This window comes from Theropithecus gelada, chromosome 4, assembly GCF_003255815.1.
Source record: "Theropithecus gelada isolate Dixy chromosome 4, Tgel_1.0, whole genome shotgun sequence".
Classification (NCBI taxonomy): domain Eukaryota; kingdom Metazoa; phylum Chordata; class Mammalia; order Primates; family Cercopithecidae; genus Theropithecus; species Theropithecus gelada.
In genome coordinates this window covers 25151585-25295763 of record NC_037671.1, presented here as the reverse complement: position 1 = coordinate 25295763, position 144179 = coordinate 25151585, and the positions used below count along the sequence as shown (strand labels likewise).

The 144179-nt window shown below is 38.5% G+C and overlaps 2 long non-coding RNA genes across 2 annotated transcripts; one reads left to right on the top strand and one right to left on the bottom strand.

Moving 5' to 3' along the window:
• Positions 1-54051: 54051 nt before the first annotated feature.
• On the bottom strand, positions 54052-91266 carry LOC112622926. Its single transcript, XR_003119057.1, has 4 exons — positions 90495-91266; positions 69488-69552; positions 57984-58072; positions 54052-55783 (listed from the first exon to the last, which is right to left on the bottom strand). It is a non-coding gene; the product is annotated as an uncharacterized LOC112622926 (long non-coding RNA).
• LOC112622925 lies at positions 90594-103203 on the top strand. Its single transcript, XR_003119056.1, has 3 exons — positions 90594-90747; positions 91036-91108; positions 101129-103203. It is a non-coding gene; the product is annotated as an uncharacterized LOC112622925 (long non-coding RNA).
• The last annotated feature ends 40976 nt before the right edge of the window (positions 103204-144179 follow it).

The window sequence follows — 144179 nt, the reverse complement described above, 5'->3', positions numbered from 1 at the left end:
TTTATACGATATTGTGGGACTTTCAGGGCATCCCAATATGGCAATCTAAAACTAAATAACAAGTTTCCTGTCTCAGTTTTCCCATCAGAAATATAAGGTATATTTCCCTGTATTTGAGATTTGGTGGGATCAGAAGAATAAACGTGAACTATTCCATGTGTATGATGGCGGACACTCTCAACTATCAACCTATTGGAGGACACTATCCTTTTGTTTTTTAAGTAAGATCAAACAATTTTTTATACAACCTGTAACAAAAAGGAGAATGTAGTGAAATTTAAAAATCAAGAGACTCCTGAGTCTTATTTGTGTGTGTGATTTTAAACCGAATTTTGAACATTATGTCTATATGGATGAACTTCAATAAGGTTCAGAGCATATAAAAATGTTATCTCCTTCAGATGGCTTTGACCTTTCTCCAGTTTCCAAGTCAGTTAATCAGCACATATTCAGCACATATTATGTTGCATAATAGGACCAAGTCTGTAACAAAATGTTATGATGGAAAAAAGGCCTAAATTCCTTTTACATGACAGAATTAAGTTTTGAGGAGTGAATCATTCGTAATTTTTTTTTTTTTTTAATCTGCTGAGAGAAAGGGATTGAGTGAAAAAAACCTCAGGGTAGCTGTATCTTCTTCATTTTGCCTTGTATTGTGTGATGGGAAGGTAGAAGTAGACTTACTTTAAAATATCTTATGAGCTTACCCTCATTGGTTAATAACAGCTGTGGGCAGCCTCTGAAATTTATCCAAACCTCACAACCCAGGAAACAAGGCAGAAATCTCCATGCTATTAAAAATAAATGCGCCATTTTTAGCCACTGTTTTGTTCTGTAATAATTGGCCAACTTCAAGTCCAACCTCAGAGTTTTTGGATTGTCAGTGTAGACAGAAACACTTCTTTGTGGAAAGAAATTTTCTCAATCCCCTATTACATCTGTCTATACCTCTCTACCAATCCACACCTAGCTTTCTCATAATTAAATGAGAGACTGAAATCAGCCTATCTACTAATTCTTAATGAATTCCTTAAGTAGTCTTTACAGGAGAATGTAGGTCTTTTAAAAGAAACAATTATGCAGAGGGAGCCCGCCTCACCCAATTTACAAGCTGGGAGCAAAAGCAGGTTTAGAGCTGTGTGTCAACACCAACCATTGTTCCTACTGGGGGACAATTTTCATGATATTCTTCAAGAATGTAAAATAAGGTTAGTTGGAACATGCAATTCTAATCCCTTCCAGCACTTATCACTCTTCAAACATTCAATAGCCACCCTTAATACCATTACCTCTGGGACAACATTTGAGTAGGCCCCTGCAATCTAACAACAAGAGACCCCAGAGAAAGACTGTGGTTTAAAAGCCTGGTTAAAGATTAGCACAAACAGTAATAAGAAGGTTCTTAGGAAAGAATCAGGACAGCTGCAGCTGAATCCTTGCTACCTGCTGAGGGTTGCTAAGCAACTTGGGCCTACCACTGCCCCAAGGGTGTTTTACTTTACAATTAGGATTTTTGAAGGGGATGAGGGGGAAGAGGGAGGGGTGATTCCTAGTGAAACCGACGTAGATCCATATATACGGATGTGTGTTGTTGTGGGTTTTTTTAATAGGGAAACTGTGTCACTCCGTCCTTTCAAAGGTAGAACACCCCCTATAAGCAGATATTTTTTTTGATGTAACTGACAAAAATCTAACAATAACATGGAGTTTTAAAAGTGACATTTTGACTCTAAGGGAGGAATTATTTGCAATTTGTTTTGAACAGAAGCTTAGTTCGTGTCAGTGGTGAACCTCCAGACAATCATTAGTTTAAACTGCCTGCTATGTGTTTAAAAATTTCAGTCAATTTAGAGCTGATCTGAATTGCAAATGTGATGGTAATAAGCCATTAGGGAACTGCATATCTCTTTTTTGCACTTACAACTCTCTGCTTTAAGGAGCTCCAACTACACTGAAATATGAAAATATCATTTTAATCATGCGCATTGTCGACAAACATAGAAATGCTGGAGACTCAGAAGTGGGAAAGTGGCATTCGGAGGCTAAACATGGGAAGCTGTGACAAGAATGAAGAAACACATATAACATTTACTTTAAATTATATACAGTAGTAAGATTTTCCAAAAACAAATATTCAGTTTTGTTTGTAATGCAACTCGAATCTCCAAGCCCAACATCTGGATAAAATTTATTTTCTTTGGATTTTAGAATTAGACTTAGCCCAAACGCTTTATGACGCCACTTGGGAAATCAAGAGAACTGCTTCTATGGTCAGATTTCAGCTTGCAGTACAAATAATGAGTTTTTAAGGGTGCTTATCAATTAAAACTCTTATTTAAATAGCCTATTTTGGTTCTCTAGAATACTGTGTATTTTTGTAGTCTCAGAACCATTAATGTCAAGAAGTATTTTATTTTCTCAAAGGAGTTTCAGTTCAGAAGCTTAGACAGTAGCACAGAAATTCATCATGATGATGCAAAAATCTCACCCCATCATTAGATTTCTCCATCGTCAGGTATATACTTAATTGAATAAAAGAGAAGGAAATTAAGAACAAAAAGAGGTGAGCTTTCCGTATTTTCAGTGGATAAGGTACATTTTCTTGATTCTCAGATACTATTTTTGTAAGCCATTTGATTTCAAAGCTAAGCAGAACCATAGCAAGAAAGGGCTGACAACCGACCAGCTGGTCAACTAGCCATATCAAATCATTTAGTATTTGTCTTTTCATTTCTGTACCTCACACATCTCTTCCCTTTTGAATTCACTGAAGTTTGGTACTTGGCTTTGTTTCAGCTGTATGAATAGAACCCCAGAAAGTTCCCTTTCTCCCACTTGCCAGAATCCTTGGGAAATATGGAAACTTATGAGTAATGCATTCATGACATGTTTTCTCTCAACAAATTAAATATTTGCTAAGATAAAGATAAAGTGTAACATCATTGGTAAATATAGCACAAAATGATAGAATTTGAGTCCCAGAGGAAAATCTTAGTTAGAATTTAACTCCAGGGGGCCTTAGTCATCCATGAGGTCAGGGCTCTGGCCAATCCCAATGTTTGTTTATTTCCTTGAGAATGAAAGATAAGGGCACGAACTCTGTGATGTCAGTTATATTGGTGAAAAGAGAACCTCTCAAGTGTCAGCTTTTAGGCTGTGTCTGGACTCCGAGAAATAGAAAAATAAAATTTTAAAAAGAAAGAAATTCTCAAAAATAGCAGCCTATCTTTTCCATGCTGCATTGCTTCACTTGATTTTAAATGACTTATTTCCAAACTATGATTATAACAGGGAGAGTCTCTAGCTATGTCTAAGCCAGAAATATGAAGTAGAAATGGAGCCAATCATACATATGAATGAGGAAGGTAAGGCCTGTATGAGGAAAAGGGACTTTTCCTCCACCTCATGCATCTTCGCTTTCTTTATTTATCCATTCATTCACTCAACAAATAATTACTGAGCCTTCTCTGTGTGCACAGAATTGTGGTAGGCACTGCAGAGACACAAGGATGAATTAGAATATTGATCCTGCACACCAGGAATTGACTAAGAGAAACAAAGCCTTTCCATAACTAAATATATATAAGATAGGGAAGTGGGAAGTGCCAAAAGAGGCACAGAAAGGTGCTAGGAAGTAGGTGTCAGAGGGCCAAGGTATTGGCGATGTTAAGAGCTACAGCTATGGAATCAGAAAGAACAAGACCCAATTGTTCTCTGGACTTGAATAATACTGAGCAACTTGCACAACCATCCTATGTCTCAGACTGCCCATCTAAAAAAATAAGAATTACTCAACAGATTTTATCTATTTCCCCAGTCAGCACCCTGTCTTCTCCATAAAGCTGTTTTAAATCTTCTCAACTCTCTTGAAACCTCTAACTTACTATGCTTCCTCTCCCTCAGAGCAGATGACCTCAATTCCCATCCTCCAGAGGAAATGGAATCCACTCGCTAAAAACCCACTCAACTTCCTGCCACCAGCCTACACACCTAACAGAATCCCAAATCATCCCTCACTGTCAGAGACTCACTTTATTAATTACTTCTCTGCTCTTGTCCTGCAAAGTCAAATGCTCCTCTTTGCTGCCTAAGGCTCATCAGCATTTAGAATTATACCAGTCTTTACTATTTTAAAAACAACAAAAACGAAAACTACCCTCAATACTCCTCAATAATCTCTCTCACTTTCTATACATCCTGTGCTCTCTGCTCTGTCCTCTGTGGTTACCACTAGTCACATGGAGCCATTTACATGTAAATTAATTAAAATTTTAAAAAATTTAAAACTCAATTCCTCAGCAGCAATAGCCACATCTTAAATGACTAATGGCAATCATAGAAGATAGCACAGGGCCAGATTGCAAACCCAGGAAATACGGAACCAGAGTCTGCGATTTCTATCCCCTCTACTATATTGCGTATCTGCTGTGCACCGGGCACTGACGTGTGTGTGTGTGTGTGTGTGTGTATTGCGACCTGAAAGACAGCATGTATTTAACGCATATACATTGAATACGGACTATCCATTTGATCTTCATAGTCCTTTGCAGTGAGCATCATTATGCCACAATGTAGATCAGGATCAGAGGCTATGTCTTGCCCAGAGCCCCACAGTGTCTGTGCTGGAGTCCAAGTCTTCGGCAGTATGCACAAACAAATCATAATATTCTCTGAATATCTCAATCCACTTCTCAACGTTTGAAATATATCTATGTTCATGCTCGCTTTTAATAAAATCAAATGGATATTAAATTTGAGGAACAAAACTTTAAGAAAATAAAGTTCCACAAAATAAAACTAAATTAAACCTCTCCATTCCACAAAATAAAACTAAATTAAACAGCAACTAAAGTCCCAGACAATTGCTAACTTAGATGCAAATCAATCAAATGTGAATGAAGGATTTCTGTGTCCAGCTTGCCCCAGCTCATAAAGCCTGGCCAATAGTTTTTGAGCCTGGTACCTGGAGGCTCCCCGCTGTTTGTGTGGCCATGCGGAGCGCTCACAGCAAATCCAAGTCCAATCTGCAATGTTCAGTGCTGCAGCATTCCCAAAACCTCAGCTTCTGCATGAATCTACACACAAACAGTATTTTGCACAGGAAGCATACAGCTTCAGGTTCATTCTAAGAACATTAAAAGTAATGTTCAGTCTGTGAGGTCTCTGAGCCCATTTTTGTCCAGGGTAGCAAGAAGTCCGATCTTCCTTTGTCTAGTGTTTGCCTCCATAGTTTGAGGATTTCTAGGATCACTAACAATGACCCTTTTGGAGACATATGTGTTGCCCCTGCCCAGAGTGTAGGTAGAGGCTTAGGGTGTCTCTCAAGCCCAATCTCAGAAACTGTGGAGTTCAAGCGAGCACGCTCACTGCCTTGGTTGCCTCCAGCTGGGTTTCACAGCAACCTACAAAGCAGTCTTTTTTTCCATTACCAGAACCTCAACACCCCACAGTGGGGCCACACCTACATGTGTATCTCTGAAGCCAAAAGCTCTACAACCTACAACAACCAAAAAAGTTTTAATTAAATTAATTGTAAAGATATATCCAGCTTGGGTTAGTGTAGCCAGAAATTTGCTTTTTTCTCCCGTGACCACATTTCTGCCCCATCTGTCCCGTGGTTTACATTTTTTACCCTTCTCCAATCTACAGACACACATACCTGTTGAAGAAGTCGCTCCTCCCAGTCCTAGAATCTGACTCATATTTTACCCCAGGATGAATCACCTCCATGACTGTGGGCAATGGGACTCTTAAATTATAGTCCACAGAGACAATCATGCACATAATAAAATAATATAAATTTGGCATTAAAAAATTGATCTACCTCATAACAATTAGGATGGCTACTATCAAAAAAAGAAAAATAGAAAATAACAAGTGTTGATGTAGATGTGGAAATACTGGAACGCTTGTTCATTGCTAGTGTGAATATAAAATGGTACAACCACTATGGAAAACATATGGTAGTTCTTCAAAAAATTAGAAGTAGAACTACAACATGATCCAAGTATTCCACTTCTGGGTATACACACGAAAGAATTAAAAGCAGGGGGAGGCTGAGGCGGGCAGATCACAAGGTCAGGAGATTGAGACCATCCTGGTTAACACGGTGAAACCCCATCTCTACTAAAAATACAAAAAAAAAAATTAGCCAGGCACGGTGGCAGGCGCCTGTAGTCCCAGCTACTCAGGAGACTGAGGCAGGAGAATGGCATGAACCTGGGAGGCAGAGCTTGCAGTGAGCCGAGATCGCGCCCCTGCACTACAGCCTGGGTGACAGAGCGAGACTCCATCTTAAAAAAAAAAAAAAAAGAATTAAAAGCAGGGTCTCAGAAAACTATTTGTACATTCATGTTCATAGCAGCATTATTCCCAATAGGGAAGAGGTAGAAGCAACCTAAGTGTCCATCCATGGATAAATGAAACGTGGTATCTATGTATAATGGAAAATTATTTAGCCTTAAAAAGGAGGGCAATTCTGACACATGCTACAACATGGATAGACTTTGCAGTTATGATGCTAAGTGAAATAAAACAAGTCCCCAAAGGACAAATACTGTATAACTCCACTGATACAAGGCAGCTAGAGCCATCAAATTCAGAGACAGAAAGTGGAATGATGGTTTCCAGGGGCTGTGAAAGAGGGGCATGGAGAGGTATTTTAAATCGGTACAGAGTTTCAGTTACAAGATGAAAAGAGTTCTGAAAATATATGGTGGTGATACAATATGAATATACTTAATGTGTACTTAAGGCCACCGAACTGTACACCTAAAAGTAGTGAAGATCATAAATTGTGTGTACTTCATCATAATTTATATACATGAATATATCCATAAATTACTATACATATTTACTTATAAATTTACATACCTAGAGAGTACATATACATACATACATATACATGTATACAGAAAGAGAGAGTTCTTAGTGTATGCCCAGCAGTGGACTAAGCATTTCACTGCACATAATCCCCACCACAACCCCAAGTAACACTACTATTATCACTATTTTACAGAGGTGGAAACTGAAGCGTTGAGTGACTAAATGATTTGTTTAAGGCTACGCAAATAGTAAGTGTCATCCACTGGATGCAAGCCAAGGTCCCCTTGCACTAGAGCTCACAATAGTCACCCTTCTGTTCTATCATTCCATGCCCTGAACTGTTTATTGTTACACAATGTCATCTTGTTACACTGAGCAAACCAAGACTTTTAGTCAATCACATTCTCTGTGGTTGGTCTCTGATTCTGGATTTGTAGTAGGGAATTTAGAATGATCATTTTCTGTCTCTTAAAGAGCCTATATTTTGTGGTTCATGGCATTCAGTTTCTTTTTCTTTTCCTTTTTTAAAATTTTGTTTTTCATTTCAATAGGTTTTTGGGGAATCGGTGGTGTCTAGTTACATGAATAAGTTTTTTAGAGGTGATTTCTGAGATTTTTGGTTCACCCATCACCAGAGCAGTGTACACAGCACCCAATGTGTAGTCTTTTATCTCTCACTGTCCCCTACCCTTTCTCCTGAGTCCCCGAAGTCCAATGTATCATTTTGATGCCTTTGAATCCTCATGGCTTAGCACTAACATATGAGTGAGAACACATGATGTTTGGTTTTTCCGTTCCTGAATTACTTCCCTTAGAATAATAGTCTCCAATTGCATCCAGATTTCTGCAAATGCCATCATTTTGTTCCTTTTCATGGCTGAGTAGTATTCCATGGTGTGTGTGTGCGTGTGTGTGTGTATACATATACATATAACATATATATACACACACACATATATATAACATTTATTTATCTACTCATTGATTAATGGGCATTTAGGCTGGTTCCATATTTTTGCAATTGCAAATTGTGCTGCTATAAACATGTGTGTGCAAATGTCTTTTTCGTATAATGACTTCTTTCCCTCTGGGTGGATACCTAGTAATGGGATTGCTGGATCAAATGGTAGATCTACTTTTAGTTCTTGAAGGAATCTCCATGCTGTTTTCCATAGTGGTTGTACTAGTTTAAATTCCCACCAACAGTGTAAAAGTGTCCCCTTTTCACCACATCCATACTAACCTCTATTATTTTTGATTTTTTGATTATGGCTATTCTTGAAGGAGTGAGGTGGTATTGCATTGTGGTTTTGATTTGCATTTCCATGATCATTAGTAATGTTGATCATTTCTCCTTCTGCTTGTTGGTCATTTGTATATCTTCTTTGAATAATTGTCTATTTATGTCCTTAGCCCTATATTTGATGGGATTTTTTTTTTTTTCTTGCTGATTTAAGTTCTCTGTAGATTCTGGGTATAGTTGAGATTGTGAAGATTTTCTCTCATTCTGTGGGTTGTCTATTTACTTTGTGCAAAAAAATAATAATATTCAGCAGAATAAACAGACAACCCATAGAGTGGGAGAAAATCCTACAGAGTACTTTAATTAAGTCTCATCTGTTTATCTTTGTTTTTGTTGCATTGTTTTTGGGTTCTTGGTGATGAAGTCGTTGCCTAAGCCAATATCTAGAAAGGTTTTTCTGATGTCATCTTCTAGAACCTTTATGGTTTCAGGTCTTAGATTTAAGTTTCTGATTCATCTTGAGTTGATTTTTTGTATAGGGTGAGAGACGAGGATCCAGTTCCATTCTTCTACATGTGGCTTGCCAATTATCCCAGCACCATTTTTTGAGTAGGGTGTCCTTTCCCCACTTTATGTTTTTGTTTGCTTTGCCAAAGATCAGTTGGCTGTAAGAATTTGACTTTATTTCTGGGTTCTCTATTCTGTTCCATTGGTCTATGTGCCTATTTTTATACCAGTACCATGCTGTTTTGGTGACTATGGCCTTATAGTTTAAAGTCGGGTAATGTGATACCTCCATATTTATTCTTTTTGCTTAGTCTCGCTTTCACTACGTGGGCTCTTTTGTGGTTTCATATGAATTTTAGGGTTGTTTTTTCCTAGTTCTGTAAAGAATGATGGTGGTATTTTGATGGGAATTGCATTGAATGTGTAGATTGCTTTTGGCAGTGTGGGAATTTTCACAGTATTGATTCTACCCATCCATGAGCATGAGATATGTTTCTATTTGTTTGTGTCATTTATGATTTCTTTCATCAATGTTTTGTGGTTTTCCTTGTAGAGGTCTTTCATGTTCTTTGTTAGGTATATTTCTAAGTTTTTGTTTTGTTTTGTTTGCAGCTATTGTGAAAGGGGTTGAATTCTTGATTTGATTCTCTGCTTGGTCACTGTTGCTGTATAGCAGAGCTAATGTGTACATTAATTTTGTATAATGAAACTTTGCCAAATTAATTTACCAGTTCTAGGAGCTTTTTGGAGGAGTCTTCAGGGTTTTCTAGGTATATAATCATATCATCAGCAAACAGCAACAGTTTGACTTCCTCTTTACCTATTTGGATGAACTTTATTTCTTTTGTCTGATCGCTCTGGCTTGGACTTCTAATACTATGCTGAATAGAAGTGGTGAAAGCGGGCATCCTTGTCTTGTTCCTGTTCTCAGGGGAAATGCTTTCAACTTTTCCCCATTCAGTATAATATTGGCTGTGGGTTTGTCATAAGCAGTTTTCATTACCTTAAGTTATGTCCCTTCTATGCCGATTTTGCTGAGGGTTTTAATCATAAATGATGCTGGATTTTGTCAAATGCTTTTTCTGCATCAATTAAGATGATCATGTGATTTGTTTTTAATTCTGTTTAGGTAGTGTATCACATTTATTGACTTACATATGTTAAACTATCCCTGCATCCCTGGTATGAAACCCACTTGATCATGGTGGATTATGTATTTGATATGTTGTTGGATTCAGTTCACTAGTATTTTGTTGAGGATTTTTTGCAACTATGTTCATCAGGAATATTGGTCTGTAGTTTTCTTTTATTGTTATGTCCTTCCCTGGTTTTGGTATTAAGGTGATACTGGCTTCATAGAATGATTTAGGGAAATTTTCCTCTCTCTATCTTTTGGAGTAATGTCAACAGGATTGGTACCAATTTTTCTTTGAACGTCTGATCGAATTTAGCTGTGAATCCATCTGGTTCTGGACATTTTTTTGTTGGCAATATTTTTTATAACCATTTCAATCTTGCCGCTTGTTATGGGTCTGTTCTGAGATTCTATGTCTTCCTGGTTTAATCTAGGAGGCCTGTACATTTCCAGGAATTTATCCATCTCCTCTAGATTTACTAGCTTATGTGCATAAAGGTTTTCATAGCAGCCTTGAATAATCTTTTGTATTTTGTGGCATCGGTTGTAATATCTCCCATTTCATTTCTAATTGAGCTTGTTTGGATCTTCTCTCTTCTTGGTTAATGTCGCAAATGGTCAATTTTATTTATCTTTGCAAAGAACCAGCTTTTTGTTTCATTTATCTTTTGTATTTTGTTTGTTTGTTTGTTTCAATTTTATTTAGTTCTACTCTGATCTCCATTATTTATTGGGTTTGGGTTTGGATTGTTCTTGTTTCTCCACTTCCATGAGGTGTGACCTTAGATTGTTTATTTGTGCTCTTTCGGACTTTTTGATGTAAGCATTTAATGCTATGAAACTTTCCTCTTAGCACTGCTTTTGCTGTATCCCAGATGTTTTGATAGTTTATGTCACTATTATCATTCATTACAAAGAATTTTTTAATTTCCATCTTGATTTCATTGTTGACCCAATGATCATTCAGAAGCAGGTTATTTAATTTCCATGTATTTGCATGGTTTTGAGGGTTCCTTTTGGAGTTGATTTCCAATTTTATTCCACTGTGGTCTAAGAGAGTACTTGATATAATTTTGATGTTCTTAAATTTACTGAGACTTGTTTTGTGGCCTATCATATGGTCTGTCTTGGAGAATGTTCCATGTGCTAATGAATAGAATGAATATTCTGCAGTTGTTGGGTAGAATGGTTGGTAAATATCTGTAAAGTCCATTTGTTCTAGGGTATAGTTTAAGTCCATTGTTTCTTTGTTAATTTTCTGTCTTAATGACCTGTCCAGTGCTCTCAGTGGAGTATAAAAGTCCCCCACTATTATTGTGCTGCTGTCTATCTCATTTCTTAGGTCTAGTAGTAATTGTTTTATAAATTTAGGAGCTCCAGTATTAGGTGCATATATATTTAAAATTGTGATATTTTCCTGTTGGACTAGTTATTTTATCATTGTATACTGTCCCTCTCTGTCTTTTTTAACTGCTGTTGCTTTAAAGATTTTTTTTGTCTGATATAAGGATAGCTACTCCTTGTTGCTTTTGGTGTCCATTCGCATGGAATATTTTTTCCACCCCTTTACATTAAGTTTATGTGAGTCTTTATGTGTTAAGTGAATCTCCTGAAGACAGAAGAAACTTGGTTGGTCAATTCTTATCTATTCTGCATTTTTTAAGTGAAGCATTTAGGCCATTTACTTTCAATGTGAGTATTGAAATGTGAGTTACTATTCTATTCATTGTACTATTTGTAGCCTGAATACCTTGGCTTTTTTTCATTGTGTTATTGTTATACAGGTCCTGTGAGATTTATGCTTTAAGGAGGTTCTATTTTGGTATATTTTGAGGATTTTCTTTTTGGTTATTATGTATTCATAATTATCACTTATTGAGGATATGCTGTATGTTAGGTTTGCTTTAGTTTCTTCGCGTATTTTCTGCAATACCTACAACATTACTACATGATAGCATCCTTATTATCATTTATAAAAATCAAGGCCCTGAGGCTTTAAAGTTAAGTGACTGGATTACACAACTAGTAAAACTGGGAGTAGAACCTCAATTTGTTGAAATCCAAAATGTGCTTCACTAAGTCATACTCTCCTCTATTACTCAACAATCAATGGACACATGAGCAACTTAGTTTCTCAGTCTTTAATTTGGCCTTGGCTTAAATATCCTTTCATAGGATTGTTACCAATATTAACAGTCTGGTTATCTTTAAGACAATATATATGCTCTTAAAATAGTCTTTCAAAGTAAATATTTTCATCAGTACTCTTACCAGTAGGGTTAGGAGGTTGGACTAATGAACTCTCAGTTCTGACATTTTCTAAATTGTAATTCTATTATACAACTGCATTAAGACATTAAGACAAGAAGACACATGAGAAATATGGAGAAGCATAATTCAGAGAGGTAATAAGTTTCCTTACAAGTTTAATGTCTTACTACAGCCTAATAGGTCTTGCCTTAGAAGTTCAGCCTCTTAATATTACTTTTCACATAACATACTCTTGACAGCATTTATTATTAATGATCATCTCTGAGTTATGAAGGACAAAATCATGTGAATGGAATCCAAAAGTCAAACAACCGTCTCTCAGAAGCAATTGAACCTTATCCAACTGCAGCATAATTTTGGGAATGAGCTAAAGAGTAGCATTAAAGAAAATGCTTTGCATGGGGTAGTGATTTAATCTCTAAGGAGTGCCACCAGAAATATAAATGGAGCAGGAGAGAGGAAAAAGTGGTCACGCTATTAAGAAACATGCATGGTCAGTCCCACAATAGTTCAGTTGTATGTGCAACCCAGAACTTTAAATCACATGGATTCTGAAGGCTTGGACGCAGATGTATTTCTTCATTCAACACTCCCTGGCTGCTCGGTATTGGCAAATTCAGATCTGTAAAGGGTCAAATGTGTTGAACTCCTGTCAAACTTTCCAGGGTGGGTTAAAGTCAGTAATTTTCTTCTTAATCCTGAGGCCACAGTGTGTTCAAGTTAGAAATCTACTCCATATGTTCATGATATTATTTCACAGAAGCTCCTAAAAGATTTCTTCATGAGAACTCTGTGAGGTTTCCAAACATCCCTGGCCTCTTAAGATTGGTTTAACTTCAACATTAGAAATAAAAACATCATTAGTTAACATCAGTATCTCTTATTGAGACTCTAGTATATGCAAAGCACTTTTTCATGCATTATCTCATTGAATTCTCACAACCAGCCAGCCAATTGGATGGAAGCATCTCCTTTTTCAGATACGAAGGCACAGATGGATAAACAGCAACTCAAATGTGTCCAGCTGGCTTATGGCCTCTGCTGAGGGCTGAACCTTGAGTCTATCTGGCTCCAAAGCTCATATCCTTTTACTACATCACACTGTTTCTAAAGCTGGTTTCTTTTTAGATTAGAAAATGATAGGTATTCTCTTGAAATATGGGATATGCCCTTGTTTAGAAGAAAATGAAGTCCAGCAACATGTTCTTTGTTACCTATCCCCTTCCTTCCCCAGCTGACCTGCCGGCCATAGTGATATTGTAATGTTATTATCCTCTATAGAAAGGGTTCTTTGTTTGGGTCTTTTAAAACTGCAAACTAGTCATTCTGGGGAAAAAAAAAAAGGCAAGCAGCTTGAATTTGTACCCGTAAGTTTGTTTGCATGCCCATTACTCGTGTCCCTTTTCTTTAAAGTGATCTTGTCAAACTGTTTTTACAATATTGAAAATGTTGCCACCCATTTAATCTTCTCTAGAATAAAAATTCTAAATGGTTTTGTAGAGAACTGAAAAGTGCTAGTTTTGCTAACATTTGGAGAATTTGAAGTTAAAATGGAAAGATGTTAAATGATCAAAAAGGCAAGAGAAATGTCACCAGAGCCAAGATTGCGTGCCCTGACTCACCAGCTCCATGGCTGCATTCTCACTGAAGTGTCTGGTATCTTGTACCTTAAGAAAACGCAAATTTGACTTATTCTTGCAAGATGCTAACAAAGTCAACTTTAAATCTAATAAAATAAAAAATCTCCAGCGAATTCTCAAGTAGAAGAATTAAAAATAGGAAAATAAAAAGTCAAAAAGAAGCAAAAAAAAAATTTTTATGCCATCCACTCCGTGCCAGAATCCTGCCGGGTATTTTAACCTAGTACCTTTTTCTCATTGTGACCCAACAAAGTAGGTTTTATTCTCATTTCATAAATGAGGCATCTGAGTTCTTCATCTGAGGTCATAAATCTTTTCCAAGGTCACACAAGAAGTAAATAGAAAACCTAGTATCAAAACTAAGTTCTAACTCCAAAACCCATTCCTTTTTCATTTTATTAAACTGTTGCCTTGAATTTTAAAATACATGAAATAGTCACTAAACTACATTTTCATTGACTAATAATTATTATGGGAGAATTCTTGTAGAGTAGTTCATAAAGCAGTAGAACTTGCCAAGTAAACACATTTTTAATGATGATGACCAAAGCATACTCATACATTTAAACAGGTGAGGTGATCATTATATTGCTCGCCTGTTTAAACAAGATTTTCATTCATTTAAGAAATATAACATGGCATGATGCATGTTTGGAAGAGATAAGACATACCTCTGAGCCACCATCTGAGGGGGTGAAGGCAGAGACCCATGATGTGAGAGGAAAGACAGTGATGCAAAATGTATTTTATCTCAAAGAAGCATATGCCTTGAGGTCTTTTCATTGAAAGCATTAAAGTCCGAGAGAAGAAGAAAAACTACAGAGCCTTTTCTTATTTTCCTCATCAACATGAAATGATTTATCTTACTTGCCTTATGTTTTATGCCATAAATAGAAAACGTTGATAGAATAACTGTGCAAACACTTCCAAATAACTATTTCAAATAAGTTAGGAAAATATTATCTATCGAATCACTCTGATGCCATTAATATTGAAAAGAGAAACATCACACAGTTCATCCGAATCAGTGATCATTTAAGTAAAATACACTGACACAGGATTTTGCATTTTTCCTCTGTAAGAAAGAAGCATCAGTGGAAAGCAATAGAGGAACATAAACAAAACAGACCGTGATAAGAAAATAGGTGGCCCCAGAATCTGTGTGAGAAATCTCAGACTCTTGGCACCATTCCCTCTTGTGCCTCTTTGGAAGCTCTAGCTCCTCCAGATCTTGGCTGTTACTTTTTCCAAAAGACACAACTCATCTGACTTGATGTGAAAACCCACCCTTGGGTCATTATCACCAGGTAATGGCAAATGCAGAGAAAACCCTATGCTTCCAAATCCTGGATTCTCTCATTCCCTTGGAATGTGCCACTTTCCAGGAAGTGTTCAGATCCCTTACGTCAGTAAGCTCCTCACCAGAACTCTCAGCCCTACCCCATGCCAGTTTGCTGCACCTCTCTGAATCTGAAAGCAGGTTAGCACAGCCTGATCTTTCCCAAGTATGGAGAATTAAACCACAGGCTCTATTTCAGTGAGTCATCACTCCTCTTCTTGTCTATTCTATGTCTAGGAAGATTTGTTTGCTCTTGTTACTCACCAGTCTTGTACCACCAGACAGCTTGGCTGCCTCTCAGTTATTTCATCTATTCAGCTAGCGTTTGGTCATCCCCCTCATCGTGATGTGCAGCAGATGGCTTGGGTTGTCCTCCTTCCTGCCCAGCAGAGTTGTGTTACAATAAGCATGACTTCAGTGCCTGTCAGCTAGCAGTGCTCCAAGCCACCACTTGCAAACTCCCTTCAGGCAATTTAATGAGGATGTTTAAGTGGTTATCTCAGTCCGTTTTCTGTTGCTTATGGCAGAATACTTGAAACTAGGTAATTTGTAAAGAAAGGAAGTTTACTTATTAAATTTTGGAGGCTGAGAAATCCAAGGTTAAGGAACTACATCCGATGAGGGCCTTTCTGCTGGTGGGGACTCTGCAGATCCCCAAGTTGATTCAGGGCATCACATGGTAAGGGGGCTGAGTGTGATTGCTCAGATTTCTCTTCCTCTCTTACAAAGCCACCAGTCCCATTCCCATGATAACCCACTAATCCATTAACTTATTAATCTATGAATGGATTAATCCTGCCCTCATGACCCAATCGTCCCTTAAGGATTCCACTTCTCAATACTGCCACATTGGGGATTAAATTTCAACATGAGTTTTGGAGGGGACATTAAAACCATAGCAGTTGTGCTACAACAACTGACTGTGAAACTCAGGAGTATAGTCTCTGGCATATAACAGTCTGAGACAGTTACACTGCCATCTTCCTCTTGACTTAACTTGGGTCTGAGATTCAACTTGGCATGCCCCATAGGCTGGTATTCCATAAAACATGCTACATTTTTTAATGTAGTTTTCTACTCTATGCCAACCAAATGCCATGCTATTCATACAAATTTAATTTAAAACAATCTGTAATAGTCCGTTTTCATGCTGCCAATAAAGACGTACCTGAGAGCGGGCAATTTACAAAAGAAAGAGATTTAATGGACTTACAGTTCCATGTGGCTTGGGAGACCTCACAATCATGGTGGAAGCTGAAAGGCACATCTCACATGGCGGCAGACAAGAGAAGACAATGAGAGCCAAGTACAACGGGTTTCACCATATCAAACCATCAGATCTCATGAGGCTTATTCACTACCAAGAGAACAGTATGGGGGAACTGCCCCCACGATTCAATTATCTCCCACCAGGTCCCTCTCACAACACATGGGAATTATGGGAGTACAATTCAAGATGAGATCTGGGTGAGGACACAGAGCCAAACCTTACCACTAAGCAAAATCCTTTATTTTTTCAAATATGCTTCTAATATCACACATCAACTTAGAGCAAGGAAACCTACCATATGGCTAGGAAAATTGTTGGGAAAAATATTGAAAGACATTGTTTTATTCTACCAATCTAAACTTCTGTTTCTCACCACTGGTAGTATATTAGAATCCCCTATGGGACTTAGAAAAATCATAGATGCCTTAACTCCAGATTGCTGATGTCCCCTCCCAAAACATCAAGCTGCCATTCAAGCTTTTTCCATGTAGCAATATTGTAGCAATATTGTAAGGCTAATTCTGAGGCTCTAATAGAAATGTGGCTAACTAATGAATACCTTGAGCATTTCCATTTTACAGTGAGAAATATTACTGTAGCCATGAAATGTGTTCATATTCCAACCAGAGTTTGCCCTTCCCACTGGGGCCGAGGCTAAGAATTCCAGCTGGTAAATGGATAAATAGAATAAACATCCATGTAAATAATAAGGAAATTGCAATTAGGATCTGCTTTTAACACTTATACCTTTCTGTGATCGTCTGGTTAAACCATTCATCTTTTTTTAAAATAAAAGTGTTGTTCTCTTACAAGTCATTGCCTGAGTTATCCTGGATGCTCAGGTTACAAGAATAGATACATTCAGGCTATCTCAGATGTTAAATAAACACTGTAGGCCTATGAGAAAGGAAAGAAACTTCAAAACTAACTCTGCAATAGATACCAAAGATTGAAAGCAGAATATTCTTTGTAATTTTTTAGGGTAGAATAGATGGTTCCTAGAGAGCAACTCTAGAATTCATCTCCTTAGCAAAGCATGGCATTGTGATCTGCACAGGAAAACTCAAAATGCTTCAAGTAGAAGGAATTTCATGTAGGAATTGGTTTCACAAGTGGTGAAAAGGTGAGAAGATCAACAGGCACTAGTGGGTCCCATTACAATCAACAATAATCTGCTGTCCCCCCGAGAGCTGGAAAGACAAAGAGAGAAGGTGGTGTTACAAGAAACCACAAAGCGTGGCCACCCGGGGGAAAGAGAACCATGGTGGCCCTGCCTGGTGGGAGGTTGCACTATCAAACGAGGTGCTTTCAGGCAGGAGCTGGAATCATAAAGGTTATATAGCCTCTGTCAGAGACACCAACTGAGTCAGGAAGAGAGGGAAAAATATGCCAGCTTTTCCCTTCTTCCTGCAGCCACATCTCCTACCAATGCCTTCCATCAGCTTAACATAACCAGGAGTTAGTGATAGACATCAGTGCTGGAGAAATATAGAGAATTAATCCGAGGGCAAAGAGGCAAATTTCAGCACAGAGGGTATCTGTGGCTCCCAGCTCTATCACTTCACCGTCCTGATGATTCAGCATCTCAGTCTCTGTTTTATATGTTATAAATTCGAACTCACAAAAAGAAAGGGTATGTTTGGGTTGATTAGCCCTGCTCAATCTAAAGCAGTGTTATTAGGTACAGTTCTGTAGCAATACAGTTTCTATAAAACTCCTTTTCATTGAGCCACTTATTCAACCAGTTATAGAGTTCTTGACATGTCACTTGGTGTAAAGCAAGACAACTACCACACAAAGGAAACATCCACAGTTAATGTTCTCGGGAGAGGGACATGTTACATCTAGGAAGTACTTGGAGGTTTTTTGAGAAATCATCAATGTTACGAGCTGAATTTGTGCCTTTCTCCCAAATTCATATGTTGAAGCCCTACCCCTCCCGCTGCTTAGAATGTAGCTGTATTTGAAGACAGGATCTTTAAGAAGGTCATTAAGTTAACATGAGGTCATTTGGGTGAGCTTTAATCCCATATAACCAATGTCATATGGAAAAGACTAGGACACAGACACAGAAGGAAGACCATGTGAAGACAGAGGGAGAAGACAGACATATGCAAGCCAAGGAGAGAGGCCTCAGGAGAAACCAACCTTGTTGACACCTTGATCTGGGATTCCTAGCTTCCAGAATTGTAAGAAAATTAATTTTTATTGGCTGGGCACAGTGGCTCACGCCTGTAATCCCGGCACTTTGGGTGGCCAAGGCGGGTGGATCATGAGGTCAGGAGATCGAGCCCATCCTGGCCAACAGGGTGAAACCCCGTCTCTACTAAAAATACAAAAATTAGCTGGGCATGGTGGTGTGCACCTGTAGTTCCAGCTACTCAGGAGGCTGAGGTAGGAGAATCACTTGAACCCGGGAGGCAGAGTCTGCAATGAGCAGAGATCGCACCAGTGCACTCCAGCCTGGCAACAGAGCAAGACTCTGTCTCAAAAAAAAAAAAAAAAAAAATTAATTTTCCTTGTTTGAACCACTCAGTTGGTGATACTTTGTTATGGCAGCCCTAGTAACCTAATATAGTTGGCATATTAGGCTGAACTGTTTGTATAGATCAGCAGTATTTTGAAGGTCAGTGGTGTGTACAGTATATTTAGTGATGATTACTTCGGTCACCAGTTCTCTTTAACATGGGTCTTTGTGTTAGTCAGCAAGGGCTGCCATAACAAAATACCACAGACCAAGTGACTGAAACAATAGAAATTTATTTCTTCACAGTTCTGGAGGCTGGAAGTCCAGATTAAGTTGTCAGTCAGTTCAGTTTCTCCTGAGGTCTCTCTCAGTTTGCAGACGACTGCTTTCTTACTGTGTCTTCATGGAACCTTCGCTCTGGGAAAGCTCATCCCTAATGTCTCTTCCTCTTTTTATAACGATACCAGTCATATTGGATTAGGGCCCCCTCGTCTGACCTCATCTCAACTTAATTACCTTTTCAAAGGCCCTATCTCCAAATACAGTCTCATTGCAGGTTAGGACTTCAACACATGAATTTTGAGGGAATATTACTCAATCCTTAACAGTCTTCAAACATGTAATCTTTTCTACTTTTAGTTGTAGCTATTAAAAGTGTTTGCATCTGGGCAGCAAAGATCTGGTCTGGAGATCCAGCTAGGACATCCCTTCTGAGTGTCATCAAGTTGATCATGAATTCTGATAGTCTTTAGTTCTCTAAAATGGGAATCCAAACCCTTATCTCACCAGGTCATTGTGGAAATGTAATTAGACTGTTGATGAGAGTATTTTGTGAACTATGAATGATAAAGTTTCATCACTGATATCCTCATGAGAATCCACGTACCTCCCAATGTTTACTTCTATCTGAAAGGTCATGCTCCACATAATCACCAGGTCCAGCCTATTCTTTCCCCCATTGACACATTGCCTAGGTTCTGTTTCCAACTGGGCCTGGGTTTGGCTGGATCTTGCTTCCTACATCATTTCCGAGATCATGACTATTTACAGTTTCCTCACCTATAAATGGGATAATAGTATCTGTTTTACAGGTGTTTTGAGGATTAAATGATTCAATAGCTGTGAAACACTTAAAACAGTGTTAACATATATGAGGCACTGTATAATTGCTGTTAACATCACCATCACTATTACTAGAATTGCAGATAACTTTTTTATGTAAGTGATGATGTTGTTACCCTATTTGATTCCCCTTTATCAGGCTCATGCACCCACTGCCCAGCTGCAGCAGGTGTAGGTTGTCTCAGGTTCATACCTGCAAACTTTTCTAGAAGATTGCCCTTGACTGACAGAAATCGTCTCCACTAAGACATCCGGGGATGCTGTGTCTCAACCCCTGGAGGCAATCCATAGCCAACGACTGACTCATACAGTCCCCTCCGTGTAAGACAATCTCCGTGGTAGGATTCACTCTCTAGGATTCTGCGATGGGAAAAATCTGAGGCTAGATGTTTTCTGAAACCACATCTTTGCCCAGCTTCTTTCCCTGCCCCACCTTGTTTCCCTTACCCCTTGCAGGATTCTCCTGAAACCACCCCCTCAGTGAATCACTTGCCCAAGAATTTGCGTGTCAGGCTCACAATCTAGGGAACCCAACCTGAGAAACTCACCTTAGAATTAGACCATGTTTTATATATTTTCTTGTCTCTACCATGATGTCTAACTTAATACCAGTCTCTTATTAGGCATTTAAACAAATGTTTTCTGGTTAATCAGTTGAAATAGCTTCAAAATATCTCCAGGAATAAAGACTGGTAATTTCAGTTTCAAAGACCTAGACATCAAGAAGGTAGCTGCAAAATACAGAAACTGTGCGAAGGAAAAATGTGTTCACCTACCGTAACAGCTGATGTAAATCACAGTTAGTTGGGAGCAGTGATTGGTATTAAACGTGAGTACTGCCAAAATGATAGGATCAAGTGCGTCATTTGGAAACTGCATATATACCCAGAGAAAATGCGGAGAATATTGTCATTGAACACTGTCATATGCTTTGTGGATGGATTGTGTCATCTTAGTGACAGCACGTGCTGCAGAAACGGTCTCTGAGGAAGTCAGAGGACAGGTCTTTATCTCTTCAGTTCTCCTGAGATTATAGGAGCAAGTTTCAATTAAAGGCAATGAAAGAATGAGAGCATCTTACTCTACTATGAACAACCAGAAGTTTCTACTTTAGTTCACCTTATCATATTTCACATTGAGATAAAAGAAAGGTAAAATATTATTCAAAGACATAGAAAGCCATAGGCATCTACAGTCGAATCAGCCTTGCTTTCCTCTCATGGCTTCCTCATGACAGTCACATAAAGTAACATAGGAAAGAACTTTTTAAACAGCAACGCGCCATGTAATTACATAGTACTAAATGATTATTATTAATATTCTTTTAAAAATACATTCCCCACAGGTATACATTAGGTGTTTCAGATATATTAGTCAGAATTTGTTTAGTGGCAAGTGGTAGAATCCTAACTTCAACTAGCCCTAGCTTACTAAGTACTCAGTTATTGGGTACAGGGAGTTCTGACAACATCTAGCACAATGCAGAATTCCAATTGTTAAAACTCACAGCAGAGCTGATTGGGCACAGCCCACCAGTAGGAGGAAAGGCACCAGCTGGCATATCTATCGGGCATTTGAGAGGTACTAGGACTTCGTAACTAGGACAATGCTATCCAATGACTATTGCTAAACATTATTGATATTCTAAACCATGGTTCTCAAACTCTGGCATGCATCAAAATCACCTGAACATTTGGCAAAACACACAGATTTCTGGGCTCCAGTGTAATGTTTCTGATCAAGAAGGTCTGAGATAGAGCCAAGGAATTTACATTGTTAACAACTTCAAGGTGATGCTGATGCTGCTGGCTCTGGGACCTTCCTTTGAAAACCACTCTTCCAGAAAAAATTAATGAAAAGGTGCAGCTGATTGACAGCCAATGAAAACCAAGTGTGGAAACCCTCTGGCTTCTGTGGTCTCGCACAGGGACTCCACTTTCTACAACAGTAGGGAAGAAAAAACTGGGCCAGGGCCTGGTTTAAGGGTGGCCAAACTCCTGATAAGGGAAAATACTCAAACAGAGGCAGGCTGTTAGATAAACATCAGCACCTGTTTGGGAAAATTGAGATCTTTCCATTTGAAATTGTAGAACCTGGACAAAGGCATCTCAAAATTTTGAACCCCAGAATGTTCTGCAACTTTGGAGCCTGCAGTAGTAGTCCATACCTCTCTAGTAGGAGCTGGAATTCCTCCCTTGTTTGAAAATAAAGGAGAGGCTTCTCTCCTGCAAGTTTCCGGGGACCCCAACCTCCAGCGTAGGATTCATGGGCATTGATCCCTAAAAATACCCAATATGCCCAAATCTATCTTAGCGTCTGCTTCTGAAAAACACAACCCACGACAGCAGCCTCTACGCGGTGATGACTGGACCCACAAACTCCATAGCTGTCAAAATTTTTTCCCATTTGCCTTTCAGCTTAATTTTCTCCCATTGATGATGGACTTTCTTAACCCTGTGTGTGGACAGCACAGCCACAGATGTATCAGACTTGTCATACAACAGCAATTCTGTGGCACAAGAATCTAAGAGGCATCTCTTCTGATTCAGTTTGAAAAAATCCAGAGAAAAGCTCTTACTGGTCTTGTTACAGGTAGTTAGGCAGGAATGGGGCAGGAGAGGGCTCTCCCCCGGCACCTTCTAGAAATGTTGGGTGATGGTTCAGCAATTATTGCATTGCCTCTCTAAAAATGATAATTCGGCAGCTAGGGACAGTCTCCTGATGGTCCACACCTGTTAACATTAAGCGTGTTAATTGAATGCAGGCCCCAGAGAGAAGCCGTTTCTTGGGCATGCGTGTTAAGAGACAAAATGGCATAGTAGGATGTTTTGGGGGACACACGTGACTGGAAAAAGGAAAAAAGCCTCAGATGGGCAGTGTATAACTCCAGATACACACTGCACGCACTCAGTTCCAACAGGTAAGGAAAGCACTGTGCATGCAGGAAGTCCACCCTAAGGGAAGAGTCATGGGAAAGAGGAGAGCCTATAAAGTCCTAGAATCAAGGTTAAAGGCCTTTTTTTTTTTCCTTCTGTCTTCTCTTTTCTCTTTTTGACCTTCAGGCACTCACTTGGATCTCATCCAAGGGTTCTTTCCTTTCTTTCCTGTTCTAAAGCCTTTTAAATAAACTTCCATCCCTGTTCTGTCGAATTCTTTCTTCTGAAGAGACAAGGACTAAAGTTGCTACGGACCCATAGGGATACGCTGTCAGTAACTCCGATCTCTTCCACCGCTAACAGTCTGGCTTGGGTTATGTGCCACAAACCTTGGGCGAATCACTCAGTGTACCCAGAGCCATGAAGAACATGATACATGGTAAGAGCATCCTGGGCCAAGCCCTCACTCCTGTGGCCAGGAGCCAAGGACGATCATAAAAAGGAAGAGAAGGTGTGAAATGGACAGGAATGACAGCAAGCAGTTCTGAGTGTGACTGATGCTAATTCACACCAAAATCCTTCTGTATGTCCTCCATTATTTTGATAGCTTAAAGAAGAGTAAAGGTGGGGGGGAATGCCTACCTCTTTTATCACAAATTTTCATATCTGAGGGGGTATGAAAATAAAAGTCATTAACGAATCTTGGTTGCAACAGACAGAAACCTCAACTCAAATTACCTTAAGCAAAAATTGGAATTTATCAGAAGGTTCACGTAACTACAGGAAGTACAGTGGTTCAGCGGGCCACAGACTCTCAGATACCACCAAGCCCATCTTTCCCCTTGTCTCTTGCTTCAGCCTGTCACTCTGTGGCATCATGTCCTCTGACCAGCTTTCTCCACATAGCAGGGAACAAAAGAAGATGAAGCCAGCTGTTTCCTGTTTCCCAGCTTCATAATAAATGAGGAAATGCCATTTTTTTCCCTTTCTCCAGGTTGAACAATGATAGGAAAAATGTTGATGGCCTGGCTTGGTTCTATGCCTAACTCTGGGAGCAATCGTATATAATCAGAAGAAAATTCTCCTAAGGTTGGATCAGATTAATGTCATTCTCATGATGAAAGGGGAGATGAATTATTTAAGGACAAGGAAGAACTGGGAGAATTACATGGCCGGGAAGCCACAAGGAGAATTTCCCAAAAAAAGGGAATTGCATAACCTAGTAAAGCTGGAAGAATACCACACAGAGAAAACACTGACTCCATTTCAGAGAATACAACAACAGGGTTTGCTTTCTACAAGAAACAGGAGAAGTCACATGCACAAGTCTGCACAGTGTATTACATAATGCACTCAAAAAAAGAAAAGCATACATTTTTATTCAATTTTATCTGCTTTTGTAAAGACACACACACACACACACACACACACACAGGTTATAGGATGTGAGTACCTAAAAGGACACTTACAGACCACTAGCTTCAATCTCATTACTTTTTAGATGAGGCAGCTAATGTCTACAGAAAAGTGACTCATGTAAAGCCACTACTTGGTGGCAGTTACCATGACCCCAAGTCCAGTGCTCTTCCTATTTTGCCTAATATAGAAACCTGATCCAAACTTGTTTAGTAAAATACTTCCAACATTCTGGAAAATTATTTACCATATTCCCTGATGTTCAGTGCTGTTGCAGTTTTGAATCATTTTCTCTGTGCACACAAGTTTTTCAATGGGAAGCTAATAAAGGTTAAAATACCATTGGAGAATAGGGGCAAAAATAATTTTTTAAAATTTATATTCAGGGGTCCAGGTTATAATCCTAATGTACTACACTCTGCCTTAATTGCATAAGTGGCAATTTAATTATTTAAATTGTAATCTATCTCAAAACTACTGACTTTCGTATTTTATACTCTGTGTTTCTGCAGAGCAGTGGAAAAGCCTGGCAGAAAGGGAAAGAAGAGGGTGGACCATATCTATGTTCAGACAGAGAAAGGAAAAGACATGTATTAGTCAGTTTTCACACTACTATAAAAAAAATACTCAAGATTGGGTAATTTATAAAGGAAAGAGGTTTAATTGACTCCATTCCACATAGCTTAGGAGGCCTCAGGAACTTACAATCATGGTGGAAGGGGGAAGCAAATACATCCTTCTTCACAAGGTGGCGGGAGAGAGAATTGCAGAGCAAAGGGGGGAACAGCCCCTTAGAAAACCATCAGATCTTGTGAGAACTCACTCACTATCATGAGAACAGCATGAGGGAACCTCCCCCATGATCCAATCACCTCCCACAAGGTCCGTCCTCCAAAACGTGGGGATTACAATTCAAGGTGAGGTTTGGTGCGGGGGGAGGGGGGATGGTACACAGAGCCAGACCATCTCAGGACATTTAGCATAGAAAACAACACCAGAAAAAGTTAACTTGATGCTAACTAGTCTGAAGGAAAAAGTAAATCTCACCTAAGTTCAGTCTTAATGCTTTTAGAATTATTAATTGTAAGTATAATTGAGCTCTTCTCATCTCTCAGAGTATTCAAATACCTTAAAACCTCAAATAGAATTACTAAAACATTGTAGGGATGCACTTTACAGCTTGTATGGCAAAAGTTGTCTTTTTGCAATGTCAATTTACAGAACGAAAAGCAAAAACAAACAAAATGTCCAGAAGTACTTTGTGCTCTTTACAACTGAGTTTACTCTAGAGTTTGAATATCAAGTCTCAGGTGGCAGCATATTTGGAAGTAGTCAGCACATGGATATTTAAAGCCAGTGAATCAAAAGAGATAGGTCAGGGAATCAGGGCAGATAAAAGTCATGAAAATCCAGGCCTGTGTCATGCCAACATGAGAGGTCTAGGAGATGAGAAACACAATAAACTGAGAAGAAAATGACAGTGAGGTAAAGGAACTAAGGGAGAATAACAGCTTAAAATCCAAGTGAAGAAAGCATTTCAATTTGTTTGAAGTGGTCAACTATGTCAAAAGATGGAGTAAGATGAAAAGAGAGAATTGATTTTTGGCTTTGGCTTTGTGGGAGCTGGAGATCTTGACAAACACTAATTCACAGGAGTGATATAAATACAACTTTAATTGGAGGAGTTCAGGAGAAGATGGGAGGAGAGGACATGCAGTCTGTCAATTATATGAACTTAACTATAAAGGGGAGCAGAGAAATGGGGAGGTAGCTATAAGGAGATGTATGGTGTATGAAGATTTTCTGTCTTACTAAGACAGAAGATATGAGAGCATGTTTTGATGCTAATGAGATGATCCAGTAAAGAAGTGGAAATTTATAATGCAAGAGAAAGGGAAGCCAATTGTGGGATGAATAACTTTGACTAGGCATAGAGAACAAGATCCAATGCACACATGACCAAATAGTTCTTAGATAGGAGTAAGAACAGTTCATCTGAAGTAGCAGGTGGGACAGTAGAATAGATGGGCCAAGATGCCGGTAGGTTGGTAGAGTTGGTAGGGAAAGTGTGTGGGAGTGCTTTTCAGATTGCTGACATTTTCTCAATAAAATAAAAAGTAAAGTCATCAGCTGAGAATGCAATGGGGGAGAAAGTGATGGGAAATTGAGAAGAGAAAAGGTATGAAATACTCATCCAAGGCAGTGAAAGAATGAAAGGCTTGCGAGGGATATAATGGGAATAACTAGATAAGTAGGATCCATTCAGGGGTTTTTATGCTTTTCTCCAGCAATATCCACTTGCCTGTTCACAAATATGAGTGTGTTTCAAGAATGTCAGATTTTACATAGGTTAAACTCTGCCGAGAGAGAGGGCTAAGTAATTGAGGTCGTGTGCACAAAAGTAGTTAGAGTGATAAACTATGGAATCTAAGCTGTGTACAGAGAAAAATAACAATGTGTGTTTTGAGGAAAAGCAAAAGGTAGGGTTAGCAGAATTGTTGGAGTTGAGATACCAGCAGAAATAAATTGGAAATATAGGGGATGGTATTTGGAAAGAGGGCTACTCAAGATTTAGTTTATACAAGGGGTACAGTTATCAGCAGCAACCAATATAAAACCAAGGGAATGGATGGCTAAGGTAAGTTGAGAGACAAAATCACTGAAGGAGAAGCCAAGGAACTAACAGTCCATGGTATTGACAGGATCAACTACGTGTGTGTACACATTAAGAGAAGTGATGCTATATTGCAGTAACAACCTCAGTGTTTCAGTGGTAACAAACCTCCACACTTCTAATGCACGCAAAGTTGAAGCTCAGCAACTCTCCAAGGCTAGTCTCTCCACTGAGTTACTTAAGGAGTCAGTTTTGGGTTCTGCATTTCAACATGTGGCATCTATAGTCACTGTTGAAAAGGAAGCAAGAGAATGGGGATGGCACGTGGACTCTTAAATACTTTGCCTCAGCAATGATACTCATTATTTCCACTCACCATGTCATTGCCTGGAACCAGTCATACAACCCCACTACCTGTACCATGTCCAGTAACACGGAGAGTATGTCTGGCTGCCACAGTGTAAACAATTTCTCCTTAAGAGTTATCAAGGAGTAACACGTGAGGGAAAGGTGGTAAACTGGGTGCTAAATTCTTCAAAGAATGAAGGGAATTCACCAAGAAGGTTAGATGTTACTGCAACAAAACAATTAGTAGGTAGTCTAGACTGTTGGCATAAGAAGCCAAGGCACTGTGGGCTCATCTGCTAGAAATCACCTTCTCTTTATACTAAACTCTGTCTGAAATCTGTGTACATGACATCAAATATCTGGATATTAATGAAATATTCAATCATCTAGATCTTTCCTAAGGCATTAAATCTTAAGCTACTCAGAAATGGGCTGTTGATGAATCTGATTAATACAGAGTTAGCCATATTTCCTTAGTGGATTACCAGGCTTTAAAGAATGAAAATATGGGAATAATAAAATCTTACTGAACATAATTTATTTTTTCCTTGATGATTTAGAAGGTACCTTTAGCTCCTGTGGTGACTTAGGGACATTCCTATGAACATCAATTACAATTGAACTGCGGATATGCAAGGCAATAACTCATGTGGGCTCTCTGCACACTTGGAGCTCAAGCAGGGCCGCAGGAAGAGTAATGACAGTGGGGAATGGAAGGGTCAAGAGCTGGGGAAACTAACCAGGTGGCAGGGCTTACTCTCAAGGGTAAAACCAGCAGTTGAAATAATAAAGTTCAAGGAGATGAGGGACCTTGGGTTTCAATCAGGGCTGATATGTACATCCAAGCAGTACCCTCCAGGTGCTGGTAACACAAGACCAGAAATCTCCACTTACCATGCAGGCAGATCATATGTCTCCAATCTAAGAGGTTAATTGGTTGGAAGCAGATGTGGAGTATCCAACTATTGGGATTTCTTTCTAAATCGTGGTTTATTAACCTGGCGCTGGGCCTTTCAAAGGCCAAACAAGCTGCTAATCATTGTGAGGTCCAGGACAAGGGTCTGATTCCAGCAGGAAATTGAATGGCAAACCAGGAAACCAGGGAGTTAAGCACAGGAGGAGAGGTGGGAAGAAGGGCCTCCACTTAATGAGCATCCCAGATCTCAGGCTTCAGCGAGCATGTTGATTCCAGAGTACGGTCACCTGGAGATTAGATGGGGCCTCTACTATGGTTTCAAGGAGACAGAGGAAAATAAGGAGAAACTGTCTTGGTTGGCTTTGGGTAGGGCCTAGCATAGAGCTCATTTTTCCTGAGAGGGAGGGAGGGACAGGTTGGAGAATGAAGAAACTGACATGCAGAAGTAAAAGGCAAGGAAAATTCTGATTTACTCTATTGGAATGCCAGACAGAAGTGCTCTCTTTGGAGGCTGCAGTATTACATACCCCACCCCATCTGTTTCCCAAGGGCTGTACTTCTGCTCCTCTATTTGGAGGCTAGGCAATATTCAAGTTAGGATAACGGAAGGAGATTGTTTTTGTAACGCAACTTAATTCACAAAAAAGAGTCAAAGAATGTTTTTAGTTCAATAAAGGATTTACTTATATTCTTATTTGTCTTATAGATGTTTCGTCTTTCTTAATCCCCTTCTTAAAACCTTGTGAATCTAAATCTCCTGCTGTCTCCACCATGGAAAACCAGATGGAACTGAAACTGGACCAAAGAACTAAGGACAAAAGGAAGTAGGTGCCTGCAAGGGGCATGGTGGGAGGCAGGTGTAAGAGATTTAAAAGACTAAGGAGTATGGGGGGAAAACTGTGAGGATAGGGGAATGGGGTGGGGAAAGGAGGAGGGAGGAACGGAAGAGGAGGAGCAAGACACTAGTTGGGGGAGGAATTCAGATATACCAGTAGAAAGAGACTGTGCAGAAGCCCCAGGAATCCATTAGGAAGCCCACCCACTAAGGAGTGAGCTAGATGCCCTGAATGAGGTAGAAAAGTATTCCCAGATGTGTGCTCCCCCCCTCCAATCTCCCCCCTGCACCCAGCAGAACAATCAAGAGAGGAAGCCGGGCAATGCAGAGGAAATAAGACATTTTCAAAGACACAAGTCAGAGTTGCAGAATTGCTAGTGCTGTCAAGGTAAATTTTATTCAAGTAATTCTTTTTACATAAAAAGGGCCAGTTAGAGTTATCTGTGTTTTAAACTTATTTTATTTTTCTTTATTAAAGTATAAAAAGGTACATAATTTGCCTTAAGTCTTTAGGTTCAATTTGCAAATCTTCTCATCTATTTCTAAAATGAGTAAATGTTATATAAAACAGAACAGGTTTTGCAGGGAACTTGGATTAGTGTTTGATCAACTCAAGTTACACAAAGTAAATTCCCCTTAAAACAACCAATCTCATTTTAAAAACTTAGTTAATTAAATTCCTTTAATTTTAAACTTCATTTATAAATCAAAGTACCCTATCTCATATGCCTGAGTGGGTAAATTTATGAGCTTAACAAGCAAAATCTTTCCAAGTTCTGAACAAATCTTTAAAGTTTAAATACATTAAAATGACAAATATAGCAAGTCTTAAATTCTTTTAAGCATGCCAATACTGATTACAAACTTACTGGTATGCATTTCGACAAGAATGAAAAATTACAAGAATCAATTGCATGTTTAAAATTGGAATCAAGAGGCTGATTTCTCAGATTTCATTTCAAACCTTCCAATTCTAAGTGTGGTCAGAGGGGCCGCCGCATGGGAACACCTGGAGCTCATTAGGAATGTGGACTCTCAGGTCCCAGGAGGAACTACTGACTCAGCGTCTACAGCATTAGTCAAAGAGAGGGCAGGAAAGGGGTATTTCCTTCCGTTTTTGAGCTGATATAGGTGCCAGGGTGATATGGTCCATCGATTCATCCATTTCTCCTTCTCTTTCTTCGGTTCTAGTAGCATACAACAATCCAGAAAGCAAATCATATCTTCAATCTCATATTAAAGTTTTCTAACTAGAAGAAGCAGAAATACTGTGGTTTAAAAGAACCAAGTGGTGCTGGTGAAAGATAGGTCTGGTTGATTTTAAGAACCATACTGGGCATAAAAGGAAGAGAAGTCATTTTTCTTAAATGGACCCCCTCGCTGAGTGGAAGTTACTGCCTGAATCAGCTGCACACAATATAAACTCCTGGCAGGAGTTGCTCTGAGTGAGATATCAAAGTCTTCTAGAAAGTGGGATGGGCGCTGTGACGAGTTGGTATAGCCACGTTTCTTGAACTGAAAAGGATAAAAAGAGAAATAGAAAGGCACGCTGTGAATGTCACATAATTAAATACCTGGCCAAAATGAGCAAGAGCTACCTTACCCTGAGCCTAGCTGGGTCAGTGTGCGGTGCTCACCTGGAAAGAGGAATAAGATCAAGTAGGTGTAAAACTCTCACATAAGGGGTCTTACCATGTGGGGTTCAGGGCTAGCCTGCTGACATAATAGTGGCATTGGAAAGCAAAGTCCTGCCACGGTCCTTCCATCAACAATGGAAACATGGAGACAAGGTCCTCCAAAAGCCAGGTATACTGGAGAGGCAAGGCCCCTACTGGGGCTTAAGAAGGAAGAGAAAGGTGACAGAAACAGAACAGACCATGTCAGAGGCTTCACGATACCTGGGAGAAATACAGAATTTGGGCCTGGGCACAGTGTCTCATGCCTGTAATCCTAGCACTCCGGGAGCCAAGATGGGAGGATCACTTGAGCCCAGGAGCTTGAGATCAGCCTAGGCAACCTAGAAAGACCCCCATCTCTACGAAAATAAAAAATAAAAAATTAGCTGGGTGTGGTGGCACACGCCTGTAGTTCCAGCTACTTGGGTGACTGTGGCAGGAGGATTGCTTGAGCCCAGGAGTCTGAGGCTGTAGTAAGCCTTGATTGAGCTTGCGCTGAGACCCTTTCTCAAAAAAAAGAAAATAAAAAAGAGAAAAGAAAAGAATTTAGGAGATGAAGTCTGAATAAACAAAGCAACATTCCCTGGTGCCATGCAAGGCTGCCTCTGCAGAGGCATTCCTGTGCTTAGCTTGGTTCTAAGGCAGCTACACACACAGTGAAGAAAGCTGCTACTAGGAAGCAGGGATGCTCCCTCTGGGCACAGGAAAGCCTGAAGTCTCCTAGGCGCCCTAGGGCAGAGTAAGATGAATCCAATGGTCAGAGGGGACTGCGTTCTTGTAGAAAGGTGTCCAAGGACTTCCACTGGAAAGTCAAATGTAGGTGCCAGTCTACTTTTTGCAACAGCTGTTGCAGTTTAGGACACGAGTTAAAAAAAAAAAAAAAAATTAGTTTTATTGGTCAAAGTCCAAAAAACTAAATACTGACACCAAAGCAAACCAAAATTCTGTTCATTTTCTGTTCATACTGGGCTGCTAACATGCATGCCACACCCAACTGTTTTAAATTTGTGCCCAAAGAAAATTCCTTATAAATAAAATCCATATTCCCCTGGCACCCTTTAAGTCCTGGAGGCAGAACTTCATGTTCACCCTAGTATCATTTTGGCTCCTCTGTCTTTGTAAACGACTACAACTACCAGAAGTCTAGTGGCTCACATTTCCCCTGGAGGCTTTTGTAATGTAATTGCTAGATTAAAATAATTTTGTATAGGAATAAATTTAAATGAAACATGTTTTCATTCAAGGTCCAGAGTGAAATTACAGACTTGGTGTGCCTACAATGTTCAGTTCAGTCGTATTCTTTCCAATGTCTTTTTTTTTTTTTTTTTCCATTTGTGCTGGACTGGCCAGATTTATCAGAACCTGTTTGAAACCAAGGTCATGTCTGTAATAGACAAATTAGTCTTAATTTCAACAATCGATATGCTTTTGAAAATCACTGCAAGGACAAACTAATAATTTTGAGAATACAGAAGTGTTCCTTTTGATAACAAGGTATCTGGAATAACAGTGAAGATTTTAGCCAATTAATCAATTTTCTACACAATGCTAACTATATAAATAGCTTAAAACAAATATATCAGTTGATTTAAATTTTAAATATTATTGTTCCTGAATACAACATAGTTTTCAGGTACAAAAAATAAGAAACTACTGGCTAAAAAGGGGTCATCCCTATTGTTTCAATTGGAATATTATTATAGTCTGTTGCTGACAAACAATGTCATTAGGTTTTTCTCATGAGGGTTAATTAGTGGTAACAACTAGTGACTGAGATTAGAAGGGAGAAGGTGAGAACAAAGTTCTTTCTTGAGCTGGAAGATGCTTCCTTTATATATTTGTAGGCTACAAAATTGAAAAATAATTTACCATTAGAATTACACTACAGTGGGCTATGACATATAATGTATTTTTCTTTGACTTAAAAATTTTCCACCACCAAAGATGGATTTATCCTCAGGCCACTTGTGTGCTACACCAGTGGACCTGTAACTTAACTGGTTGCTCTGCTCAGGGGAGAATTATTGCTTCCTATTAATTTATGGTTTAGAGAATGTTTGGCGATAAAGCTGAAAAATTAATTTCAGATTGTTCCCAGAGGGGTTGCTTTTAATAGTTCTGTTAATTCACTTTGGGGGGAATCCCTATTAAAGTTTATGAAAATGGCAAAGACTCACTAGCCCATCTCTAGTCTAAATTTTATTTGAAACAGACCTCATCCTTCTAATTAGAGTTGTTAGAAGCCACTTTAATTGTGTCAATAATAATTAACATTTCTATAGTACTTCAGTTTACAAAGCACTTTATCATAATCTATTAAGTTTTGGAATCATTACAGTAGTCTAATGAAATAGTGTGTTCGTTTCTTATTACTGCGACAACAAATTACAACAAACGTAGTGACTTAAAACAACACAAATTGATTGTATTACACTGTCAGAAGTCAGAAGTCCACAATAGGTCTCACTGGACTAAAATCAAGGTGTTGGCAGGTGTGCCTTCCTTCCGGAGGCTCTAGGGGAGAATCTGTGTCCTTGCCTCTTCCAGCTTCTAGAGGACACCTCCATTCCTTAGCTCGTGGTCCCTTCCACCTTCGAAGCCAGGCAGCAATATACAGTGAGGTGTTTCTTAGCCTGCATCACTCTGACTCTGCTTCTATTCTCATATCCCCTCCCTCCCTCCCTCTTTCACTTATAAGACCCCAAGTGATTACAATGCCCATTCTCCCAGGCAATCCGAGATAATCTCCCCATGTCAAGATTTTTAATTTAATCACATCTGAAAAGTCCCTTTTACCACGTGAGCTAACACAGTTACAGGTTCTGGAGACTAAGTCATAGACATCTTTGAGGCCATGATTCTGCCTAGCACAAGTAGCAATATTTTAAATGTTTTTATCATTAGTGATGGTGATAGTAAGAGTAGATAATTTTACAGATAAGCAAACAAGATCAAAGGAGGACTAGTTCCTTAATTACAATCACTCTATTAATATCACACAACACTGTAATTTAAAACTGGTGTTCCAGTGTTAATCTACTGCTTGTTCAACTCCATCGTGACATGTTAGTCCAAAAGAAAATTTCCTATAAGGCATTTTTATTGAACTTTGAATGACACGTCTAGCAATTCTTTTAGGTCATTCCAAAATTGTTGCTTCAGGGCTTATTGTCAATAATGTCCACCATATTTTTGATTAATTAATTAACAGTAAACATAATTCTGGTTTTGGCAGCTCTGATAATGTACATATTTACAGAATCTCTTAAAAAATAAAGTTTTACTTTCCCATAGCATAATGGAGACTGCCTAAATTTTGTATTTTCACATATTATAACTGTGTAAACAGCAACAAGGTCAAATGAAATAATCCATAGTCCATACCTAAAACAGGAAAAGACCTACTGAATGGTAAGAGAGGAATTTGGCATTCATTCCCAATTTTAGGGCTTTTAAATAAAATCTTTTATTAGCATCATGAGAAAAGGAAAAGCAGAGTTGACATTTTAAAGTACAACTGATGTCAATATAGTTGCTATGTGTGTTATTTGGAGGAGATGCCAAGAAGATGGTTTGTTTAGGGTTCAGATCAGTTTTGGGATTTGGCAAATAATAGTGTCAAATATAAACGTGCAGGTATTTGTCTTGAATTAAACCTAAACAATTAATGAGTTATGTGAGCACATAAATTTACCAAAGCAGGTCAGAGAAACCCGTGCCTCACCTTTAATCTTTTTTAAATATTTGGGATGATAGAGGAGACTTCAGGTCAGGATTTCACAGAAAGAAGTATTAGAGACAGACACTGATTCCTCAGTGAAGATGCCAGAATTTGTTGTTCGGCAGAATATGTCAAATTTATCAATATAACGATTCAGATCAGAGAAGGAGAAAGGAACCAAATTTCCTGAAACAGCAAGTACTCTTTTGTGTTGTGAGATATATCAGTTGAATAGAAGTTGTCGATGCTTAAACATTTAGCATAAACATTCCTTATGTTTTATTGCAGACAGCTCTTGTTCCACACTAAAATGTCTGGCAGTCCAAGAGAAAAGTAACCACAATGACAAAAATCCACAATCCATGTTATTCACGGAATTGTTGAAACAACAATGTATTTTTAGATTGGGAAAGATAAAATCTAGAAGACGATTTCTTCTACTTGAAGGAAGATTATTTGGATTATTTTCTATACATTTAGCTCCGTAAGATAAAACTAGAACGAACTGGAAAAACTTTTAGGGGTAGCAGATTAAAGGCCCATTAAATATTTGTTCTAGTAATTTGAGCTACCCTAAATTAGGATAAACTACTTCATAAGGTCGTAAGTTGCCATTCCTGTGATATCCACACAGAGGTGCATCGTGATGATCATGGACTTTCTGTATTACATGAAAAAGAAAAAGAGAGAAAATATAGCAGATAAGAGCAGGGACCTGTGACTTTGGGCAAGTTGCTTAGTTATTCTGTCCTTTAACATTTTCATCTGTAAATGGGAAGAGACATAGTTCCACCTTGAGACTGTTGTTAGGTTTAAATAAGGTCAGAAAAAGGTTTACTACTATGCTTGGCACATAGTAAGTGCTTAATAAATAGAAGGCATATATACAACTAACACCATGCTAATTAAAAAAATCTAGTAACGAACACCACAACTCAACTGCTCTACAATAAAGGAAGCTTTGTGACATGCCTTTTCTCACTTTAATTAGGATTCTAGTTTTCCATTTAGACTGTTTGGCAGGGAATATGGGCATATGGGCATCTCAGTGCATTAGTAAGTCATTCCACCAAACTGAGCTTGCTTTTTGGATAGAAGTGGTCTTAGTATCTTTGCTGGACTGTATTATTGTCCTCTATTATTTACTCCCCTCTTCACTATAAAAGAACAATATGACCCCATCGATGCCATGTGACTTAGAGCGCCTTCAAGAAAATGAAGTGTGCTTCCCCATCCCATTGTAAGCCTTGGCTACGTGACTCACTTTGTCCAATAGTATACGCTCAGATATAACATGAGCCACATACAAGCAGAAGCCTGAAGACACATTAGTTTTTTTCCTGGAAGTCCTGTTGCTCTTTCCGTCTACCATGAGAAATGTAGAAAAATATACATGTTATGGAGGTGAAAGGTAGACAGAAAACACAGTCATTGGTTGCTTAACCATGGGGATATGTTCTGAGAAATGCTTCATTAAGCGATTCTGTTGTTGTGGGAACATGACAGAGTATGCTTACTTAAACCTAGATGGCACAACCTACCACACCTAGTCCGTATGGTATAGGCTATCACTCCTAGAAACCTGTACAGCATGTTACTGTACTGAATATCGTAGGCAATTGTAGCACAATGGTAAACACCTGTGTATCTAAACATATAAACGTAGATATGTTTAAAGTACAATAAAAATATGATATAAAAGGTTAAAATGGTCCACCTGTATAGGGCACTTGCCATGCATGGAGTTTGCAGGGCAGGAATTTGCTCTGGGTGAGTCAGTCAGTGAGTGGTAAGTGAATGGGAAGGCCTAGGACATTACACTACTGTAGACTTCAGAAACACTGGACACTCAGACTATACTAAATTTATTTTTAAGATGTTTTTCTTCAACCATAAATTAGCCTTACTGTACTTTACTGCAATCTTTTTACTTTATAAACTTGTTTATTTTTAAAGTTTGACCTTTATGTAATAACACAGCTGAAAACACAAACATATGTACAGCTGTACAAAAATAGTTTATATCCTTATTCCATAAGCTATTTCCTATTTTACTTTTTAAACTTTTTGGCAAAAATTAAGACTAGAGCACACATATGCATTTGCCTAGGCTTACACAGGGTCAGGATCATCAACATCACTGTCTTCTACCTCCACATCTTGTCCCAGCAGAAGGTCTTCAGGGGCAATAACACACATAGAGCTGTCATCTGTGATTACATTGCCTTCCTCTGGAATACCTCCTGAAGGACCTGCTTGAGGTTGTTTTACAGTTGACACATATATGCAGAAGGAGTACACTCTAAAATAATGATTAAAAGTATACTATAGTAAATACATAAACCAGTAATATAACTGTGTATTACGATCAAGGACTATGTATTATATAATCGTTTGTGCTCTACTCATATGACTGGTGGTGTGGCAAGTTTGTTCACACCGGCATTACCACAGACATGTAATACCTTGGGCCTTGACATTACTATGGCTATGATATCACTAGGTGATAGAAATTTTTCAGCTGTATTATAATCTCACGGGACAGACCATTGTCATATATGCAGTCCCATGTTGAGGAAATGTAGTTAGGTAGTGCACGGCCTATATTATACCAGCTTCTTCTAGCTGCATCTCAGAATGTGAAGCCTTGTGGCTTGCTATGGGTTCGAGACCTGGTGGGTGTCAGACCTGAATTTTCACCAGGATCCGGAGGAACAGGAGCTGCAGGAGGTGGAGAGGTACCAGCCCATCCCCAGGCCCCCAGCCTGAAGCAGGGCCTCGCGCCCCCTTGACACTAGGCTTCTGGGGCTGCATCCACAGTGGTGCTTGTTTCTTACCCATTGTCAGGGTACAGGGGCAAGTGTTCAGCTCCCTTGGGACGAGTCCCTTCGCTAGTGACAGGTTTCATCACCAGCTGAGAGAGTTTGCTAAGTGCATTGATTTTTCTAGGTGTTAAATTTTAGGGCTGTGGACAGAGCAGCTCTAAGCTGGCAGATATGACCCAGTTGCCCTTACAAAGAGAAGAGGGCTGAGCACTGGTGATTTAGCCTGAGGCTCTCCAGACTCCCATCTTGCTTGCACGTGTGACTTCTGCCATTGGTTCTCTTCCTTGGTGCCCTGAAATGACAGAAAAATGCAATCTGGTATCAACAAATTTGGAGGTAAATGGAGACGCCAGGTGCCCTGCCCATAAAACAGATCTGGTATTTACATAAGGAGTTTGCAGAGTCCTGGTCACTTCCCAGGTTGGCTGAAGGCTTTGATGCAGCACCAATGTGATCCAAAGGGTTTTAAAAAGCAGGATTGTACCAACAGTGGAGCAGAAACTGAAGCCGGATCAAAAAGTCCTTAAGAGGTTGAATGCAGTGGCTCATGCCTATAATCCCAGCACTTTGGGAAGTGGAGGCGGGAGGATTGCTTCAGACCAGGAGTTCCAGACCAGCAATGTAGTGGCACCATGAGCACTATAGCATCTGTTAGTTTTAACAATATATTAAGAATTCCTGATTTAAACAGATTTTACTTTAGCCATATGTTAGATTGAATATATAAGAACTGGATATTTGCAACATTGTCAGATATTTAAATATATTGAATGATTAATTTTTTTCAGAGAGCATCAAAACTTTTAAAAATAAAATCAGACTAAAAGTAGTTTTCATTGGCCTTAATAAACAAAAGGAAATTATCTTTTCCTTGTGAACAGTATATCCAGTTTTGATTGCTTTATTCTAATCTGTCAATCTTTGTCTTCTCATTGGAGAATTTAATCCATTCATATTTAATTACTAATACATTTGGATAAATATACCTTTTTGCCATTTGTTTTTATTTATTTATTATGTGTTCCATTATTTAACTTTCTGGCCTTATTTTGGATTAATCAATTTTGTTTTTTTAATTTATATTTTTATGCTTTCCTTTCTGCATCTCTGTGCTTCCTCCAGATCAATATCCTACTATATGAAGAATATAGAATTTGTGATGTTGAAAAATTCTCACCTTTTGTCTGAATGTGTTTATATTTTGCCTTCACATTTGAAGTATATTTTTCCTGGATATTGAATTATGGTTTGCCACATAATTTCTTTCCATAATTCAAAGATTTTATTCTACAATGATGAGACTCACTTCATTTATGTGGAAAAGTGATTCATCAGTATCACTGTTGCTTCCTTTAATGTGACTTTTTACTCCAGTAGTTTTTAAATTTCCTCTGACTTTTAAAAACAATCAATTTGACTATGAAGTGCCTAGATGTAGTTTCTCCTAGGTGTCAATACTCTTGCTTGGAATTCATGGAGTATCTTGAACACTTTTGATAAGTTTGAAAACTCTTGGTCAGTATCTATTTAAATATTATTTTTGTTTCATATGAGTGTTTAGATTAATTTTCCGTATCTCCTCTCAGTGCTTCAATATGGTCGTTTTATATTGACTTGTCTTCCTGTTCATTAGTCCTCTGTTTTCCTTTGCATGATCATAGAAACAATCTACTAAGTTGTTAATTTCAGATAATGTATGTTTCAGTTCCAAAATTCAATTTGATTCCTTCTTACAGATTTCACATCTGCTGAAAATATCCCTTTTTCCTGTTATTTTCTCGAATATACTATTCAAAATTATTTTGAAGACTCTGATGACTTCAGTATCTTAATCACATTAGGGGCAGTTTCTTTTTTCTTTTCTTTTTCTTTTCTTTCTTTTCTTTTTTTTTTTTTTTTTTTTTTTTTTTTTTTGAGATGGAGTCTTGCTCTGTCACCCAGGCTAGAGTGCAGTGGCGTGATCTTGGCTCACTGCAACCTCCACCTCTGGGTTCAAGCGATTCTCCTGCCTCAACCTCCCAAGTAGCTGGGATTACAGGTGCACACCACCACACTGGCTAATTTTTATATTCTTAGTAGAGATGGGACTTCACCATGTTGGCCAGGCTGGTCTCAAACTCCTTAGCTCAAGTTATCTGCCCGTCTCAGCCTCCCAAAGTGCTGGGATTACAGTTGTGGGCCACCACGCCTTGCCTTGGTCGTATGATATAGCATGCCTCAATTTAAAAATTTTTGGTAATAGACCTATGAATAAAAAGTGTTGAGGCTCTGGATAATGACCCCTTCATCTGAAAAGAAAAAATTTTTCTCTGGCAGACAGAGTATAGGCACATCACCCTGATCCTGTGATAGGATTGTTCTATGTTTATAGGTAGGTTTTCCCCTTACCCTTTGGTACATACCTTTCTCCTAAGATGTGGCATTTCCCAATTCTCAGACAAAATTCCGAGGTAGTTCCCAGGGTCCATCCACCTTAGCCGTCTCGAAACTCCAATATTTATCCCTCTAACAGTCACAACTACTCAAATCTTTGCTGCTTTCAGCATGATTTTTTCATTTTATTTTGTACATGGGCAACATAGATATAGCAACATTTGACCTCATTTTATTACAGTTTTTCCTCTCTAGATATTGGCCTTCATGTCCTAGCAACTTTGGCAGCCCCAAGTTACAACCTCTGTCTTCTTAAGTCAATGATACTATTGTTTTCTGCTCAGACACTATTCCCCCAATGCCATGATCTGAAAAAAGCCCTTAAGGAAAAAGTCAGTGTGACTGTGAAGCTCATCTTAATGTGCTACCCTGCCATCGGTGACTGTGCCACCTTACATCTTTCCTGCATTAGCTATACTCCAATGGCTTCGACCTTTTTTTAAAATTTGTCTAGCTTTTCGTTGTGTTTGGCAAAAGTGTTAATGTTACACGAGGTACTCATTTATGGCTGAAACAAGAAGTCCTCTCTGAATACTTCTAAGGTTTTATCTTTGTCCTTTGTTTTGTGTATTGTATTATGGTGTGCCTTATGTTGGTTTTCTGTTTTTTCTACACTGGGTTTGTAAGGCTTTTTGAATTTGTGGTTAGAAGTGTTTCATCAGTTTTTGCTAATTCTTAAACATCTTTTCTAACATTGTTTTTGTACCATTTCCTTTCTCTGCTTCTAAAATTTTACTTACACATATATTAGACCAATTCACTGTTTTTCATACATTTCTTCTTTTACAAATTTGTATCATTTTCCAGTTTGTTTTTTTTTTCTAACTTTCAGAGAAAAGGAATAGAAACAAACCTACAATTCCAGTCCTCTGTTAAGCTATGTCTAATTGGCTATTAAACCCAGATATTCTGATCTTGATTTCAGTTTTTTTTTTTTCAGTTGTCTGCTACTATCCTTCATTTTAGCACAAAATTTCTTAAACATGTTAATCAGTCCACATCTGATAACTGCAATATCTGGATGACTTGTGGGATTACTTTTATTATATTTTTATTATTTCTCCTCATTTTTGTTCAATTTATCTAGTTCTCTGGTATGCCTAATTATTTTTTATTACATGCAAGGCATTGTAATAAAAAAAACTGGAGAGATAATTTGAGGCTCTAGATGACATTTTCTGAGATTTGGGTTTAATTTTGCTTCAGATATTCAATTAAGTTAAAGTAAATCACTTTTGTTTGATCAGGTATTTTGCTGTTTGAATCTGGGGTTGTTATAGATGCTCTTCTAGTTTCTTTTCACTTCTCTTTCTATTGTGCAATTTTTTTGAGGCTCCAGACAAAAACCTGGGGTCTTTCCAGATCCCTTTATATTGGAGGTACCAGAAATTTAATTTTAATCTCCTCAGCCCTGTAAATCTGTTAGAGTTCTGCACAGCGTGTCAGCCTCTCAGCTGCTATTTGCAAATGACCATGACCATGTCGAAACAAAAGGGGAGTTATGATGTGTTACTGATCATGTTATAGATTCCTAGGGTAGGCAGAGTATAAACTTTTAGCTGCAAATAGGATAACCATCTGTTACTATTTACCTAACATAATGTCAGTTTACATCTGTGGTTCTGGAGCAATAATTAACAAGTGCTTACTTTTACTCTCAAAAGTATCCCAGTTTAAAATATAAATCCACCCTGGCCGTAAATACTATTTAAGCTATGCAGAAAAATGAATGAGGATATACAGGAGTGAAGACATTTCAGGAAGAAAAAAGACCTATCAAAGACACGTAGGAATGAAGCCATATGCTGTGCTCATATCCTGCAAGAAATATAGCAGTAATGGAGATTAATATAAGGGCAATGAGTAGAATTAGGTCTGAAGACATAGCAAGGGATTGGAACGTGATGTGATTTGGCTGTGTCCCCACCCCAATCTCATCTAGAATTGTAATCTGAATTGTAATCCCCACATGTCAGGGAAGGGACCGGGTGAGAGGTGATTGGCTCATGGGGGCGGTTTCCCCCTTGCTGTTCTTGTGATAGTGAGTTCTCATGAGATCTGATGGTTTTATAAGTGGTGGTTCCCCCACACACCCCCTCTCTCTCACCTGCTGCCATGTGAGACGTGCCTGCTGCCCCTTCCACCACGATTGCAAGTTTCCTGAGGCCTCCCCAGCCAAGCAAAACTGTGAGTCAATGAAACCTTTTTTCTTTACAAATTACCCAGTCTCAGGCAGTTCTTTATAGCAGTGTGAAAATGGACTAATACAGAGCATGACAGACATTGGAATTAGCTCATATTTCTGTAGGTAACCGGAAGTTATTGACAGGCAAAGGTATTACCAAAGTAGATTTTAGAGGTAATTATAATAACTCATATGAGAGATGATGTTGAAATGAACAAAAGCATGGGGAATAAAAAATGAGATGAGAGAACAGATACAAGAATCATATAGGAAGTAAAATCAAATCACATCTAGTGACTGACTGAGGTATAGAGAAAAGATAACTTGGATGACATACACAGAGACAAGGATGACTCTACCCAGTCTGGCTTGGGATTATATGAATGAGAAGAGCCTAAGGGAGGTTAGCTGGGGAGGCACTACAAAACAAAAAGAAAACAATCCTGTCCTTATTTCTGCAACACGAGCAAACTGGCATGAATGTTTCAGAGCATCTATTATTATGGAGAAGTGAATACCCTCAACTTAGGGACATAGTTCTTTTTCTGGAAGGACACTCTGTTCCCTTGGGCTGCCATCATAAAATACCACAGACTGGGTGTCTTACACAACAATTTCTATTTCAAAGTTCTGGAAGTTGGCAAGTCCAAGATCAATGTACAGCTGTGCTAGGTTCCTGGTTAGGGCTCTCTGCCTTCTTTCTGTGTCCTCCTACAGTGGTGGTGGGAGGGGGTAATCTCTCTTCTTCTCCTTATCAGGTCACAGTCCTATTGGATTAGGGCCTCACCCTTAAGAACTCATTTGAGTTTAATTACCTCCTGAAGACTCTGTCTCCAGATACAATCACATTGGTGGTTAGGGCTTCAACGTATGAATTTGGGGGTTGAGGGAGGATACGGTTCAGTCCACAGCAGACACACTGCAATCTTTTATTTTATGATCCTTTCCAAGTTGTTTAACGTTTGTGTTTGGTTAAGCCAGTGAGGAGCGTTGATAATCCAGAAGATCCAGAAGAGAGAAATCGAACAAACCCTTTTTATTGCCTTCTGAAAAGGCAGCTGAAAAACACAGATGTTCATGCTTTAGTGGCTAAGAAGGTGAAAAAAAAAAACACAGCAAGAAAGAAAATTAAAAACCTAAGTCAATATAATCATACTAACAGCAGGGAATGGCATCATCTTCCAATGCCTGCTGTTACGGATGGAACACTTGCCTGTCAGAGTCGATATCTGAGCAATTGTCCTAGGCATCAGCCTATGAGTGTGGGCATTAGAACTGGCTGTGGCAACGTACCTGCCTAACGACAGACCCACTGTGCAGAAAGATCCCTGGATGCCTCACTGTTTCTCTTATTCATTTCATTCTACCCTACGAGATATTCATTTTTTAAAACACTTCTATCAAAGTATATTTTAAATATAAAATCTGCATGTTTTAATTATACAATTCAATACATTTTAGTTTATTTACAGAACTATACAATCATCATCAAATTACAGAACATTTCAATCACACTAAATAGAAACCTTGTGCCATGTACAGTCTCACTCCCTCTTCTCACTCCCTCTCATCACTCCCTCCTCCTCACTCCCTCTTCTCACTCCCTCCTCCTCACTCCCTCTCCCAGCCCAAGTTAACCACTCATCTACTTTATGTGTCTGAAGATACTCACTTTCAAGATGACACTGCAAATGCATAGCTTTCTCACATTTCATTTACTTCCCTATGTATTTAGCCTTAAAATACCGAAATAAATGAATGATGGATTTGATTCCAGCCCCAGGACCTTGAACATTGGAGTCTGTTTTTAAACCACAGAGATCCCTCATGTGGATGGTGACAAAGAAACCAATGTGTTGAGCCATTGTTTTCCATTTTCATTCTGCTAAGACTCAGATGAAATGCTGCTGCCCAAACTGAGGAGGTGGACACCCTACGGAGCCCCCGATTGCAAAGCCAATCTGGCCGTTATGTTTATAAAGACAAATGAGATGCCAGTTTGTTAGACCCCTGTTTCAGTTCACCAAAATAAAAATCGGTGCGCAGGAAGGAAAAGAGGGAAACCTGCCTAGGGGCTCTGCCTCCACACATGCATAACCTTTGCTCTTCCCTCCATTGTGTAAAATATGCCACATCTTCTAGTTTCACAACCATGAAACCATATGTGTCTGTAAGTTCTTGACATTTCAGCTCATCTGGTTGACCATATTTCAGTACCTGGTTAACAGAGATTTTGGAAGGTGTTGGATCTAGTTTGGAAGCTAGATCTTCCAAACTAGCTTATCTAGTTTCTGATATTATTATCACCAAATAAATACTTACTGAACACTATGCATTAGGTATCAGGAGATGAGAGAAGTAGCAGGCACAGGTCTCCACCATCCAAAGTCTAAGAAACTAAGAAAAGATAATTTCATCAGCAAAGTTCGATCAGGGCATTTGTAAAGGGAGTAGAGTGAGAAAGTATACCAGTCTTGAGAGAGGAGCATGCATATTTCAAAAAAGAATACTCAATGTTAAAATTACCATGACTGATTTTTAATAATAGTATTTAGTACATTTTGAAATTCTAGGAAATATTGAAAATGATGAGATTTTCATATTTATCAAACACAGACACAAGTTTTTCAAATTTATCGCTCAATTTGTACTCATTAAAGAACAGCACAAAATTCATTCTTTGAGAGAGTTACAAGCAGTAATGCTATGAAAGCCCAGAAGAGAGATTACTTTAGATAACGTAAGAGGGCTTCATGGAGGAGGTGATGTCTGAGATAGACAATTGAAGTTTGTTTGAGTCAGATAGGCAGATAGAGAGCAGATGTGGAAGCACAGGGCCTGTTTAAGTAGCAGAAGGTGTACAGAATAGCTTAAATAAGATCATTCATATGGATAAAGCTGCTCAACCCTTTACCAGGCAGAACGACAAATGGCAGGGTAAGGTGATAGAGGACCCAGGCAAAGTTTATAGCAACTCTGAAACAGCACCAAAAATGAAAAATGGTCAAGGCTTGGTGGTTCTTCTGAAAGGAAATGGAATGTGGAAGAGCAAGGGGGAAAGAAGAGACAGGTTTTAATACCACCAAGGTTTCCAGAGTGCATGAATAAGAGAAGTGCATACCATTAGCAGAAATAAGGACATAGGATGAAGAGCCGGTTTGGAAGATAATGTGATTGAAGACATTGTAGTGCCAAAGTTGGCACAAGAGGCACACTGACTGCAAACCATAGGCCCCTTGATTCCTTCTGCAGTGTTATCAAGAGAGGCTGTCCCGATATTGTGACAGGCCAGCCTCGCCCACACTCCACAAGCTTGGGTGTGAATCCGATTTCTCCACAAACCTGCGCATTAAGGTTTATCAAGATCACTCCCATCCTCCATTCTCTCTCCCCAGAATAGGAGCTGCTGATGTGAAAGTCGATCGAAACTAGTTCAGATTCACAAACCTCAAGTCCACTTAAATGCTTCTTCTATTGTATATATTCCTTGACTATACATCCTTGTCACAGAATTGTAATTAAGACAAAAAGCAGTTCTCTAGTGGAAAGAACACAGGATTTAGTTTAACCAGAATGGGCTTGGCTTGGAATGCCAGTCCCTCCACTAACTAGCTTTCCTCTCTTTGACCTTAACTCTTCCCACCTGAAAAATAGAACTAATAACTTTTATGTTGTAAGGATTAAACTTTTTAAAAACATACTTAAAATATCTGGACTGGTTCCAAAGTATAGCATTTATCCCCCCACCCCCTCTTTCTAGATTAACGCTTGAGTCTGATACTAAAAGATGAAAACATCAGTCTAATATTGGGTGAAGAAATTTAGTGGCAAAAGCCACTGGTATGGAATGTGGAAACGTGGGATAGAAGGTTCCTAAATGTTTATGGAGTCAACTGTATTTATTACTGATTTAGGCACTTGGTTATATGCTATTTTATTTCCCATGTGTATGTTTCGTCGTGCCCAAAAAGATTGAAAACTCTTCAAGGGCAGATACCACGAATCATTTGGGTTCTTTGGCTCTCAACACACTGCACGTGTAAAATCATAGTCTAAAATGTGTTGTATTCCTTTGCCAGGGCTGCCATAACAAAGTGCCACAGGCTGGGTGGCTTCAACCAGTGGTCCCTAACCTTTTCGGCACCAGGGACCAGTTTCGTGGAAGACAATTTTTCCACAGACCATGGTGGTGGAGGGGATGGTTTGGGCTAAAAACTGTTCGATCTCAGATCAGCAGGCATTAGTTAGATTCTCGTAAGGAGCGCGCAACCTAGATCCCTCGCATGCGCAGTTCACAATAGGGTTTGTGCTCCTATGAGAATCTAATACCACTGCTGATCTGATGGGAGGTGGGGCTCAGGCAGTGATGCTCACTTGCCCACACTCACCTTCTGCTGTGCAGCTCAGTCCTTAACAGGCCACCAACTGGTACAGGTCCACGGCCCGGGAATTGAGGACCCCTGGCTTAAACAACGAATTTATTTTCCCACAGTTCTGATGACTAGAAGTCCAAATTCAAGGGGTGGCAGGTTTGTTTCTTCTGAGACCTCTCTCCTTAGCTTGTAGATGACCATCTTCTCCCTGTCTTCTGTGTATTTCCGTATCCATATTTCCTCTTCTTAGAAGGATATCAGTCAGTTGGATTAGGATCCACCCAAATGACCTCGTTCTAACTTAGTTATCTCTTGAAGACCCTAGATCCAAATACAGTCACATTCTGAGGCCCTGGGGGTGAGGATGTCAACATACAAATTTTGGGAGACACGATTCAGCCCATTGCATGTGTTTACCATAGAATAGCTTTTTCTGGTTTGCAAAAAGCTGACATATACACCATATCATTTATCATTCAAAACAACCCGGAAATGCAGTTGGGATAATCATCATTTCCATTTAACGGGTGAGAAAACTGAGGCTCATGGACTAGATAGTGGAACCAGGACTCAAACTCAGGACTTTTGAGTCTAAATATAGTAATCTTTTCACCTTATCACATCACCTGTGTGAAATGAGAGGCTGACAGTAATTAGATGCCTAAAAGAACACACGTATGACTTGTGAATGATGTATTCTGTGCTACAGAGTGAACAGAAACCACGCTACCTTTACCTCTCACAAAGCAAATGGCAACACAGCAGACATATCATCAAATGTCTTTGCTTTTGACTAGAAATTGTGCATTCAGTATGAAACCTAATTATTTAATGCTGATCAGAAGCCTTGATTGGCAGAATTATACTCTTTGATATGAAAATAACATCCCATTAGTGAATTTGGTTTAGTAAACCAAAAATTTTAATAAAATGCATGGATAGGAGAAGGAAAATAATGAAAGGGTCCTTGATGGTAAAACTCCAGCAGGCAGGAAACCAATGGCTCCAAGATCCTTTTCATCTCTAAGCCTCAGTGGCTCTTACATCTTTCCACCGCTTTGGCACACAGCTCAATGCCAGACACATAGGAGCTGTTCAGTATGTTTTGGATTTAATTGAAGCTGATTAAGCTTCACCACTCAGACACTACACATTATGGAGCACCCCTTAAAATACCATCAAAACTACCTATCTCCAGCCTCTTAACTCTAGAGGTCTCACAGCACTTTGCTCACAAATCCTTAAAACAGGAATGTGAAGTAGGAAGATGAAATGTAATATACTGTCCTCTTAATGGGTACTCATTACCAAATAAGGATGTATTTTCACCCTCACTTGCTCTCACTTTCTCTTTGTCTGTCAAAACTTTAAACCTAAAGAACAATTCAATTTTATGGAGAGAGGTCAAGTGTTCTTATTCTCCTCAGTCCCACATTTTAAAGCTATCACTTCAAATGCCTGAGTAATTTCTACTAAACCGATCTCTTTAAATAAAAAGCACCATATAATAAAATATGACTCCTTTGGGACTAGAGATTCAGTTAAGGATTTTCTATAAATTGATGTGGGTGCCTTCTAACACGTACCTAAAGCAACAAAACCACAGTGGTTGCTGGGTAGAGTTTTGTATCAGAAATATAGACTGAATTAAACAGTTCTGGCTGACTCTTTCAGGAGTACGATGAAATCGAAGTGGTAGAAAGATTCCTAAAATCAAGAGTGAGCTCCCTGAAGGCTGGATCAGGTCACAGTTGTATATGAGCTTAGAATATGTGATGAATAAACACGCAGGCCTGGCTGAGGTTAAAAAAACAAAACAAAACAAAACAAAACAAAAAACGGACTTGTTCAGGTTTAAGAAAAATGCTAAGTCAGGAATGTTTATTTGCCAAAATGTACCCAACTCTTCCCTGCATTTGGGTTCTAGTGACCTTAAGTCATCCACTAGTAACCTGAATTCTCTAGATTTTCAGCATTCAGATCTTTATCTTTTCTTAGACCCCAAACTTGCCAGATTTTTGCATCTGATTCAAACTAACACTGAACTAGGTCTTGAAAATCAACCCACTTCTTTGTTATAAATTGTTTAAATGAGATATAAAGAAGGCAATTGGCAGGGCATGGTGGCTCACGTCTGCAATCCCAGCACTTTGGGAGGCTGAGGTGGGCAGATCATGAGGCCAGGAGATTGAGACCATCCTGGCTAACATTGTGAAACCCCGTCTCTACTAAAAATACAAAAATTAGCTGGGTGTGGCAGCACGCACCTGTAGTCCCAGTTACTTGGGAGGCAGGGGAACTGCTTGAACCTGGGAGGCAGAGGTTGCAGTGAGCCCAGACTGTGCCACTGTATTTTGGCCTGGCGACAGAGCAAGACTCTGTCTCAAAAAAAAAAAAAAAAAAAGAAAAAAGAAAAAGAAAAAGAAAAAAAGGCAATTACTAAATACGGAAATAAAGACTTCATTAGTGACAGGGTCAGAACTTGAAGGGGACTTCTACTTGTTAGTTAACATCTATTTCCCTCTGCCGTTCCACTGTGGCCCACCAATCAGCTCATACTAAACTCATACAACAAAAGCCTCATATTTACAATTTATTATGGACCTCAAAAATGATAAGTAGGGCTGGGCGCGGTGGCTCACGCTTGTAATCCCAGCACTTTGGGAGGTCGAGGCGGGCGGATCACGAGTTCAGAAGATCGAGACCATCCTGGCTAACAGAGTGAAACCCCATCTCTACTTAAAAAAAAAATACAAAAAATTAGCTGGGTGTGGTGGTGGGCGCCTGTAGTCCCAGCTACTCAGGAGGCTGAGGCAGTAGAATGGCGTGAACCCGGGAGGCAGAGCTTGCAGTGAGCCTAGATTGTGCCACTGCACTCCAGCCTGGGCAACAGAGCAAGACTCCGTCTCAACAACAACAAAAAAAAGAGTAAGCACTTTCGCCAAAGAATTGGGTCTAATTTCAACAGGAAGACAACAAATGAGATTTTCAACCCCTCTCTAGTCACAATGTTGGCTCATAATTCTATCTATGTGTTGCTTCTCTGCTGCCGTGTGGAAAGCCAAGGGGCTGGTAGCAGTGAATAAGGAGGTGTTTCAATGACCTGTAACTCCTAACTTCACCTCTGTCATTTAAACCTTACTTTTATTTATGGCAGGAAAATATTGTGAAATATTAGCTTGTATTCCTTGATCCCTGCCCCATTTATTCAGCTAAAGCATTTTTTATTCATTGCTTTAGAGAAGGCATACCCCAGAAGAAGGCTAAAAGAAAAAGATAAATGGAGTCAATTCTTGTTTTAAAAAGCGTAGTTCTCAAGAAGGAATGGAAAAAAGTAATAGGCAATAGTCTTGAGAGTATATTCAATAAGGAAAGCCAGGCCATTTTACTCCCAAACGAGACAGGTTCACTACACAGAGGAGCAGAGGGTAGACGGGAAACAGACTTCTGAGAAACAGCTGGGTAGATTTGGGCATTTTAGAGATCTAAAATGAAAGAGGAACATATTTTTCCACACTTAAACCTAATTTTGCTTTTGAGCCTCTGATCCCTGGATCATAACTTCAGTTTAGGGATTGCTCCCTCTTCCCTTTTGCATCTGTAGAGGAAAAGAAATATCTTCTCCACACTCATCACTAGGTTCATGTCTGAGGCCCATAAAACAAAAGACAGAATCAAGAAGAGAAAAACAGAGAAACCATTTAAGTTTTACATGGTACAGGAGACTTCTTAAGGAAATGAAGACCCAAAGAAACTGTGAAACCTGTATTTTTTATGCTAGGCTTGATGAAGAAATTGATAGTTGTGGAGAAACAGGATTGAACAAAGGGGCATGATCTAATGAAAATAAACGGAGGGGAATTTAGCAAGGCCTGTGTGTTCAGATTCTTCTCTGTGTCAGACATAAGGATGTGCCTTTTGTCTTGGTTTAGAAATGGTACCTCCCTAATGAGGGTCTTAAGACCTGCTTCAGGGAAAGGTCAGAAAATCCTTCCTAGGCTTTATGACCTGTGTCACATGAGAAGGGTGAGGGGAAAGGTAGAATGACCTTCTTGGAACCTCCCTTGTAAAGATTATGACAGTAAGAGAAATCTAACATGACTAACTCCATCTTGCTTCTAATGTCACAGGCTGGCTCTTTGCTCATTTCTGGGTGTAGGCCAAGCTAATTATGGGAGGAATTTAGTTTATAGCTTAACTTTGAAGCAAGGATAATAATAGCACCTCCCTAAAACTGATCCCCTCCTTGCTTGAGGGCAGTTACCAAACAGCCTTTTAATGAAAGGACACAAGATTAGGATTATGGAAGAGGCCCAAGTTCTGATAAAATGTAGGTTTAGTTTCTATCATGTCTTACTGCTCAGAAGTCATGGGGTCAGAGGTCGTATAATTTATAACTTTCCCAATTGATCCTACAGATAATATCACCTATTTTAGAACCTAAGATTGGTCTTTTGAGATGTTTTTCAGACTGACCCAAGCCAGACTCATGACTCATGACTCAACGGGTTCCGTGGCTTCCCACCAGAGGTGACTCAGTACACAATGTTGGGGTCCGTGTGTTTCCTAAACAAAGGAATGAACACACAAGACAACACAAGACAAGACAAACATGGCGGCCGCCTCGAATGGCGCGCTCTGCTTTATTTTATACAGTTTGTACAGTTTGTGGAATGTTGCCAAGTCACAAGACACCAGACACATTGTTGTTTTTCTGACCTTTCCCTGACTTTCTGGATTTTCAGGATGTTTACACATAAACAAGCCCCCAACGCCCTGCTTCGTTTGCAAGAGCAGGACTTATTGGGAACGCCCTGCTTCGTTTGCAAGAGCTGGACTTATCGGGAATGCCCTGCTTCGTTTGCGAGAGCAGGACTTATGGGGAACACCCTGTTTGCAAGCACGTAGTCCTCTACACACAAGGACCATTTTCCACACCCCTATGATTGTATCCCCAACCAGTCAGCAGCACTTACCCCACAATCCCCTGCTCATTGAACTATCCATGAAAAACCCTGACCTCTGAGGCTTCAGGGAGACTAATTTGTAGTAACCGTAATTCTTCCATGTGGCCAGCCTCCTGTTAAACTCTTTCTTAACTGCAATACCATGGTCTCAGTGAACTGGTTTTGTCTGTGCAGAGGGCAGGAAGAACCCACTGGACAATTACATTCCTGTTTCTGTTTTCTCAAATTCCTTTAGCTTAAAAAATTATGGGGTAGCATATCCTGAATGTCATGACACCTAAGTTTTAGGGGATGATATAGAGCTAAGGTATCAAGGATGTGGGGCCATGCAGCAGTTTGGTCTTCAGTGCACCATGTAGCCACACTAGCATCTTTCTGCACTGGCATGCATCCACGCTAGCTGAGACTGGGATGCCTTCTTTTACATTGGGTCCTCTGTGCATTCTTTTCTACTATAGGGCCTTTTTAGTTATGACTCATTCTCAAGTATTTTTAGGCCACTTTTGATCATGGGAAGAACCATCTATTTATTCCTCATTTTGTGGATCCATGGAATACTCTGGGGGACTCTCTGAGACTCCATTTACGTACTGTATCACACCTGTGATACTGTAATAGAAGAAGACATATGTATTTCGTCTTTGTTCCCAGTTCCTGGCACAAGAGCTTCTAAAACCCTTGTAATTGTCTGAGTAATAGGGGTGAGAGAAATACCTTTTGTTATTCATAATAAGCCCCATTTCAATCACATCTGAATATGCTACTGGGGTGACTCTCAGTGGGTCCTGAATTGTTTCAAGATGAAGGCTGGTTGCAGAGGAACCAACCCTGTGATTGGAGGGTTGGAACTTAGCCTCACCTTCCCAGCCCTTCACCTCCAGAGGGGGAAGAGAGGCTGGAGACTGAGTCAACCACCAATGGCCAGTGATTTAATCAGTCATACCTACTTAATGGAGCCTCCATAAAAACCCCAAATGATGGGGTTCCAAGAACTTCTGGGTTGGTGAACACATCCAGGTGTGGAGAGGGTGGCATGTCCTAAGAAGGCATGGAAACTCCAAGCCCTCAGAGGCACAAAAGCAACATTAGGCTTAAATATGGAAAGAGAAGTTACATGTCTGGCTCACCTAAGCTAATGTACTGAAGAGTCATACCTTTTAGATATTTCATACTTTTTAAAAGAAATTACTTCTGTTTTCCCATTTGCCTTGTGTAAAACTATTATAGTCATCACATTGTACTTGAAGTTAAAACCCTCAGGTAATATAATTATAAAGTTAATAAGTATTAAATGGAAACAAGTAAAACCAATTCATACTGTTTTATTCACTAAAACAGTCTTGTGATAACAAAATATAGGGTTTTTGAGTTTTTTTGGTAAGGGGGTCAAGCTGTTTTTTACATTCATAACATTCCTTTGGTATAAATATATCTGAGGCCCCATTTTCTCTTGGTCTATAGAGACCATTCCTTGTCTTTCTTTATTAAGTTACAGCTTGTCATGGCATGCTTTTTTCTTGTTAAAATATTTATTTTTGTTCTACAGTTGTTGAGGACAGTAGGATATTTATGCTTTAAAATGCTAGGGTGTACTTGAAATGACATAAAATGCCTAGATTCAAGCTTGAAGCTTCAACAATTAGGTAATTTTATTAGTATTAGGCAAAAATGAACAACACTTATGTCTACCTTGGGTCACCTCTATGTTAAAACAAAAATGCTACCATCTTAGCAAGGATATATAGCCCTCCCCAAAAGGCTGGCAATTAGGATAATGTGGTAAGTATATTAAAGCAATCTACCCACCATGAACAAACACAAAAGGTCTAGCATATGATCTACAGTCCCCGTCAAGGTGTTACAGGGTTACACAATTAGAAAATGCCACTATCCTTTTTCTACATTCAACAAGGCCATAAACATATAGATGATTCTATTACTATTGCTACAAATGGCAAATGTCATCAACAAACAAGCAATAAAAAGCAAAGAACTGCCTAACTAGATGGAGAAATTAGAGCCAACACCCATGAAAGAGTAAAGAAGGAAGAGGAAGCTGATTCTTGGGTTTTGTCTTTAATATGTTTTATTTTTATACTTTTATTATCTGAGGTTTTTAAAACCTATTACTTGAGACTTTAAGAGCCCAATATGAAAGTATTGCCAAAACAGTTGAAAAAGAAGGTAAAAGCTGACCAGGAGTCATTTTTCTCATTTTTAAAAGAAATAATTAGAGGATTGAATCTTGGAGATCTTTTTCTAGATTTTTTTTTTTTTTTTTTTTTTTTTGAGACGTAGTCTCACTCTGTTGCCCAGACTGGAATGCAGTGGTGGCACAATCTCAGTTCACTGCAACCTCCACCTTCTTGGTTCAAGCTATTCTCCTGCCTCAGCCTCCTGAGTAGCTGGGATTACAGATGTGCACCACCACACCCAGCTACTTTTTGTATTTTTTTAGTAGAGATGGGGTTTCACTACATTGGCCAAGCTGATCTTGAACTCCTGACCTCAGGTGATCCACCCACTTCAGCCTCCCAAAGTGCTGGGATCACAGGCATGAGTCACCAGGCCTGGCCTCAAATTTTGTGATTATTACATCCCTTGCCTACTGTTACCATCACATATCTTTCTTGCATCACCCTCTGTGGCAAAGAAGAGTTTCTGACCCAAATATGGATAAAATACACTGTGAAAGACTCTTCCTTTGCTACCTAAGAAGCTGAGTGGATGCTGAAATACACACAGTGCATAAAAGAGATGCTCTTTTCAACCGTTGTGTGTGGTATAATGACTAACTTCAAAGCCAGTTCTTCTTAATTTAGGAAAATAACTCTGGAGACTTCTAAGGTAGAACAGGATTTTAACTATCTAAGGAAGCATAAATTTAGCAGGAGACAGAAGGAAATTCCAGGGCATTAAATTGTGCATTCAGCACCATAAGAAACAGAATCAGCGAGCCCTGACAGACAGAATACACAGTGGCATTCAAAAACAAGTCACAAGGATCAACTAGTCTGCAACTATCATTGTAAAGATGAGAAAACAAAACAAATTCAAGAAGTGTATTGCTGATACTAGAAATACACATTCCTCTAAGAGCAGCAAACTTTCTATAAAGGGTCAGTCAGTAAATATCTCAGATGTGGTGAGCCTAGTGATCTCTGTCACAACTACTCAATTCTGCCATTGTAACCCCAAAGCAGCCATAAACAAGGTGTAATAAATGGGTGTTGCTGTGTTTCTATAAGATTATTTGCAAAATCAGGCTGAGGACTGGATTGCACCCATTGGCCATACTACAACAACCCCTTAACTACAGAATATTATTCTATATCACTGTTCAGTGTTCCACTCATCACAAATCAGGGAAAGCAAACTATCTTTAAGTATAAGAAGCTTTCAGTGCTTCTCTAGAACGGCTTGAGATAGCCCTTCAAAAAAGTATATATATTTGCAGATAGTCATCTTTGTCACTTACATGCAGAGACTGCCTGGGAACAAAGATAATGTAAATAAAACATGAACTGGTCCCAATATTTTCCCATTTCTGACTGCTAAGCCATACCACAGACTTCTCAGTTATGTGCTTCACATACTTTTAGTTAGGTCTCTGTCACTTACAACCAAGAATCCTAAACAATCAGCTGATTGAATTTCCACTTACCTGACAACTACCACTTAGATTATTTTACCAGTTAAATTATTTACCATAATTTCTATGTTTTATTTTGACTATCTTTAATGCCAATACTTCACCAATTTGTTATATACTTCTCTGTGGGCTTAGCAGAGATTAACATTTTAAAGTCATTTAAAGAATAATCAGCATTATAAATATGTAATAGAATGATGTTTTACATTTGTATAGAACCTTGAAGTGTAAAATATTCCTTTATTTGAGACAGAGTCTCACTCTGTTTCCCAGGCTGGAGTGCAGTAGTATGATCATGGCTCACTGTAGCCTTGACCTCCCAGGCTCAGGCGATCCTCCTGTCTCAGCTTCCTGAGTAGCTGGGACCACAGGCATATGCCACCACGCCTAGCTAATTTTTTTTCTTTTGTAGTGACAAGGTCTATGTTGCCCAGCCTGGTCTTGAATTCCTGGGCTCAAGCAATCTGCCCACCTTGGCCTCCCAAAGTGTTGAAATTACATGCATGAGCCACTGCCCAAAAATGTAATCAGCCCTAAAATAGTCTTTAATTATAAAATTATTTCTTACTACTACAGCGTTGTGAGATAGCCAGGGAAGTTATTGCTGTTCCTACTTTATAAAGAGAGATCACTTAATTCTAGAACTCTCTCAAGGCCTCCCATAGCTAATAAATAAGACTAGAACTTGAGTTTTATGAATCTTAGTCTATGTCTTACCTATACTTTCCTTTTCTGTGTGGTCAACTAAGTCCTCTTCTGTGTCTTTTTTTTTTTTTTTTTTTGTTTTTGGCTTTTCCTTTTTATCTGTCAGGCAGCCAGCTCTGACTTACTCTCTGCTCCTGTCATCTCTCCCCCACATATCAACTTCCTCACCATGATGATTATACCAATAATACAGTTTCTTATATGAGGGGCTGTGGAAAATTAGACAATGAAGCACGTTGCAGATTACATGTTAAAAAGGTCTAATTCACACCGAATGACAACTTGAGACAATATGAGATAGTTTTCAGACAACAGCTTTGTGGCAGGTAGGGGACTCCTTTCTCTGCATACTCTTGTTGGTTGAGGTTGTGTTGACTGGCTGAGATTCCTGAAACAGTGGCCCATGGATGGAGATGTAGAATCTGCAGGAATATTATTGCACCATGAGTAAGTAAGGATACCCATAAGACTTCCTTAAATACAAAGGATGATATACTTTTAGCTCTGAACTTTAGAAAACCTAAGCAAAGATCTACACAGGAATGCAATTATGACACTGGGATTTATTTTTCCCTTGGAAAATTAGGGCTCAGTCTTCCAAACTGGCATTATCGAAGGATCTTGGCACATTTACCATTATCTCTTCCAGCTCTACAGTTCAATGAATTGCTCCCAACACTTCAGTGTTGGGACAATTCAGCCTCTCTTTTCATATTCATTCCTCTTCTTTGGTTGTTGGAAGAAGACTGAATTTTTGACTTTCATGAAAACAATTTAATTTTAGAATTCCTAGGTCTGAAGAGTTTAGTTATCTGGTTCTCAAGTGTTTAACTATTTGGCAAAGTGCTTTTTATTTCTCTGTTGGATAAAAAATACATATAATTTAAATTTACCTCCCAATTTAATTTGATTAGACCTGGGGAACCAGTTGTTTTTCTGCACATGAATCCAGAACATTCCTGTTTTAGAATTCCAGGATATTAAGTAGATAGATACTAGGTATATTTTTTCATGCGGTCCTTCAGTGATCATTGTCATTATCATCGTTGTCAAAATCATCATAAACTGAGTGCTTACTCTGCTCCGGGTATTGACTAAGCAATTGATATAGTGAGATGTTACTACTCTCTAATTTTCAGACCCCATTTGATTGTCAAAATAAGGGTCCAGTTCAGAAACACACATTGCAATTAGTTATCATGTCTCTCTAGATGCCTTAATTAGTTCATTAGTCTTTCCCTGGCTTTCAAAACTGAGACTTTTGAAAATTACCATCCAGTTATTCTGTAGAATATGCCTCAATTTGGCTTTATTGTGCTTTCGCATGATGAGATTTAGATGATGCATCTGACAGGAATATCACAGATGTTTCTCATTGCATTCTATCAGGTAGGTGACAAGTAATCTTGATTCATGCTATCACTGACGATGTTCACTTTGATCCCTCAGTTCAGGTGGCATCTGCCATGTTTCTCCATTCAAAATGTATTTATTTTCCCTCTTGTGATTAGTAAATATTTTGTGGGGGATAGATTTGAAAGTATGTAAATATCTCATTCATTCCAAATTTTCAATTTACTCACTTTGATAATGATGGACTTATGGTTTTGTATTTTATTGAGCTGTAACACATTACTATCATTTATTTTGATGGTCAAATTATTCCCAATTTGGCTTATAGGAGCTTCTTCAAGATGATTTTTATGCCCTTTTGACATGACTTCATTGTTTTTTTAAAGGACTTCCTTACTTTTTGGTATAAAATGCTTGATATTGTACTCCCTCTATACAATGTACTCCCTCTATGAAATCTGGTCATTTTCCCAGAAAAACTCTCTCTTTTTGGTGAAGACTGGTATTTAGAAGCCAAGATATGGAAGCTAAATGTGCTAGTTGCTATTGCGGTGGATATGTTGCCAGTCTATTTCAGTGAACAGAGCTAGGTATTATAATACACACATACACCCACATACATTTACATCTCCATGTATTAATATATCTTTATTTATTACAAATTATAAGTTCACACCAGTACCTTCAACTCCATAATTTTCTCCTTTTATATATTTGTAATTTGCTTCTGTGACAGAATCTTGGCCCTTCACCCTCAATATACTTACTTACCTATTTGATCAGTCTATCATATGTAACCAATCTCTCATCTCGCCTCCTCACCCCACTTGGGGTCTGACATTTATGCTGGGTGACCTCTAGCATAGATGCTCTCCTATCCTGCATAAGCTTTCTTGCCCCACAAGAAACCACCCCTTCACAGGGATGCCATTCTCACTCCTCTTGATCTCTAAAACCATGTGATGAGTCACCTCCTTTCATTTGGTAGTGTGTTGGATAGTGGCACATCAAAACACATGTCCACCCAAAACTTCAAAATGTGACTTTATTTGGAATAAGGGTGTTTGCAGCCATAACCAAGATAAGGATCTCAAGATGAGACCATCTTGGATTAGGGAGGGCTCTATATCCAATAACAAGTGTTCTTATGGGAGTCAGAAAAGGAGGCAACACAGACACACACAGGGAAGAGCCCCACGTGAAAGCAGAAGCAGAGATTGAAGTGATGTGCCTACAAGCCAAGGAACTCCAAGGATTGCCAATACCCACCAGAAGCGAGGAGACACAGTTCTCCCTTGGAGTCTTCTAAAGAAATCAAGCCTGCCCATACTTTGATTTTGGCCTTCTGGCCTCCAGAACTGTGAAAGAATACATTTCTGTTGAATTAAGTCAGCAAGTTTGACATAATTACTTACAGCATCTCTGAGAAATTAATACAGAGTTTGGTACCAGGAGTTAGCACTTGGACAAATATTTTGGGGGTCCATATTCCAATCCACTCTACCTCTAGACACCTGCTTCACCCAGCTTGTCCTCCAAAACACCACACCACCTTTCCCCACATGTGAACATCCTCATCACCCTGCCAAGGCTCTGACAGCCCTTTACAGGCTGTGCCCTATCGGTACTTACCCTCCCGGGTCTGACATGTTGCTCTGAGCCACCACAAACCCCGCCCTCCTCCCTGCTGCAGACTCCTACCTTGCCCTGCCCATTTCATGGCTTTAGAATGAAATTTCTGAGTTAGAAAAAGAAGAGAGAAGAATCCCATTAACATTTAACTTCAATGCAAATTAAGCTTCATAATAAACAGTATAGCTCACACTTTTTGTTTATTTTTTCACAGACAAGGTCTCGGTCTATCATCCAGGCTGGAATGCAGCGGTACATTCAGAGCTCACTGCAGCCTCGAACTCCTGGGCTTAAGTGATCCTCCAGCCTTGGCCTTCCAAAGTGCTGGGATTAAAGGCATGAGCCACTGTGCCCTACCATGCTTACTTTTCTTTATTTCCCTTACAAGACAAAAGTACAAGCTCTTTCTAAAATAAAGTGGAAAGTGTCAAAATTATCCCCATTTCCTAATGTAAGGAAAAAACATACAGCATTCTTGGCAGAGAAAGATAGAAATTCTTTTATAAAATAGTTATCTATCTTATTTTCAGTATAGTTGCTCTTCATTTGATCTAAGCAAATACGACATTTTAGTACAATAAATGTACTCAAAAGACCCATGTACTGAACTGAATTCTTCAGAGATAAAACACTTTGTCAAGAAAAAAAGAAAAGTCAAAGTGGCTTCAGAGGTTGTCTCTCCTTCTTTAAGCTTCTGGCATTTTTAGGCATCGTCAAAAGAAATGCCAAAATACAACAAATATACCAACAGGATAAAACACAAGTTTGTTGTAAAACCATAAACATAGAATGATTATCACGGGGGATCTTAGGTTTATGTTATTATACTCTAACATTGAAGTCCTTAATTAAAACATTCTACAAGTTCGGGGTTATTAAGGACATCTGAAAGCCCTGAAACAAGGGGACAAAATGGAAAATAGAGCTTATTCCAGTCTCACTATTTCCAACAGAACATTTTAGGAAAGCTTTGAGCATTAGCTGAAACACAGGGAAAAATAAAGACATGAAAACTATTTCCTGAAGTTTATTTTTTAAAAGTTCTATCTGTTTTTCTTTACATCTGTTGTGGCTGCTGTTCCCACAGATAAGTCACCATCCAGTGCCAGAATGGAAGAAAGTTTATGGGTCTCTTTTGTTATGTAGCACTGAACTACAGAGAAAATTGTATTGCACATTTGCTACTTTCAATTTCCCCAGATTGTTTAACAATTCTGTGCTTCTGTGACATAAAAGACAGGCCAGAAACCTGAGGCCACCCTTCTCAGCTCCAGATCGAACATGACATTACAAACCGGACAGCATTTGACAATTTGGCTTGCTCTTTGAAAGCTATCAGACTGTGCCACGACCAAGATGCAGAAAAAAATAACAGTCTTTGTTAGGCAACATTTGTAAAAACGTAGTTCCCATTATGCATTGGCAAGTGTTAGCTACAATTAGTAATTATTAATATTAATGAAATCGGTATGTAAAGGATGCAAGAGGGACTTTAATTCATTAGGGGATAACTCAATACCCTGTGTTCTATTGTGCTGTAGAGAGAGTATCTGTGATATGAAATCACACATTGGCTGTCTATTTGGACTTACTGACTTACCACTTCTTGCCAGTTTGCCAGTTGTGTAGTGCTAAAGAAAATTTAAAGTACAATAGTCGATACAATCATTTCTCAAGTGGACCTATTCATCTCTCATCAAAAAGAAAAGACATAATGAGAGAAGAGCATTTTTCTGTGTTTGAATTATATTTAATACCATGGGAGATATAAAGATACTGAAGCCTTAAAATCTATAATGTTGCCTGCCATGTTTTGACAATACTAACTTTAACCTGTAGAACAAATTACAGTAAAAGCCTGTGTATTTGGTAGTCCATCAACCAGAAGTTCCTCTCTACTAGCAATTTTGAGCTGTGCCAATATGGTAAAAATTGATATTTCTGATTATGGTTGGTTACAAGATCCTACTGTGCATTCTCAAACAAAGTTTAAATTTTATCAGGCTATTTTAATATATATTACTTGTACTCTAGTGCTTTGAAAAACTGATAATCCACATATATAGTAATCCTGGCCTTTCAACTTTATTGCCATCTCATAATTTCACGGCCTGATGAGTAACCCTTCTTTGATGTCCCAATATTTCTTCAGGTGTAATTATACTATATTTTGCATGTATATATATATGTGAATATAATAAACATATTATGAATAATTACACATAATACAGACATAGCACCTATTTATATTGCAGCTACATCCTGGGTGTTAGTGTATTCTACGAATGTCACATATATAGTATATTGACTCATTTAATTGTAGTAATTACCTGATATTTAAATGGCATGATTGTAAAAATGAGGCAGAAGGCTTTATGACTTGCCAAAGATCACATGTGTAATAAAGTCATAGAGGCAAGACTGAAACTGGATTCCACCAGCATCCAAAGCTCTATTCCTTCCAGTATACAACATATCTCACTATACCTACCACCCTTCTAATTTCTAAACCAGACACTTTCAGAATAATCATCAATTTTTCCTTCTTTATTTACATACTCAATTTGTAACCAAGTCATCATTTTTTTTTCTTGGCTTAATTATCCCTAGTCCCCAGGCCCACTTTTGCCCTCATTGCTTCATGGGGTTAGATTACTATAGAAGTCTTCTAATCTAGGCTGCTTGCCTCTAAACCCCATTCTGCTTAGTGGTTACATCTTAAAGTAATGTCCACTGTGTCATTCCTCAGCAATTTGATTATTTAGGGATGTATATCTAAAAAACAAAACAAAAAAAAACCTTTCTTTTGAGAAATACATTTTACATTACAACCTTGTAGACCTAGTAAACATATTTGTGTGTCCGTGCACACACAGTTGATCCTCATTATTTACAAATTCTATATCTGCAAATTCACCTACTTGCTAAATATATTTGTAACTCCCAAATCCATACTCAGAGCATGTTTGTGGTCAGTCACAGACATGTGTACAGTGATGAAAATGTAAGCACCTGACATACGTGTTCCCAGCTGAGGTTGAAAAAAGTGGTGTTCTGTCTTCTTATTTTAGCTCAAACTGTAAACGAGTGTTCTTTTCAAGGCCTATTTAATGTCACACTTTTTGCATTTTTGTGCTTTTTTTAAGTTGGTGATTTCATGTTTAAAATGGCCCCCAAGCACAGCGCTAACGTGGTAACTGCCGTTCATCAGCACAAGAAGGCTGTGATGTACCTTAGGGAGAAAAACACATGTGTTCGAGAAGCTTCATTCAGGTATGAGTGATAGTGCTTTAGCCTAGAGTTTAATGTTAATGAATCAATATATATATTAAATGAGGTGTCCTTATTCAGAAACACTCATAAAATAAGGGTATGTATTAATCTGTTGATGAAAATTTTGTGACCAGAGGAACAAAGGAACCTAATCCTGTATTTACCCAGGAAGCAATGGCTTCGTAATTACTAATTCAGGGTTGGTGACTTTATAGAATAGAACTATTACAGATAACAAGAATTGACTGTATATAACTAAAGCAAATGTTTCACAAAAACCCTTATTAACTGCAAGACATGTTTCTATTTTCTGTTTTCCTCTATCCTAGTTCATTAAAACAGGTATGGTGGATGTGACCCAATACACTAATTTCACAACCTACTAAAGAGTCAAGATCCAAAGCGTAACGGCTGCTAAGCTAGGACCTACTATTAGAAGATAAAACAATTTTAAATTGGCTTTCAAGGCTCTCCACGATACTGCTTTATTCTATGTCTCTAATCTTTCCCATGCCCCATCCCTTGCTGGTCCTGTCAGTCTGGCCAGACTTGGGAGATGGGTGAAGGCCCTTCGGAAACTGCTGTTAAGTCCTGGTTGAGCCCTTCTGAGCCTTAGGGTCCAGGGTCCCATGTCAGGGAGGATCTGCAATATAGGGGGGGTCCAGGATGGGGACAGAGAGTGGCCTCCCAGGTTCACCAAGTAACTAGAATTCTGTGATGGAGAACAGGATTGGTCACACTGCAAGATGCATGCTGAATCTTATTTCTAAAGCTCTATGCTAATGCTGATTTCAACTGCGTTGGGGGTTGGCTATGCAAAGTCTTCCTACTTGCTCCTTCTTGTTGGACTAAGACCAAAGCTATAAAATGGCAAGTCAAGACCTACTTATTCATTTATTTTAAAAATAAAACCTTAGTGGTAGAAGACCAAGGCCATGTCGGTTTTCTACCACTTCTCTGAAATCTCTTGAGACTAATTATTTCAAGTTGTAAACTTCCCATCTAGATTAGATGGGGAGATTTTGGATGGCTGATGTTTATTTTCTTAACAATCTGGTTAAAAAATCAGTCAAATAGGTTGGGTTCAAATCACCCCTCCACCACAAATAATAATGTGACTGTGGATGAGTTAAACACTGCAAACTCAGTATATCCTCATCTGTAAACTAGAGATAATAATGCTAACTACCTTACTGGGTTCTGGGAGAAGTAAATGAGATAATGCTTCAAAGAATGACAGGTAAAAAAAATGATTGCTTAATATATTTTGTTATTATTGTCATAATCATTATTAGTATTACCATGGGGCCAAACACAAAATAGGCACTTAATGATTTTGTTTGTAACTGCATTGCGAAACACTTGACTTTAAATCAACTGGAAACTTTTCTGCTGTTAGTCAGCACAGGACAATTCTTCAGGTATCTTTGGACTGACACAGTTACCCCCTCTTTTTTACTCATAGTTCTTAAGAATAACTAGAATATGCTGAGAATGCAACATCTTAAGATAGGGAGAAACTAGCCTGAACAGTCTAGGCTCTGTTCTAATCCCTCATAGAAACAGTATGTCCTTCAACAGATTAGCACAGTGAATCATGTTATGCTGGGGTATAAAACCCAGGGTGGGATACTTTCTTGGGACCCTCCACTGCAGCGCAAATGGGGGGCACAGGCAGATGAAACTCCAACTGCCAAAGCCAAACTAGCTTTCTTGAGGCTTTTATGAATCATAGGCTTCTGTTGTCCTATCTGTAAGTAATACACTGCCTTCATGTAACTTGTGTTGGGGAGTGTTCTATCTCACTGGATTAAGACAGGCTGGTAATCCGTACACAGTGAAACAGCTCTGTAACCAAGTCATTCTATTTTTGCTTGTATGGTCTTTCCTAAGGTAGTCCACTTTCAGCACAAGAGAAAGAACTGAGGAACGCTGTTGAAGGATTCGCTTTACCAAACCTTACTGTGTGACAAGCATTGTATGAGATTTTATAAACATATTTCTCATCTTATATTCACAGTTTCTGAGATGTAAATGGCATTAACTTTATTTTATAAGTAAAGAAGCTGTGGCTCCAGACAAATAAATAGCTCAAGGTCACACATCTTGCTGTTATAATAAGCCATATATTCAAAGGGGGTCAAAGAAGAATGGAGAGGAAAGTAATGTATTTTTCTTTCCTTCCAGGTTTCAGCATTACTTTGGTGTTACTAGCCTATCTTTCTTTCTTTTGCCTTCCCAGATGTTTTAGCACTGCTATGCTATAGTTAGAAACTGTAGAAAAGTGCAATCATTTATAACCAAGTCAGAGATTAGATTTAAAACAACAAAGAGTTTGTATATGGCATTATGTAACTAAGAGGTAATGAAATTCACATCTTTCAAGATTTAATGTGAGGAGCAGAGCCTGAGCTGACTCAAGCCACTGATTTACCAGCCCCTTACTTCTCCAAAGCATGGACCAGTCCAGCACCCTACCCCTAGAGGAGCAGAGCCCAAGTAGGTGGAATAGGCATACAAATCTCTACAGCCTAAGCCACTGAGGCATGCAGGGGCATTGCTGATATTGACTATAGCTGAAGAAACTGTACAAAGACTACACTACTGCACCCACTGAAAGAAAAGCCAATGCACCCTACCCAACTGACACCCTAGGACATATCTGCAGGAGAAAGTTTTTTCCCATGAAAGCCACACTACAAAACTGGAACAGGCAAATGTTCTACTAAATGCACAGATATCAAGCAAGGGAGACAAGAACATGAAAAAGCAGTGAAATATAACACTACATAGCACAGTAATTCTCCAGTAACTGATCTCAACAAAAAGAAAATTTTTAATTGCCTGAAAAGAAATTCAAAATAATAACTTTAAGAAAACTCAGAGACAAAGGAATACAAAAAAGACAATTCAATGAAAATGAAAAAACAATTCATGATTTGAATGAGAAATTCAACAAAAGATGGGTATCAAAAATGAAAGAAACAGAAATATTGGAGCTGAAGAATTTAATAAATAAAAATATGTCATTGAAAGCTTCAACAATACATTACATCAAGCAGAAGAAAGAATCTCTGAACATGAGGAGATACCTTTTGAAATAATCCAGTCAAACAAGAAAAAAGAATGGAAAAGAATTAAGAAAGTCTGTCAAACTTATTGGACACCATTAAGCAAACAAATGATTGGATTATGGCAGTTCCAGAGGTGGAAGAGATGGGAAAAGTCATAGAAAATTTATTCAATGAAATAATAGCTAAAAAGCTTCCAAGTCTTAGGAGAGATACGCACAGCCAGATACACAATGTTGTAAAGTTCCCCAAAGTTTCAACCCAAAACCATCAAAGTAAATGATAGAGAATTCTAAAAACAATAAGAGTGTCAAGTCATATATATAGGGGAGTCCCCATTAGACTAATAGCAGATTTCTCAGCAGACCAGGAGAGAAAACCATAAAAACCAGGACAGAATGGGATGATATATTCAAAGTGCTGAAAGAAAACAAGCTGTCAGAGAAGAATACTATGTCCAGCAAAGTTATCTCTGAGAAACAAAAGAGAAATAAAGTCCTTTCTGGACAATCAAAACCTCAAGAAATTCATCACCAGTAGACCAGCCTTACAAGAAATGCTTAAGGAAGTATTTCAACTGGAAGTGAAATAAAAACTACCATCATGTAAACACATGAAAATATAAAACTCACTGGTAGAACAGATATGCAAAAGAGAAAGAGAAAGGAATCAAATACTATCACTACAAAACAAACAAACAGAAAACTGCAAAGATCAACAATAAAAGAAGAAACAAAGGATATACCCCCCCCCCAAAAAAACTAACAAAATGACAACAGTAAGTCCTTGCCTATCAATAATAACCTTGAATAGAAATGGATTAAATTCCCCATTTTAAAAATGTAGACTGGCTGAATTAATGAATAAATAAGATACAACTATATGATGCCAACAAGAAACTCATCTCACCTGTAAAGACACTATAGACTGAGGGTGAAGAAATAGAAAAAGATGATCCAAACAAATGGAAACCCAAACAAGCAACAGTAGCTATACTTGTATCAGATAAATTAGACTTTAAGTAAAAAACTGACAAGAGAGAAAAGAAAGGTCCTTATATAATGATAAAGGGATCAATTCAGCAAGGGGATATAATTCTAAGTATACATGCACCCAAAACCAGAGCACTCAGTTATATAAGTCAAATGTTATTAGATCTAAAGAGAGAGAGAAACCTCAATACAATAATAGCTGGGGTCTTCAACACCCTACTCTCAGCAAACATGTCATGTAGATAGATAATCAGCAAAGAAATATCAGATTTACACTGCACTATACCCAACTGGACCTAACAGACATTTACAGAACATTTCATCAAACAGAGGCAGAATACAACTTCTTCTCATCAGAACACAGAACATTCTCCAGGATAGACGAGATATGCTAGGTCACAAAACAAGCATTAACAACATTTTAAAAACTGAATTCATATCAAGTATTTTTTCTGACTACAATGAAATAAAACTAGAATTTGACAACAGGAACTCTGGAACCTATACAAATACATGGAAATCAAACAACATCTTCCTGAATGATCAATTGGTCAAGGAAGAACTTAAGAAGGAAATGTAAAATGTAAAAATTTCTTGAAACAAATGAAAATAGAAACAATATACCATAACCTATGGTATGCAGCAAAAGCAGTACTAAGAAAGAACTTTATAGCAATAAGTGTCCATATCAAAAAGTAGAAAAGTTTCAAATAAACAACCTAACAATATACCTGAGGGAAATTGAAAAGCAAGAACAAACCAAGCCCAAAATTAGTAGAAGGAAAAAAAAAATCAAAGTGGAAATAAATGAAACAGAGACAAAAAATACAAAAGATCAACAAAATAAGCAGCAGATTTTTTGAAGTGCCTGGAAGACAATCCAGGCAATACCATCTTGGACACAGAAACAGGCAAAGATTTTTATGACAAAGACACCAAAAGCAATCACAACAAAAGCAAAAATTTACATGTGGGATCTAATTAAACTTAGGTGCTTCTGCACAGCAAAATAAGCTATCAATAGAGTAAACAGACAACCTACAGAATGGGAGAAAATATCTGCAAACTATGTATCTGACAAGTCTAATATCCAGCATCTATAAAGAATCTAAATTTCCAAGAGAAAAACAACCCCATTAAAAAGTGGGCAAAAGACATGAACAGACACTTTTCAAAAGAAAACATACATGTGGCCAAAAAGAACATGAAAAAAAATTCAGTATCACTGATCATTAGAGAAATGCAAATCAAAACCACAATGAGATATGATATCACACCACTCAGAATGGCTAGTATTAAAAAGTCAATAAATAGATGGCAGAGAGGTTGCAGAGAAAAGGGAACACAATACACTGTTGGTGGGAGCGTACATTAGTTCAACCATTTTGGAAAGCAGTATGATGATTCCTCAAAAAGCTAAAAGTAGAATGACCATTTGACCCAGCAATCCCATTACTGGGTATATGCCCAGAGGAATATAAATCATTCTACTGTAAGAACACATGCATGTGAATGTTCACTACAGTAATGTTTACGATAGCAAAGACACAGAATCAACCTAAATGCTCATAAGTGACAGATTGGATAGAGAAAACGTGGTACATACATACCATGGAAAATTATGCAGTCATAAAAAAGAATGAGATCATATATTTTGCAAGAACATGGATGAGCTGGAGGCTATCATCCTTAGCAAACTAACGCAGGAACAGAAAACCAAATACCATATGTTCTCACTTATAAGTGCGAGCTAAATGATGAGAACTTTTGAAAGCAAAGAAGGAAACACCAGACACTGGGGTCTACTTGAGAGTAGAGGGTGGAAGGAGGGAGAGGAGCAAAAAAGATAACTATTCAGTACTGGGCTTAATACATGGGTGATGAAATAATCTGTACAACAAACCCCTGTGGCACAAGTTTACCTATGTAACAAACCTTTACATGTAGCACCGAACCTAAAATAAAAGTTAAAAAAAAGTAAAAAATAAAGTAAATAGGCCAGATGAGGTGGCTTACACCTATAATCCCAGAACTTTGGGAGGCTGAGGCAGGTGGATCACCTGAAATTGGGAGTTCGAGACCAGCCTTGCCAACATGGTGAAACCCTGTCTCTACTAAAAATATTGATACAAAAATTAGCTGGGTGTGGTGGCACACACCTGTAATCCCAGCTACTTGGGAGGCTGAGGCATGAGAATTGCTTGAACCCAGGAGGCCAAGATTTCAGTGAGCCAAGATTGCACCACTGCACTCCAGCCTGGGTGACAGAGTGAGGCACTGTCTCTAAATTAATTAAAATAAAATACACTGAACACATCATGATACAGTTTGGATATTTACCTTCACCCACATCTCATGTTGAAATGCAATACCTAATGTTGGAGGTGGGACCTGGTGGGAAGTGTTTGGGTCATGGGGGAATATCCTTCATAGCGTGGTGCTGTTCTCACTATAGTGAATGAGTTCTCCTGAAATGTTGTTTAAAAGTGTGTGGCATCTCCCCATCTCTCTCTTGCTCCGCCCTTCAAATTCCACCATGATCGTAAGCTTCCTGAGGCCACCCCAGAAGCTGATCAGATGCCAGCACCATGATTTCTGTAAATCCTGCAGAACCATATCCCAATTAAACCTCTTTTCTTCATAAATTACTCAGCCTTAGGTGTTTCTTTATGGCAGTGCAAGAATTGACTAGCATATACCATTTGCTAGATTAAGAAAAAAAAAAAAGACAAAAATAAAACAGAAACAAAAAAGAAGACATTATAACTGATACCACAGAAATTCAAAGGGCCATTAGGGACTATTATGAACAATTATATACCAAACAAATTGAAAAACCCAGAGGAAATGGATAAAGTCCTAGATACATACAACCTACCAAGATTGAATCAGAAAGTAACAGAAATCCTGAATAGACCAATAATGAGAAATGAGATTGAGTCAGTAATTTTAAAAAATCTCCCAACAAAGAAAAGCCTAGGGACAGATGGCTTCACTGCTGAATTCTACCAAACTTTCAAAGAACTAATACCAACTTTTATCAAACTACTCCAAAAAAATCTAAGGGAAGGCAATTATTCCAAATTCATTCTGTAAGACCAGCATTACCCTAATATCAAAACCAGATAAGGATATAACAACAACAACAAACTACAGGCCAATATCCCTGATAAAAATAGATGCAAAAATTCTCAACAAAATATTAACAAACTGAATACAACAGCACATCAAAAAGATAATACACCATGATTAAGTGAGATTTATCCCATGAATGCAAGGACAGTTCAGCATACACACAATGTAGTAGTCTGTTCTCACACTGCTATAAAGATACTACCTGAGACTGGGTAATCTATGAAAAAAAGGTTTAATTGACTCACAGTTCTGCATGGCTGTGGAAGCCTCAGGAAACTTACTATCATGGTGGAAGGCAAAGGGGAAACAAGGCATGTCTTACATGGCAGCAGGAGAGGTCGGGGGAGAGGGGGACAGCGGGGGAGAGAGAAAAAGAGAGAGAGAGAGAGAGGTGGGGAACTGCCAAACATGTTTAAAGCACCAGATCTTCTGAGAACTACCTCACTATTGTGAGAACAAAATGGCAGAAACCACCCCCATGATCCAATCACCTCTCACCAGGCCCCTCCCTCAACATCTAGGGATTACAACTCCAGATGAGATTTGAGTGGGGAACTGAGCCAAACCATATTATTCTGCAAATGGCCCCTCCAAAATCTCATGTCCTTCTCCCATTGCAAAATCAATCATGCCTTCCCAAGAGTCCGCCAAAATCTTAACTTATACTAACCTTAACCCAAAAGTCCAAGTCAAAAGTCTCATCCAAGACAAGGAAAATTCCTTCGGCCTGTGAGCCTGTAAAATCAAAAGCAAGTTAGTTACTTCTAAGATACAATGAGGGTATAGGCATTGGGTAAATGATTCCATTCCAAATAAGACAAATTGGCCAAAACAAAGGGTCTACAGGCCACATGCAAGTCTGGAAGCCAACATGGCAGTTATTAAATCTTAAAGCTCCAAAATAATCTCCTTTGACTCCATCTCTCACATCCAGGGCACGCTGACAAAAAGGGTGGGTGCCCAAGGCCTTGGGCAGCTCTGCCCCTGTGGCTCTGCAGGGTACAGCCCCTAAGACTGCTTTCACAGCCGAGCGTTGAGTGCCTGTGGCTTTTCCAGGAGCACAGTGCAAGCTGCCGGTGGATCTACCATTCCACCATGGAGGATGGTGGCCCTCTTTTCACAGCTCCACTAGGCAAAGCCCCAGTGGGGACTCTGTGTGGAGGCTCTGATTCCAAATTTCCCTTTTACACTGCCCTAGCAGAGGTTCTCCATGAGGGCTCCAACCCTGCAGCAAATTTCTGCCTGGACATCTAGATATTTCCATATATGATCTGAAATCTAGGCAGTGGTTCCCAAACCTCAATTCTTGACTTCTGTGCACCCACAGGTCCAATACCACTTGGAAGCCACAAAGGCTTGGGCCTTGCACCCTCTGAAGCAAAGACCTGAGCTGTATGTTGGCCCCTTTTAGCCACTGTTGGGATGCAGGGCACAAAGTTCCAAGACTGCACAAAGCAGCAAGGACTTGGGTCCAGCACATGGAAACAAGTTTTCTTCTTAGGCCTCTGGGCCTGTGATGGGAGGGGCTGCTGTGAAGACATCTGCCATGCCCTGGAGACATATTCCCCATTGTCTTGATGATTAACATTCGACTCCTCATTATATATGCAAATTTCTGCAACCAGCTCGAATTTCGCTTTCTTTTCTACTACATGGTTAGGCTGCAAATTTTCCAAACTTTCAGGCTCTCCTTCTCTTTCAAACATAAGTTCCAATTTCAGACCATCTCTCTCAAGTTAAAAGTTCCACAAATATCTAGGGCAGGGCAAAATGCTGCCAGTCTCTTTGCTAATGCATAGCAATAGTTGCCTTTACTCCAGTTCCCAAGAAGTTTTTCATCTTCATCTGAGACTACCTCATCCTGGACTTCATTGTCCATATCACTATCAGCATCTTGGTCAAAACTATTCAACAAGTCTCTAAGAAGTTCCATACTTTCCCACATCTTCCTGTCTTCTTCTGAGCCCTCCAAACTGTTCCAACCTCTGCCTGTTGCACAGTTCCAAAGTCGCCTCCACATTTTCAGGTTATCTTTATACCAGTACCCCACTATCACAGTACCAATTCTCTGTATTAGTCTATTCTCACACTGCTATAAAGGTATTGCCTGAAACTGGGTAATTTATGAAGAAAAAAGCTTAATTGACTCAGTTCTGTGTGGCTGGGAAGGCCTCAGGAACTTACAATCACAGCAGAAGGTTAAAGGAAAGCAAGGCACATCTTACGTGATAGCAGAAGACAGAGAGACAAAGCGGGGAGAAGTGCCAAACACCTTTAAAGCATGAGATCTCCTGAGAACTCCCTCACTATCATGAGAACGGCATGGGCAAAACTGCCTTCATGATCCAATCACCTCCCACCAGGTCCCTCCCTTGACACCTAGGTATTATAATTCCAGATGAAATTTAGGTGGGGACACAGAGCCAAATTATATCACAAACTAAATAAACACAAAACATCACATCAATAGAGTGAAGAACAAAAACCATATGATCATTTCAATAGATGCAGAAAAACCATGGATACATTTCAACATTCCTTCATGATAAAAGCCATCAACAAATTAGGTAAAGAAGAAACAAACCTAAACATAAAAACAATATATAACAAAGTCACAGCCAACCTCATACTAATCAGGAAAATGCTGAAAGCTTTCTAAGAACTGAAACAAAACCCACTTTTGCCACTTTTATTCAACGTAGTACCAGAAGTTCTAGCCAAAGCAGTTAGGCAAGAGAAAAAAATAAAAGGCATCCAAATTGGAAAAGAGGAAGTCAAACTCTCCCTGTTTACAGTTTCTCTAATTTTATATAGAGAAAAACCTAAAGACTCCACTGGAATTTTTAGAACTGATAAGTGAATATGCTGAAGTTGCAGGATACAAAATCAACATACAAAAGAATCAGTAGTGTTCCTATACAACAACAACTAGCCAGCTGAAATAAATCAATAAAACAATTCCAGTTACAATAGCTATAAAAAATTTAAAATAAAATATCTAGGAATAAATATAACCAACAATATGAGAGACCTCTACAATGAAAACCATAAAATGTTGATGAAGGAAATTTATCACAAATAAATGGAAAGATATCTCAGATTCATGGATTGGAAGAATATTATGAAATTGACTATACTACCTAAAATGATCTATAGATTCAATGCAATCCCTATTATAATACCAACGACACTCTTTACAGAAATAGAAAAAACAACCCTAAAATTCATATGGAACCACAAAAGACCCCAAATAGCCAAAGCAATCTTGAGCAAAAAGAACAAAACTGGAGACCTCATACTACCTGACTTCAAAATATACTACAAAGCTTTAGTAACCAAAACAGCATGTATTTACAAAAAAACAGACACATAGAACAGTGGAACAGAAAAAAGGGACCAGAAATCCATGCATTTACAGACAACTGATTTTCAATAAAGGGACCAAGAATATAAATTGAGGAAAGAACACCCTCTTCAATAAATGGTTCTAGGAAAACTGGATATCCGTAAACAAAATAAAATTAGACCCCTATCTCTCCCTATATACAAAAAACAATACAAAATGGATTAAAGACTTCAATATAAGACCTAAAACTATGAAACTATTAGAAGAAAACAGGGGAAATGCTTCAGGACATCGGTCTGAGCAAATACTTTACAGCTAAGGCCTCAAAAGCAAAGACAACAAAAGCAAAAATAGCCACTTCTGCACAGCAAAATAAACAAATAACAGAATAAAGAGACAACCTACAGAATGGGAGAAAATATTTGCAAACTATACATCTGACAAGAGGTTGATATCCAGAATATACAAGGTACTGAAACAGCTCAATGGCTAAAAAAACAAATAATCCAATTTAAAAGTGGGCAGAGGATCTGAACAGACCTTTCTCCAGAGAAGACATGCAAATGGCCACAAGTATATTTAAAAAAGATAACATCAGGAAAATGCAAATCAAAACCACAATGAGACATCTCACCTCAGTTAAAAGGGTTATTATTAAAAAGACAAAAAATAGGCTGGGCGCGGTGGCTCAAGCCTGTAATCCCAGCACTTTGGGAGGCCGAGGCAGGCTGATCACGAAGTCAGGAGATCGAGACCATCGTGCCTAACGCGGTGAAACCCTGTCTCTACTAAAAATACAAAAAAAAGAAATTAGCCGGACCTGGTGGTGGGCGCCTGTAGTCCCAGCTACTCCGGAGGCTGAGGCGGGACAATGGCGTGAACCTGGGAAGGCGGAGCTTGCAGTGAGCCAAGATTGCGCCACTGCACTCCAGCCTGGGCGACAGAGCGAGATTCCGTTTAAAAAAAAAAAGACAAAAAATAACAAAGGTTGGTGAGGATGTGGGAAAAAGGAAACTCTTATGCTCTGTTGGAGGGAATATAAATTAGTACAGCTATTAAGGAAAACATTATGGGGATTTTCCTCAAAAAGCTAAAAATAGAATTACTATATGATTCTGGAATCTCACTACTGTGTATATATCCAAAGGAAAAGAAATCAGTATGTTGAAGAGATATCACCACTCTCATATTTATTGCAGCACTATTCACAATAGCCAAGATATGAGATCAAACTAAGTGTCCATCAACAGAAGAATGGATAAAGAATATGTGGAATTTATACACAATGGAATACTATTTAGCTATAAAAGAGAAGTGAAATCCTGTCATTCATGGCAACGTGGATGAGCCTGGGACACTGTGTTATGTGAAATAAGGCAGAGAAAGGTAAATACTGCATGTTCTTGTTCATATGTTGAAGTTAAAAAAGTTGATCTCATAGACGTAGACAGTAGAACAGTGTTTACTAGAGGCTGGGAAGAGTTAGAGAGGAGAAGGAAGAGGTTGGTTAATGTCCATAAAATTGCAGCTAGATAGAATAAGTCCTAGTGTTCTAAAGAGCTTTAGGTAACTATAGTAAACAATAATTTATTGTATTTTTTTCAAACAGCTAAAAGATTTGTAATGTTACTAACATAAAGAAACAATAAAGGTTTGAGGTGATAGATATGCTAATTACTCTGATTTGATCATTACACATTATATACATGTATTGAAATGTCACATAGTACCCCACAAATATATACAATTATAATATGTCAATTAAAAATGTTTTCTAATCTATACATCTGACAAAGTTCTAACATCTAGAATCTACAATGAACTCAAACAATTAGCAAGAAAAAAACAAACAATTCCAACAAAATATGGGCTAAGGACATGAATAGACAATTATCAAAAGAAGATATACAAATGGTCAACAAGCATGTGAAAAAATTCTCAACATCATTAATGATCAGGGAAATGCAAATCAAAACCACAATGCGATAGCACCTTACTCCTTCAAGAATGGCCATAATCAAAAAATCAAAATACAATAGATGTGGCTGCGGATGCAGTGAACAGGGAACACTTCTACACTGCTGGTGGGAATGTGAACTAGTACAACTACTATGGAAAACAGTGTGGAGATTCCTTAAAGAACTAAAAGTAGAACTACCATTTGATCCAGCAATCCCACTACTGGGTATCTACCCAGAGGAAAATAAGTCATTATACAAAAAAGATACTTGCATGTTTATACCAGCAGAATTCACAATTGTGAAAATGTGGAACCAACCCAAATGCCCACCGATTGAGTGGATAAAGAAACTGCGCCATATATATACACATAGGTATTTTTGTGTGTGTGTATATATATATATGATGTGTGTATATATGTGACAATATATATGACTGTGTGTGTGTATATATATATATGAGATGGAATACTACTCAGCCATAAAAAGGAATGAATTAATGGTATTTGTAGCAACCTGGATGAGTTTGGAGACTATTATTCTAAGTGAAGCAACTCAGGAATGAAAAACCAAACATCGTATGTTCTCACTCATAAGTGGGAGCTAAGCTATGAGGATGCAAAGACATAAGAATGACTTTGGAGACTCAGGGGGAAAGGATGGGAAGTGGGTGAGGGATAAAAGACTGCAAATTGTGTGCAGTGTATACTGCTTGGGTGGTGGGTGCACCAAAACCTCACAAATCACCACTAAAGAACTTACTCATGTAACCAAACACCACCTGTCCCCCAATAACCGATGGAAATAAAAAAAAAACAATTAAAGCTCCCATGTAAGTAGGAGCACACAGATGTGCATGTATACAGATGTGCAGGTATACAGATGTGCATAGAAAAGAGTCTAGAAAGATACACACCAAACTGTTCACAGTGATCACCTCTGGAGTAGGGAGCAGAGATAGAGCAAAGGAAGCCTTCCCCTTTCTACTTGAGAGACATCACATTGCTTAAATGTATGTCTTTGTGTTACAGTAAACATATATATTTAAATATAAATTTATATAAAGATTTAATGATAAATATTCTTTTGAACTATTTATATTAGCTGTTCAATCAAAATTATTTCTTAAATATTCTTATCCAAAAGCTTTCTTAATTGTGTAACACTGACTTTAGTCAATACCAATTTACGTAGTACCATTCCAGTAATGAGAATAGCTGAATAATGATTATGGATAAATCATTTATTCACATGAAACTTACCATGTTAAATATTAGTTTTTAATTGTGACAGTCTTAACGGCAATACCTTTAAGTTCTTTGGCTGCTGAGAATCATTTAATTATTATCTTCGTGTTTCAAGTTTATGTATTCTAGAGTTGTTCTAATATGGTAGCCACTAGGCACATGTGGCTATTTAAATTGAATTATGTTAAATAAAAATTTAGTTTCTCTAAACCACCAGCCACATTTCAAGCATTCAATAGCTAGATGTGGCTGGTGGCTACTCTACTAGATAGCCACAGACACAAATATTTCCATTATTGTCCAACTGTATTGCACAGTGATAGTCTAGAAAACACTTATTCTTAAGGATATTGTTGCTGGATACAGACTCTTTGGTTGACAGGGTTTTTTCCAGCATTATAAAAATGTTCCATACTTTTCTGTCTTCAGTGTCTCTGAGGAAAAGCCAGGTGCTAATCACATTATTATTCTTTCAATGTTTATAAGATTTTTGCTTTGACTTTTACTGCTTTAACTATGGTTTTTTGTGTGGCCTTTCTGTTTATTCTGCTTGGTAACTGGTGTCAACTTGAACCTGTAAATGTATGTTTTTTATCAAATTTGGGAAAATATTGGCTATTACTTCTTTATTTTTTCTGTTTCATCATTTCACTCTTCTATTTTTGAGACTCCAAGTACATGTAATAAATTTAACCACTTAATATTCTCTAACACAGCAGTCCCCAACATTTTGGCACAAGGAACTGGTTTCATGAAAGACAATTTTCCCACAGAACAGGAGGGTTGTGGGGGATGGTTTCAGGACGAAACTTTTCCACCTCAGATCATCAGGCATTAGATTCTCATAAGGAGTATGCAAACTAGATCCTTCACATGTACAGTTCACAATACAGTTCGTGCTCTTATGAGAATCTAATGCCACCACTGAGCTGACAGGAGGTGGAGTTCAGGTGGTAATGCTCGCTCATCTGCTGTTCACCTCCTGCTGTGTGACCCAGTTCCTAATAGGCCACAGACTGGTACTGAACCATTGCCCAGGGGTTAGGGACCCCTGCTGAAACAGATCTCTGCAGCGCAGTTCATTTTTATTTCAAACTGTTTTTTTCTCTCTGTTCTCTATACCAAATAATTACTATTGATTAAAGTTCACTTATTCTTGCTTTTGTCAACTCCATTTGGCTGTTAGTCCATCAAGTTAAATCCTTTTCATATATTGCATTTTTTAGGTCTAGAATTGTCATTAGTTTTCTTGTTTGTTTGTTTTTTACAGAGTCTCACTCTGCTGCCAGGCTGGAATGCGATGGTGCAATCTCGGCTCACTGCAAACTTCACCTCCCAGGTTCAAGCGATTCCCCTGCCTCAGCATCCCAAGTAGCTGGGACTACAGGCATGCACCACTATGCCCAACTAAGTTTTTGTATTTTAGTAGAAGTGGGGTTTCACCATGTTGGCCAGGATGGTTTCGATCTCCCGACCTCGTGATCCACCCACCTCAGCCTCCCAAAGTGCTGGGATTACAGGGATGAGCCACAGTGCCTGGCCCACTGGTTCTTTATCTTTTCTTTTTTTGGCAGAGATTTCTATCTCTTAATTCACTATAAACACGGTGTATTTACTGCATAGAGTATGGTCATGATAGCTGTCTTAAATCTTGTCCATTACTTCCAATGCCTGAGCCATCTTGGTGTTGATATCAGTTAATGTTCTTTCCTCATGAGAATATACACCATTGTCCTAACAATTTGTGTGTCATATAATTTTGGATTGGATCCAAGACATTATTAATATCAAGATGTAGAGACTCTGGATTGTTAGTTTTCCTCCTATGAGTATTGTTCCCTTTAATTCACTACAAAATTATCTTGTTTCACCTCATAACTGTAAATTCTGATTTCTGGATGACAACTCTGGTCCCAATTCAGATATTTTATCTTTAACTGGAAACTTTGAATCTGTTCCATGTATATATGAATCATGGGTAAGCCACCTATGTTGGAGACAGAATGAATATGGGAATCCCACGTGTAACTCTTTTCCTCTCTCGTGGCTGAGGTCTCCCCAGATTCAGTTTTCCCGTCTTGAAGGACTGTAGATTTCTTTGGCAGCACTCTCTTATCCTGCATGCCATGTCTAAAGAGGAAAAGTCCTGAAAAAGCAATAATTCTATCCGATTCCCGTCCTCCAAGAAGATACTCCTCTAATAGACTCTGCCTACTTGTGTTTCTTCTATAGTGTTGTCAGTGGCTGCTTTTTGTATTATATCCAGAATTCATAGTTGTTTTCTTGCAGAGATGTCAGTCCCTAGGAGCCTACTTAGTCATTATGTAAAGCAAATCCTTCTTTCCTTTTCCTTTGATACTTGTTTTAGTTTCAGGAGGTCCTGACCTCAAGAGTCACTATTAGTTGGTCAACAAAAGTGTTCCTTTCTTCTAGCCAGCAAACAAGATAGTTCCTTTAGTGTTTTCAAAGAGTATTTGTTTCTCAATATTTTTAATTTTTTTTAATTTTCCTACTTAATTTGTTTATAAATAAGTAGCTTTCATAGAGGGTTGGGGGTTCTGAATAGGTCTTGCTGCATTTTATTCTGTAATTTAAGAAAGAAGTCATCGAGAAAATTTATAAAGCTGGAAAACTTGTGCTTTAGTAATGTGATCTTGTAATCTTGGAATTTAGTGCTTTTTAAAGTTAATGTTAAAAAAATAATGCTAAATTTACAGAAGTGTATTCCCACAGCAACATGGAAACAGTATTTGACTTGAAATCAACAGATGTGGGCCGCAGGTATGGCACCACTGAATCACTTCCTATGTTTGAATCTCTATTTTTCCATCACTAAAAATGCCCCTTTCAATTCTAAGGCTGCACAGAGCTTTCAGCCATATAGAGAAAACCTCTAAGATATATAAGTCTAAATATTACTATGTTCAATAAACAGTTACACTTTCTTAGTTTAAGGCAATATTGACACACACTAAACAACATAATCAGTTCAGTGCTCTATTCATTCTTTCAAGACTTAAATTCAATGCTATTTTCAAAGAGCCCTATAGCTTGTTATGATGATGGTGGTTATCCCACAGGTTTACAATCGTTATTGCTCAAATGTTTTGTATTACTGTCAAAGTTATAATAACTCCTTTATGATCCTTTAGGGTGTCTATTCCATCTATTCTACCTGAAATTCTGTAATTTTCCTATCATCATGAATCCTGTGGGTAATTGTGTCTTTTGGCATTGTAAGAACTTCAGACTAAATCTACTTTAAGCCAGTGAACTTCATTAGAAAAGGAAAAATCCTTTAAAAGGCAAGACATTTGGCACTGTAGAGATTAGAGGGACCTTGGAAATTGATTTCAATCAGCTGATTGATTGTGAATTGGTAGCTGACTGTACCCATCTCTGGGTTACTTGTAAGCATTCCAAGTAAGCTCATTAACATTAAAATATAAATGTGGGAGCATAGCTAGCAGCTTCCAGAAGGAAACCCCTACCTCAACCATGAGAATCTTACCCCTCTCAATGATTTCATAGTCATCTGTCATTCCTGTATTCTCCAGCACATTCTCAATGTTCTCAACACACCATGGTATTCACAAGGCTTCTAAGACACAAAGAGTTATTCTCCAAATTAAAAAGGAGTCAAGCTGTAGTACAGATGTAAGCTGTCCACTAGAAATATCATGTGAGCTACATATTTAATTTTAAATTGTCTAGGAGCTACTTTGTTAAAAAGTAAAATGAAAAATTAATTCTAATAACATATTTTAACCCAACACATTCAAAATACTATCATTTTAACCCAACACATCAAAAATATTATCATTTACCTTGTCATAAGCATTAAAATAAATGAAATACATATTTTGCCATTCTCTTTTCATTTTACATTTTCAAAATCCAGACTGTATTTTCTTACAGCACATCTTAATTTGTACTAGCCACATTTCAAGTACTCTATAGCCATATAAGGCTAGTGGTTACTATACTGGACAGCATACCATCTAGTACTTTTTTTCCTTTTTCCTTGAATATGGGAAACAATAGCAGGGCAAGAGTTTCTTATGATATAATTTCAACTGTCATGTCTTCAGTCCACCCGGAAACTGACTTCTGTTCATTCATGCTAGTTCACAGACCATGATTTAATAAAGAGATATTTTGGGCACAGATTCAAAAATATAGGATCACTTTTTCTGGGCAGTGATAGACTGTTGGAGCAACAGAACTAGAGGCAACCTCAAGCAACTATCAAAGTGCTATTCTCTCACTGTCTAGAGAGATAAATGATCCAGCTAAGCTCAAACAGCTAGTTAGCAGCAGAGCCAGGTTGGTAATCCACAATTCGAGTTTGCAGTCTATGAACTTTCTGATGCAGTATGTTGAATTTTACCACACTAAAATATGGTACTGGAGGCTACTGTATATGTATTTTCTTTTTTTCTTTTTTTTTTTTTTTTGAGACAGAGTCTGGCTCTGTCTCCCAGGCTGGAGCGCAGTGGCTGGATCTCAGCTCACTGCAAGCTCCGCCTTCCAGGTTTACGCCATTCTCCTGCCTCAGCCTCCCGAGTAGCTGGGACTACAGGCGCCTGCCACCTCGCCCGGCTAGGTTTTTGTATTTTTTAGTAGAGACGGGGTTTCACCGGGTTAGCCAGGATGGTCTCGATCTCCTGACCTCGTGATCTGCCCGTCTCAGCCTCCCAAAGTTACTGTATATGTATGTGCTTTCTATGGCATGGCATTAGTATTTCTATGGCTACTTTCTATGGCATGGCATTAGTATTTCCTCCTATTTTCCCTATGCAAGCTCTCAGTGATACATTTCTTAGGTGATGAACAAGCTCAAATAACTTCTAAAATATAAGAAATGTAGACCACTTCTGAACTACAGAAATGAGGCCTAAGATAGAGTGGGGCAGAACATTGGAATCAAGAAAAAAAAGTGAGCTATAGTTCTAGCTCTGATGAAAACTAGCTGTGTGACCTTGGGCAAATCTCTTAACCGCTCCATGACCCAATCTCCTTATCTGCAAAATGACTGGCAGTGGGAGGATTAGATTATTTGTAAGGTCCCTTCCATTCTAAGATACTTATTCTAATTCCTGCTAGACAAATGATTATATCATAATAACCTTTCTAAGTCATTCTTCTACTCAGAGGGAAAAAAATGGTGCCACCTGCTCTCTTTATGGATACTTCTAAAAATTAATCAAAAAATACTGAATGATTTTATAAAGATGAAAAATGTTAAATCTCAAGTAATCACTACCATAACAGTGTTTCTCTATAAGCAACCATCCTACAACAGTAAGCATAATAAAAAGCAATAGCATGGTTAAAATTATACTTCTCTTCAGAAAATTTTATTTCACACACATAAAAGTGAGAAATTCATAATAAAACTATATTGCATGGACAGGCATTTTTTATTTTTACATTTTGAACAGAAAGCTACTGGTTTATATTGAAAATTTTGGTTTAAAATATCTTAACACTACTCCCACTTACTTCCAATTCATTCAATAGATGTGTATATGGCATTTTTGCTGGGCCAGGCATCGTATAATGATGAGCTAAACTGACAGACTTGTCCCCATGGATCTTAGATTCTGATGGATAGATCTAAAGAAAATTAAACTAACTGCTCCTTTAAGGACTGAGTATATGATACGTCATGTCCTCCTTCTAATAATTAAAAACTGATCCCCCCAAAAGCAGCTGTATAAACATGTAGACCATAATCCATGTTTACCTTGCTTCTGTACACGTGACTAAGAAGGCAAAAATTGGCACATTGATTCTAAAGAGAATCCTGGAAATACAAATTCATGACAATACAGTGCCATCCTTCATGCTAAAGTGATTCCTCAAAACTCTAAACAGGACTCCAGAATGAAGACAAGCCCTCTACCCCTGATTTCTAACAATTAGAAACATGGAGAATTGATCAAAAGGAGGGATGCGATGTTCAAATTCTGTTTGCTGGCCATTATCTGAATTGGCTCTAAGTGATTAATATTTTCCTAGAAGACTCTCTCTTTTGATATTTATATGTGTTGCCAAAAAATTCCCAGGCCTTCCATAATTCTTTAATTAAGAGTTCTCAAATCCTAGTGAAGATTAATGATCACCAAATAGTGCTCCTACTACTATTGTGTTTCCTGTTAAAAGTATGAAATGCAAAATTCGATAGATTTCTTCCAATAAAGGAGTATAAAGAGATTTCCTTAAAATTACAACAATTACAAATTCTGTTATGCCTTTTATTCTGAAAATACCATAATATTATCAGTGGTCATTCTTGGGAAACAATATTGGCATTCCTCATTCTTACAACTAAAACCTAAATCCAAGAGCCTCTGTGGTATAGACTTTGATTACTACAGTCCTGGAAAAAAAAGATGAAGCAAAGGCTTCCCGATAGAACAAGGGAAAACACAGACATATGGTAGCTAGAGAAGGAAAAAACATTGTAAACCCAATGTCGTCCACCCCATATCTATCAAGTGTCCTTTGTAAAACTGATGTCTACCCCTGATAACAAGAGGGGTAGGCAGAGTCTCAAGTCAGAATATCAAACACATTTGAAAAGAAAACAGGCGGAAAAAGAATCACTTCTATCGGTTACTAGCCAAATGTCCATTTTTATGTACTGGCTTCTTTCAAAATATTCAATCACACCTAATAATTGGCAGAGAACACAAAAACGCTCTCACTCCCATGCTGTTGCATTCACTTCCCCTGGGGTACGTGGCCATTTGTAACCACTAGCAGCCGCAAGGAAAAAACCCCAGGAAGACCAGACACGTTCAATTACACCCCCACCCCTCCTGCCTTACACCTCTCTGTTATTAATATACTTTAGCCTTGTGGGTTAGGAAAGAGTTCTTAAAAGCATCAAAGTAACATTTTTCTAACATTTCTGTTAGAGAACTAAAGGATTTTTTTTATTAAGAAAAATATAAAGACAAGCTAAAATATCAAACATCATGTTCAATTGATGATTCCTGAACACTTTTCATTTAATAAGCTTCTCAATGGTTTGTTAGAACTAAGAACGTGTCTCACTCACAGAATAAAATACATGTTTTATGAAATCTCCACAAAAGAAGAATGATTATTCTTGCTTTGGAATAATTCTTATTCTTGCTGCTTTAAAAAAATGGTTTCTGTTCTTCATCTCTATGCTGCATGCTGTCTAAACAAAGATGTATAATTAGTTGGGTCCAATCTGAGAAGGAGTCACAATAGTATATGTATTTTCTCATTTACTAATTCCAAAATTGTGTGGATAGAATCCTTTATTTTTAAGTGATATTCTACAAATACTGGGATAGATTAACTCATTAATTTCACCATCAATTTAGTAGTAGTAGTTACTACTAATAGTTCAGCAATATTCCAAGTGACTTATTTAATATAAATTATTAGAATATGCAGAATGAAAATGCCTCTGACAGTCATTTCCTATACAAATATCTATTGAGCACTTAGAATGTGCCTATGGCTCTTCTAGTTGCTGGGAATATCATATTAAGGTAAGCCCTTTGGTATCTGCAGTCTAATGGAGGTGATTAGAGAGGGAAAAAGCAAAAATAACAGTTCAGTAAGTGCTTTGCTTTGTGAGCTCATGGGCACTTACATAAGAGGACAACCTCGGCCACATTTTGGGGCCATAAAAACTTCAGGGGGAACATAAGAGGCCTGGAAATGATAGAAAAGTTAGTCAGGTGATGATGAACAAATGTGCTTTAAAAAAATCATTGGACACAAAGTCAGCTGAAGACTGACGAATGTTTGTGAGCATGTGTTGCTCCCAAGTCAGTTAATCAGGACAAATTTTCTGGAGAAGATCAGCCTGGAGCACAGTTTTAAAATAAGGAAATCACAGCCTTAGGGTAGAGGGGCAGTCCTTTTTGCTCTGTCTTTGGTCTTACTCTAAAAACAGACAAGAAACAAACTGTGTCTCTAGGACAATCCTAAAAGAATATTCTAAAACACACCAAGCCAACAACAACAACAAAATTAGAGGTGAAACAGCAAGAACACAATTCCTTGAAATATACTGGCTTGAAATATCTTGGCTTCAGGACTTCTGATACCCAACTCCCCAAAATAAATGCTCTTGGCAATGCCTCTCATTAAGGAGAATTACCCCTAAGGATGCCACCAAGATCTCAAAGCCTAATGCACACTTCTCTGATGGCAGGACAACTCCCAATTATAAAAACAAGAGCGGTAGTAGGAGTCACAGCACCGCAATGAAATTATGCTGCATATTTAGAAAGTTCTAGGAGGGCTTTATGTTCATAATCTCATCTCACCCTCACAAAGCCTCTGCACGGTAAGTATTAGCATCACCCTTGGTTTATGAATGAGGAAGTTCAAGCTTAGGGAAGTTCACTGAAGTATCCCCAGTCCCACAGCTGGTGGATACAGGAGTGAGATGTACACACAAGGTTGCCTAATTCCCAGGCCCATGGTTTTTAGAGCACGATCCATCCTGGTTTACTGCCTCCAACACCATTCACCAACATAAAAGGCCAACACCAGCTGCCCTACAACAAAGGAGAAAGGCAAGGAAAGGGCTGAAGTAGAGCAAGAGAAAGGAGGAAAAGGGTTCGTCCAGAACCTCTACAGTTGCAGATTAATTACTACAATTGCAGAAGGGACTGGAGAGATAGGACAAAGGAAAGATCTGACTTAGTTTATTGCAATAGCACAGTATTTACACTGTTTAAAAGAATATGCAAAAGATAACATGAGGCACAGTAGCCGTGTTTCCAGAGTTACCACTTCACACGTTTTACATTTTGTGCCCTTCTTCAAACAAAGAGGCTGGACTTCCTCTTTACCACCGGGCAACCAACACTAAAAAAAATAATTCTGAAGGTAAAAATTTTCCATTCTTCCTTTTTACATATTGAGCAATACAATACCATTATATTTTAAGAAAGAGTAACAATCCTTGCTTTCATCTTTGAGTTTTAAAATAAATTGTTCCATCTGTGTCATCAGTGAGAGAAGAAAATGTGGTTGATTAGCACTGAGTTCTCATCACAAATAACTAATATTTATCCAACACTTTTTCTTAATTTTTATTGGTTTGAAATCTTCCTCCTTTTTTAATACACTGATCTTCAGTAAACCTATAGGTGTAAATCACACCCTCAAAATATTAAAGGTAATGATTATACTTGGGGTCTATAACCTACAGGCAAAATCCAGCCCCTTGCCTCTTTTTGTAAACAAACTTTGATTGGAACACAGCCATACTCACTCATTTACTATTGTCTATGGCTGCTTTTTAGCTACACCAGCCAAGTTCAGTAGTTGCTATAGAAACCATACAGTCCACAAAGCCTAAAGTATTTACTATCTGGCCCTTTATAGAAAAACTTTGTTGATCCCTGCCCTATGCCATTGATACATTCACAGATAGAAGACTTCATTATTCTTCTCTAACATCTGTCTTCTGGATACTCATCAATTCACTCATTCATTCATTTGCTAATCAACTAATGTCTGTGAAACATCTTCTGTGTCCCTGGCACATAGATGAAGAATGGGTTAGAGACTCGTGGGGAAACAGACTAAAGAATACCACCAGGTGATGACTGCTTCAATAAGACAGGAGCCTGGTAAAAACGAAACCCTGGAGGCATCAGGCTGAGGGAATCTGATAAGGTCTCAGGCAGTATACAGTTCGGGCGCTTCAGGTATTCTGGTTGAGATACTATTACCCATTTTAACAGCGATGTCAAAAATCACTGGGTTACATTATGCTTTTACGACCTCACAAAAGGCACATTCTGACTTATTGATAGATCTTTAAATATTATAAAAGTGTTGAGACGGTTTGGAAGAGATGTAGCTTCTCTGTGACATCAGGAGAGCTGATCATCTCCAAGCATCTGATAATAAGGGCACCAGCTCATCCCCAAAGTTGTAAGGACTAAGTAACATTAGGTGTCAGACAGAACATAGTCAGGGAAACTATCCAACACAAGATTCACCTGCGCTTGGTGGCCCACAACAATCAACTGCTTATATTCCCTTTTTTGTTTACCCACCAATCCCACCAAAACCCCATTGGTCTATGTTGAACCTTATAACTAGAGAAGTTAGCCTCATGTGTGAGCAGAAAATAAACACCTAATAAATAAATGATTGATGCAATGAGTGAGGATGATTGCTCCTTTGCTGTTTTAATGAATGGCAAAGGATGAAATGAATACTATGACATACATTGTCTGAGTGAATATCTAGGACTCAAGCTTAAGTATAAGCTTAAGCTTAACTAAGTCAGCATAAATGGCATTTTAAAATATGCTTGCTTTGTTTTTCTTTTTGACTTATTGAATACTTACCTCCCTGGTAATGGATAAAAACAATAGGAAATTCTTAGCAACCTAAACAACCAAATAAGACTTACATTTAACTACTATAATGTGATCAATTTATTTTTCACCAAACAATAAACATTTGATTTGACTGGGTACCTGGAAACAGGCTGTGCTTTACATATAAATTAGCCATATGTTTATTAAAGAGTGTTAATAAAAGTATGTTGACACTTTTCCTTTCTTAAGTGATTTTAAAGTGACATTTTATTTCCATGTATTTGCATTTAAATATATAAATAATTGTCCATTGACCTAAGCAAAATAAATACTGCAAAAGAAAACCAAAAAAATGTTCACTTATTAAAACAACAAAGAAATTGCTTCATTTTGGAAGGAGCAGTACACCAAGGTAATCTTTTATTCCACAAATATAAATTGACGTTTTATTCAATTAAGAAAGATTGCTAGTGTAGTTGCAAACCTTTACAATAAATGTTTATATGGGGACTCTCAAAGCTAGTGAGGGTATGATCTATCAATTACATCAGAAAATATACTCTATTTTAGCTTGATAAGATTTATATGCTGAATGTAAACACTCCTGGATTTAAAAAATATACACATGATTGATAGATTTCTTGGCTCTGACACCATGAGAGGATTTGTTTTATTTTGTTTTGACTGTATTCTCTGGTATAAGTAGAAATCACTGTTTAAAAGCATTATGTATCTAAATAGTTCTAAATATTTTTAAAAATCTAAATGAAAAGAAAAAGCTACACCTAAATTTTCTCTTGCCTTTTTCATGTGGCCAAAAAAAAAAAAAAAAAAAAAAAAAAAAAAATCTGATGTGAAAAGTTTACAAAAATCTCTGTTATTCGTTTCCTTTATGTAGCCCAGCTTCTTGTTTACTTGTGATATCCCAAGGTGTTCTCACAAAAATTAATTTCAAATCTAAAAGGCAAAGATAATCACTACTTTCAGCAATAAAAGGTAACAGAAAGAAATTGCAGTTTAAATATAGAGAGCATATAATTAAGAACAAGAAAAATTAAAGTATTCTTGAATATGTGTTGCTTTAATTTTTCTCCTGATGGCTTTTCAGATTACCTTAAAAAGATCTATCAAAACTCCTCCTCTAGAAAAGATCTACTAAAAGCCACAGACACTTGGAGATCCACGAGAAGGAAAAAAATGGGTCATCTTATAAAATTGATTATGTGAGTTGTCTATATGCAGTGCATATGTCAGCAACAAGGAAAACAACCTCCAGATATATTCTGCAGGCAGATTTTCTTCTGGAGAAAAACCTATGTTTTCCTATACATTGTGAAGCCAACAGGGTAGGGTAGGAGCAGTTAAGTTTCATCCATAAGCATCTACATCAGGCTGGTTTTTGAAAAGAGAGTCAAACCCACAATAGCCCAGAAAATAATATTTTGTAATAACAAAAATGGTATATATATATATATTTTTTCCTGTCTAAATCTGGAATCCTGACCACCTTATTTTAAACAAGCCAGAGATTGCAAGCTTCAATCTGTTTGGATAGAAAAGAATTTATATAAATGTTTTGTTCAAGCCCAAAAGGGAAAGAGAGTTTAAATATACAGTGCATGAAAGATGCATGCCCAACTTCAAAACAGCTTAGTGCGCAGAAGAGGAAAAATAATCTAACCTTCTGTTAGTCATTCCCAACAGTTTTTAAGCTTAAATATCTTGCAATTTGCCACATCATTTCAATGACCCCCAACAGTGAGAGATTAACCAAAATTTCATAACTGCCCCACTCTCCTCCCCTCATGCATCTTGAGGGGAGGAGGAGGAACAAGAAGGTCAAAGAACAAATGGAAACAAAATCTGTGTTTTGCACTCTTTCTCTGCACTTGAGAAAGAAAAGGAGGCAGATAAATCTGTATAATACTAAACCAAATCTCTTTAATTCCAGTCAGCTTTTATCATTCAGCCACTGAGTCTGTGTGTGGAAAAATTCATGCTAATTCCCCCTAGCAACAGCCTCAGCCTATCAGGAGACTTTATGTACCATGCAGCTGCCAGCCAGAGAGAATAACTCTAAGTAGGTCAGGCCTGTATTTCTAAAAATGCTACGGTCTAGTAACCCCACTGTCCCGTCTGTCTGCCCTGCCCCATAATAACCTCAATTGCTTGGTGACACAATGACATACTATCCTGTTAGAGTGCAATCACATCATGCTACATTATTCTGCTGCGAGCATGACTGCTGGGTGAAGGACCCTCGGAGGGGCAGCATTAATCAGGCAGGCATTCATGTCCAGCAGCACTTCGCTCTAGAAATGGGGACTGCATTAATGACCAGCTGTTTGAACTAACACAAACAAAATAATGTCTTCCACCCTGTTGGGTGCACAGAATACTATTCTGATCTGGCAGGTTCCGCTTCTTGACTAAATCGAAGATGTAAATTAAATGGGCTCAGACAATGTCAGTTTTGGCAACCTCAAAGTGAGTATATTTAAATTATATTACATGTGATTCAAAAAGCTATTGATTTAATATATGCAGCTTTCCATGCTACAATTTTCCCTAATCCACATTTTAAAAAAAGAAAAAATGCATACATGGGTAATGCAATACATATGCACATATTACCCAGCAAGCTAAACACACAGAGCTGAACTAAAATTGACTTCTCTTTGGGCAGAGAAACAAAGCGGGTCAGGAGTAATTGTGCGGCATGAACACAAACACAAATAGAAAATGAATGCCGTGGAGGAGCACTGAAAACAAATAAGAGTAAACATTCTAAGCCTACGGACCAATCAGCTCCTCCCACCATCTCTTTGTGGAGGCTTCAGTAGCACCCAAATCTCCAAGCACAAGAGACAAGGGAGGGAAGTGAATGTGGCCTTCAAACCTCAACAATTCTGGTACGCTGACTTCCCATAACGTTTACTGACAAGCTGCTGTTTGGCTTCAAGACAACAAAACCTCCTTCAAGGTTTAAACTTGGGAGATCACCATAAATCAAAACTCCTTAGTTGTTTTTTAAATTCGAAAGTGGGAATTTTAGAATTTAATTTACCCTATTCACTTGAATGTCACTTTTGACTTCTCTCTATTGAAATGCACAAAAACAAACAAAATTATGTGTGGATACAGAGATAGGAGACTGGCAGTGCCATTTTTGGCTATTTAGTAAAACGTCTTGTATTGATAGAGCTTGCATTGAGATTTTCTCACATGATTACTTTGCATGTTTAAGCGTTCACAGTTTCATTAAATGAACATATCCCCCCTGATAAATTGATAATTCAGCCTTCAATTATACAGAATTCAGTAAGTCTTATTTGTGTAATCCATCAGTATTTGATTTACAAACAGAACATTTCTTAATCCATTTGCCCTTGTTTGAACTGGGTTTGATAACTTAGTTATGACTATCTTCTTCACTTTGTGGCACACATCACATAGTTATTCTTGGATAGATACAGTCACTGACGCAACCATGAACCGCTAATTACAAGCTGGTGACATTCTGCTTGTCTATGCAGCTTTGAAGTTCTAAGGCTGTTTTTCTCTTGTGCGCTTGCTCTGTTTCATTCTCTTCTCCTCATGCCACCCACCCCCAATCACTTACTCTCTCTTTCCTCTTTTCACTTTAAAGCCTTTCTGGATTCACTCTAGGACTATCTGGAGAAAGAGGTAAGAATGATCAGATTCTGTAACTTACTGCTTTTCCTTTCCTTCTGTACTATCCCTGCACACAGATCTACAGTTTGAAAGTACAGTAATAAGATCCTCACCCAGCCCCACCCGCAGGAATGCACCAACAGCTGGCCAAACATAATCCAACACACAGAGCTGCCTTTGTAGAATTAGTAACAAACAGTGGAAGGGCCAGACAGGCGTCCCAGAAGAGCTCCCCATGACAACTGGGAAAGCTCCTCACCCCCAGGGTTGAGCTGACTCCACTGAGCTGGGGTTGGAGAACCCCAGTCCTCACATTTGAATCTACAACAAGCCTCAAGTGCCTGCCCTCAACCTCACTAGAAGCTACTTGGAGGGCATTCGGCTCTCCATAACAGCAAGTTAGAAGCGAGCATTCTCCATACTGACAACGGCCATACTCTGCCTCATGGCACATGCCTTTTGAAATGCAACACTGCAAATCTCCAAATCACATGAAGAGCATTTACACCTGTATCTAGCCATCTTAGCTGTGAGCTGGTAGGACCACCTCTCCTCCTTAGAAAATAATTTCTTTTTGCAAATTATAGGCTGATCCCGGCATTCTGAAACATGTAAATATAACACTGTATTCATCTCCACTGAGCATTTAGCATCTGAAGCCTGTGGTAGCCAGCTGGTCTCAAAGTCATCTGGGATACATTTATTTTGATTAAATTGATCAGATTTCTATTTACAGGATAGAATTTTTTGCCATTACTGAATACAGCTGTGTTTACAGGGATTTGTAGAAGAAGAAAACAAAACCCCACAATCGGTCCTAGCAAAGCACAGAGCATTCAGAACTGGAAGGAGTTAAAACAGAGGGGGCTTGCTTTCCGAGTAAAAAGAAAATTCTGCATGCAGCTGCTTTGGCCATGCTGTCTCACTAGTCAGGAAATGGGTGTTGAGCTGGAGCTGAAAACACAAGCTGCAATCAAGCCCGATCCAGCAAAGTGACAGACTTCCTGTGTAAAATGGTCAGAAACCTTTTTCATGTCTCTACATGCATGCACATGCATTTAAATCCATGCTGCGAGGCGGCGATTTTCTCTGGGGACACTGGTACAGTCACCTAGCCCATCAGTTCCTTCGTTGACAGCGTCGGGGACATCCAGACTGCAATTTACAGTTCCTCCATCCATGTGCTGGGTTATAAATTATGCCATCCTCCCTAGAATGAGAATGCACAGCAAGCGGCAGACAATCACCCGGCATTCGGCATCTCTTTCTTTCCACGCGCTCCCTCACTCCGCCTTTCTCCAGCTCTGCCTTCTCAGGCAGATACATCAGATACCTTGTTTATCCATCTTCAGCTCCACTCTGAGGTAAAATGCCACCACATCTCGCCATGGGTTGACCCCCCAGACTAAATCCCTGGGAACAGCCTGAGCTGGGTGCACGCGGCCGAGGCGACGGCTGCCCTTGCCCTGCGGAGCACGGGTGGGTATTGGATGTAAGGTACTCCTAACTTCCCCTTCCCCAGTCCTTGGCGTCCTCTCTAGCCGTCCCACCCCAGGTCTTCTGCAGCTTCACCCTGTCCTCCAAGTCGCCTCGCCCAGCTGCGAGGGAGGAGACCCTGGCCGGAGCTCCGCCAGCAGGTCCTTCTTTCGCAGGGCGCAGACGCACGATTCCGGGATCGGGTGCACCACGGCGAAGCCCAGGCGGGAGACGGCAGGAGCAGCTCAGGTAACCAGGGGAAGCTTGGCGTGCCCACGGAGATGCAGCCCTGGCGCTGTGAGGAGAGACGGTCTGGCTTCAGAATTAAAAAAAAAAAAGAAAAAAAAAAAAAAAAAAAAAAAGAAAGAAACACAAAACAGCGCAGCTCGGCGCCAGCGGGGATGGAAAAAACAGACACAAACCATAAAAAAAAGCAAGAGTTAAAATCAAATTAAAAAAAAAAAAAAAACGAATACAGAGATCAGAGTACTTCATGCGACTTTTATTTCTGACGTTTCTTGGTTTATTGGCCTCCCCACCCCCTCCAAAATCTGTTCTGTCCCTGAACACCACTGTCTGTCCATGAGTGCCAGTCACAAAGACTTGCTCCCAAGTGCTGCAGACCCAGCATCACATGAGAAACCACATGACAAACTGCAGTCGGCTGCTGATGTGGTCAACTCTTTCACCCAGGCAGGGGGAGCAGGAGGGAGACAAACCTCAAGTGAGACATGCCCCTCTCAGGCGGCCAGGAAGACATTTCCTTAAAAGAACAATGAGAAGCATGCCTCTGAAGCTTGCTTGGGAATACATATACACTTTTACATATGCGCACTTACAGAGACTAAAGAGGCCGTGGATACTTGAAGACATTCTGAGGATGCTGTACCACAGACACTAGCTGGATGGCAGCAATATTATTTCTAGTTTGTATTAGTCAAAGCTGATTCCACTTAAGTGGATTCCTGAAAAGCACACACCACGTCTTCATAGCATGATCAGGCTTGGAAAACCAATTCTATTATCTCTCCCTGCAATCTGTATCTGAACCTGCATTCTGAATAATTTATTTTTAGACTAATAAGATGCTTGCCAAGACTGCTCCCTTTCTTCGGTAAGCAGCACAGGCAATATTCACCCGAGTAGGAAAGCCTTGTCCCTTTGTGGGGAGAAGAGAGGAGGTGGTTTTTTAAAAAAAAATGCAATTTCTTATTTAAAGGCAGACAAACACATAGCAATAAAGTTCTCGCAAGTAATCTTAAAAACAAGTGAAATGTTTCCGCTTCATTGAATCGACATGTCTCTTATTTGCAGTTTGGCATCTCATGCTGGCAAATGGTGGTGATATTTTTCTAACACTGTTCATGGCTGCAGCTACAGCCCTTAAGCCACATGGATATTGCTACTTCTCAGCAGGGTGAGAGCAAACAATTGCTTTCTGGAGCACCTTTCTGTGGAGGTGCTGCACTGCCAGGTATGTTTTACTAGTTACATGAAGGCAAGTACAAGTGAGATTGCCTCAGGGTCTGTAGATTCTGTCACTCTTCCTGGAATTAAGTAAGTTGCCTATTTGGGATGTCCTTCCCAAGATGTGAGAGGTATGCCTTTTTAGCAAAATTGATTATGCCAGCTAACTAGAACCGGAGAACCATTAAACAGGTGGGAGATAATCGTCTACAACATGTCTCATTGGACTGTGTGGATATCAAGGTAAGCGGCCATTCATTCATTTGAGATGCCCTTTCAGCCTCTCACCATATAAGTGTGTCAAGGATGGCCCCAGACACTGGGGTTCCGGTGATGAGCAAGAGATGCATGGTCTCAGACATCCTGGAGCTCAAGGTCCAGTAACTGCATACGTCTTTTGTCCTTCAAGACAACCTTTTCCCAATTTGAATTCTCCAAAGTTAACCAAGGAAGAGATCCAGTAGTCACTTTTTTTACCCTTGCCTCTTCAACATCCTCTATGATCTCCCAATTCCTATATATTCTCTCTTTACCATCTGTCCTTGGATTTAAGATTTCTTCTCCATTTATTCCTAGAGTCCAAGCTCAGGTACTAATACCCTCCTCTCTGGTGACCCTCTTTTTGTTTCATTCCATTTGGCAGCCTGCCACCAAACTAATCCTCCCAAACCACCACATTCATGATGTCCAGAACTACTGTCCAGATGGGCTAGACAACCCTTTGTCTAAAACCAAGGTGGCTCCTTATTTCTTCACATTGATACACTACCAGTCAAGACACTCTATTATCTGATTATCCATTGTCTGTTTAAACAGATTGGTCTATTAATGATCTTCTGATCACATCCTCGATTGAATCAGAAAAAAAACTGGGAGCTTAATTTTGTTAACAAGAAGGCACAAAGCATTGTACAAGAAACAAAGACACACGAAGCATTGACCGTGCCCTCAGAGAACATACACTCTATAGAGCCTATGCAACTTTTTTCTATCATTACTAACCATTTATTATCTTCTATTGCTAGTCATTTCTTCAGGTTTTATTTCCCATGAAAATAATTAGTAAGTCTCAATCCACTTGCTAAATGTGGGTCAGATAAGTGGTGCCACAGAAGGGCTGAAAAAGGAACAAACACTTCTACTTAACTGTCTGGGGAGGTTCCCCGAGTTCCCTGGGATTTGCAGTGAGCTATAAAATATTTGGCCAGGGAGTAGGGAGGGGATTAGGTATTAACAACAATAGCAACAGCAGTCGTTAAAAATTAGCACTTACTACATGCCAGCATCTATTTTAAGCATTTTAGATACATTAACCTACTTAATTTTATGAGAAAATACTTTTAATAAGTTATTTTCAGTGATATACAGACAGAAGCACAAAAGAGAGATTAAATAAATTGTCCAAACTACACAGCAAGTAAGTAGTAAAGCGCATCTGGTCCCCGAGCGCATGGTCTTAACCACCATGCTGTCCTGCTTTGGAAATGAAAAAAATTGTGGGAGGGAGACCAGATATGTGAAAATACATACATATGTCTGAAGGTGGATGAAGGAATCACTGTGGTTCAAGTCAGGTGTTAGTGCTGTAGAAGTGGGACTAGGTTGAGGAGAGCCACAATATAAAGCTAAGACATTACCCTCCTCTTCATAAACAATGGGACCAAGAACGAAATTGTAGGATAATAAGTCCAGTAACCAAATCTAAGATTGATGGGGGAGGAAGGGATTGGATATAAGGAGACTAATCAAGAGGCTTCTGCAATTGCCTGGCTAAAAGGGAATGGTGCCCAAACCTTGGTAGTGGTGAAAGGAAAATTGAGATGGATTCTGGAGGTGTTATGAAGAAACAACATTATTGCAGTATTCTTGGAAAACAGAGAGGAGGTGATGGTAAAGCTGACTCTACATTTTTTAACGCTCAGATGAAGAAAGAACGCAGGTCCCTGAGCTTAGGAGTTGTGTCATTCATCTTTTTTTCCCCCAGGAGCTAGCAAAATGCTTGATATGCCTTTTTAAAGTAATGAATAAATGAAGGTGATGGAAAGAGAAATGGGAACATCAGAAGTGATCATGCCACATATGCCAAAAATCTCTACAGTGAATTTAGTAATTCACAGGATATCTGAGTGGCTTAGGTGGGCTGGCTTCCATCATGTCATTACTTATATAGAAATAGAATTTATTTTCTCTTTCCACCTTTGGCTTGGTTTTCAGATGCTACCTGATTTCCCCCACCACACGCCTCGGATGCTCTTCCTCAGGCTGATCTCGGTCAGGCTGCGTTTCCTCCACCCTGCCCCAGCGACCCCCATCCTTGCCCACCAGCTGCAGACTCATCCTGTCCAGATCTGACCCCTAATCAGAATGTTGCACTTATCAAGACGATAAGATAAGCAGGCTAACATACTTTACCATTCTTTTATTTATTTTTTTTTAATAGCAAAGGGAGAAACCACAGACGTTTATCAGCCTTCTCACACAATCTTAGCTAAAAAGAATACTAAATTAATGAACGCACCTCATTTCTTGGGCAGTTAATGAAGGTTAATGTGACATACTGCCTCTGGCTCTGGAAGTTAAAAGGGGTGTTACTGCCTCATATTATAGCTGGGAAAAAAAAGTGTTAATAATCTTTCTCATCAGCAGTAAAGAATTGAGCTTTTAATACCCAGATACATTTTAGTAAAAGGCTAGTATATCATCTGTAAGTGGAGTTCAAGAGCAATGTTAGATAACTAGGGCATTTCGAGAGCCTGCTTACACCAGAGACCAAGAAAAAAAAAAAAAGAACAAGAGAGAAAAATAAAAAAACAGCCAAAGCTGAATTTATTCCAAGAAAAAAGAAAAACGTGAATTTATGTTGGTAATATTTTCATTTATATCACTTTAGATCAACTCTAATAATCTTTAAATAGTAAGAAGAAAACTTGGATCTCACAAATAAGTGATTTTGAGTAAATGGGTAAATGTGTGAGCAAGGTCATTGTTTGATTCAATGATGTTCACACAAATGCATTATGTGGATCTGCTAATCTAAGAGAGTGTGGTAGGCATTGTCTAGGGCCCTGAAAGAGCTTACAATACACTTACCCAGGAAGAAGACACTTCCCTTCCTTTCACAGAGGGAAGCTATTGCATTTGATGATAGTAAAAAAATAGCAGGGGAGGCAGGGTAAGTGCAGTGGCTCACTCATGTAATCCCAGCACCGTGGAAGGTCAAGGTGGGCGGACTGCTTGAGCCCAGGAATTCGAGATCAGCCTGGGCAACATGGCAAAACCCCATCTCTACCAAAGAAAGTACAAAAATTAGCTGGGTGTTTTGGTGTGCACCTGTAGTCCTAGCTACTCAGGAGGCTGAGGTGGGAGGACCACTTGAACCTAGGAGGTAGAGGTGGCAGTGACCCATGATCATGCCACTGCCATCCAGCCTGGGTGACAGAGCAAGACACTGTCTCGAAAAAGAAAAAAAAGAAAAAGCAGGATATAGTTTAAAAAGAAAAAAAAAAAAAAAGAAGGGTCTGCTCTCTTGACAGGGAGCCAACCCACCTAAGCCACCTGGAGACGTTACCATAGCAGAAAGAGCTTGCATGCTGTGAATATTCAATGAATGTGACTCTTCAATCCTTTAAGTTATATAAGAATGCTATGCTTTATCTGTGCAATCCTGGGAAATATTAATGATGGGCTGATAGTGTCAAGAAAGGCAGGGTCTATAGGTTTATTTAGCAGAGTTGCTAGAGGACTTAAAACTGCATATCATGGTTTCTAACCTCTTCAAAATGGATGCTGAATTAAGATGAGCCCTTCCCAAAGCAGACTGACAAAGTGACTAATTGCTGGCTGCTGGCAGAGGACTGATTTCCCCTCTCTCTGCTACCCAGCGTTATTACCCTCGTCCATCTCACAGGCTCCAAATGGCAAGTTTAAGGTGGAAGAACTGTGTTTGTTCACCTGTGAGTGGTTTGACCTTAGACTTTGCAGAGCACTGTCAGGAAGTCGGTTTTTCCATGCTCTTTACAGTAAACAAAGACAGTGTGGCTGGGCTCCAAATGTTACAGAAGGTCAGGGACCAAACTGCCTCAAAGACAAAGACTGCTTCCAGAAATTGAAACACAAAATAGATGTGAGCGCCATCAACATTCCACACTGTGCTCCTGTTCATTCTCAGTGTTTGCTTCAAACAATGTGACACATACCCAGCGTAGATGCATAATAGAAATAGAATCATAAAACCCCAGGTGCTGGAAAGCACCTTAAAGGTCATCTGGTCCAACCGCAAATCTAAATTGTGAATGCTGCCCTTTAAAACCTCCTCCATGTAATCATCCAGGCTCAAGGGGAACACCTCTGGTGACTATAAACGCAGTGCCCTGGGAGAGAGACAAGTCATTCTATCTTTTGAATGCAACAGCCTGAGTATTTAAAACCCTGAGCCAAGGCCTGGGCGTGGTGGCTCACACCTGAAATCCCAGCACTTTGGGAAGCCAAGACAAGCAGATCACCTGAGGTCAGGAGTTCGAGACCAGCCTGGCCAACATGGTAAAACCCCGTCTCTACTAAAAATACAAAAATTAACCAGTCATGGTGGCACACGCCTGTAATTTCAGCTACTCAGGAGGCTGAGGCATGAGAATTGCTTGAACCCAGGAGGCAGAGGTTGCAGTGAGCCAAGATCACACTACTGCACTCCAGCCTGAATGACAGAGTGGGACTCCGTGCCAAAAAAAAAAAAAAAAAAAAAAACTCTGAGCCAAAATGTCCTATTCTATGACAGCAGGAGCCTCACTGGAGCTTCTGTTTATTAGCCCTCGATTTGGAAGCTCAAATCTAGCATGACTTCCACATGATGACCCCTCCGTTACTGGAGGGCATATATCATCCCCCATCCAGATTTTCCTCCTCTACACAAAATATCTGCAATTTCTTTAGACATTACTCTGTGACTTCAAGTCTATTCAACATTCAATTTCCGAGCCTAGGAATACATTCCAGTTGATCAATAGTGTTTTGAATGATGTGTCACACAAAACATAACACAAGGTCCCATGATGTGGCTACACAAAGCGAAACAGTCCTATTACTTCCATCATTCAAACTGATCATATTTCATTTAGTGCAGACTAACCTGCATTTTCTTTCCTAGTGGGTACCTCATGTTGGTGACTCTTACTAGGCTCACCTGTGCCTTTGTTCATATAGTTTCACTTAAATCACATTTCTACCATCTTCAACGTCTTTGTGCATTCATTTGACTGGTTTTGTTTTGTTGTTGGTTTTGGTTACCATATATGATCAGGTTTTAGGTATATTTTAAAACATTTTTAAGCCAGGCATGATGGCTCATGCCTGTAAGCCCAGTACTTTGGGAGGCTGAGGGGCAGATCACTTGAGCTCAGGAGTTTGAGACTAGCCTTAGCAACATGGTGAAACCCCATCTCTACAAAAACACAAAAACTAGCCAGGCATGGTGGTGTGCGCCTGTGGTCCCAGCTATTCAGGAGGCTGAGGTGGGAGGATCACTCACTGCAATGGAGGTTGCAGTAAGCCATGATTGCACCACTGCACTCCAGCTTGGGTGACAGAGTAAGACTCTGTCTCAAAAATAAAAAATAAAAAATAAAAATGAAAAGAAAGAAATAGTAGTAAGTTACTCTTGAAGGAGTCATAGATATACTTATAAATACACATATCTATCCATGGTAAGATACAAGATTTATGAGAGCAGAAGTTCTTGGAAAGCATTGAGTACACCTTCTGTTTTTCATATATCACAACAGCACTGCATAGAATAAAATAACTCTGATTATATAAAATACCCTGGCCTAGTAGGAAAAATATGGGACTAGAAGTCAAAAGCTGTTGGATCTGGTATCTGTGTTGCTACAGACTATCTGTTTATCTGTTACATAATTATCGAAAGGTCACTTTATCTTTTTCCAAGCTATAGTTTCCTTCATTGTAAAGTGAGAATCTCAACAATAAGCACCCTGAGTTGTACCGCATTCTAATAGTTTATATTTCTGTGGAATTCTAATTAAATTTGTAAGTCTATTCTTTAATACAATGGAATAAATTGTATATTAGCCAGTGGTTAAGCCCTGACTAAAATTTTCTATAGACTTTCATTAACATTAGATAAGTTTTACATTAAATTGTATCTTAAGTGAGTGAATGGCATATTCACAAATCAGAAAGTTCTTATGTCCAGAGTTTTTTTTTTTTTTTTAAATATGCCAATTAGGGAAATTAGATAAGTCTGACTGGGGGTCCTGGAATCTTTACCCTCTGATAAAATAACAGTTTTGAATAGGTGAACCAATTACTGAGATTCTTGGGGCAAGGAATAAATGTCATAATGTGATATCATCACTTTCCTATAATCCAAATGTCTTCTTAAAATGTCTTTAATTAACTATACAGAGAGAACCTTTAGGTTGAAAAGATCTAGTTTCTTCCACATTTTTTAACTAGAGCCATGACAACACAGTGCCTTGATGTCAATCAGCAGTTCCCACAATGGGACTACTATTCACATTCTGAGCGAGGGGGGAGGGAACGATGGCGTATGGTCATAACAAGAGAACAACCGCCCATCTTAAAATCTTGCATTCGAGTAAAATTAACTCCATGATCAGATTCTAAGACACACCCTCATAACATTAACTTCACAGAGTACAATAGTTGGTCTTTTTACTAAGTATATTACTGGACTATGCAGTTTTTCTCTCAGATCAAAAGAACTAAAATAAAAATTGGAATGGTGGGCTTTATTTTCTCAAAATCTGGGCCCAGTTTTGACCCAGCCTTTCTCTGTGCATATTCCTTCACCATCCTGACCTCAGCACCATCTCCTGTAAAACAGAGGAGGTCTCTGAGTGTCTAGGCTCTCTGCCCATATGCCAGAAAGGAGGCATGATTTTTGGCTTTTGAAGATCCTCTGCTTTCAACATGTAAGCTATCCAAGCAGCTTATGATCCTAGAGATCCATAAGTCATATTGTATCTTAGTTTCTCTCATTCTTAAAAGCCTCATGGCAAAGACCCTAGTGCAACAATATTTTCTCAGTCTCAAATCCCTTTCTGGGCATCAGGCAGAGGGCTCTCAAGCCAAGACCCTGGGTTTCAGTAGCAGGGGGCATGCAGCACTTCATGAGCCTGAAAAAAAAAGCCGCAACTATATGATGCGCACATAGTCCAGACATAGAGAGTGATGCGGAGATGGACTGATGCCTTTTGATGTTTGCAAAATATACCTAGGTAGAAAACTGTTACATAATTAAGTGACCAATGACATTTGATATGAACAAAAGTTGTAAACATTAGCTTACTGTAACCAATATAATACTCTAAAATGCAATTAGCACAAATGACCACATCTCCATTCAAGTAGCAAGGCAGACTTTTAGAGGAAACCTTAAAATAATTAAAGTGGCCACGTTCAGGATGTCAAATGCATATAGGTATATCATTGGCTGCTAACGCAGTAAAGCTTTCTCAGGCAATAGAGGAGGCAGGCTTATGCCCAAGATTAGACTGAGTGTCTTACTGAAGTACAGTGCCCCCGCTCCACTGCATTTCATGGCCTTTTCTGCAGGTCCTCCAAGATCAGTGTTATAGTATTATGGTGTCTACAGGATGTAGGTATATGGAAGGGAAGAAAGGATGGCAGAACTGGAAAGAAAAGATGTTCATTTTTTACTCCATTTGACTCAATGCAGGCTTTATGTAGAATTCATCCCATAAGGTCAAAAACCTAATAAGGCCTTATTTTAAAAGTTCTGAAACATGCAGTAAATCACATGTGATTTTTTTCATATGAGCTGTGACTCAATGATTGAATTTATGTTCATGAAAATAATTCAGCTTACATCAAACACTGGTTCCTGATACTCCCTTTCCCAAAACACACAAACACACACTCACTCACAGTTCATATATAAATAGATATGTGTATGTTTTATTAAGATTATAAAGTTATAAAGTATATATAACTGTATAAGTATGTAAAATTATACATATAGAAGACAGAATATCAACATAATTTAATTTAATAGAGTTGGCTTAATTTTTGATACTCTATATTCAAAGACAAAGATTTTTATTACTGAGGATACTGAAAAGAATATCTTTTTTCAGAATCTAAAGAAAATTTAAAAATAATTATTCAAATGTGTTGCTATATCGACATAAATGTAGCACCTCTTCATATGCCTTCTTTGAAAGGAGAAACTTTTGTTTATATAAGTATACTAAAAAGGCCAAAATGATCTTAATACTTTCAGGTTACTGAGGCTGTAAAAAAGACATATTGATCAGTAAGTGGATTATCAAGTGTAGTTAAATGTAAAATGTAAAACCTTGGGAAAAGAATAAATCTCGTAATACTGGACAATTAATACTACATTTTAGATACTGCTCTGAGCACCTCGCATTTACTGAGTTAGGCACTATTTCAATCTCCATTTTATAGATGAGAAAACTGCAGCAACAGAGAAGTTCAATAATGACCAAGGCCACACAGCTAACACATGGGAGAGCCAGACTGCATATTCAGGTAGTGAGGCTCCAGAATTCTTGCCCCAGAGTCCGTTACTCTGCCTTGTATCTCTTCCTTCTTTGTCTCTTCTCCCACCTGACCCCTAACACCCAAAACCATATCAAAGGCAGAACCCTCTCCTGAATCTGTTCAGGCCTCGTAGTTAGTGTCCATGATACAGAATGAGGCTTTCTAAAGGAGTTTTAGAAACATTTTAGCTAATCGTTATAACAACTCTGCCAGTGTGCTATTATCCTCTTTTGACAGATGAGGAAACTGAAACCCACAGAGATTAAGTAACATCCTCAAGATTAAAAAGGTAACAAACGATTGAGGCAGGATTCAGATACTGCTCTACATGACGGGAAAGCCTGTGCTCTTGGAATTACAGTCATAATACAACAGATCAAGTTCAAAGCATCATCTAAGTCAAGGAGAACCAGTAAAGAGGTTTGGAGAGACAAACAGGGTCAACTCGAGGCATCTGGGTCAGCAGAAATGGCACCATTGAGCAGCACTGAGACTGTAGGATCACGGATCAGAGGCTGCTTCCTCTTTGCTTCTGGGCATCATCCTCATGTCCACTCAGAGTAAATGGCCCCTCTGACTGGAATCGGAGGTGGCTGGGTCATCTCACAGAGCCAAACAAATACAATTAGCTGTTGCAAAGCCTTTGGGGAATTATTCCCAGTGTAAATAAACACATAACCATGTAGCAAGAGCCTTGATAAAGTCCAAAAACAAGCAAACTTGGAGTATCTAAGAGAAAAGACCAGAATGTAAATGAAAAACCAAATAAACTGGGGTAAACTATAGGATAGGGCCCTGTCTGTGATGGCCTGCATATGACAAGCCATAGAAAAAGGATGGTGAATTCTGGGTAATAAGAAATGTCAATGAGATGGAAGAACCACCTGTTTTATGTAAAGCTCCAAATAACCAGATCACAGTGGACAGCCACTCAAATAATGCCTTCATAATACAGGGTATTATTGAGAATAACTCAATTCACAGAGAGCTTAAGGCAGCCAATATTTGATAGCCTGTCAGAAAAAAACAGAACAGTAATTACAGAAAAGAATCATATCCTCAGAAAAACAAAAATTAATCAAAGTAAGTTTGTAAAGTCTATCTTATAGACACATTGTCTGGACTGGTCCTCTCAAAAATACTGTGTTTTTTTTCTAAATTTTATTTTACGCCAATTTATTTATTTAATGATTTTTGTCTTATTACTTCAGAACTGGAAATATCTTATGACTCATAACATCTTACAACCTTTCTACTTTCTTAAAGAATCTCAAGTTTATAATCACAAGGGATAGGATTATTTTTTAAAAATTAAATGATGATGTAACGATTACTATGTCTATTGTAGAAAAATCAACCTTATTACAACTGCAACAATAGCATTAAAAAATATGAGTAATTCTAATCAACTTGAGATAAGGTCTAATCAAACACAAATACAACTGATAAATTTCATTAAATAGCATGGAGATTAAATTAAAGCACTATTATGTAATAAAAACCTTTAGTGGTACTAAAATTTTAGAATAGTTCAGATATACAGAAAAATTTCAAAGATATACAGAGTTCCCATTTTTTTCCTATTACTAACCTCTCATATTTGTCACAACTAATGAATATTCAATACAGTATTATTAACTAAAGCCCATACATTTATTCAGATTTCCTTAGTTTTTAGCTAACATTCTTTTTATTTGTTCCAGGATCCCATCCGGGCCACTACACTGAATTTATTTGTCATTTTAGGTACCTCTTGGCTGTGAGTTTCTCAGACTTTCCTTGTTTTTGATGACCTTGACAGTTTGAGAGAGTACTAGTCAGTTATTTTTGTAGAATGCCCTAAATTTGAGTTTGGCTGATGTTCTTCTTAGGGTTTGACTGGGGTTATGGGTTTTGGGGAGGAAGACCACAGAGGTGAAGTACCATTCTCACCAAATTATATTAAAGGTACATACCATCAGCATGCCTTATACTATTGATGTGAACTTTGATAGCCTGGCTGTTTGTAGTGTTTGTCATGTTTCTCCACTGTAAAGTTACTCTTCTCATCACCCACTTTTCTGTACTGTACTCTTTGGAAGAAAGTCACTATATGCATCCCAAACTCAAAGAGTGGGAAGTTATGCTCCACCCACTTGTAAGCAGAAAATCTACATAAATTGTTTGCCATTCTTCTGCATGGGAAAATTATCTCACTCTCCCATTTATTTATTTATCTGATCTTATATCAGTATGGACTCATGGGTATTTCTTTTATACTTTGGGTTATAATCCAATACTAACACAATAAAGAAATTTTTAATGGAGATGCATTGAAATTCATTGCTAAAATGGGCCTGACACTTCTTGACCTTGGCTAAACAGAGATTCTGGATAGAGCAAAGCACGGTGACGTCATGTGGACTTTGAAGGTTAGGAAACTACAGATCATCAGGACGTATTTGCTCTTCCATCTCACAGAGAAAATGGGGATATACTTCCTCATTCCAGGAAACTTTCTTCCTATATTTCTGATATATCCAGGATAAAATTCAATATATATAGTCAGTAGCTTCAAAGTTAAGCATAATTTGTTTACTACCATTCTTAAGGCAGATGTTGGATCAATACCTCATTCTCTTAGAAATAACTTTGGTGCGGGCCGAGTGCGGTGGCTCAAGCCTGTAATCCCAGCACTTTGGGAGGCCGAGATGGGTGGATCACGAGGTCAGGAGATCGAGACCATCCTGGCTAACACGGTGAAACCCTGTCTCTACTAAGAAATACAAAAAACTAGCCGGGCGAGGTGGCGGGCGCCTGTAGTCCCAGCTACTCAGGAGGCTGAGGCCGGAGAATGGCGTGAACCCGGGAGGCGGAGCTTGCAGTGAGCTGAGATCCGGCCACTGCACTCCAGCCTGGGCTACAGAGCGAGACTCCGTCTCAAAAAAAAAAAAAAAAAAAAAAAAAAAGAAATAACTTTGGTGCTTATAAGTAGGCACCACATAATCTGATATACTAATATTATATATATAATTGTGAAAAACATTTATATATCAGATTATGTGATACATAAGTCAGCCAAACTCAAATTTAGGACATTCTACAAAAATAACTGACTAGTACTCCCTCAAACTGTCAAGGGCAACAAAAACAAGGAAAATCTGAGAAACTCACAGCCAAGAGGTACCTAAAATGACAAATAAATTCAATGTGGTGGCCCGGATGGGGATCCTGGAACAAATAAAAAGAATGTTAGCTAAAAACTAAGGAAATCTGAATAAATGTTTGGGCTTTAGTTAATAATACTGTATTGAATATTCATTAGTTGTGACAAATATGAGAGGTTAGTAATAGGAAAAAAATGGGAACGCTGTATATCTTTGAAATTTTTCTGTATATCTGAACTATTCTAAAATTTTAGTACCACTAAAGGTTTTTTATTGCATAATAGTGTTTTAATTTAATCTCCATGCTATTTAATGAAATTTATCATATATCAATAATCTGATATATAAATGTTTTTCACAATTATACATACATCTCAAGTATAATTGTGAAAAACATTTGCCAGTTTAAAGTTTAATATGTAGACAGAATAATGCCTGGGGGTACAGGGATATAATTGGGAATTAGAGTAATAAAATAAATATTTTAAGTACTTACTACATATTACTCATTAGCACAAAGTAACTTTAGGTATAAAATGCATGACAAGATTCCATTATAAAGAAGTGCCTGAAAGCTATAGGGCAGAAAGGCATAGAACACAGTATACACTAGAAGGAAATAAAGATAATCGGAAGATTTTATTCATTCATTTACTCAACAAAAATTTTCAGAGTACCTCCAATTATCAGCAGCTGTGCTAAAGACTAGGTATATTACCTACATAGTTACACATTATGCTCTCATGTAGTCTGCGGGAAGACAGACATTAATCAAATAATGGCACCATTGATACTTGTGAAGGAAAGGGTTAAGTCAACAGGCCTGGGCTGTTCAAACCTTGCGTATTCCCAGAGTCTCAAGACTGGTCCTGGCCTGGCTCCTGGGAAGATTACTTCTGAGCCCTTGGCTGAGATAGGAGTTTATGCCAACAGTGTGATTTATGGCAAACACCTGTTTTTGTATGCCTGAGGCTTTCGATCATGCTGTATCAATTTGATCTGAGGCCTGAAGACTAGTACCTAAGGTGCTGCATGCCTACACGACTGACCTCCAATAAAAACCCTGGACACAGGCCTCAAATGAGTCTCGTTGGTTGGCAACACTTTACATATGTTGTCACACATTGTTGCTGAGAAAATTAAGTGTAATCCATGCAATTCCACTGGAAGAGGACAACTGGAAGCTGGTGCTTAATTTCTCCTCTACTCCACGCTATCCACCTTTTCACTTTGCTGAGTTTTTCCTGTATGCTTTCAATGTAATAAACTTTAACCATAAGTATAACAGCTTTTTTGAGTCCTGTGAATCTTTCCAGCAAATCATTGAGCCTGAGAATTATCCTGGGGATCCCCAACATAATACTACAATTAAAAAATGAGGTACATGTTCTAAAGGAGAATAATACAGTTTGTGGGAGTGTATAACATAGTAACCTGAAGTAAGACTAGGAGGTCAAGGAAGTCTTCCCTGAAAAAGAGAAGTTTGAGTTGTGATAATGGATGCATAAGACATTGCTTATAAAGGTGGAGAGAGCTTTCCAGCATGGTGAATTGCATGTACAAATCCTCTGGTCAGGGAGAGTAAAGTGTGTATGAGCAGCTGAAAGTGACATGCACAGCTGGAGTGGAGGTAGCAGCAGGAGGTGGGATGAGCGATGGGTGGCACAGTCCTCAGAGGCTGGGCCTGGCAAACCATGTGAAGGATTCTGCTCATTATCCTGAGTCATGGGAAGCCATGGAAAGGCCGGAAGCAAACGGGGACTCGGGGTGGTCTTCTGAAATAAGCGTTCTGGCAATGGGGGTTGAGGAAGAACTTACAGGGGGTGATGAGTCAACAGAATGAAAACAAGGCAATCTCTTTTTATAGAACTCATATGAGAGATGATGGTATCTCTGGCTATTGTGCTGGCAGAGGGAATGTTAAGAAATGGAAGCTTTTCATAGAAATTTAGTGGGCCAAATTACTTTGCTGGCTTGTGCAAATGACAGAATGGTTGGACCACTCATTGAAGCAGGAAACACTAGGACAGACCAGGTTTATTTTTCTGGGGATGAAGCACCAGAATGACATACATTTGGTCTTGGATACACTGATTTTGATGTGCCTTTAGAGTTGAATATGGAGACAGTTATAGGCCACTGAATACATAGGTATGGACTGATGTCATTCAGATTTCATCCACAAATTATAACTACAGCTATCAACTCAAGGGGCAACTATCATTTGCCTTGCATTACTTTAAGTACTTTCCATATACGAACTCATTTTATCCTCACAATTATTAGATGAGCAGATACTATAACTAGCCTATGTCATTCTCATAGCAAGCCAATGAAGGGGGTTGAAACCAACTTTGGAGACAGTAGGGAGTAAAAAAGAAGAGGGATATTGAGGTTGCCAATATTAATAACTGATTCCTGGCAGACAAGACTGAGAGTATACCGCCGGACCTGAAGAAGGAGGAGGCTGGGCTATCCTGGAAGCCAAGGGAAGTTGGTGCTCCAGAAGAAGACAGTTTTTATTTAATGCTGCTAAGTTTACTAAGAAGAGGACTATGGGATGGACAACAGTCAGTCATTGCATGTAAAAGTTGTTTTGATGAAGCTGGAAGCTAAATCAGAGAAGGGTGCATGGAAGGCAAGAAAGCGAAGACAGGGAAGTGCTTTCAGCACATCTGGCTGTAAAGGGGAGGAGAGAAAGCAGTACCTACAGGGAGCTAAAGGAGTCAGGGAGTAGCTGTTTACTGGTGAGATGGGAGAACTGTAACAAAGTTTTAAAGTCAATGGAAAGGATTCATTTGAGAGGGAATAGTTGAGTACACATGAGAGAAGTACATTGATTGCAGTGAGCTGGAGATTGCACCATTGCATTCCAGCCTGGGCGACAAGAACAAAACTCCGTCTCAAAAAAAAAAAAAAAGAGTCCATTGATAGTGTAAGTTTCTTCAGCAGTCCAGAATGGGAGAGATGGGATGTAAATATGGTCAAATATATTTGGGCAGAGCCAGTGAGTGAAATGATACTCTTCATAACACATGTCACAGAAACCAATAATAGATCCAAGCTCTGCCTATGTTCTACTCTGCTCTCATATGCATTGGTTTCCTTATTTCCCTTTGGCTATCCCTGCCTTCCTTCATGACTCCATATGCCATGTTCCTCTCACTTCGGACACATTGCACTTGCTGTTTTTTTCAGCTGAGAATGTTTTTCATTCCATCCAATGCCCCACCTCTTCATCCAGTTTCTAGCCTGATGAAGATGTTCAATAAACAGTCATTGGTTGAAAAACTTGTATTCAAAATAGTTACTGAAACAAACCTGTATTAGTCCCTTTTTACACTGTCATAAAGAGCTACTTAAGACTGAGAAATTTATAAAGGAAAGAGGTTTAATTGACTCACAGTTCAGCATGGCTGGGGAGGCCTCAGGAAATTTACAATCATGACAGAAGGCAAAGGGGAATCAGGTACCTTCTTCACAAGGTGGCAGGAAGGACAGGTGCCAAGTGTAGGTGGAGGAGCCCCTTATAAAACCATCAGATCTCGTGAGAACACACTCACTATCAGTATGCTTCAATTACTTCCACTTGGTCTCTCCCTTGATATGTGGGGATTATGGGTATTACAATTCAAGATGAGATTTGGATGAGCCTAACCATATCAAAACCCAATCTGAGAGTCAAACTGATTTTGGATATTTGTTTCAATGTGCTTCTGATTTTGGTCACCAATAAATATTTTTATCAATATAAATATGAGTCATTCTTAAAGAAGGCATTGTAGTCTAATACTTACTTATATTTTTATATCCATGATCATATTCATCCCTTCTACAAATATAAAAACATATGCATATGCCATTTTCAAGCAGACACACACCTGGCAATTAATTCTCTCCTACTAAGCAAACAACATGGAAAGAAATTCTAATCAGAATGTCAATCTATTAATTTACAATGAGAGGTACAACTGTCAGTTCAACCAGATATTTTTGTTAATCTGACCAACATATATTTTTACCCTGGCCAAGCCAGTCACAGATTGGTAAACCTTACGTTAAAAAACGTAGATGGGCCCATATCTCTCACCATATACAAAAATAAACTCAGGATGAATTAAAAACTTAAATGTAATTTTACAGTTTCAACTGTAAAAATACCAGAAGAAAACCTAGGGAAAACTCTTCTGGACACTGGTCTAACAAAATAATTCACGACTGAGACCTTAAAAATACAAGCCACAAAACACAAAAATAGAAAACTGAGACGTAATAAAATAAAAGGTTTCTGCATATCAAAGGAGATAATCAACAGAGCAAACAGACAGCCTGCAGAATGAGAGAAAATATTCACAAACTATGCATCTGACAGAAAACTAATATCCAGAATTTACAACGAATGCAAACAACTCAACAACAACAAAAACAACCCCATTAACAAGTTGGCAAAGGACATGAATAGATATTTTTTAAAAGAAGACATACAAATGGTAAACCTGCATATGAAAAAAAATGCTCAAAATCACTAATCATCAGAGAAATGCAAATTAAAACCACAATGATATTATCTTACATCAGTCAGAATGGCTATTATTAAAAAGCCAAAAAACAACAGAAGTTGGCAAAGACGTGAAGAAAAGGGAATTCTTATACACTATTAGTAAAACCTCTATGGAAACAGTGTGGAGATTTCTCAAAGAACTAAAGAGAGAACTGCCACTCAGTTCAGCAATCCCACTACCATGTATCTGCCCAAAGGAAAAGAAATCGTGTCAAAAAGATACCTGCACTCTTATATTTATCACAGCACTATTCTCAGTAGGAACGATATGAGATCAACCTATGTGTTCATCAACAGATGACTGGATAAAGAAAATACGGTGCATATATATATATAATGGAAAACTATTCAGCCATAAAACAAGAATAAAATCATGTCTTGGAGCAACATGGATGGAACAAGATGCCATGATCATAAGTGAAACAACTCCAAAACAGAAAGTCAGACACCGCATGTTCCCACTTATAAGGGGAAGATGGAAAAAAAAAAAAAAAAGATAGACATTAGAGACTAGGAAAGGGGCACAGAAGGAGAGTGGGTGATGAAATATAACTTACTGGGTAGAATGTAAATTATTCAGATGATGGCTACACTAAAAGCCAAGACTTCACCATGCAATAAATGCACATAACAAAATTCCACTTGTACCCCTTAAGTTTACACAAGTAAATAGAATTTAAAAATGAAAACACATGTTTAAAACATAGGTGGGAACAGAAGACAGAGCAATGGCTTCCAGATACTTAAAGTAGGAATATAGGGATTGTTTTCAAAGTGGCAGGAGGGATTTGATTATCCTGGTGGCTGTATCACTCTATGTGTTAAGTGGGTACTTCAAAGAACATAAGAAGTTTATTTTACTTATAGCAAACAGTCTTGGTACAAGAAAATTACATAGCACAGTTAGGGAGACTGTAGTCTTTAGAACCCTAAAACCTAGGTTCAAATCCCAGCTCTATAACTGAATGACTTGGTAATAAGCAATTTATTATAACTAATCCCTGAGCCTGTCTAAGCTTCATCTCCCTGATCTGTAAGATGGTGATAGTTCAAAATACAACAGTAGATTCTAAAAAATTGAGGAGGAGGGAATCCTCCTCCCTAACACATTCAATGAGACCAGTGTCATTCTGATACTAAAACCTGGTAGAAACACAACAAAAAAAGAAAGCTTCAGGTCAATATCCCTGATTAACATGGATGCAAAAATCCTCAACAAAATGCTCGCAAACTAAATCCAGCACCACATCAAGATGCTAATCCACCACAATGAAGTAGGCATTCCTGGGATGCATGGTTGCTTCAACATATGCAAATCAATCAATATGATGTAGCATATTAATAGAATTAAAAACCACATGATCATCTCAACAGATGCAGGAAAGTCTTTTGATAAAATACAATATCTCTTCATGTTAAAAACCCTCAACAAACTAGGCATTGAAAGAACATACCTCGGAATAATAAGAGCCATATATGACAAACCACAGCCAACATCATACTGAATGGGCAAAGGCTGGAAGCATTCCTCTTAAGAACCAGAACAAGACAAGGATGCCCACTCTCACCACTCCTCTTCAACATGGTACTGGAAGTCATAGCCAGAGCAATCAGGCAAGAGAAAGAAACAAAAGGCATCCAAATAGGAAGACAGGCAATCAAACTATCTCTCTTCACAGATAATATGATTTTACACCTAGGAAACCCCTTAGTCCCTGCCAAAAAGCTCCTTGATTCCTTGATCTAATAAATCAGCAAAGTTTCAGGGTACAAAATCAATGTACAAAATCAGAAGCATTTCAATACATCAACATCAAAAATGTCCAAGTCAAATCAAGAATGCAATCTTATTCACAATATCCACCAAGAAAAAAAGAAAAACAAAAAACAAACAAACAAAAAAACCCTAGGAATACAGCTAACCAAAGAGGTAAAAAATCTCTACAGTAAGAATTATAAAACGCTGCTGAAAGAAATCAGAGATGACACAAGCAAATGGAAAACATTTCATGATCAAGAAGAGGAAGAATCAATATTATTAAAATGGCCATATTGCCCAAAGCAATTTACAGATTCTATGCTATACCTATCAAACCACCACCAAATTTTTCAAAGAAATAGAAAAAAAAAAAACTACTTTAAAAGTTATACAGAACCAAAAAAGAGCCTGAATAGCCAAAGCAATCATAAGCAAAAAGAACAAAGCCAGAGGCATTATACTATCCAACTTCAGACTATACTACATAGCTACAATAACCAAAATAGCATGGTATTTGTAAAACAAACAAACAAAAAACAGACACATAGACCAATGGAACAGGTCAGAGAACCCAGAAATAAAGCTGCACACTTACAACCATCTAATCTTTAACAACACTGACAAAAACAAGCAAAGGGGAAAGGACTCTCTATTCAATAAATGGAGCTGGGATAATTGGCTAGCCATATGCAGAAGATCGAAACTAGACCCCTTCCTTACACTATGTACAAAAATCAACTCAAGATGGATTGAAGACTTAAATGTAAAACCTAAAACTATAGAAACCCTAGAAAAAGATAAAAGAAATACATTCAGGACATAGGCCATGATAAAGATTTCCTGGTAAAGACTCCAAAAGCAATTGTGACAAAAACAAAAATTGACAAACAGGACCTAATTCTACACAGCAAAATAAATTATCAACAGAGTAAACAGACTACCTACAGAATGAGAGAAAATATTTGCAAACCATGCACCCAACAAAGATCTAACATCCTGGGTCTATAAGGAATGTAAACAAATTAACAAGCAAAAAACAATACCATTAAAAAATGGGCAAAGGACATGAACAGGCACTTATCAAAAGAAGACATACACACAACCAATAAACATATGGAAAAATACTCAACACCACTAAACATTAGAGAAAGGTAAATCGAAACCACAAGATACTGTCTCACACCAATCAGAATGGCTATTTTTAAACAGGCAAAAAATAATCCATGCTGGTGAGGTTATAGATGAAAAAGAGCACTTATACACTGCTGGTGGGAATGTAAATTAGTTCAGTCATTGTGGAAAGCAGTTTGAAGATTTCTCAAATAACTTAAAACAGAACTACCATTTGACCCAGCAATCCCATTACTGGGTATATACCCAAAGGAATATAACATGTTCTACCATGAAGACACATGCACACATACGTTCACTGCAGGACTATTCGCAAAAGCAGACATGGAATCAACCTAAATCCCCATCAACAGTGGACTGGATAAAGAAAATGCAGTACATATACACCATGGCATACTATGCAACCATAAAAACCATGAAATCATGTCCTTTGCAGCAACATGGATACAGCTGGAGGCCATCACCCTAAGCAAATTAATGCAGGAAAAGAAAACTAAATACCACATGTTCTCACTTAGATGTGGGAGCTAAATAGTGAGTACACAAGGACACAAAGAGGGGAACAGTAGACACCAGGGCCTATTTGATGGTGGAGTGTGACGATCGAAAAACCACCTTTGGGTGCTATGGTTATTACCTGGGTGACAAAATAATCTGTACACCAAACTCCAGTGACCGTAATTCACCCATGTAACAAACCTGCACATGGAACCCTGAACCTAAAACAAAAGTTGGAAAGAAAAAAATGCAACAGTAGGTCAAAATCCCTTTTGAGAATTTATGAGAACAGGGCAGATAAAGTTTTTAGCATATGCCTGGCACAATAGATGCTAAATTTATCAGCAGTTTTGCTGGTAAGGTTCAAGTCTTTTATTCATGACTTCCTCTCCACCAGACTTTGCTTACATGAACATCAACAGTATTTGCCTTTGTGACTTTCCTTTTCTACATTTTCTTAGTTGTTAACCTGGTTATATTTGTATAGCCCTTTTCAAAACAGGATACGATACTCTGATAATGTTTCTGATTAGCAAATGGTAACCACTTTCCAGTCCTGCCTCTCAGATTTTTCCCAGAGTCCACCTTGATTAGCATCTATGGGTTCTGTAATCTCTTGAGTCTCTATTTATAGAAAATTTTGAGTTAACAATTACTCATGATAAATCACATCCATTTTGTGCAGATTTATGCAAGTTAACTCTTAACAGGCAATCTAATGTCTATGTTATTAAGGTATACTTTCTCATCATGCCCACAGACTAACAACATTGTTTCAATGCCTTTAGAGAACTACTATGGGTGGTAGCACCTTTAGACTCATCTATAGAAATCAAGATCCAAAAGAAAATATTCTGCAAAGATATTGCTTAAAGCAGCAAGCTTCAATCTGATAAGATTGCTATTATTAAATCAGGATTGAACAGGCGCAGAAAAGTGAATAATGAATGTATATAGGGCCCATTCTGGGATGCACCAAGCAGATGTGATGTTCTATCTATAATCTAATTGGTAGCATCACAAAGGCAGAAAAGACAAGATACAGAAAGTTCACATGAGATCTTGAATAAAAACCTAGGAGGTACTAAAAGTCATAAACAAAAATAAGAATGAAACAGGGGCAACAGTACTTTGGATCCAGAGGACATATACAATTTTCAGGACAGTAGCAGGGGTCCTAATCAATCTGCCTTATAATGAAGCAATGTTAAAAGGAGTGTGCCCATCAGGTCATGTTCCCCAACCTCTTAAATGTGCCACTCAGCCTTTGCAATGGAGAGGATTAATGAATGATCATAAAACATACTTCCAGTTGTGGTATGTGATATTTGATAATCAAGGATATGCAGAAGTCCATGGACAAAGTCAGATATCTTGAGACATCCCTATACTCTAACATACTCCAGGAGACAACAGTTCAAGCTTTCAAAATTCCTTCCAGAAAAAGAAAAAAAATCCAGTGCATTTTATCACATTTATAAAACTAGGCTCCATTCTCGTACAAAAGAAAATACATATGAGGTGGCCACAACTAACATGAATGGAATCAGTCTGAGACTAATACATAGACTCATGCCAAGACCGAGTTGTTGGTGCCAAGGTAAGGAGGCAGAATTTGGATTCAGATGTTTTGTAACACGACTTTTTGTAGGCTGAAAGGAAGCTTGAAGTGAAAGTTCCAGGTAAGGCCAGTGTGGTGGCTCATGCATGTTATCTCAGCACTTTGGGAATCTGAGGCTGAGGCAGGTGAATCACTTGAGTCCAGGAGTTCAAGACCAGCCCGGGCAACATAGTGAAACTCTGTCTCAACAACAACAACAAAAAATTAGCCAGGCATGCCTATAGTCCCAGCTACTTAGGAGGCTGAGGTGGGAGGATCACCTGACCCAAGGAGGTCAAGGCTGCAGTAAGACGTGATCGCACCATTGCACTCCAGCCTGGGTGACAGAGCAGGACCCTGTCTCAAAAACAAAAACAAAACAAAAATCCCAGGTAATAGAGAATGGCTTCTATTTAAATTCTGTCTATTCAAACCCAAATATTAAAGAGTTTAAAAGGGAAAAAAAGTCTTTTTTTTTTTTTTGAGACGGAATGTTGCTCTGTCACCCAGGCTGGAGTATAGTGGTGTGATCTCAGCTCACTGAAACCTCCGTCTCCTGGGTTCGAGCAATTCTCCTACCTCAGCCTCCTAAGTAGCTGGGATTACAGGCGCCCACCACAACACCCAGCTAATTTTTGCATTTCTAGTAGAGACAGGGTTTCACCACATTGGTCAGGCTGGTCTGGAACTTCTGACCTCAGGTGATCCACCCACCTCAGCCTCCCTAAGTGCTGGAATTATAGGCATGAGCCGCTGCACCCGGCCAAAGATGTCTTTAAGTATTCAGAAAAGATACCAGCAACAACAACAACAAAAAAACCCAGAATGCCCATCACCTAATTAATCTACCTAACAGCCAAATAATTAATTCCTTTCATATTTTAAGAAGTGTCAGAAAGAAAATTAACTCTTTCTACACCTACTCCTTTTACAAAAATCTTTCTTTCCTTTTTAAATTTTTCATAAAAATACGAATAAGAATCTCTGTGTTATCTTTCTCTACATTAGATAAAGAGAGCACCTGGGTGCGGTGGCTCATGCCTGTAATCCCAACACTTTGGGAGGCTGAAGCAGGTGGATCACTTGAGGCCAGGAGTTCAAGACTAGCCTGGCCAACATGATGAAACCCCATCTCTACTAAAAATACAAAAAAAAAAAAAAAATTAGCCGGGCACAGTGTGGACGCCTGTAGTCCTAGCTACTCGGGAGACTGAGGCAGGTGAATCGCTTGAACCCAGGAGGCGGAGGTTGCAATGAACTGAGATTGCACCATTGCACTCCAGCCTGGGCGACAGAGCAAGACTCCACCTTGAAAAGAAAAAAAAAAGATACAGAGAGCAGAAGGAAAGATGGAAGACAGCTCACTGGATTAGAAGGTAAGGTCCTCTAGCTTTGTACGGTATCTAGAAACTATTTACCAGGTTGACTTAGGATAAAGTACTAATACAGATGATGAAGCAATACATTTTTTTCTAAATGAAATTTACTGTAACTTTTAATGACATCACACTTAATGGTTCTCTGATAAAAACTTCATGGAAAGTAATTTAACTTCTCTGTGACCCAGTTTCCTCATTAGCAAAACATGTTACTAAGATAGTGATAGGTGAAAAAATATATTTCCCTAGGATACATCTTGTTAATAAATTACCTTTAAAAATCTAACAAACTCTCAGAAAAGAGAAAAATATCCATCACTTTTATTAATGTGTGACACTGTGAAATTTAAGGCACAGAGATATCAATTGCTTTGATCTGATGTTGCCTTAACCATGGGCAAGAAGGAGAATAAGAACCATGGAAGAGGGGAGTGAAGAGATCTCTCCTTGCAAAAAGTTGCTAAAAAGTTGCAAAATACCAAATTACCACTGAAGTCACACATCAACTATCCCAGAGCTGTGGTCAACATACTCAAGATTTACCTTCTCTTTAAAAAGTACATCACAGAAAATATATTATATGCTTATATATGCCGTTCATCTTGTTTCATAAAATAGATCCAGGCCTTTCCGCTAGTATATAGCATATATTACATGTATAACAACATATATTACGTATGATGCACATTCATGTAGACTATATCACGAGGAGAATTTCAGGGATGATAACTGCAGTTTTAACCACAGCAGTTGGAGTCTCACTCAGAAAGGAAATCTGAAAAAGTTGATGTGTTTGTTTGATCCAAAAAATGATCTACAATACCTTTTATATCTAAATAAATGTCCAACTGAAGTTCAGAGTGTGTGATCTGTCAACATGCACTTTTTGAAGGGCTAAGGAGACTCAGATAACAAAAATTTGCTGCAAATTCCCTGGCCTCTCATATTGTTGGAGAGAGAGATGGGAACAAATTGAGGATATTGAATGTTGTCAATGCAACAACAGAGTTATGGACAAGAGGGAAGCCATGTTGAATGCTGGCTGGGACCAGGGTAATGGCTCTGCTGGATTGTGGGAGATAAATAGGAAACATCTATGTAGATCCAAGAGGAGTTCCTTTCCAGGGAGAGAAAACCGCAGCATAACACATCTGGAGAAATGTGAAGGAAACCAAAATATTTCACCCCAAAATATACTTCTTTGATATATTTCAAGATGGCTATTCAGAAGGGCTAGAAATACAAGAACAGCCGAAAAGCTGTCTTCTGTAGGGGAGATTTACATCTGTAGAGAAAATTGGCATTGATGCATCCATGCTTTCTCTGACCCTCTCCCTTGTCCAGAGATAGGAAACATGACCTGAGGGTCTGATACCTTATAGGTCTAAAGAAACATTTACCATCTATTTTCTCTGAGGGCTGCTACCTGTGAGGTTTCATCTACATAAGAAGACCACCTTTGCTAGCCAGGCCTGCTCTTCTTGCCCTCTCATAACCTGTTTTGCCATAATCAAAGTTTTCATTCTTTCTGTAACCTCAAAATGGTATGAAAGTGTCAACCAGGCTGGGCGTGGTGGCTCACACCAGTAATGCCAGCACTTTGGGAGGCCGAGGCGGGAGCATCATGAGGTCAGGAGTTCGAGACCAGCCTGGCCAACATAGTGAAACCCTGTCTCTACTAAAAATACAAAAAATTAGCCGGATGTGGTGACAGGTGCCTGTAATTCCAGTTACTCAGGAAGCTGAGGCAGGAGAATCGCTTGAACCTGGGAGGTGGAGGTTGCAGTGAGCTGAGATCATGCCACTGCACTCCAGCCCAGGCATCAGTGAGAGACTCCATCCCAAAAACAAAAAAAAAAGAAAAAAGAAAAGAAAGAAAGAAAGTGTCAACCAGTACAGGCACAGTGGTTCATGCCTGTAATCCCAGCACATTGGGAGACCAAGGCAGGAGGACTGCTTGAGCCCAGGAGTTTGAGACCAGCCTGGGCAACCTAGTGAGGCCCTGTCTCTACAAATTATATAAAATTATATATACATATATATATACACACACACACACACATATATATATATATATATATATAAAATATATGTCAGAGTCTCACTCTGTTGCCCAGGCTGGAGTGCAGTGGTGCAATCTCAGCTCACTGCAACCTCCACTTTCTGGGTTCAAGTGATCCTCACACTTCAGCCTCCTGAATACCTGGGGACTACATGCACATGCCACCACACCCAGCTAATTTTTTTGTATTTTCAGTAGTAACAGGGTTTCACCACGTTGGCCAGGCTGGTCTCGAACTCCCAACCTCAAGTGATCTGCCCAGCTTGGCCTCCCAAAGTGCTGGGATTATAGCCATAAGCCACCGTGCCCAGCCCAAATAATAATTTTTTAAAAAACGATTTGGGTGTAGTCACGTGCACCTGTGGTCCCAGCTACTCAGGAGGCTGAGGTAGGAGGTTCACCTGAGTCCAGAAGGTCGAGACTGCAGGGAGCCAAGATAGCACCATAGAACTCCAGCCTGGGTAACAGAGTGAGACCCTATCTTAAAAAAAAAAAAAAAAAAAAAAAAAAGGCGTTAACCATCTGGCCATTTCTTTGAGTTCTTATATTTTGTTAAGACTCCAGTGCATGTTAATAAACATATATGCTGCTTCTCCTGTTAATCTGTCTTTTGTCACTTGATTTTTAAGCAAACCTTTAAAGGTTGAAGGGAGAGTTTTCGCTTGGCTAATTGCAAAGGGTTCAAAGTGTTCATAAGCTGAGGAACAGTTATATAAGTAAGGAGAATCATATTGAAGGCTTTTATAATTCAAATGATTTCTCACTTGGAATCTGACCTGTAGAGGAGGAGGGAATGAATGTACTGAGGAATAGTAAATGAGGGAAAATCCTATGAGCAGGCTTTTTAATTTTAGGATACATCAAAAGATATTTCTGGAGATATTGTGCAGATTAGACCAGGATGGTGAGAAAAATAGGTAACAAGGAATCTAACTAAGACAAAACCATGACAGACCAATTATATTTGTGAATCATAATGGAAAGAATTTGGCATAAAACTGAGTGTGGAAGGAGAAGACACTGGAAGATTCTTTAAGAACTTAGGTCAAGAGCAATGCGTCAACCTGAGATAGAATACAGTACAAATGCAGACGAGGGTTTAGAGCAGAACACCATGGAAGAGGATGCCACCATTCAAGGAATGAAGTTTCAGCTGTAGCTTGGTCTTTGGCACCTGTTGTGAATCACATGAAAGCTACAAACCCTTTTCTCAGAAAAATGTAGGTACCCACACCGTATATGTAACATATGATTTTTTAAAAATTTTTTTTTAATTTTTAATTTTTTTTGAGATGGAGTCTCGCTCTGTTGCCCAGGCTAGAGTGCAGTGGCACGATCTTGGCTCACTGCAAGCTCCGCCTCCTGGGTTCACACCATTCTCCTGCCTCAGCCTCCTGAGCAGCTAGGACTATAGGCGCCCGCCACCAAGCCTGGCTTTTTTTTTTTTTTTTTTTTGTATTTTTAGTAGAGACAGGGTTTCACCATGTTAGCCAGGATGGTCTCGATCTCCTGACCTCGTGATCTACCCACCTCGGCCTCCCAAAGTGCTCGGATTACAGGCGTGCACCACCACGCCCGGCCTGTAGCACATGATTTTAGGGCATTCACAGTTCACCTTTGAAGCCTCTTCTTTTAAGAACCTCCTCACACAGAGTAAGTAAAGAAGAATATTAAAGTTGAAACCCTGAGGGACATTGTCACCAAAAGCGTTAGCAAAAAAGGACAACTCAGCCTAAGAAACTGAGGATGAAGAAATGACACCATGGATTCCAGACAGCTGCTGATTTTCAGAAGTAGGAAAGAGGCAGCAATAACAAAGGTTAGTACGAGGCTAAATGAAGTGAGAAGTAAGCTTTGGCCACTGGTGTGTATTGGTCTAGAGGTTTGCTGGTCCAGAAGCCAGACTGTTGTAAGAAGACAGAGACATGAAGAAGAAAAATCAGAATTTGTGTAGGCACACTTTCAAGAAACTAGCAACTAGGAAGTTTGAATGAGTAACAGAGGTAAGATAACAGATTTTTTACTTATTGTTTCTGGATAGGGTTGAGCTAAAACATGAGCCTGCTTCTTGGCCAAAGGGAAATAGCAGAAGAGTAAGAAAGATTGAGATAAAGTAGAGAGAAAAAAAATTAATGCAGGAAAGAAAGGAAAAGAAAAAGTATTGCAAAAAGAGAAATTATTGGAAAAATTAATGCCTAGAAAAAAACATTAAAGAAAATTATCTTAATCATGGCAATTTAATGGAGGAGAGGTGACACTTTCTATGAGACAGAAGAGAAAGAAAACACCTTTCAGCTGTGGATAATGGCAGATACGGAAGAAAGGAGAAGACAGAGGAGATTGTACTAGAGGATATTTACCTTCTCTGTAAATTACAAGGCAAGGTCACAAGTGCTGGGAAGGGATGTTACGTGCTTAATGGTAGAGGTGGGAAAGGCAGTCATATGTTATAGATATTAGTACAGTATCCTTTTTCACCACCATGTGTTCAATACCTAGCACAATGCATGGCACACGATGGAAAATCTCTAGATATACATTGAATGAACAACTGCAATTTGAGGAATTTCGGTGCATGGAAAAATGTAGAACAAGCTGATAGGTCAAATGACAATAAAAGCCAACCAGGGAGTAGTAAAAGGTGTTGCAGATATTTTTAAGAGGTTTAAGAAAAGGAAGCCCAGAAGTACTGTAATTTATGACCTAATGGAGAGCTTCAGATGACCTGCAGTGATCCTAGGAAGAAAGGATCTACAGCCTCCTCAGGAGCTATTCAACCTTGCAGTCCTCATACATCCTTAGAAAACAGGTATCCATTCAATGAATAAGTAATTACTGACAGCTGGCAGATAACACTTGTAAGTTTCTTATCCAACACCAAATACTCTTAGCAGAGATGGACAGTGTAGAAAAAATAGTTAATTACACTGTCAGCTGGTCACCTGGACTCTGTGGATCCCACAAAAGTAAAAGGAATGACAAGTAGGACTGACCCACAGCTCTGCAGCACATGTCAGTCTAGATAGAGGGGACTCACTCATCTGCGCTTTGTATCCTTTCTCATGTTGAAAACCATTCAAACTGAAAAACAAAAATCCCTCTCAAAATCCAAAATAACAGTCACTGAACAATGGAGAATGGAAGGCATATTATTACATCTCTCCCAGTGAAGGGCTGTTGAACTAGAGTCCCAGTGACTTGGGCTACATGATGTGTTACAGATGCTGTGTTCAGGTGTCTTTTGAATTCACATTATATCTAATAAATCACAGTATGTTCACTTGTCCTATTAAAACTGTATTCTACCTTACCAGGTCTGAATAATTTGTATAAAATTGATTGCTACAGTTCTCACTAGAAGCTCTAATTGCATTCCTGGTATAACTTAAAATGATAACCTTATCTTAATTAGTAGCATGATGCAGAAATGCTTTTGAAACCCTCTGAGAACTAACCTGCATTTTTAAACACAAGCCCTGGGGCTTAAAAAAAAAAAAAAAAAAAAAAAAGATTCCTGTTGAATATTGCTGAACACATGAGCCAATGTTAATATATCAAAACTACAAAAGAAAATTATCCACACAGCAAGAGAGACTAAACAATGCAGCCCACACCTCCTCTGATCAAGCAGTTTTGCGTCTCTCATTGTAGAATCACACAAGATGTCATTCTAATGCTTAGTTAGACCTCTGCAGATTGTTGACACCCACAGAAGAGTCTTTCTCTGGTTTTTCTAATGACACTATCGATAATCAGTAGAGCATGACAATGGCGGAATGAGTAGACAAACAGATTGGGGGGTACGTTTTGTCTTCACACGGGATTAATTACCATACAGATCTCCACTAACAATCCCATAGGCTCCCATATCAGTCTTCTTCCCCAGTCAATCCTAGTTCATTTAATTCCAGCCCTCCTCATCCATCGCAAGCTTTCTAACACCCCTTTCTGGTCTGCCCATGTTGAGAATGTCGGAGTGACGCTCTAAAAATAAAGGTTCCCTGTGGGAGAGGTTACACTCTGTGTGTATGTTTTCTGTATTATCACTGTGGTGAAAAGATGTCCAATAGCTCGCCGATGATAACCATTACCTAAGAGAGCACCTCAGAACATCTGAACATTAACATATCAAACAATTGCCTTAAACTATATTATGGCAAAATAAAAGAATTTGCAAGTAAGTCATTATTGTAAACACCCAAAGTAGACGTCACAAGTTTTTCAACATAATGCTTGTAAATTGAGGCATTTTCTAATAATCACTATGCAGCTGGGCATATCTCCTCAAATTTCCACCATAAAATAAATATTAGGTAGACTTTTGTTAATCAACCAGAATTATTAACTATAGCTACCCCCAGAAATGTTGAATAGATGCTATTTCTAGAGGAATACTCTTCCAAGCTTGGCTTCTGAGATCTGTAGCTTCTTCCTATAAGCCAGTACCACTTGGGGAATAGCTACCTTCCTATAAAACAATTTAGCATTCCCTTCTTTGAAAATGTAAATGGTTCAAAAATGGTTTAAATTTTAAATCCTTACTAGAAGTCAACAATTTTGTCTAGAAGACAGTGGTTAGCACTAACAGAGGATATTATAGTATGATATTATCATTACAATTGAATAAAACTAGTGGAAAGTAATAAGATATAAACACCTAACATTTTATTGTAGTTCCATCTAGCTTAATTTGTAAGCATAGAATATAGTAAAATTAAATAGGAGAAAACAGGTACATAATAACGTTAATGTGTACCAATATTAATGTGCTTTTAAAAAACAGTTTTTTAAATTATCAAGGTCTTTTCAATAAGAGCATGAAAGCACTATTTTAAAATACCCGCTACATGCAAGAAGCTATGCATTGTAACTGATGTGAAAGTAAACTGCTCTTACAAGATAGCAGGGCATCGATTTAATTCATGTTAAGCTTGTCTGCAATAAGATATGTCATTTCAGAGAAGTATTAGTATGTGTAGTGTATATGGGCATATATTTACATAAGCAAATTATCCATACCTTGAAAGTCCCATAAATGTGTATATTACTAGGCACATTTCTTCTTATTTAAAACTGTATCTCTGGACTTGAGTAAGGAGATTAAAGACTAAACATATATTAGCACTGTGAAAATTCAGCCTGAAAAACGTCAGGATAAGAGATATTTTCATCAACAGATATTTCAAATTGACTGACCCCAAATCTGTTTAAGACTGTTCTAAAGAAGGAAAAGCCCTCATATAATTTAACTTGCTTTTCATTTCGTTGGTCTGACAGCCACATACTGATAACATCTTCAGGTTGCAAATCCTGCCTTTCTACCATTGCAGTTATAGTCTCATTTACAACATTAATGTGCTAAATAGGGACTGCATAAAAATCTTCAATTATTTTCAGACAGTCTGTGCAACATTGCTGCTAATTCTAATGCCCAGGAAGCACAATCATCATAACCTCTGCTATGATCCCAACAAGGATTCCTCAAGCTCCTTAAAAATGCATTAATCGCCCCTATGAAAGTCACTGCTTGCTTTTAACGAAGATAACGTATGTTACTGGGATTATACCACTGCATGCAAAATCATTAAAGAAAGGGAGACCAGAATTTATGATTAAGCCTTTGGACAGCAGGGCACTATTTTAACCATAAAAATCACAATCTGCAGAGACAGTGGCCAAAGCAGAGGAACCATTAAAGACTTATAATTAGCATCAATCACGGTGACACTACTGTTGGCATCTTTATTACCTTAAATACACTAATCAAATACTTCTGCATTGAGATGGAAAGATTGATAGGCAGCTAGACATAGAAAATATCTCTATGGAGAACAACTTTAAATTATCTGTTCTAAAGATTAAAAAAAAAAAAAAAGTATTGGTATTAGTCAAGCGGGATTCTAACACACAGCTCCAAAAGACAAGTACTCAGAATGGACCTATGAGGTTGTCAGGGTCCTCATGTGGATGCTTTAACACTAAGCATTTCTCCAAATAAACACATATTTGCATGTCCCCTCTGGGAACCCACTGGACTTGCTTAATTTGGATGAAAAATATAAATAAATAAATAACTTAAGGGAACATAAGCATCAGGCTACTGTGTCCTATAAATAAACAGCCAAGCACTCCTGCCCAACATATATATATTTTCTAGCCTTCTCCGTACATGTGCACACGGAAATGAAAGACAAAAGGAGAGCTGAACTTAGTACTATTTACATAATTACAATAGGGGCTGTCAATATTATCTAATTGCATCGCTGCTCAATTTCATACCACACAGACTCTGAAATATGCTCTTATTATTACTGCTCATATAAATATTTCAGTCTTAATGAACAAGAAGCCGCTCAGCCTCTCTGCCACCCCTTGAGCCCATATGGCATTATACCTTAATGACTGTAATTTTTAAAAGGCGTTCTTCTCCAAACACTTTCTGTGAACACTATTTCAGTGTTCATAAACTGAATTCTTGAGGTTAAGGGCACACACCACAAAGAAAGGATATGAAGTAGTTTGCCTATAAAAAAGTCTGGCTGGAATCAATTCAGAATCACGGATAAAGATTTGGCAAGGCATCTCCCAAGGGTATAACTTCATCTTTGCCAAACGAAATAATAATTGCAAAGACTTTCATTATGAAGATGATGAGCCCCAACAATCATGTTGGCTCCAAAGTTCAACTTTTACTTACAAGTTCCTTAATTGGCACACCCACCACTAGGTTTAAAAAATATATTACATTTCCTTTACACCTGTCTCTAAAAAAAAAAAAAAAGGTTTGTGTGTGTGCATAAAAAACTGGGCAGAGTCAAAGGACATTCTTCATTGCTTCCCCTCAGCAGCGAATAAAGGACTGAGGAAAGAGAATGAATGATAAAGATGAAACAATTGGAAGAAGCAAATTACTTAAAAGGAAATACACACAATTTACTGAAAGAGTACTAGCTAACTCAAATCCAGTTTCATTTTAAATTTTGTGGTTAAAGAAAGAAGATTTTCCAATATAGCATGATACCCTTACAGAGCCAAAGATTAAGGAAAATGCTACACTTTGACTATTGAAACTTCCATTAGTTGGCTGGGCACGGTGGCTCATGCCTGTAATCCTAACACCTTGAGAAGCCAAGGCAGAAGGATCGCTTCAACCCAGGGGTTTGAGACCAGCCTGAGCAACATGGTGAGACTCCAGCTCTACAAAAACTACAAAAATTAGCCAGGTACAGTGGCACACACCTGTGGTCCCAGCTACTCAAAAGGCTGAGGCGGGAGGATCACTTGAGCCCAGGAGGTTGAGACTGCACTGACCTCTATCACACCAACACCACTGCATTCCAGCCTACATGATAGAGCAAGAACTTGTCTTAAAAAAAAGAAAAAGAAAAAAGGAAAATCCTACTAGTTTAAGTCAATATTTAACAAATCACTCCAAGACATTACGCTGCAATTTTAAAAAGGTTCCAGTATTCCCAACTTCTCTCAAATGATGACAGCAAACACATCTGCTTCTTAAAAGGATAGCAGTCCCTTAAACATGAATAGGGTTTTACATTTTACCAAGTAATTTTATACATATTCACTTTTGCATCAACCTTGTGAAGCAGATAAGATTATTTCCATTTTACAGATGAAGTTACAGACTAAGAGAGGGTAACAGGCCTCTCAATGAGCACCCAGATGGTACATATATCAATTGACTCAACACCTTCTCCACTATATCATGCTGACCCTAAGTTGCTTTCAAATATTCCATAGCCTTGTTAACTAAGGAGAGAAATCATGAATTACAGATGCTGATTACCTGTGGTAAAGACAAATATTAAAGAGTACCTCTTACCAAGAGAAAGCTCTTCATAAAGAACCAGTAAGATGCATGTTAAGCATGAGAGACTCCTACCTAGTCTGAACATCAGTTTGCTTTGTTTAGAGATGGGTCATCTTGCTATTCCAGTCCAAGAGTTTGCTTTTCACTGTTGAATCATCTGATTCTCACTGACGCCAAAGGAATGGGAAAGGCTGTGCAATACTGTATGAGGCTGACCTTACCACTTACGGAAAAGTTGCCAGCCAGACACAGAGTGTTGGCTAATAATGAGTCAGAGATAGACTCAATAGTATCAAAGACTTTTATGTTGAATCCTTAACAAAGGAGCTTGATGTAAAAACAAGGGTTTAAGACTGGGAAATGGCAAAAGAAAGGAACAGTCACTTCCCCATCAGAGGACGCCCTTTTGCCACAATTTGCTGAAATGTGTACACAATACTTTTAAATAGACATGAGTTAGAAAATTCATATCAGTAAGTGCTGCATGCTAGATCCAAACGAGGAAATAACTTGAAACCTGGCAAATTATCTTTTAACATATTAAATAGCTCAAATCTTATTGGTTTATATTTTCCAGTTAATGTCATTTTGATATCAAAAAGAGGAGGAAAAAGATAATAGGAAAACCAAAGGACAAAAATAATTGCATATAATTATATAATACTTAAAAAAGAAAAAGAAAACCTTCATCTAACAGCAATGGCAGGAGTAGGCTTATTACCAGGACAACATTACCACCCTGGTCCACTGCAGTCTCTTTTGCAGTGTTTCAATGCCTCTTTTATCTTGTTGCTCCAGCAATAATAACTCAAGTTATATAACTACAGTCCTGAGTTGACTACAAAATACAATGTGTGTGAATTAAATTGAGGTTTCTCAATTTTTAATACAGGTAGGGATATTTTTCATTATATTTATATGTTGCACAATGGAGTCATTATCATAGGAAAAATGAGCTGTGGATATTAAGGACATGGAGTTAATTAACAAATAATATGGAAAACTTTGATAAATCAAAGGAGCTTCTTATCAGTAGAAATGTTCTCCCAATCTAGCAATAAATATTCAAACAAGTCATTTTAAATTATATACATGCTGTGTTGTCATTTTTCTAAGGTGATGGATAAGGAGATTTAATTTCTTTAACTTGGGCATGTTTTCATTTGTTGGAATTCTATCAGATAATGACCAATATAAAGTGTGTAACAAAGAGGCTAGCCATTACAGGCACACAAAAGCATGGGTTTGCCCATCTCGTGCCCTGTCCTCAATGGTGATCAGTGGAGAGGGGATGGAAAATTTCTGCTTGCATATGAAGACTCTAAAAATATGAATATAAAAAGAATCCCAAACAAATGTAAGGCATAAATTTACAGCACTCTGGTGGTTTGTTTGGTCTGACTTTGAAAATAAAAGGTATGTAAAAGGACCAACATGCTATTTTAACATCCTAAAAAAAAAGTCACTTAAATAGTAAGAATAAGTTATGAGATAATGGAGGTACTAAATGGCCCACTGAACCCCGAAGGGAAATTAAAATTCCTAAGAGGAAAAAACTGCTTTGATGCATACCTCTCAGAGAAACAGAAAAACTGGATTTATCCATAAACCTGGCTGCTCACAAAACACATTAGCAATGAAAAATGCCATTCAAGAAAACCCTATAGATCTATTTCTATACTCATGACCAATAGCTCCACAGATTCAACTAGAATGAAGATCATGAATTAAAAGCTTACAATAAATGGTAGCATGCAGTGGGCAAACATATACAAAGGAGGTAATCCCTGAGCACCAAATTATAGCCTCTCTCCACAAATTATAATGGCACCCCTCTACTATCTAAGATCTGGATTATGGATATGTAATGCACACTCACTCTCCTAAAATGTAGCCATGGAAGCATGGCAAAGACACACACCTCTTAGCGCTCAAGGTCAAGAGCACAGGCCATAAATTTGCTAATGCTAAAAATGAATGAAAAGCGAAAGAGAAGAGATGGTCTCTGTTACTTTGTACTGAAGCCCATAAGTGGTTTGCAATTATCGTACGAAATATGTTTGCTCTCTATCCTTTGTATTCTGGTGTGGGAGTTTTATTTATTTATTTATTTATTTATTGGCCATTATATGGCCAGATCTACTATACATCAAATAAAAGTGGATCATTTCTAATGTAATAGTGACACAAATCCTTTGGAACTCATACACTATTGACATTGCATACAGTATTGACCCTGAATTTATAAAATATTGACTCACCTTTGTTTTTCTGCACTTTTCTCTAGGATATGAACTGATCGGAATGAATTTGCCATGGGCTATTGTTTTTGTTTTATTTTGGTTGATTTTGATGCTCTCAACTAAATCACCTGGACAGACTTCTGGTAAGATTCTGACTAACCAAACCAAATTGAAAGAATCAGTTGCATGCTAGATAACAAGAGACTATTTTCATTTTAAATACATCCTGATAAAGCTTTATGGCACTACTTCATTAAATTTTAAAATAAATGTGTAAGAACTAACAAAATAACCATACCCATACTGTCGCCAACAAAGTGCACATGTGGTTTCCAGAGGGAAACAAAATGAGACTCAAGACCATAGCATTTGCAGTGGTTCCTAAGCATGGAGAGAGGACCTGAGCTGTAAGCTGTTCTCTCTTTCTCTCTCTCTTCAGCTATCTGCTCTTGGACAAATCTTCAACTTCCTGAAACATAAGCGTAATAATATTGACATTACCTCATTGTGTTATGGTAAGGAACAGATGAGAGGGCGTATGGGAAAGCATTCTGTACACCGTAAGATGCTCCAAACACATACATTACAAATGAGAACACTATACATCTGCAAGTTAAAAAGAGAGAAAGACACACTAGTGTGGCTGATTGAAAATGTATTCATTATAATACAGATGTGCAAAAAATAATTTTTTTTTAAAACTGCGTTTTCCATCACATCACTGACTTCACGTTGCTCACAAGTCTCCATTCTCCCTTGGTGATAAAAATGCAAAACAAAACAAACATTTTAATCTGGTTCATTTGGTATCACTCGGGTTCTCTGAAAAATAGTCAATTTGGGGCAGATTTTCAGTCTTTCGGGTTGTTTTCTCTCTTCCCCCTCCTTCTGGCATGCTAGCACCTCCTCAGAGGAAGTGTAAGTAACACTGTGGTGGCAACAGAACATCTGCTGTCATTACTGCCCTTCTTGGGTGGGCTGCTAAAGTCTGAGTCAGGCATGGCTAATCTTGCCTGGTCGCTGGTGGTTACTGGCTTCTAACTTAACTGTAACTGTTTCTGATGTGCCTGGGATGGTCCTCTGGTCATAGGCACCAAACAATGCCTGCTTCTGGCCATCTCCCCCAACTGACTAGACTCCTCATCTCAGCTCTATCTGACACTCAGACTCAGCTGTGACCCCAGCTTGGAGAGGGGCACCCTGTAATCTCTGCCACCAATTTCCTTGCTTTGAGCTACTGGGACCCGGCAAGGTGTGCTGATGCCCACTTATAAGGTCATGACATCTGTCCCTCCAGAACATCTGGCTCAATTTTAAGACATGAGGTACCTGGAAAAGACGTGAGTAGAACGGCCTTTTCTTCAACAGGCCACTTTTCAACTCTACTACCTGAAGCTGAGTGGTTTGGAGATCCTCAAAAGGCACTCCCCCAGGGTTCCAGAGGATCAGGGAGATACAGCCTCCTCTGCCTCTCCCTCCTCAGCCTTCCCAAGTGTTTTGTGTTGTTTTTAATCCCTTTGTTCTTGATCCCCATCCTCAATCTCTCCTCAAGCATCACTTTGCCCCACTGGAAGGGTCCTCCTTTCCTATGTGGTTACATCTCACTTTACATAAGATCCTGTCTCAGATCCTCAGGGTTTTTTCTTCATATTTAAATGTAAGCTTTAGAATTTTCAACAAATCCTGGTTTTTATAAGAACTTCTCTGACAGCTGCCAGGGCACATGTGTTTTGGAATGTAGGCTGTCCCTGCCCTACTCCTAAAGCTACAGAAGCTCTCAATCCCTCATCCATGAGCATGGCACCTGCAGAGCAAGATTTACAGGGATTTTTTTTTTTAAGCATCAGGAAATGTTTCAAAATTGTATCCTTACTATATTAGCTAGGCAGTTTAGGATTATGGGAGATTTTCAAGAGTTTCCTGAATAAAGAAAGAAAGAAATATAACTGAAATAACACTTACATGGGGTAGATATTATTAGCCCATTTTACAGATGAAGAAAGGAAGGCTCTAGGAGGTGACACCAACATTTAAACTCAGGTATTGACATTATCATTCCAGTGTTCTTTTCATTACGAATATCATAGTTCTTTGACAGTCTCAGTAAATACAAAAAAAGAAATATAAATTCCTGCCACTTACCTAAGCAAAAAAAATAATGATTTTGGTAAAGATAACAAAACAGAGAGATCCTGATGTTTCATTAAACTTCATTCACCATTTTCTTCATTCAACTACCCTTTATTGAATACTTCTGCTATAAGAAACTGTGAAATTTAAAATCTGGAAATTTAAAATTTGTCCCTGCTTTTAATGAAATCACAGTATGGGGGTGGGGGAAGACAGACAAATGTAATTACAATACACCAGGCAAGTTAAGTGCTGTATGATTTTTATTATCATAGGGCTTTCAGGCTTTCCAAATCAATTTTTTCCATGCTTCCAATGGTTACTAAGAGTACACAGTAACTCTACAAGTAGGAATTTCATTACACATGTTAGGATGTGAAGAATTACTTAGTTGAAAATATTTGTATCAATAAATCTGCAAATCACCAAGGGAAAGATAGAAATATAGGGTATATAGTGACATGGAAGTGATGAGGGCCACCCACCCCAGCTCCCTACCCATGTATCACTGGTCATTTTCTTTTTCAACAATCTCAGTGCCCTACAAACTGTACCTCTCTGGAGCAGCCACAGTTAGCCCCATTTGTTCCCATAGCAGTGTTAGAGGAATCATCAGCACTTCACATCTGTACCCAGCAGTAATGACTCACTGACCTGAGCTAACCAGAAATAAAATGCAGGCTGGGCGCAGTGGCTCACGCCTGTAATCTCAGCACTTTGGGAGGCCAAGGCGGGCAGATCACTTGAGGTCAGGAGTTAGAGACCAGACTGGCGAACATGGTGAAACCTCGTCTCTACTAAAAACACAAAAATTATCCAGGCATGGTGGTGGGCGCCTGTAGTCTACTGAGGCAGGAGAATCGCTTGAACCCAGGAGGTGGAGGTTGCAGTGAGCTGAGATTGCGCCACTGTACTCCAGCCTGGGCGACCGAGTGAGAATCCGTCTCAAAAACAAAAAAAGAAATGCAAAGGCGTGTGTTTGTGTGTGTGTGTATACATGCACACGCCTGTGTCAGAGACCTTTGGATATAAATATATATATGTATCCAGACATATATATACATATACATACATATATACACACATATATATAAAGATGTATAACTTTACTCATAATCCTTATACATCTGTATTAGGTGAAAGATAAGATGTCCAATTAAATGATACTTTAACTGGTTTATTCTCTGCATGTTTTAATCATTGAAATACATTCTCTATAGTGTGCTTCTCTGTCTTTTTCACTCAACACATACACACACACACACACACACACACAGAGCATTAAAATAAATTTGGTATTCACTTCATTGAAATATTTGCCTCAAACATTTCCCAGATATCTCCCAGTGATCTGAGAAGAGTTACAGAGCGACTACCTCCAGAAGTAAGTTATGACTTTGCGATAGTATTTAGGTGTCTGGTTGTATGAAGGTTTTATGAAAATAATGGAAAAAAAATTTGATAGTTAAAGAGTGACTACAGTCTTCAAATACTAAGTGTGGTGAAAGGGAAAAATAATATAAATGTGTTTAACTCTATTCCTCCAAATTCTGAAACTCAAACACCTGCCCTGAAACATTAATGTCTTTGACTTAAAAACGAGACTTAATAAGCTGCCACGACTCAAACTAATAATTAAAAAGAAAAAAAATACAATTACTGTCTAAGTAACAAATAGTCTAGAAGTATAGTATTAAACAAAATAAAACCCACAGCCATTTGACCTATTTGGGGAGTAGGGAGTATTTACATATCCACTATGGAATCATGTGTATGCTAATTACATGCTAACGTAAACATGAAAAAATATTATATGGAAATTGCAAGTTGAAGAACCACCAAAAACATACAAAGGCAAAAAAAAAAAAAAAATAGGTCTGCCTGAAAACAGTTTCTGCCATCTTGCTTATTCATGTGTAAATGTTCAATATGCTCAAGGCTTTGACATCTCTATTCATTTTGGGATTTGAATCAGCTATAAATATATAACCTCTAATTATAGGATTGATTTGTCAAAAATTCTGAAATTCTTTTATGTATCAGGCCAATTTTATAAAAATATATATATATTCATGCTTCCCATTTTGAGTGATAACTTTCCAGGAAATTGAGAGCCCCCTTAATAAAGAGTACATGTGGGTTAATTGGCTCATTTGCCTCACCATTCACACCTAGAACTGTATTCTTCACAGTACAGATAACATTTTTAATCTTCCTTTTTTTTTTTTGCAACTGTGCTCCCAAAAATGCTTGACACGAGCATTCTATAAATCTCTAGTTTATGGAAAGCAAAGAGAAGCCTCGTTCTCCCATTCATTCTCTATTGTACAATCAGATCTCTGTAGGCAAAATCTCAGCAAAAATAAGACCCCCCAGTGGGTTAAACAGCACAAGTGCCAAGCCTTTCCTCCAGATTTTTGTGCCCTCCAGCAATAAACTGGCTGTTGCATCTGGCAAACATATGCAGAAAACTAGGCCAAATATGGTTGACAAATGTGGCCAAGTTCTTTCCTGTGACCCACTGTGACAGTTAACCTAAAGTTCCCAATGTCAACTCAATTTCCAAATGTAAACTTTTAATTTTTTCCTTAATATGTGTTAATATTTAAGATATTGGTATAAATAAAACCATCTCCTGTTTGGAGTAAAAACCAATGCATTTTTTCAAAATAACAAAGGTACTACACTTGTATCAATGGAGAGAGTGAATATTGAGAATAAGATGGATACGATGGGACTGGAGCTGATGATACCATCTCAAGTTTTAGAAGCATAAGGAAAGGATGTTCCCAGTGCTTCTGCCGGGTGCAATGCCTTCTAGGCTGCCCATAGTAATTGGCCATCAAACTAAATCTCTCAAGTCAGCTGAAACTTCATGGCTGTAGTTGAAATTCCAGGACTTCTGGAGGTTCGACTAATTGTCACACACAGGATTAAATCATTTAAAATAGCCATGTGCTTTAAAATATTGATAATAAATCTAAACGAATGTATCCTCTTTTCCCATACCTTTGACATTCTGAGGCATCCACCATTCTAGACAATGGTGATAAAGACATGAAGGTCTTCACGGTCCTTGCCTCCAAAGCTATCAACTCCGAAGGTATCGCCTACAACAGTAGAAAGCCTAAAACCTGTGCTAACTAGAGTTTCAACCTTGTTCTTTAGGCTGTGTTTTTCAAGTCATTTTCTTTATTATGTCAAGTAATATGGAATGATTGAGTTATTGTATCTATTACATGTTACCACATTAGAGTGACAGTTTATTGCAGCATTACCAAAAAGCTGTATTCTGACAGAATGCATATCAACACACAGCAGCAAAGATGAAATGACTTTTTCCTGGCTAGCTCACTCAAAAAAATTTATACAAGAAGTATGTGAAATTCACATGTGTCTTTAAGTATAGATAAAAACTTAGCTCACATAAGGAATATACTGAAATTGAGCAAATTAGATATCTCTTAAAATAATACTATCAGAAGCTAAAAAAAAAAAAAGTAAGGGTGTTTGTACGCTCAGAAAACTGCCACAAAACATACCCCAGATAAATCAACAAACCTCCTTATGCCTATACTCTATTTTATAAACTATTACCAACTACATTGTACTCAATTTACTCTTCTTTCTTGTGAGGACAAACTTTGTCATCCTACTGGCTTTGTCACCCTGTCTCATAAGCAAGCCCAAAACACTTTCATCTTTTTTTTTTTTTTTTTGAGATGGGGTCTTGCTGTGTTGCCCAGGCTGGAGTGCAGTGGTATGATCTTGACTCACTGCAATCTCTGCCTCCCAGATTCAAGTAATTCTCCTACCTCAGTCTCCCGAGTAGCTGAGACTACAGGCGCATCACCACACCCAGCTAAGTTTTGCATTTTTAGTAGAGATGGGGTTTCACCATGTTGGCCAAGCTAGTCTTGAACTCCTGACCTCAGGTGATCCACCCTCCTCAGCCTCCCAAAGTGCTGGGATTACAGGAGTGAGCCATCACACCTGGCCCACTTTTATTTTTAAAAACCACTCCTCTTTGCATGTCACTCCATACCTATGCTCCATCTCCTCGTCCTGTCCAAACTTTTGGTGAAAGTGGGCTATTTTTACTAACTCATCTTCATCACTCTATATTCATTTCTGAATCCAGTGAATTCTGGTTCCAATCTTCACAATTATAGTAAAACGGCTTACTGTTAAAACTTAAACAAAATCCCCTACATTGCTAAATCCAATGGACACTTTTCCTTTCTCACCTGTTTCAACAGCTCTGCTAAATTTGATCTTGTCAATTGCATCCTCTTTCCTAAAACCACATGGTCTATTGGCCACTTCTGTTCATTCCAGCATAGTCACTCTTCTGATTTGCCTCATTGCCTCCAAGTCCCTACTCTCTTGCCTCTGCAATATTGCATGGTGGTTATGGGGACTTTGGCACCAGACTATCTGTGTTCAAATCTGTTTTTCCATTTACTGGCTGTGGGACTTTGGGTAACCCATTTAATTCCCTGTTTTTAGTTTTCCATTTGTAACCTGGTATATCATCCTGGTATAGCCACTTGTCACTCGCTGGCTAGGTGATGTGTGTAGGAATTGTTCTCTGTTGCAATGATTAACTGGGCAGACAGTGAGTCCTGGGTCTTGAAGGTAGGGCTTTCCTTTGGTTTCTGCTTCTCCCCCATCTACAGGTCTGGGCCTAAGATGTGTTCCTGCCTCATCCCAGGGGAACAGAGATTTTTCTGTACCTCCCTTCAGCTGCAGTAAGTTTTTGCCAGTTCCCTAAGCACAACAGGGTTTGTTGCTCTTCCCCATGAAGTTTAAGGCTTTTATTCCGTAGGAGAGAGAGGGGAAAGTGATAGAGGCGGGTCTTTATGCCCTCCCCTGAACACCCTCTCAGGCCTGCACAAGGGAAATTTTTTTTTTTTTTTGACTCTTGCCCTATCCTTTTTATGCATATCCTGAACATCAGTGAAGAAGAACCTGCAAGAAGTGCAAATCTCCTTTGTGTCTGCAGTCCCCAGGGGTTTTAGTTGCTTTAACTAGCTCAATCTTGGCCTTTATCAATTTGTTAAACATTTTAGTGGAATTCTTCTTACCAGTGTCCTAGGCATCTGCTCCAGATAAGGGGCTAGCCCCTTATCTCTCCTGAGAGACACTTGTCCCTCCTTGGATTTTAAGTTTTAGTTGGTTTCTCTGAGACCTCAGTTCTCTCACAGGTTCAAGAACAGTATATATTTGCAAATTTTCTGCTATTTTGTTGTTCTTGTAAGGGTGGAAATATTCTTTTTTCAGCTTTCTACATCCTAATTGGATGCCCCAAATCTTGATTTTTCAACCAAAGCCCCAAAGTACTTCTGTATCCTAGATTATAGATCTTAACATAAACATAAGACAATAAACCTTTTGAAGGAAAACATAAAAGAGTATCTTTATGATCTTGGGAAAGACAAACATCTTAGCATAAGAAAACATTAAAAATAATAGAAAAAAACATATAAATGGATTTCATCAAAATTAAAACATTTGATCTTTGAAAGACGCCATAAGGAAGCCAGGCGCAGTGGCTCATGCCAGTAATCCCAGCACTTTGGGAGACCGAGACGGGCGGATCACTTGAGGTCAGGAGTTCAAGAGCAGTCTGGCCAATGTGGTGAAACCTCGACTCTACTTAAAAAATTAGCCAGGTGTGGTGGCACACACCTGTAGTCCCAGCTACTCGGGAGTCTGAGGTGGGAAAACTGCTTCAACCCGGGAGGCAGAGGTTGCAGTGAGCCAAGATCATGCCACTGTACTCCAGCCTGGGTGACAGATCAAGATTCTGTCTCAAAAAAAAAAAAAAAGAAAGAAAGAAAAGAAAAGAAAGACACCATACAGAAAATAAGTGGTTAATGCTACCAACTAGGAGAAAATATTCACAGTATATATATCCGACAAAGGACTTCTAACTCCTACAACTCAATAATAAAAAGACAATGCAATTTAAAATATGGGCAAAAGACCTGAACAGGCACTTCACAAAGAAATCTTTATGAATAACCAAAAAGCACATGAAATAGTGTTCACCATCATTAGTCATTATGGAAATGCAAATCAAAACCACATGAGAAACCACCCTACACCCACTCACATGGCTGAAATTTAACAGATTGATGACGCCAAATGTCGAAGAGGATATGAAAAAACAGAACTCTCCTACATTGCTGGTGGGAGAGTAAATGGTAAAACCTCTTTAGTAACCAGTATGGAACTTTCTTATAAAGTTAACCACCTACCCTTTGGTATTTACCCCAAAGAAATGTAGGTACAGACGCATAAAAAATGTGGTATAAAAGGGTTCCTAACAGCTTTATTTACAATGGACAAACACCAGAAGAAATCCAAATATTCTTCATCAGGTGAATGGATAAACAAATTGTGGTATATCTAGACAACAGGACACAATAAAAAGGAATGATCACAATAGAGCAATAACATGGTTACACACCAAAACCCACAAGAGGAGCAAAGGAATCTATCCACAACAGAGTGTATACTCTGTGATTCCAGAACAGGCTAAAGTCATCTATGAAGAAAGAATCAGAACAGTGTTCCCCTTGGGGGCAATGGGGGAGAAAAGTGTAGGAGCAATCTTTATGTTTTATAATATTTATATCTTTATATTTTATAATCTTTATATTTTATAGAAATGTTCTATATAGGCTGGGCGCAGTGGTGCATGCCTGTAATTCCAACACTGTTGGAGGCTAAGGCAGGAGGATCGATTGAGCCCAGTTCAAGACCAGCCTAGACAACATGGGGAGACCCTGTCTCTACAAAAAATACAAAAATTAGCCAGCCGTGGTGACACTCAGGAGGCTGAGGTGAGAGATTGAGGCTACAGTGAGCCATGATTACGTAACTGCATACCAGCCTGGGTGACAGAGTGAGACCCTGTCTCAAAAAAAAAAAAAAAAAATGAAAGAAAGAAAGAAAAAAGAAATGTTCTCTATATTGATGGAGGTACAGGTTATATCAATGTGAGTGTGTATATATATATCTCTCTGCATGCTTAAGATTTGTGCGATTCACAACCTGTCAATCTGTAAATATATATATACACACACACACACACACACACACACACACACACACACACACATATAGGCTGGCTCTGACCAGCCTACATCAAATTTCACCTTCCTCTCCCTCATTTTCTGACATGTTAGCCTTATTCTTTGTCATAGCACTTATTTAGATCTGATGTTCTAGTATTTGCTCTTCTATTTACAGCCTGCCTTATCAGAATGTAAGCTTCTTGAAGGTGAAGACGTTTTTTCTTATTTGCTATTCTATATCCAATAGCAATGAGTATGAATAAAAGGCAATAGTTAATATAACTGGATGCTGAGCTTTGATTTGTTTTCTTGGTTATTTAGGTTTCTTCTTTGCTTGCCTAATGGGAGGTTTAAAAGATCGTAAGAGACAAAGTGGAGTAAAACTCTTTGTAATCCATAAGTACTATGTAATCTAAAGGATGATTAAACACAAGAAATTAGCTATTTATAGAAGACGTTCAGTGTGAGATAGCTTCAACATTTATGTAGCACAGCTCATTGTGGTTGTAATCTAAGAACTGCCACCCCAAAGCAAGAACAAGACTACGGGGAAGCAGATAGCGTACTGGTAAAGCAAAGCTTCTATTTAACTGGCTAAGTCACAGACATTGCTTAATTTCCTCAAGTTCACGACTTTCCCTTAACTCCATGGCTAATGGAACTTCATTCAAGACAGCTTTCTGGGATTACAGTATTACAGCAGTATCAGTCAGATGGAGAATTTCAAGCTAGCCTCTGTTCAAGCATTTACAGATTTATAACTAATTAGATCCTGTCCACACCTCACCTGAAATCATGTTAGCAAGATCCAAGTTAAAGTACATTAGTAGCTAGCAGGGGTGTAACACAGTCCTTTAGGCCATCCTGAGTAGCACTGTAATAAGATTTTTTTTTTTTCCATTTCAAGATTCCTTTAAAAGGAAAGAGTAAATGAGTTGGTTTCAAGGAAGCCACAGATATAATGCCAAGATTCCAAAATACAAGCACCTTGGTCACCTGTCAGATATACATAAATTGAACAATAATTACAAACATAAGCAGACAAATGCATACACACACTATCTTACCTGAGGATAGAAGCACAGTTTTACAATTGTTAAATATATTCAATTATGAAAGAAGAAAACTGAAGAGATAAAAGAATACCTGATGGAATATGGGATAAAATCTATATTCATTTTATAATGTGGGGGTTACTCAAGGTTTAAGTAAACAATTGTCTAGCCATCTGTTATAATCTAGATTTTAAAGTGCCTTGTGGTGGTCAACACTGCAGATATCTAAATCAAATTAAGAGAATATCTGGAGCGAATGAAAACATAATTTATTTGAGTATAACAATCCAATGTTGTTCATATAATTTGAACAACATTGAGCAGCATAATTCATTACAAATATGTAAGAGCAACCTCTGACTCCCAGAATACAAGAAAATATTCAGATGTGGACAATTCATATTAATACACTGTCTAATAATGTCATCATGTACCTATCGTATGAACAGAAATACTATTAACCATCAGGACATAATATTTTGATTTAGTTCAGAGGACAAGAAAGAAATGGAGTATTCTAAACATCTCTACAACTAGGTGAGAAGTTACTGATGGCCCTGGTAGAGAGTGGGACAGTTTTCTGTACTTATTGTGGACATTTATTTAGAGATCTGTGGGCACATATTCCTTACATAAACTCTCTTGTGTTATTCATCAAAATTGGGACTCAGCTCAGCTAAGGGAATGGTACAATATGATCTCTGTGGAGCTCTAAGTCTAAAGAAACTAAATAAATAAGAAAAAAACACAGAGCTCAGCGTCCACTCAGACTCATTATTGCCTTTTATTCACGGTCACTGCCAAGGCTTACCCTCCATTAGGAGACTTCACCCAGCCTCGTCTGTTTACTCCAATCAGGTTTCTACTGAAATGAAAAGAGTCACTTATAAAGCAGCAAATTCATGCACACATAAAAAAATAAATAAAAAAATAAAAAGAGTGTGCTGATAGTTCAGAATAAATTTTTTTAAAGACCTTCTTCTTTCCTTTTGAAAAGACCAGCAATCTCAGGAACTGTCTTTTAATGTGATGGCAGAAGCAGTCGTAGTTACTGCATTCAAAATGTTATCAATAGTCAAAGTTTGGATCACGCAGTACCCTTAGGAATTCCAGAAGATGACAACTGTCCAACAATTAGACAAAAACACAAGCCACTGTCTATCTACCTCTACTTTTCACTCATGTCCTCATGTGATTTTGTATAGAAAGGAGAACTTTGGGGAAATAGTGTTGTTTTTAAAGTAGGTAAATACCTATAAGACACCTACCTGTTTCTAATTCCGTAACTTCTCTCCTGAGAATGAGCTGACTCTGGGGTCTTGGGGATCCTGCTCACAGTAGAAAGCACAATTCAACCAGGTTATCTGACACACTCACTCGGTGCTCCCATCCTTAATGTTAGTCATTAACTAGTCACAATGACAAATAGCTGGTCCAGCTTGGCATCAATTCAGACCCATGGCTGAGATGCCAAACACAGCACTGGAGACCACAAGCTGAGACGACAAACTGACAGTCTCTGACAGTTCGTGCCTGGGCCAAGATCTGAACCACGAGGCAGGGCAAAACTCCCATCTGCTGTCCATCTGCCACTCTGCCCCTATCAAAAAAGGTTACACCATGAGCCACAGACAGATGGGCATTGCAATGATCAATTAGAAGAAAAAATAGGGAATCTGAGACGATTAGAATGATGACCTTTGATCCAACATGGAAATCCCAGTAGTAATAAAAATCATGCATAATTCCAAGGTCTTTCAATTGTGTAAAACAGATATTGTACCTTTTGCCAATAATAAAAATAAGCAAAGTGATGTTTATATTCTATGCACTAAGTACACAGTGTGCTAAGTACTATATACTCTTGAAGAAAAAAATCAGTTAAAGATGTGTGTGTGTGTTGTCCTCACTTGAAGTTATTTTTTCTCAATGACACATCAGTAAATTTTAACAATGTTATTAAACGAATAAAACAGAAACCTTTTATAAGTTTCCAGTAGTGTGTATTTTCATCAGAAGCATACTTTACATGAACAGGAAACTAGGATAAGTCAGCTCATGTATTAAACAAAAGCCTTAAGACATAAAGGGAATAGTAAATTCTTGAGCTAAAGCTAAGTGTATGTTGTGTTTCCATAGCAAAAGCAACTTTCGCAAAGCAAATATATACCCTAGACAAAAGGCAGTTGTTCGGTTCATTCAACATATAATGTGTACCTACCATGTACCAGGCAAAGCGCTAGAAGTCAGGGATAAAAAGAAAAGACACAGATGGTCTTTGTCTCCAGGGAGCTTACAGTCTCATGGGGAGATGGGCGAATACACTGCTTATCATAGTATAGTAAAATAGCATGGTGGAGAAAGGATATGAGTCATGTGGCTGGCCCTTGAAGGGAGAAATGGTCACATCAGTTGTTTGGAAAAAGTGAGAATGTCATGTGTGTAGTGTTTTAATTTTCATATGCTTTTCACGGATTTATAAAGTTTAATTTTTCCTTGCAGTTTACACAGGAGAATCAATTATGGATAATCCATATTTTAAATAAGGGAGAATAATCTTTCAAATAACGTTAGAATTTTTTAGTGGAACTTTTACCTTTTGGGACTGTTTTTTATAGCAAATTAGATTCTAAAAGTTGGCATGAAATAGAAATCCAAATAGGCAAATTTACATATCAATGTATAATAAATTTATTATCTCATGTAAAAAATGAGAACTGTCTCCACAAAAAGACGTACAGACTGTCCTAAGTGGCTTTATTCATGATAGCTCAAAAATGAAGGTGAGTCAAAAGTCCAGCAAGAGAAAAATGAACAATGAAACTGGGGAATATTGATACAATTGAATATTCTCCAACAATAGAAATGAAGTAACACACAACACACGGATGAAAATACAACACATGCATGAATCTTGAAAACATTATGCAAGAGTGCACACTGTTTGCTGCCACATATATACATGCACCTGAGGAACAGGCAACTAATCTAAGTTGACAAAGGTGTGACTGACTCTAGTTGGAGGATGGGAGCTATTGAAAGGAAAAGGGTACAATAAACAATTTCAGGAATGACAGAAATGTTTTATATCTTGATCTGGGGAATATATGTAAAAAGTGTATGGACTTCATGTGAAAATTCACTGAATTTTATGTCTGTGCATTTTACCAAGCGCCAGTTATATCTCAATTTTGAAAACTATAAAATACTGAGGTCATGTGATACAATAAATTAGAGATTAATCAGGTAAGTATTTTTTAAAGTCTCGTGGTCATATAACATAATGTCTAAATAGCTCATCATTTCACAAATAATAACATATATTCAGAGACTTGCTATTTCTATGCCCACCATTTCAAGAGGCAAGCAAGAATAATAAATGTTTGGAAAGTTTCCATTAGGATACTCTTTCATCTGAACTGCAATGTGCTTCTTATCTGAGCCATATTTAAATAATTTGATCCAATTCAGGGTCAGAAGGATATCATCAGCATATGGAAAATCTTACGGTTTATCATATGCCCCATACATCCTTTTTTTTTAAACGAACAATTTAACTTCAATGTTACATAAAAGGGCCTTGCTGCCCTCATTCTTTCATTTCCTTACAAGTCACTAATCACCATCAAAAAAGTAGAAACACATAACACAGGATTCACATTCGCCCTCGATTATTCTGAGGAAAAAAAGAAGAAAATGGTACTACATCCAAAATGTGCATCAAACACAGCAATTTATCCTTTGCTTTTTATATTGTATCATTACGTAAACTTGACTTCATAAGGAAGTTGTCACTGACCACTATTTGCACTTACAACAAGAAACACTGTCACCAATGTTAATTTTAAACTTTATATTTAACTAAGTCTTAGACTTAAATCATCTCAAAGAATCAGTCATAGGGGCTTTAACAATATCTAAGAATTAGTTATGCATTAGAAAAATAATACCACTGTAATTTATATACAACTTGATTCCGAAGGCACCAAACACTTCAAATATACAATTGGTTTTATTTTTAATAACCCAGTGGAGGAGGAAAACACAGTGTTGTCTTTTACTCACTTACAATAATACTAAGTACACACAATAGGTGGAATGTGAAATCTAAGGTATCACAAGCAGCTATTTTATTAAATTAGGTGTGTGTAATAGTCACAATTTAACAATCACTTTTGCCCTTCTCTACACAACTGACTCATGAAGACAGGACTTCATCTGTTACAATGGTTAGATTTTTTTTTTTTTTTTTTTTGAGACAGGGTCTTGTTCTGTCACCCATGTTGGAGTACAGTGGCACGATCACGGTTCACTGAAGTCTTGACCACCAGTGATCCTCCCGTCTCAGTACTACCATACTACCATACTCAGTTACTACCCTCTGGAGTAGCTGGAACTACAGGTGCAAGCCACCACATCCAGCTAATTTTTAAAATTTTTGTGGAGACAGGGTCTCACTATATTGCTCAGGCTGGTCTCAAACTCCGGGGATCAAGCAATCCTCCCACCTGGGCCTGTCAGAAGGCATGAGCTGCTGTGCCTGGCTTGGTTTGGTTAATTTTAAAAGACAGGTTCTATACCTTGACATATAATCAGTATTTTTTCTGGCAAAAAAAATTTAATAAACATTCTAGTTCAATCATGGTAGCCCTTTCCTTATTCTAATCACAACTAAAAACTAAATAAAATACATTTAAGAAACCAACCACCTCTCAAAAGCAAGCAAACCATAGAAGAGAGTCAAAAGTTGGAAAAGTGACCTGCACAGTGATGAGTTTTCCACGTTGCTTCTTTCTTGTGCAGTATGATCTCAAGGGTAGACCTCAGTTGCAAAATGGTGAGGAAATGGCAGCTGCACAAGCAGATAAATTCTGAGACCAATCCTGTTTCTCTGGCAATAGAAACCAAAAAGAAAGTCTCCTGCGAGCCCGAGAGTTTAAGGAGAATCCCACAGATAAAAGAGAAAGCGAAGGGAATCCTTTAATTTGTGAAAGAACCTCACAAAACTATCAGCATAATTCCTGAACTAAGCTTCTATGAGACAGTCCCAAATAAAGACCGCAAATGCTTTGGAAGCCAAACAGAGATCTGAGCTGTCTGCACAAGTCTTATTCTAACCCCTGAACTGCATATGCATAGGAGAGACACAAACCAATAAAGCCAAGAATTTAAAAACGTAACTGAGATTTGAACTACCTCTCACAGAAGATGAGACACAGCTTACAGTCTGAATTTAAGTGGCCTGATTGCTTGTTAAAATAAGCATATTAGGAATGTTCTAACAGACTGTATACAACAGAGATTCACAATATCCACACCACCCAAAATTACTCAGTAGACCAAAAAAAGACCAATTCTCATGACAAAAAAACCAAAAACCTATCAAGTTACCTGATGATCTAGCTAGTTTAAGACAGTTTAAGCAGCTCTTACAACTATGCTTTATAAGTAAGTAAAAACACTCTTCAAATGAATGAAAACATAAAAATTCTCAATAGACAATAAACTATAAAAAAATTAAATTGCTGGGAAGTGAAATATACAGTATAGTCACATGTCACTTGATGGGGATACATTCTGAGAAATGTGTCATTAGGCAATATCATCATTGTGTGAACATCACAGAGTGTACTTACACAAACGTAGATGGCATAGTCTACTACACACCTAGGTTATATGGTAGATCCTATTGCTCCTATGTTACAAACCTCTACAGTATGTTACTATGCTGAATATTGTGGGCAGTTATAACACAATGTTATGTATTTGTATATCTAAACATAGAAAAGGTAATGTATTGTGCTGTGACATTACGATGGCTACGACATCACTAGGTGACAGAAATGTTTCAGCTCTGTTATAATCTTGAGACCACTGTCATATACACATTCTGTTGTTGACTGAAACATTGTAATGCAGCACATTACTGCAATTAAAATGAAAAACTCACTACATGATATGGTTTGGTTGTGTCCCCACCCAAATCTCATCTTGAATTGTAGCTCCCATGATTCCCATGTGTTGTGGGAGGGACTCAGTGGGAGATAATTGCATCATGGGGGTGGTTTCCCCCATACTGTTCTCGTGGTAGTGAATAAGTCTCATGAGATCTGATGGTGTTATAAGGAGAAACCCCTTTTGCTTGGCTCTCATTCTCTCTGTTCCCCGCTGTCATGTAAGACGTGCTTTTTGCCTTCCACCATGATTGTGTGGCCTCCCCAGTCATGTGAAACTTTGGGTCTATTAAACCTCTTTTTCTTTACCAGTATGTCTTTATCAGTAGTATAAAAATGGACTAATACGCTAGGTGAACTTGAAAGCAGTATGAAAACAATGCAGAAAAAAACACAGCAAATTTGTGTTAAAAGAAAAACTTTAGCCAAATTAAGTTTAAAAGAGCTTAATTGAGCAAAGAACGATTTGCAAATTGGGCAGCATCCTGAGCCAAAGAAGGCACAGAGACTCCAGCATAGCCATGCAGTGGAAGAAGACTTATGTACAGGAAAAAGGAAAGTGACCTACGGAAAAAGAAGTGAGGTACAGAAGCAGCTGGATTGGTTACAGCTTGGCATCTGCCTTATTTGAACATGGTTGGACAGCTGGCCACCTTGGATTGGCCAACATTCAGTGATTGGAACAAGAGTAGACTCAACTCCATTTAGGTTATAGTTCACGATGTACAGATAAACCTTTAGGCTGAACCTAAAATTTGTAAGGAGGCTGGTTTAGGCTAAACTCGATTTAACACTTGGAAAGAGCTTGATAGAAATAATCTAATCTGAAGAACAGAGAATGAAAGTGGAGAATAAAG